The following is a 144,179-nucleotide window of genomic DNA, read 5'->3' on the forward strand; positions in this document are numbered from 1 at the left end:
CATCTACCAGGAGCACAATGCAACATGGCTCGCAGTGTACGTGCGTGGTTCGAAGAGCAGCAGGATGAGTTTACCGTATTTCCGTGGCCACCAGACTCCCCGAATCTGTAGCCAATAGAGAATCTGTGGGACCACCTCGATCGGGTTGTTGGTGCTACGGATCTTTAATAGAGAAACCTAACGCAGCTGGCCACTTCACTGGAATCGACATGGCTCCACATCCCTGTCGGTATGTTCCAGAACCTCATTGATTCCCCTCCCGCACAACGGTCCGCACTGTAGGACGTAGTTGTTCAGGCTTTTGACAGATGGTCACTTTAATGTGATCAGACAATACATAAAGATCAGGAAGAGAGGAAGGGCCTAAGGGAGGAAACATTGTTCATCATGGCTCTATGAAACATGTAAAATGGTTAAAATGGCTCTGAGCATTATGGGACTTAACGTCTGAGGTCATCAGTGCCCTAGAAATTATAACTACACTACTGGCCATTAAAATTGCTACACCCCGAAGATGACGTGCTACAGACGCGAAATTTAGATGACAGGAAGAAGATGCTGTGATATGCAAATGATTAGCGTTTCAGAGCATTTACACAAGGTTGGCGCCGGTGGCGACACCTACAACGTGCTGACATGAGGAAAGTTTCCAACCGATTTCTCATACACAAACAGCAGTTGACCGGCGTTGCCTGGTGAAACGTTGTCGTGATACCTCGTGTAAGGAGGAGAAATGCGTACCATCACGTTTCCCACTTTGATAAAGGTCGGATTGTAGCCTATCGCGTTGGTCGCGATCCAGTGACTGTTAGCAGAATATGGAATCGGTGGGTTCAGGAGAGTAATACGGAACGCCTTGCTGGATCCCAACGCCCTCGTATCACTAGCAGTCGAGATGACAGGCATCTTATCAGCATGGCTGTAACGGATCGCGCAGCCATGTCTCGATCCCTGAGTCAACAGATGGGGACGTTTACAAGACAACAACCATTTGCACGAACAGTTCGGCGACGGTTGCAGCAGCATGGACTATCAGGTTGGATACTATGGCTGCGGTTACCCTTGAAGCTGCTTCACACACAGAAGCGCCTGCGAAGGTGTACTCAACGACGAACCTGGGTGCACGAAAGGCAAAACGTCATTTTTTCGAAGGAATCCAAGTACTGTTTACAGCATCATCATGGTCGCATCCGTGTTTGGCGACATCGCGGTGAACGCACATTGGAAGCGTGTATTCGCCATCGCCATACTGGCGGATCACCCGGCGTGATGGTTTGGGGTGCCATTGGTTAAAAGTCTCGGTCACCTCTTGTTCGCATTGACGGCACTTTGAACAGTGGACGTTACATTTCAGATGTGTTACGACCCGTGGCTCTACCTTAATTCGATCCCTATAAAACCCTGCATTTCAGCAGGATAATGCACGATCGCATGTTGCAGGTCCTGTACGGTCCTTTCTGGATACAGAAAATGTTCGACTGCTGCCCTGGCCAGCACATTCCCCAGATCTCTCACCAACTGAAAACGTCTGGTCAATGGTGGCCGAGCAACTGGCTCCTCACAATACGCCAGTCGCTACTCCTGATGTATAGTGTTGAAGCTGCATGGGCAGCTGTACCTGTACACACCATCCAAGCTCTGTATGACTCAATACTCAGGCGTATCAAAGCCGTTATTACGGCCAGAGGTGGTTGTTCTGGGTATTGATTTCCCAGGATCTATGCACCCAAATTGCGTGAAAATGTAATCACATGTCAGATCTTGTATAATATATTTGTCCAATGAATACCCGTTTATCATCTGCATTTCTTCTTGGTGTAGCACTTTTTATGGCCAGTAGTGTACTTAAACCTAACTAAGCTAAGGACATCACACACATCCATGCCCGATGCAGGATTCGAACCTGCGACCGTAGAGGTCGCGCGGTTCCAGACTGAAGCGCCTAGAACTGCTCGGCCACAACGCACGGCTATGAATCATGCACACTTTGTTCTATGTATTAGCATGTTTGCCGGCCAGAGTGGCCGTGCGGTTCTAGGCGCTACAGTCTGGAACCGAGCGACCGGTACGGTCCCAGGTTCGAATCCTGCCTCGGGCATGGATGTGTGTGATGTCCTTAGGTTAGTTAGGTTTAATTAGTTCTAAGTTCTAGGCGACTGCTGACCTCAGAAGTTAAGTCGCATAGTGCTCAGAGCCATTTTATTATCATGTTTCAACCGCCTGCGTATCGTACTGCCTGAGATGGAATTTGGGGAACAGCCCAGGATTTGCCTAAACGAGCGTGGAAAACTGCATAAAAACCACTCTCAGGCTGGACCCCAGTCGTTAATCGATCGCGCGGATTCGACCCAGGTCTGGCTCACTTCTCTATCTAGCAAGCTAACGCGCTGCGCGCTACGCATTACGAACAGGTCGATAGAGGGCGATTAAGTATGTATAAAATTATTGCGATAAGAACAAATTTATTCTAGCAACTTCAAAATTATTACTCGTAGAACACCTTTAGTTTCGAAATTCAGGTCTTACGCTCGTGTTACGTCGTGGGTATATGTCAGAAATTTCCGCGCAGGGAAACCTGATCTTGTTTCCTCACTGTATTAGCCATCGCCGTTCATGAGGTCCAAAATCGACTCACTGGATCATAATTTCTCATCAGTTCGGAGACGAAATTGTGTCAGCATCCATCCCGATCACACTGCCATCATTTCGCAACCTATTCAACAAAAATGAGGGAAAAACGGAATATCGCATGGTAACGCAAATTTTCACCTCATATCTGCTAGATGTGTCATCAAGCAGTTAAAAGCTGTTTGAGCTTCATTCACAACTAAATCAAATATCAGAGGTGCGATCTGCTGTACTCCTTTTTTTAATTTTTCGAGCTATTTCGGTTGCATAAAATATCCTAGTGTACAGATTATTATACGCAACGAAATCAAACGGAAGAGCTCTCGCGTTCAGCGTTTATTGTGAAGCCCCATCGGTCCCCAAATTAATATCGCACTCAATTTGGCTCCAACGACACAGCTGAAAATTACATCGGTAATGAGTCAATCATTCGCACGCAACACACTTACGAATTAAATGTTCGGGAGTAATTTGGCAGACGCGACAGCAAGAAAACTCGGTGATGTTTCTGGGGGAAATTAAAAATCTAAAATCGAGAAATAAATATTTTATCATCTGCTGGATGGATATTACATCTTATGCAGACATTGTCTGGAACTAATTTCTGGGTGTCAGTTCAATATCGCGCTTCAAAGAGGGAAAAAAACATTCACTCGGTAAGTTTTATTCAAAATATAGCGTGGTTTCCTTATGTAAGTTCTTATTGTGACCGTTAAGACAACTAATTCATTTCTAAATCTTATAACACGTAGCAGCATGATTAAATGTAGCACCTTTATGAAAATAAATTGTTATCTTGATTTTGCCGTTCTCTGCTTCGCGACTGATGCACATATCTTTACGACGGCAGCATTTTAGAGTCCGTAAGGCTATGTTTACTTTGCAGCGTTCGGGTAACGAATGTTTGCTCATATTTTTCTACTGTTGGCTATAGAGTATCGCAGTTCTTACCTGCCGTGAAATACACGAGGATTATTGGTGAAATTACAGCCATTGCTTATGGTGGTCCGAATCAGTTTGAAAAGCCTGTAATTATTGCAGAGTAGGTTGTGCTGAGAAATGTTGCATACGAGTTAATTAGCACTGAAGTTAGCCAGTCACGACGTTGCGCTTGAATATTCAAGCGGCCCGCCATATCGAGTAATAATATTAGTTGTTCTCATAGCGTAGGTGATACCGCACGAGACTGTTCAGCCTTTGGCTCGGGTTCGATCCTTCCTACCTCCCCCCGGGTAATTTTTGTATCGCTCTCTTGTTCGATTTTAGTAAACCGAAAGAAGTACACTTTTGGCGACACCGTTTCTGCCGGGCTGCTTGAATTTGAGCGCGCAATGGCTCAATCGGCTAAGTTCAGTCCTGATTATCTCGGAAACGGTGCAATGTAATTTTGTCTTAAAAATTATTTCTCAGCACAGTCTACCCGGTAACACGGTTACAAGCTTTCCAAACTGTTTCTGACCACGCTCTATAACGCCCCCATTACTTCACAATCTTACCTGAATAATGCCTATAATGAACGTCGAAAATATTCAAGCAGATGAGAGGCAGCATTCACATCACGACTGAAATAAATGGATATGGGATCTTTTTGAGACAGCATTTATACAGTAAATAATGCGTTTCCAGTGATGTAAGGCCTCCAGCAGATCTGCAAGGCGTAATATACACAAAATGTAATTCCCATATCTGTAACATGAAGCCTCCACGAATGACCATAGAAATAGTTGCATGTCTCCTTTGTCAAAAACAGATTTATAATTACTATATTCATTACATTCTCGGAGAATTGCGTACAATCCTGAAAAAATCCATGTGATCCTAGAACAGCGGAAGCAGTAGGCTCGTATCCAGAATAGAGGAAATTCTCTCCCGTCGTTTCTATTGGTTTTAGCAATATATCGGTGACACAGTTGTATCTCACATTGATGAGAATGTGACCGTGTGTAGTAAAGCAGTGTATTGTGATCCTTGTATCCTTCCTGCTTCATCCGTCGTGCATTATTTTGCTTCCAAGGTAGCAGAACTTCGTCCGTACGTTTCTACATTCTCCCCAAGATTCACGCTAAGTTTGCCACTAACTTCACTTCTTTTGCTCCTTAATGCTTTCGCTTTTCTTCGGCTTGCTCAAATATTATTTGCTCAGTCGACCGTTCATTCTACTTAACATGTCCTGTAACGCTTCCTTATTTTCACAGATGACATATATGTCATCAGTGTAGTTTATCATTGATACACAGTCACGCTGAATTTTAATGGCATTTCTAAGCTTTTCTTCCTTTCATTGTTTTTTTCAAGATGTTTTTTATTTATTAAGTTGTTTTCATGTCTGTTCGGTAGACATCTATATCTACATTTACAACTACATCTACATGACTGCTCTGCAGTTCACAACTGTGCGCCTGGGAGAGGGTTCATCGAACTACCCTTAAGTTATTCCTCATGTTTGAACGTCGCGTGGGAAAAACGAGCACTTAAATATTTCTGCGCGAACTCTCATTTCTCTTATTTTATTATGATGATCACTTCTCCCTATGTAGGCGGGTGCCAGCAAAAAAATATTCGCAGTCTAAGGATACAGCTGGTGATTGATATTTCATGAGAAGATCCTGCCGCAATGAAAAACGCCTTTGTTTTAATGATTTCGATCCCAATTCACGTATCACGTCCTTAGCACACACTCCTCTATTTCGTGATAGTACAAAACGAGCTGCCTTTCATTGATCTTTTTCGTTGTGCTCCGTCAGTCTCATCTAACGCGGATCCCACACTGCACAGCAGTGTTCCAGAAGAGAACGGACAGTCATGGCTTGGTAGTCTTTTTAGTAAACATATTGCACTTTCTAAGTGCACTACCAAGAAACTGCAGTGTTTGGTTTGTTTTCCCCACAACATTATCTAGGTGATCGTTCGTACTTAAGTCATTCGTAATTGTAATCCATAGGTATTTAGTTGAATTTGCAGCCTCTAGATTTGCAGTTCATTTTAAGCTAGCTTCCAGTGAGCTAAGGATTTGAAATTTGAAACATAGCTCAGCATTGGGTAACGATGCAATATTAATTCGCTTTCTTGTCGGTCTCTTCGGTAAGGGTGGGGGCGGGTTTGAAAACCTTTGGTAACGCCTTATTCATCGGCAGCCCTACAGAACCAGCGTGTTCGCCTCTGGCGACAATGGGTCCCGTACAGCAAAATACTTAGAAGGTATCCCTGAACAACTTCTGAACGTTCGCCAGTGAAGTTCTAGTTCACCCCGTACATATCGCGCCCTTCGTGTATGGCGTCTAGAAAACTATAGAAGAATCTGTCACCTCCATCGGACAAAAAAAGAAAAAGCAGATAGCATCCTAACCGAAAAATATCATCATGAGCGAACATAATGTACCGCGAATGTAAACGGGAAGACTACATTCGTTCGTGGAAGAAGTTTAAATCATGACCTAGGGGAACCAGTCGCATTCAACGGGGCTTGCAAGCTGCCTACAGAGAAGGCAGGAGCGGCTGAGATAAGGAGCGGCCTCCCTGCACGAAACTCGCGGAGTGTCGGGCGTGGGCGTCTGCGTGCGTGTGGCCGGCCGCTCAGCTGTGACCCCGAACGGAGCGCCAGCTAAAGGTCACCGCTTCGACCCGCCCCGGGGCCGACACGTGCCCGCCTATACTCGATGCGGTCGGCGGTGCTCGCAAACTTTCTCCTTCTCGGAATAGTTGCCTCCGGCGCCCGGCCGTCGTGATAACGTTGAAATATGCGCCTTCGCTACCGAGCTCCGCTACCCGCTCGACACGTCCTAGCGGCCACGCTGAGCAACAGTACCGAGCTACGGCGACCATCACTGTTCTGGCCCAGCATCGGTTAACATTAATTTTGATGGGAAATCTACATCTACATCAGTGGCAGAGGGTATTTCTGGTACCACTATTTGGTTCCCCCCTTCCCTGTTTCATTCGCTCATGGCGTGTGGGAAGAATGATAGTCGATAAACCTCTGTATCATTTCAAATTTCTCGAATTTCCTCGTTTTGGTCATTTCACTAGGCTTATGTGGGAGGAAGTAATACGTTTCCGATTCTTCCCGGACGTTCTCTCTCGGAATTTCGATGGTAAATCATTGCATGACGCACAATATCTCTCTTGTAGAGTCTGGCTGTGGAGTCTGTTGAGCATTTCTGTATCGCTCTCACGCCGACTAAACTATCCTGTGACGCAACGCGCCGCTCTTCGTTGGATCTTCAGTATATCTTATATCAGTCCTACGTGATATGGATGAGCAATACTCAATAATCTGTCGAATAAGTGTTCATCTACATCTACATTTATACTCCGCAAGCCACCCAACGGTGTGCGGCGGAGGGCACTTTACGTGCCACTGTCATTACCTCCCTTTCCTGTTCCAGTCGCGTATGGTTCGCGGGAAGAACGACTGCCGGAAAGCCTCCGTGCGCGCTCGAATCTCTCTAATTTTACATTCGTGATCTCCTCGGGAGGTATAAGTCGGGGGAAGCAATATATTCGATACCTCATCCAGAAACGCACCCTCTCGAAACCTGGACAGCAAGCTACACCGCGATGCAGAGCGCCTCTCTTGCAGAGTCTGCCACTTGAGTTTGCTAAACATCTCCGTGACGCTATCACGCTTACCAAATAACCCTGTGACGAAACGCGCCGCTCTTCTTTGGATCTTCTCTATCTCCTTCGTCAACCCGATCTGGTACGGATCCCACACTGATGAGCAATACTCAAGTATAGGTCGAACGAGTGTTTTGTAAGCCACCTCCTCTGTTGATGGACTACATTTTCTAAGGACTCTCGCAATGAATCTCGACCTGGCACCCGCCTTACCAACAATTAATGTTATATTATCATTCCACTTCAAATCGTTCCGTACGCACACTCCCAGATATTTTACAGAACTAACTGCTACCAGTGTTTGTTCTGCTATCATATAATCATAAAATAAAGGATCCTTCTTTCTATGTATTCGCAATACATTACATTTGTCTATGTTAAGGGTCAATTGCCACTCCCTGCACCAATTGCCTATCTTCCTGCATTTCGCTGCAATTTTCTAAAGCTGCAACTTCTCTGTTGTGTAAGCCTCTTCCTTTGTGGATGAATTACATATCCTTAAGATTCTTCCTATGAATCTCAGCTGGCATCTGCATTTCCTACTACCTAGTTTTTGTCGTCATTTCACTTAAGGTTCCTCTGTTAGTTGGTTCAAATGGTTCAAATGGCTCTGAGCACTATGGGACTTAACATCTGTGGTCATCAGTCCCCTAGAACTTAGAACTACTTAAACCTAACTAACCTAAGGACATCACACACACCCATGCCCAAGGCAGGATTCGAACCTGCGACCGTAGCATGTTAGTTGGTCCTAGATATTTTACGGTAGATACTGTACCCAGCAGTTTGTCATCAGCGGTGTAGTTGTACAGCGGTGGATTACTTCTCCTACCTATGCGCAATATTTTACATATATTAAAGTTCAGGGCCAACTGCCAATCGCCACACCATTCATCCATTCCTTTCACTAATCGCTGCACTCTTCTGGCGTCATCAGCTAATAGTCTTACGGAGCCTCCGACATTTTCTTCTAGATTATTTTTGTATCCTGTGAACAGTAATTGTCCTGTCACACTTGTAAGGGGCAGCCTACTCTTGAAACTAACTTTACACCTGTGTGGATTGGCACCTGAGGTCGTCTGGGTTCAAATGGCTCTGAGCACTATGGGACTTAACTTCTGAGCTCATCAGTCCCCTAGAACTTAGAACTACTTAAACCTAACTAACCTAAGGACATCACACACATCCATATCCGAGGCAGGATTCGAGCCTGCGACCGTAGCAGTCGCGCGGTTCCGGACTGAAGCGCCTAGAACCGCTCGGCCACAGCGGCCGGCTCGTACGTAATGAAGTACGTAATGAGGATGCGAGGTACCTTCTGTCACCGGAAGTCAGCTGCACAGTCATCTTACAACCCCAGTGAACTCTTTTCTTACCACACAGATAAGATGAAAGGAGGGGTGGTTGTAGCTAAACTACCTGTCACATTAACCAAGCTCTGTCAGCCGCGCGGGATTAGCCGAGCGGTCTTAGGCGCTGCAGTCATGGACTGTGCGGCTGGTCCCGGCGGAGGTTCGAGTCCTCCCTCGGGCATCGGTGTGTGTGTCTGTCCTTAGGATAATTTAGGTTAAGTAGTGCGTGAGCTTAGGTACTGATGACCTTAGCAGTTAAATCCCACAAGATTTCACACACATTTGAACATTTTTGAAGATTTGAAGCTCTGCCAGAGGTTAAAGAGGTGATACGAAGAAGAATCCTAGGACCAAACCGGATCTTTAGTTTTATAATCTGATACTTAAATTAACATCGACCCACAAAAACGAAAAACAAAAACAAAACATAAAGTTATCGCACTGTTGGCTGGGCTCTCCTCGGGTTTAGATTAAGCCGCTTATTGGAAAGTGTTTTCTCCCTCTGAGTGAAGGTCCATTCCCTTATGGTGCAGGAGAGCCGTTTCTTGTTGAGCGTAGTTGATTGTAATGAATGTGTATACAGAGTAGCGTAATGTCTGTGTTGAATGATGATGAGAGGAGGAAGACGGTGAAATCCGGTGCCCGCATATAGCCTACTCCTCTGGAAGCCTTGAAAGTCAAAATTTGATGGGTGATCATCATGACCAGTGTCTATCGCCCTTCTCCGTGACACACTGCGAAGGAGTCTGAGATCTAATCCAGGACAGTGGAGCAGCGTATGGTGACCAGGAACCGTGCGACGTCTCGCTTCCACCCCTTGTCGGCCAAATACTGGCGGTGAAAATTCCTTTTACCAACGCGATTGAAACTGGCTACCCAACAGTGGAAGCCACAGGTCGGGCATAACTTAGCGGCCTGGGAAAAACAGGCGGTTGCTGAGCTACGCGCAGCAAAAGAGCGTGAGGGGTGTCTGGCAGCGGCGCCTCACCTGCAGCCAGGGGTGCCGCGAGCCGAATGCGGCGCCGCGCGTGGCTCCCGCCATCGATTCGCCGCCGCCGCCGCTGCCGCCGCTAGCCCCGCCGCCCCCACGGCGGGCCAGACGCGACAGAGCCGCCGCCGCCCCCTCGCGCCCCTGGCCACCACTTGCCACGTGCCGACCTCCGCCGCCACACCCTCCACCCCCGCACCGTCCAAAAACGCGACACTTCCTCACGCCGCGCCGCCGCTGCACCCCCTGCTGCTGCTGCGCCGGCAGCCCCTACTACTCCCACACCTACACGCAAAAGCAAACTCCGTGAGGCGTCCTGCAGCGAAATAAAAGCTTGCCCTTTCACTCGCGGTGCCACCGTGCACACCCTGGAGGACATCTCCTCCCTCCCTCCCTCACCCACCCCCTCCCGCCACTCTTCGCTAAGTACTCTTGCCGTCTAAGGGCACTGCTGTTTATATTCCTGACCTTTAAGCCCTACAGCGCACGTGAGTTGTGCAATGACGACGCCTGGTGAGGACTTACTCATTACCCTCGCCGTTTGAGAAAAAGTCTCCCCTCCGGGTTTTTCTACACAGCAGCGCTCGCTGAGCCCCGCGTTTTAATTGGACGTAGGAACCCCGACTGTACACACACCCCTCGCGCTCTGGCGGAACAATACAACGGACGTGTAACTAGGAGAATAAAACTAGCCAACCAGTTGCATATCTTATGGTTCGTCTTGCAACAGCATTTTTTTATTAGATGCACTGCTATACGATGTGTGTGTGTGTGTGTGTGTGTGTGTGTGTGTGTGTGTGTGTGTGTGTGTGTGCGAGCGCGCGCGCGCTACACTTTGTTTCCATTTCCAGCGTTCCGTATACGGTAAGATAATGGGAGTCAGAACAGAAGCTTTCCTGCAGAAGTACAAGGAAGCGAATAGGTTCGCCCTCGTGAAAAGAAACAAATTCTGCATATTACCTCCAACAGGCAGTTGCCCGAGGCAGGATTCGAAGCTGCGACCGTAGCGGGCGCGCGGTTCCAGACTGTAGCGCCTAGAACCGCTGGGCCGCCCCGGTCGGCTAGAGTGGGAGTCTGAACCAAGTTACTTCCTAATATGAGCTTAGTATCTCAATCACTCTCTTTCCGACTCTTTTACTCTAATACTACCTATATCACTTTTGCGTAACACACATAGCGTGTTAACGTGTAGTAAGAGACGGAAGTCAAGAATCATTTTCAAATTAAAGTACCTTCTTTTCCTTCTTTTCTGATTCATCAAAGCTAATCGTCATTCAAGAATAGTACAAAGCTTTTGTTAGTTCATTACGGTACTCCCAATATCAAAGTCAAAAATATTAGCGCGCTGTTCTGTTTATCTTAAACTGATAAGGGTGTATATTCATCAGTTGGTTTTGCTGCTCTTGTGGTCGACGTGGTCAAACAACACAAACATTAACATCGTGTTTTCGTAATGATTAAAAGTGTTATTTACGAAATAAGTTCCGAAAAGTGTGTGTACTCTTCCCGTGTGCTTCTAACAACTTACGGAAATGTAGATGAAATAGGATTTTCGTAAGCTACATGCGGGGAATCGCAGATATGGTCCTGAAATTTTTTCTCGCAGTAAAATTACGTTTAGATACTAAAGTGACGTGTTCAAAATGGTTCAAATGGCTCTGAGCACTATGGGACTCAACCGCTGTGGTTATCAGTCCCCTAGAACTTAGAACTACTTAAACCTAACTAACCTAAAGACATCACACACATCCATGCCCGAGGCAGGATTCGAACCTGCGACCGTAGCAGTCGCACGGTTCCGGACTGCGCGCTTAGAACCGCGAGACCACCGCGGCCGGCAAAGTGACGTGTTAATTCGCCAACCAAATTCACATTGATGTTATTTACTTGCAGATCCGATAGTGTACAGAGAGTTCTGCGCAATTCAGTAATGCAGTAAAGTTAACGTGATGACAACAACTGTTTAGGTATAGTTTTCGTAGCATAATTATCACTTTTACGGATTTGAATAAAGAATATGCATTGGCGATGGAACAAAGGTGCTGAAGCAAGTTTGGGTTTTATATGAAAAATAGCGTTTGCATAAAAGGCGGATCTCATAATAATAAGACCGAGCGAGGTGGCGCAGTGGTTAGCACACTGGACTCGCCTTCGGGAGGACGACGGTTCAATCCCGCGTCCGGCCATCCTGATTTCGGTTTTCCGTGATTTCCCTAAATCGCTCCAGGCAAATGCCGGGATGGTTCCTTTGAAAGGGCACAGCCGACTTCCTTCCCCGTCCTTCCCTAATCCGATGAGACCGATGACCTCGCTGTTTGGTCTCTTCCCCCAAACAACCCAACCCAACCCATAATAATAAGAGCACAAGAATGCAATAAAATTGGGCCTCCAACGCAGTGTAGACACACGTTCGGAGCTAGAGGCACAGATCTCATTAAGTTCAAAGGTTTACTTTTACAGAAACAATATACCCGCAAGTCATCCAGGAGGCAGAGGAAGGTTTCGTCAGGAAATGGTTCAATTTGGGGAAGAAAATCCGATATCTGGAGGAGAATATCGTAACGTAATCACCATCTGAATATTTCCTAACCAACTAATATCTCTGCTTTTCTGTACCAATTTGCCTGTAAGGGGTAAGAAAATAGACGAGCAATTGTTGGGCAACTGATCGCTTAGGCGAACCAAGAGGCTACCAGCAGCGTCTCCTCAAAGGCCATTCAGCGAAAGTTGCTGCATATGGGCGTTCGCAGAAAGGGCATGGTTCGTGCACTCATGCTGATTGGCTCAAAAATGCCTCTGAGCACTATGGGACTTAACATCTGAGGTCATCAGTCCCCCTAGAACTTAGAATTACTTAAACCTAACTAACCTAAGGACATCACGCACATCCATGCCCGAGGCAGGATTCGAACCTGCAACCGTAGCGGTCGCGCGGTTCCAGACTGAAGCGCCTAGAACCGCTCGGTCACACCGGCCGGCCATGCTGATTACTTTTTATCGGTGACGAAGGCTGGAATTTGCACGCCAATATCGCAAGTGGACGCCCACTGAGTGGAGAGAGATGGCCTTTTCAGATGAATCACGTTTGATGCTCAAACGGTTCAAATGGCTCTGAGCACTATGCGACTTAACTTCTGAGGTCATCAGTCCCCTAGAACTTAGAACTACTTAAACCTAACTATGCTAAGGACATCACACACATCCATGCCCGAGGCAGGATTCGAAGCTGCGCTCCCAGACAAGCGCCTACATTGGTACCGTTATCTCCCTGCAAGGTAGCCCCTCAATTGGCCTCACGACAGTGCACTACACCTGATCCAGTCTTCGCGCCAATGAAAAATCCCTGGCAGCTCCAAGAAATGACCCTGGGTCTACCATGGAGATTTGTCGCGTTGAACACTCCGCTACAGTTAGTGAAATGGGTAAACTAAAAATTTAATTGGAACAACAAGTCGCGTTAAAATCACTACTAGCACCTGCGAAAGAAAAGTTTTTGTTTTGCGAGATGGAGAACGAGACACATTAGATAACACGTAACATATTGACTCGTTTAGCCGTCTTGTTACGTCGTAGAGTGCCTGGGGTAACAGCATCGTCAGTTCGGGAAGGTCAGTAACGACGACAGAGGCCGGTAACAAAAAGATGGCAGAGACTAAAAAAAGTGTGCGCCGCAAATCGGCAGGGGGTGGCGAAGCGGACGGTAATTGGCAAAAGCCCGCAGGAGGCTGGCAGGCAGGAAGGAGGCGGCGTGGGTCGGCCGTCACGCCGCACAAATATAGCGCGTCGGGTAGGCCATGGCGTCGCCCGGCAACGCGCAGACGACCCCATCGAGCGGCGCGCGGCTGGGCCGAAGTAGGTCAGTAGTGCCAGCATCTAGCACACGCATCGATCGCCACCTCCCGCCACACCGCCGGCGCGCCGCGGTGCACCTTCCGCTCCCCTCTCCTCCCCACTCCACCACACCCCCCCTCCTTCTCGAGCCTCGCGGTCACCCCTCCCGCAACCACTCCTGCCACCACCAGCGTCACCACCTTCACCATCACAGCCACAACCACCAACCACCACCACCACCGCCGCAGCCATCCGGCCGCCAACCAATGCCAGGGCCGCTGCGTCGCGGCAGCAGCGCCGCCACGGCACCTGGCGGTCGCCTGACGAAACAGGTGGCGCCCTATGCTTCCGCCAGGCTCCAGTGCTCGCTCGTCTTTTATTTTCCCCTGTGTTTGTGGTCCACACGGTCTGTTTCAGTAAGGAACAACGCTTTGTGTGGAAGGCAAGCGGATGGGGGGGGGGGGGGGGGATAAATTGGCTGCCTGTGCTAGAGGAACAGTCCGATATTTAAAGTATGCCCTCTGTAACGATTTTTTAAGTTGGTTAAGTGTCTGCAAAGGGACTCCTCTTCAGGCAGTACACAATTATCAAAATAATTGTCACGGAACGTCACATATCGTGACACCAATGCGGCATGGAGTATCTGTCTCTCTCATTTTTATTTCGAAGAGAGGATGTAAATTTAGCGCGATACATTTCCCTTTGATAAAGCTTCAAGTTGCACGGTGTGGACCATCAGCGTTCCTTGGGATTTTTTAATTGACATTTCTGCTCTCAGTTGTCCATCTGCATGTAACAGCAATCCATGCAGAAGTAACGAAATTTCCTGGCAGATTTCACTCTGTGTACTAAAGTAACTTCTGGCAACTGGTCTTGAAGCTGCGTAAATTGAAGGTGGAGAGGGAGGGAAGGAAAGGAAAGGGAAGGAACCAATGATATCAGCTGCATCAGAACTTTATGCAGAATCAGCAGCGACGAGTGAAAATGTGTGTCGGACCGGGACTCGAACACGGGACCTACTGCCGACTAGGCAGTTGCGCTAATCACGACACTATCTGGACACGAAGTTCATCGCCAATATGCTCCCCGGCCGACTCTCACTCCCAACTAGCGACACCTACCCGAGGTCCCCGTCCATGTCATCCATGCAAGCAAATTTTAGATTCCTGCAGGAGGTCGAATTTTTTGTATGGAATTTTAGTAGCTAACATGATAACTTGTCGTTTACTTCTTCCCCCCCCCCTCCCCCACTCCTCCCCCCCCCCCCGTCCTCCACCTTTCTCTGATAACTAATAACTCTTCCTAGTCTCATTTCAGTTTTCTTAAGAACAAATGGACCGAGCTTTTTCGAGCCTCCAAAAGATCGGCTTGAGCAAACGTTTCTCTACGCTCTTGCTTCTGTCTAATTATTAGTTGATGATACCCAGTTAGCCGGCCGGTGTGGCCGAGCGGTTCTAGGCGCTTCAGTCTGGAACCGCGCGACTGCTACGGTCGCGGTTTCGAATCCTGCTTCGGGCTTGGATGTGTGTGATGTCTTTAAGTTAGTTCTAGTTTCTGGGGACTGATGTCCCATAGAGCTCAGAGCTATTTGAACCATTTTGATACCAAGTTACTCATCTGTATCTGCAAGGTAATGCTCTGCTAATGGAAAGAGAGAAATCAGGAAAGTACAAAGCACCCTTTCGTGTCACTGTATCCTGATAACTTTAAGAAACAGGTTTTACCATAGTACTGTGCCCCTTTTATCAGTCTCAAAATTAATGACGTTGTTAATACTACGTTAGTGCTTTGTAGAACACAGTCCAGCATTGTATTTTGTTTACAAGCTTCAAGAGTATACAACCTTCAATCCCGTTGTGGTCTGTCACAGCGGGAATATTTTAAGATGAACTGCAGTTTTTTGCAATAATCGACATATCGCATATTCCAGTAATTTCACTAAATTATTTACACTACACTAAATTCGTGGCTTATTATGAAACGAAGACTAAAGGCACGTAAGCATATCTAAGCAGAAGCATCAAATATACTGTCCAGTCTACAGTCTCACAACCATACCCAATACAACAAAACAAGCCACCAAAATTTTCTTCTCCATTTTATTAGATAGCAAATTTTTCTGAGCTACTATTAAACCAACCTGTGTGAACGCCGAAAAATCTGCTCCTTGAATATCACTGAAGAGATTACACTGAAAATTAATTAAGCTGTCCAGTCGTGAATAAAGCGCGTCCAAAAGCAAGGCACATTCTAGTCACTGTGAACAAAAATCGCTGAGCGAAAGACCATTGGAGATTCTCAAAAGTTTCGGGAGTCATTAAAAATATTGGCGCCCAATTTTTGTCACACAATATCAAATTAAAAAATTAGTATCTTTTACACTCATATGTTCAATGAAATTAAAATTTCTTAATACCTAATTTTTACGAATTTTTCTCAGAGGCGTCCATCACAAAAAAACACAAAAAAGCGGGAGTACGTCTACCGTCCGTGTCGCGACAGACACGAGGGACATAGGAAACAGTCAGATCTTTATATAGCTACAGTTTCTATTTGCGAAACCAAGAGGTTGAACTTTCATGAAGGCATTGTATATCTTTCGCAACACAGCTTGACTGTGTTGGAAGAAGAGCATTTAAACGCAAAATCGACTGAATCTGCACACGTAAATTTTTACTTTGAATAAGCAACTCATTAAGCCTCAGGTGATATCTCATCATATGTTAATCAATGAAAAAAAATAAAGTGTGTTTTTTGCTTTAGAGACTTGCAGTTGGGACAAAATGTCTTACTCGTAGGTGATTATTATTATACTTTTTTCCAATTTTGTTTCTCGTAATTAAATTATTTCGAAAATATTATGCTGTTTTTCCACGATAAATTATATTAGTTACTATTCCAGCTAACGCACGACACTGATCGCTGTAAGCTGAACGAAGTATGATTCAAATATGTAAGGAACAGTAATGGAGCCTGGATAGATAACTATTAAATTCGAGTAATTATTATACGTCACAAAAATCTACCCAGTCTAATTTATGTGAAATATTTTGCATATATTAATGTATTTTTCGCTAAAATGACGTGAACCAATCGTTACTTTAGGTTATAGATTAAGTAAACCTCCAGATATTTTTTCTTTTTTTAAGGGACATATTACTGTTATCACTTTTAAATATCTTCCATAGATCATAAAAAATAACAAATTTAAATTCGTTTAGTTTCATTGGTATTCGTAATATATTTTATTGCCACGTGTATGGGTGTCGAATTGCAAATTCTCAAAATTAGTTACGCACTGTAGCTTCACCTGTCATGAAATAGCTACAGAAGTTACATTATCCGCTGCGCAAGTTGGCGGAAAATTTCTCGATGCCGAGTTAGCGACTACTGGCGGAACTGCAACGCGCTTGCCATCTAGCGGACATTGATGTAATGAGTCTTTTGTTCCCGTAACGGAACGAGGGAGAGCTTACGCCGGGACACAGAGTTTCGTCTTATATCCGACGACGTAATTTGATATTATTTAATACAGTTTAATACATTTTTTACGTTTTTAATAATATGCTAAATCTGACTGAATTAACTAGGATAGTTCGTAATCCATGAATCGTGTAATCGGTAGGGCGGTACTATTTGTGAGAGCGCTCGTGTGTGTGTGTGTGTGTGTGTGTGTGTGTGTGTAGCTTTCGTCCAACCGTGAAAATCCGTTGGTGCGGCAGTTGTTGCGACAAAATTATTTGTTTCGTCCCCCCACCCCCCCCCCACCCCCCACCCCCCACCCCCCTCTCTGTAGTTCACGTTTCAACGAAAATGGTGACCTCTGACCTATCACCGTATGCTCTACGTAGAGGTTATCACTTGTCCTAGCGTCCGTTACAGACGGTAATGGACCGACTGTTTCTGAGAAGAGGTCGTGTTTTTTGACGATTCGTGCCTGTCACTCCAAATCAGTGTAGAGACGAAGGGGGAAACGTTTGAAACCTTTGAGCTCTCTGATGGATGTGATGTCAAACGCAATAGCTTGTAACGTAATATCAGGACAACTTCGAGCAAACGAAGTTGAGAGGAGACAGTCCACATGTCGCATCTGAACGACGTGGGTAGCTTCCCGTTACAAGTACCGTTTCACCACTGCAAGCGACATACACTGACAGATTTTAGGGTATGAAGTACGAGGCGGCTGCTGGCAACAGCCTGCTTTCTAAGTGTATAACTTAGACTTCTGTTTACGGAAATCTTTTTCATTCCAAAGACTTATATGACTGTGTGTAAAATACCACAGGCTTCCTACTGTCGCGTGTTCCAGGAACACGTTCGGAAATAAAGAGCACCCTCTTTGTGTTCCTTACCAGCTACAGTTTCTTCTGGGAGACAAAAAACTGTTCACAAATATTTTAGCTATTTGTGCGAAAATTTAATAAATTTCATATCTATGTACTCCTTTCTTCAAGAGCTGATGAATGCCGCTAAGAAACTAAATCGTTACATTGAAAATACTTCATTACTTTTATGGTTAACATAGGGAAGTTTTCTGTCTCTCTAGCTGAGCCGTTTGGGTGTTCAAATATCATGCAGAGGACCCGAGAACAATACACGGTAGAGTTAAGGAAATTACCTTGCTGGGAAGACTGGAACTAGACGTAATGGGCCCTGAAAAAACATTAAAGAGCCTTTAAGTCTTATCGAATAATTCTAAACTGCATAGAAAAGTATTTTCACGTTTGCGTGTTATTATTTGTTAGAACTGCCATTGCCGCATATTGCATAGTTAGTTGAATATTACGGTATTCGCCGTAAATCTACATGTAAACAGTAGCGAAGATGAACAAGTGCCCATAGCTGTTACGGTATGCATTTTAAAGATCATGTTTACCAGACTTTTTTCCTTCGAATTATCTTTCCTGTCATATCTCCGAATACTGACAGTTCCTCCTGGAACATCCTCTGTGTACATACAGCATGTAATGGGAATAAGTGCAGACACGTTATTGGTGACAGGACGGTTTACTGAACAACATTACATTAGCATTTAATTCATTTGCAGACTAATAATTATAGGTACTAGAAGTAGTATGTTTTTAGGTTGGTTAGTACCTCCAAGTACATGTTGCAAGAACAAGACATACATGCTGATTTTCAAGTGGGCAGCACGTCAGGTGTTGAGGTGTGGCACACAAAACGGTTAGCGTATGGCCGGCCGTTGTGGCCGAGCGGTTCTAGGCGCTTCAGTCCAGAACCGTGCTGCATCTACGGTCGCAGGTTCGATTTCTGCCTCGGGCATGGGTGTATGCGATGTCCTTAGGTTAGTTAGGTCTAAGTAGTTCTAAATCTAGGGGACTGATTACCTCAGATGTTAAGTCCCACAGTGCATAGAGACAATTTTTTTTTTTTTTTGTATATACTGACAGCCGCAGTGAAGTTACGACCATGCAGAAAACATCAGGTTGTAAAGTTTGTATGTACATATTAAAATACCACATATAAAAAATACCTGCAGTTATATCCATGACATCCTGTACAGCTGTAAGAGGAAATCATTTAGTGGCAGCTTGCAAAGTCTTGGCTTTTTCTATACTTTGGCAACCACACTTATTTCTTGTGCTGTGTATTTTTTTTAAATATTACTATAGTATCACGTATATACGCCAGAATATGAGAAAAACTATAACACTGCGTCGCTCTAGTAAAACGTCTGAATTATTCCTAAGAGCTACCACGTCTCCATCGTATTTTTTTCTGACTCGTTAAATTTACTGGTAGCTGTATAACGAAGCTCAGTGGAGAACCTTGCTCGAAACACAGAGATATTACAGTGCCATTCAGCTCTAGAAGGAAGAAATATTACTCCCAGGATACCTTCGGGAGTGGATAAATCTGGGTGTGAGAAAATCCGGCAATGCTCCGCGGGCTGCCAAATGAGTATGGCAATACGAAACGATTTTCGGGTGCCGATCGGTCGCACTCGTGCAGTTAGAGTCCATTTCCGGCAAATGCTACTTCATTTGCGAGTTAATAATTCCGCCGCAGAACGCAGGACCAATTTTAGCGGCGGGTTGTGTTGGACTTTGGTGCACCACCACAAATGCCTCGACACTGCGGTTGACTCGCAAACTGGTCTCGTGTGGCACGTGCAATACACATAGCACCTGCCGTTGGAATTTCAGCTTTGATTGTGTATGTAAATCCTTATAGTCCACGTGCAAAGCACACAGGCGAACGGTGTGCGAGATCAAAGGAGAATTTCATGCAGCCAGCATTTTAGTTTTTATTACAGCTAAACTGTACACACAGTGACTGCACATCAAAGCTATAAGAGACATGTTGAAAAATTGATCACTTTCCGCTCGCAGCCGTTTTCCCGTTTATAATTCTCTCCCCCCCCCCCCCCCCCCCCCGACCTGTGTGTCAGTGTGTTTCGCTATCAGTAGACGTAAATAATACTGACATCATCTCCTCTGTGTTTCCCGGGGAAACGCTCAATCTCGGGAAAATAATTTTCTTTTTACATATAAAGGCATGATTCTATGAACATCACGACAGTCTCTTATTGCGTAACAGCTGTGATGTTTAACTAAACACACTGCAACATCTCATTAAATTTCTCTGATCCAACACAGCAGTACTTAGAAGAATCAGCAATCGCAGAGAGGAAAAAAAAAAACATAAATTAATTATGTGACAAGTCAGTTGTGTGCTGTATTCTGAAACACTCCATTCGCGGTTCGTACTTTACCGATTTAACTACCCAAGTGCGCCTCGCGGACAGTTCCAGAGATTGTCGAGTCTTTATTCCTTCACAATTTCACAGAGTCTTTCTCGCGATGCTGTGGTACAAGCAATTCTGAGGGAATTGTTAGCTTACCTGGTCGTGAAACGTATGTTTTGCGAGGGTGTGCTGACAAGCAATGCCTCCGAATTATTTATTCTGTTCTCTGTGTCACTTGAGGTATAACATGTCATCCATATTAACTTGTCGACTTCCCCGCTGCGCTGAGGCAAGTTGCAAACCTCTGCCGGTAGATGGCTCCGAATTGTAGCGTCTAACATGGCGGTATAAAAAGTGACTGTGTCGGTGCGTGAGAAAGAGCGTGTTCGTCCACCAATCGAGCATCTTCTGCTTCAGTATGATAATGCCAGACCACACACATCGACATCTGCAACAATCCGATGCCTTGGGATCGCTGTCATCGATCATCCGACTTGGCTCCATCCGATTTTCATGTGTTTCCAAAAACTAAAACAACGGGCAGTTCCCTTTGATAGTGATGAAGCCGTACAACCAGAGGTGAGGTTGTCGCTGTGTTAACAAAGCCAAACATCCTAGAATGACTGTATCAACAATCTCGTCTCGCGTTCAAAGAAATTTGTTCGCCACCAGGGTAACTAAGTTGAGAAATAAATATGTAAACATTAAGAATAAAGATACGGAATGTTGCTAATGTTTGTTTTATTTGAAAATCTTTCTGAGTTTTTACATAAAAAATCAGAGGCAGTACTTTTCAATAGGCTCTCGTAGAAGATGAAATACAGTCAATTCTTCTAATTCACCTCCTTCTGTTCTTCAGTCTCATCATCTTTAATCCACTTCTCTGTTCCGTTTAGTTAGTCTTCTTAGTTCATCATTCCGATTCTTCTACATTTTTTCTTTTGTAGAATGGTCATTCCCCCTTTTCCTGCAATCATCGATTTCATCCAGTGTCCCTAATGTAACACATTTTTTTATTGTTATTCTTTTTTGCTTCTCCACCCTCTTCTTGTAAAATTTTCAGATTTATATTTTTAATTTTGTTCTATTCATCTGAAACATTGAACTGTCTGTTGAATTTTCCACTTTTTCCTTCAATAGTTCACATCTTCCTGAGTTCAACTTACGTCTCTTTTTCTTGGCAGTTGTCATCTTTTAACATAGTTCAGACATGTTCGTGTGTCTGCCTCTAGCAAGTTATGATATGATTCAAAAATGTTCAAATGTGTGTGAAATCTTATGAGACTTAACTGCTAAGGTCATCAGTCCCTAAGCTTACACACTACCTAACCTAAATTATCCTAAGGACAAACACACACACCCATGCCCGAGGGATGACTCGAACCTCCGCCAGGACCAGCCCCACAGTCCATAACTGCAGCGCCCAAGACCGCTCGGCTAATCCCGCTCGACTATGATATGATTCAGTATATGCTACAATTGAGGTTTTCGCCACTTTCAGTCTCTCTCTCTCTCTCTCTCTCTCTCTCTCTCTCTCTCTCTCTTTACGATGAAATCTGTTTATTACCTTGCAATGTCAGCGGGAGCTTGCCATGTATATAGCATTAAAATAAGTTTAAATTATTGAAGGCGAAGAGAACACAGTTACATTAATTTGTTCTGAAATATAATTGCTATCTAATCTTCCCCTTGCCAACGGCCTTGCCGCAGTGTTAACACCGGTTCCCGTCAGGTCACCGAAGTTAAGCGCTGTCGGGCTGGGCTAGCACTTGGATGGGTGACCATCCGATCTGTTGGCAAGCGGGGTGCACTCAGCCTTCGTGAGGCAAACTGAAGAGCTACTCGATTGAGAAGTAGCGACTCCGGTGTCATAAGCTGACATACGGCCGGGAAAGCGGTGTGCTGATCGCATACCCCTCCATATCCGCATCCAGTGACCCCTGTAGTCTGAGGATGACATGGCGATCGGTCGGTGCTGTTGGGCCTTCATGGCCTGTTCAGGCGGAGTATATATAGCAATCTTCTCCTTATTCGGTGGATTCCATAATCTAAAGATAAAACGATGTGTAGATACAAAACCATCGCCAAACAGGCGATCGATGGGATGATACAGTTCTCTGTAGAAATAAGAACTCAATTATGCAGGCTACTATCTCTTATAATGCCAACAGTGGTTCGATAAGTAGCGGCAATTTGTGGCGAGAGGATAGAGACGAGAAAGGCGCGAGACTTTTATTTACATTTGCTTAAACAGCTTTCACAAGGAGATTCGCTGGTAGGTCTAGAGCTCAGATGCATTCAACTATACGAAATTGAGGAAGAAGAATGTAAGTTGCTTACGTGGGCAACAGTAATGTATTGTCACCAGATATATTCGCGAAGACATCTAAATGTCAACATGACAGTGTTCTTGTCTATCACTTCATTTTCTTTTCTTTGCTGTCACAGTGATACTGTTTAGTTAATTTTTTCGTGCTTTGTGTATTTAAGGTAGTTGGACTACGCGCAAATTAGTCCTATATCAGTTTCTGTGTCACACCCCAGTGTTGCCGATATGCGGCACGTTTTTGGTGCCTGGGTACCCAGAAGAGACTCCGTCTATTACACCTGCAACCGCCAGAGCGATTGGATCGCCGTAGCTCCATCATTTACGCCGCGGTAGTCACGTATGCAGCGACACGCGAAATCCCGTTGTCCCCCGTCCCCTCGCAAATGAGATCGGTATAATCGATGCGTGACAGGTAGCACCGTTCGCAGACCAAAAGCAAAGTCACGTGCGACAAAACGCGAGCACGCATGCGCATACAAACGACAGATTTGGACCTGCCTGTCGAACCACGTGTCTCCGTCGGAATAATATGGGCATGCATATTAACAGGACCTGAAGACGTGGCGTCTTAAATAGTCTGTTGTTTCGATGGTTTTCATTCATTCGGAAGAATCATGTACCGTTGCGGGTTGTTCACATACATTAATGTATCACATTAATAACAGTGAATGGCACAGTACTATCAAACTTTAATCTGTCTCAGACGATTTTAAATTCTAAAGTTTGCGGTATCGGCCGCTATCCGTTCGCCGTTCTTACAAATAGGTGCGCCGTCAGTTACGCCGCCGTGTTTCCCACAGCCGCCACCGCGGCACGAGGTCTCTCCCACGAACGGTTACGCCTCTACCAATAAGATGTAAGCGTTCTCTCTCCGGAACTCCGGCGGCAGGTGGATCTAAGTTTGAACATTCATGCACTGGCCCCTTTTTTATGTCTGCCAGTTGAATAACATTTATAGACTTTCATAGTAGCCGGGGCTTGACATCTTCAGAATAGACATTGTATTGAAAAGTCACAGATTTATAACTCGTTTGTGTATTTATATATTGCCTAATTCATCTCTACTCTACATAGACGACGAGATCTTGTTCACTCTATTTTTTGCTGAAGACCAAGTGTTAGTAGCTGGAGATGACGATTATGTAAATTACATGCTCCGCAAATTAAAAGAAGAATATGAAAAATGGGGTCTTGTCATAAACGTATCTAAAACAGAATATCTGAAAGTGGGAGAAAATACTGTTAACGACTTACAGCTCGGTTCTGATACTGTTAAAGGGTGTCATACGAGGCCTGTTCAGAAAGTAAGCTCCGATTGATTGCCAAATTGAAACCACAGTGAACATCAGAAATGTTTTACTTGTAACAATTAGCTACACCTTTCAGCTACTTCTCTACGTAGTCGCCGTTCTGACTTAGACTTTTGTCATAGCGTTGTACCAACTTTTCAATAGCCTCATCATAGAAGGCAGCCGCCAGTGCTTTCCGCCAATTCTCCACGCTGGCCTACACCTCGTTGTCTGTGTCAAAATGTTGTCTTCAAAGACAGCGGTTCATGTGACCAGAGATGAAACTGAGGGGGAGACAATTGCGGACCGTATTGTGGGTAATCTCACATTTCCATTTGAAAACGATGCAGGAGCATCTTCATTGCCCCTGCAGAATGCGGCTGAGAATTGTCTTGAAGAAGAAACAGCACGACAGTTATGTAATGTTAGCTGCATAGCTTCAGGCGAAATTTCTCACCAGGCCCTCGTGCTTGGCGGCAGACACTATTTTCTAGACATCTTTACGCACTCACTGCGAGCTCAGAAATGAGAAGAGCGACGTGATGCTAACTGGGGTTATACTAGAGACACTACCCAACACATCTGTGCAAAGCTTTATCGGATTTTCATAGTCGTTTCCATTTCGCGACCGATCGGAGCTTACTTTCTGAACGCCCCTCGTAATTTTAAGTACTTGGGAGTGACACTGTCGTCCAGTGGTAGAAGTATGGATGATGTAAACAATAAAATAGGCCAGGGTAAGCGAGCCATAAAACAACTAAATGGTATTCTTTGGAACAAAAACATAACGCGCAGAACAAAACATACCATCTACCACACAATTATTGAAAGTATCACAACATATGATGCATGGGAACTAACTCAGAGGCAGAAAGATCGCCTGCTGGCTGTCGACATGGATTTCTGGAGACGGAGTTGTGGATATTCCAGACTTGACCATATTAGAAATGATAGGATCAGAGAGGTTATGAATGTCAAAAGCACAATCCTAGACTACATAGAAAGGAAGCGCCTACTCTGGTATGGTCACTTACAGCGTATGCCAGACACAAGATGGCCAAAACGGTTATGGTAATGGACTCCACATCAAAGAAGAAAGCGCGATAGACCTGCGAGATGCTGGAAAGACGACGTCAACGAAGCAATGGCGGCGAGAGGTCTTAATGAAGTAGACTGGACTGACCGTGAACGATGGAGATTCGGATGTGAGAGGCGGCGGCAGCCGTAGAAACCTCGCTCATGTATCTCCACTGTCAGCAACTGACGCTGCAACTAAGTTGTGTATTATTTCTACTATTTGATATTAGATGTAGAATAAATTAACATCTGAATTGTCTGTTAATGAATGGGATCCTCGCATAGCGTGCATAGGAAGACGTAACAGTATTAATGTAATTACCGCAATCAGCCACTATTGTTTACACTATTTTTCTAACGAGACAGTGATTAACTGCTCTTAAATATTTTTTGGAAAATTATGATTTAGCACAACAGCTGTATTTCACTTTATTAGAACTACCTTTTCAATCAAACAACAGATCATCCTCAGGTATCCACATGCACTGAGAAAGACCGTAAATAGAGACCGTTACCGCAAGGGAAAGCAATCATATCATGCCGATACAACATTCGTCATGGCAACCATACTTACAAAAAAAACTAAATCAGTGACAGCTCATGCATCCATTCACCACCATTTGTATCCAGATCAGCGTTATACATTAACTGCACCGACCTTAAGAACGCAGGGTGGTATCCGATTTATACATATGTTAACAGGGCTGTAGTTTGACCTAAATTTTTAGTTTTACGGTACGTTTAATGAAGGTCATAGAGCTATTGTGCCAAATCATGATTTTTCAAAAACACTAATGTTTTGTTTTGTATGTCTACATTGCACAAGTTTTCGAGTGGAATAGAATCCACATTCTCATGCTCGTGATATAGTTTTCTTTTAAATGTCTGTCCGAAAGATTCGTGCTAATATCCACTCCACTGCATCAAAATATTTGTCTCATAATTTTTGAAAAAAAAAAAAAAAGGTATGTAAGACAAATGGCTTACGCACTTTTATGTGTCATTGTTCAGATCAGACAGCATTTCGAGAAAGAGACAGATGGACAAGGAGGGCAGAAAATGCTTAAAGAAATATCTTAAAATTCGCTCCAAAAGCTTTTGGAGAATTAATAGATAACTAGCCTCGGGATAGAGAATTTAAACGTCGTTCCCCTCGAAATTCGGCCTGAGAGTTCCGTGGATTCGCTCAAAGCTCTCCTCCTCTGCCTCTTTCACCCAAATCCTTTCTGATCTGTACAGTTACTATTGCCTGCCCCTATCCTATTCGCGTATCACTAAAAAGGAAAACGGTTTACATTTTCTCTTGATACCGGTACAAATCCCTGTTGTCCTGTTGTTACGAACATTAAACGTGTTAAATGGCTCTGAGCACTGTCGGACTTAGCATCTGAGGACATCAGTCCCGTAGAACTTAGAACTATTTAAACCTTACTAACCTAAGGACATCACACACATTCATGCCCGAGGCAGAATTCGAACCTACGGCCGTAGCGGTCGCGCGGTTCCAGACTGAAGCGCCTAGAACCGCTCGGAGACAGCGGCCAGCCGAATATTTATATTAAGGGAGTATAATATTTGTACGCTCTACCATTTTTCTAGATTTATAGATCAGGATTTAACGAGAACGAGCTCCCTGCTATGTCGTTTGAAAAGTTGCCTACTCATTCAAGTCTCAAATTAGCAGCCGTCATCTACGTTCCCCCGAGTAATGATACATACGGAAAGCAACCATTCTGTAGTTACAACTCCCCTCATTCGCCCAAATTTTTGTGACGAAATGGCGAGAAACTTAGGAATATGAGTAACTGAACGGGGGTTCAAACCCAGTAAAGGAGCCTTTAGTCGCTAGGTGACCATTACGGAGATGCTCAACGAACTCCAGCGGCAGACGCTGCAAGAGAGGCGTAGTTCATCACGCAGACTTTTACTACTTACCTCCAATAGAGTACATTCCGGGAAGAGGCGGACTAAACATATTACTTCTTCCCACATACGTCCGACTAAATGATCCTAACGAGAGGATTCGAGAAATTAGAGCTATTACCGAGGTTTCACTGTTCCTAGGCGCCATTCGTGAACAGAAGAAGAAAGGGGGTATCAGATGGAGGTACCAGGCGTACATTCCGCCACACACCGTCAGGTGGCTCACGGAATACAGATGTAGGTGCAGAATACGTTAACCGATCAAAAGTATCCGGACACACCTATGCAATGTGGGGCTGGCCACGAGAAACCTACCAGCCATTATTATTAAAGGAGGCAGCGTGTGTTGTGTTGTTGGCAGAGAAGCACTAACAGCAGCGTGAGTGGGCTGGGAGAGCTCAGTGACTTGGAACGTTGTCTAGGTACTGGATGTCACGTGAGTAACAAATCGATCAGGGACATTTCAACTGTTCTAAAGCTGCTCAAGTACGCAACGGCCTTGCCGCAGTGGCTACACCGGTTCCCGTGAGATCACCGAAGTTAAGCGCTGTCGGGCGTGGTCGGCACTTGGATGGGTGACCATCCAGGCCGCCATGCGCAGTTGCCATTTTTCGGGGTGCACTCAGCCTCGTGATGCCAATTAAGGAGCTACTCGACCGAATAGTAGCGGCTTCGGTCAAGAATACCATCATAACGGCCGGGAGAGCGGTGTGTTGACCCCACGCCCTTCCTACCCGCATCCTCTGAGAATGACACGGCGTTCGGACGGTCCCGGTAGGCCACTCGTGGCCTGAAGACTTTTTCAAAGTAGCTCAAGTCGGTTGTTGGTGATGCGACTGTGAAGTGCAAACGCGAAGGAACAACCACTGTTGCACCAAGACCAAGCTGACCTCATGGACTGACAGGCACGGACTGGTTAGCATTGCACACAGTGACTGCAAAAAATCGCATGAAATCAACGGAAGGAACCACCCGTGAATAGTGATGTAAAATGCCCAGGATAAGTGTCTGCATAAATGCCCAAAATTCACAAATGCCTTGGCATTTATACATTTTAAAGATTAATTGATAACCGACGCTTATCAAAAAATTTATACCAGTTTATTCGAGGGCCATCGACAGCCAGACAGTCCGGTGCGTTTCACTAGATTTTGCTTATCCTTCTCTATCTCTATCGCTTGCGCCTTGTCCCACTTGCCAACAGCGCCTTGTCCCGCCTTGTCCCGCAGAGTCGGCCATGGTTAATCGGATTTGGCATGTTAATTTTAAGGGGTGGCCGGATGCCCTTGCTGCCGCCACCCCTTACCCCCCAGGACAAAAATAGTGTACCCCAACTGTCTGTGTCCAGTGGAATCAATGAAATAGTGTGAATGTGTTCAGATGTCTGCGAGCTGTGTAGCTGAGGCTGAACGTGGGGACCAGCCCGGTATTCACCTAGCGGGATGTGGAAAACCGCCTAAAAACCACATCCAGGCTGGCCGGCACACAGACTCTCGTCGGTAATCCGCCGGGCGGATTCGATCCGGGGGCCTGCGCACTTATCCGAGTCTGGGAAGCAGCGCGTTAGCGCTCGCGGCCACCCTGGCGGGTTTTTGCTTATCCATCTCTGACTAGCATAAAGACAGATATGCAGTGGAGGCAGTATAATTTTTCTACGGTCTACCTGTTGTCTAGGGTTATACGTTCGGTTTAGCGAGAACAAGCCCCGCACTATCTCGTTAGGATGGGTACTGTCGTAGGTACTACTTCAAATCCGAACGTAGCATTGCTTTCCCTGAGTGATGTGAGGTGTTTAAAAAAATGGTTTGTATCTCGTATTGTTCCCAAGGCTCTGAAAACATTCTGCAAAGAAATCATTGTACAAATTTTGGATCACCGTAGCTGGACCTGGCTTCCAATCCAGTACTCTCGAATCGACCGCAGCTAGGAAGATAGGTATTGGATTTTCTTATCTCTGAGTCATTCTGCGCATGGAAAGTGATCTTTCTGTAGTATTATGACCATCTTTCTCCTAAATTTTAAAACAAAATGACGGGAAAGCGTTTCACGTAAGAGTAGTGGAATGGAGGTTCTAACCCAGTATCCTCGAATCGAAACGGCGGCCAGGCATTTCTGTAGTAAATTTTGCGGTATCTGTTGGAAGCAGAGAATCCTAGAGCCGCGGCTATAACAGGCCTGGCTCACGCGACGCGGCGCGACGCTAGGGTGTTGCGTGCTGCGTTTGGGCAGTTCCCCCTGAACACGCAGCCAGACGGCGGCTGTGCGGCCAGACAACGCACACAACCGCGCGTCAGGCGCATCGCCGGCGGCTGCACTCCTCCACACCCCTCTCCAGCCCCCGCCCACCACGCCCACCCCCGCCCCCGCACCAGAGCCCCTGTGTCTGCCACGTGCCGCATATCGATTTCCGCCGTCGCCGGGGTTTGGGTACCGGACCGCTCCGCTGTGCTGTGCAGTGCACGCGCGCCGCGACACACACACACACACACACACACACACACACACACACACGAGGGCGCACGCAGCACGCGCACACGCACTGCAGCTGCAGCGGGGGCGGCGGCGGCGGCAGCTTCGCACGAACACACCAGACCGCCCTGGGGTAGGCTCGCGCGCCGCGGCGCTGCCGACTGGGCCGTCCTCGGCCGATGTCATTGCCAAGGTCGCGCGCGAGGCTGGGTCAGCCCGCTTGCTCCGTAGGCTCCCAGCGTCGGCGCACGAAACTCGGCCTTAGCCCACTTTGCCCGCTCTTTCACGTGCCTCGTATCAATGGCTACTCATTCACGCACTCGAGATGCATTTAGCGCCCTGTCAACAGGCGTGAAAACCACACAATAGGAATCTCTACGGACTGAACATTTAGGTGTTGAGAATGTAGTTTTTGTCGCCCACTTACACCGCTTCCAAAGTCACGTGACCAACCGAAGTGGTGCAGTGGTTACCACATTGGACTCGCATTCGGAAGGGCGACGGTTCAGATCCTTGTCCAGCCATCCTGATTTAAATTTTCCGTAGTTTCCCTAATTTGCCTCAGGGGAATGCTGGGATGGTTCCTCGAAAGGACAGGGCTGAAGCAATGAGCGAGCGAGGTGATGCAGTTGTTAGCACACTGGGCTCACATTCGGGAGGACGACAGTTCAAATACCCGTCCGGCCATCCAGAGATAGATTTTCTTGGTTTCCTTAACCCGCCCTCGGCAACTGCCGGAATGATTCCTTCGAAAAGGGTAAGCTGATATTCCTTCCCATCCTTTCATAATCCGAGATAGTGCTCCTCCTCTAAAGACCGTGCTGTCGACGGGACGTTAAAACTCTTCCTTCCTCCCCTCCTGTCGTTTCAAATGATTTCATCTTCCTTTCTTTGAATGAAAATATTTAAGGTTGAGAAACAAGCAAACTTCGTTCTGCTAATATATGGTTACTTCGAACCGGTTTTCTGCTTATTGGACCAAAGTCAGGAAAAACCCGAGTAGCGTCCATAAGACATAGTTGTATGTAGGAAATCAAATACTAGAAACACAGATACCCTCAAGACTAACAAAATTTTTGGTCACGACATTACACGAAAAATGTCTTATCGAGCGCCCATCGCTCGTGTCATACACTAAACATGTTGTATTACAGTATTAAATTACAATTTATCTGATGGATTCCATCAGACATACTGGCTAATAAATGTTTTACACATTCGTTATGTACTGTGTTTGTAAAAAATGATAAACTAGCTACGAAGCCATAATTTCCCACCTGAAGTTTTATAAATCGAGTTTTGTTTCTGTTACTGCGATGTAATCGTGTTGTGAAATATAATCAGCGAAACAAAAATTTTGTATTTAAAAATATTTTCGGTAAGAGCATTGTGCACTGAAAACAAAGTTCCAGTTGCGTGCCTCGGTCGCGCTCACAATTTTATCCTGTGTAGAAGTTGAAAAAAAGCGCACATTCCGCTGAGGAGCGGAATGGAACTCCAGACCCATGTTACGTATGTTCCCTTTTGGAACGAGTTATACACCTAAAAATTAGTGCAGAATGGTTTCGTACTTAATTGAGACTACTGCCACTCAGTCTGACGATCGCGCAATGTACAGGGCGTGTCCGAAAAGTAATTCGTCGCAATTTTCTGTGACACAGTTGTCGGACCGATTGAGGTGGGTGGAGGGGGACCCTCAGCTTTCCAGTGTCAGGTCGCCCAAATGCCTCCGTATTCTTGGTGGGTTAAGACGGCTTCTTCCGTGAACCTCTACGTCGCGTCGAACTTACTATGGAGAAATCTTTAGAGCAACACTATGCGATAAAGTTTAGAATGAAGCCCAATAAGACGCCTCTGGAAACTCAAAGAATGTATAAGGAAGCCTTCGGGCATGATTTCCTTTCTGGTCGCAGCCAAACAGGTGCCACAAGATGTTTGGGGAAGATGTTTGGGTGGAGATCGCCCCCGAGGCCCGAGAGGGACGCCCCGTCAACATCTCGAACGGACGACCATGTGCCTCATGTCGCCAGTTACTGAATTCAGACCGTCGAACAAGTTTTCGATTGATGCCGGAAAAATCTCAGTTTTACAAGGCGATACTTCAGGGTCGGTCGCGTTGGAAAGGAGTTTCGCGTATCGTGGGAACTGCAAAACGACAAAGCGTCGGACTTTCTTTTTGTTTACAGGTATCTCAGATGACAGCATCTCGATTCAGTGGATAAGGTGCAAGCTACTTCGACGGCTTCCTCTGAGGAGCATACCCATTGAAAAGTTATAGAAAGCTTATGATGCAAGGAAGTCGCACAGGCAAAAATGTGCTGAAGCAGAAAGGTCATACTTCGAAGAAATCTGAGCGATAAGTTTTTTTAAAAAAATGTAACGCACTACTTTCCGGCCAAACCTTGTACGTCAGAACACTCTCCACTCGCCGTAAGTAAACTGGTGATAAAAGCTGCTCCCATCAGTAGAAATCGAACCAGCTCTTTCTGGTCGAATGCCACTATATTATCGTTCTTAAACTGATGAACTCTTTTAGGGGGGCGGGGAGGTTGATATGGAGTACAACTGAATGAAGATAATCCTTCAGCCATACTGCGCACGGTGAGGATGAGCTATGATTATGTCCATACAGACAAGCATTTTTATATAGTATTGTCTATTTTAAGGCGAATTTTTGACACTTTAACTTCCGGGAACTCTTGCACTTGTGAACAGTCGTTTAACAATACTCAAAACATTTGAAAGATCAGCGTCTCTTCAGGTACATCTTTTGTCGTTAAAAGTTCGGAACTTCACAGACAATTTTGACAGCGGTAGAAATCATAAACGGTTTAACCTCTACGTGTCTCTCAATCAATAACGTTTCTTCTCTTTAATGCTCGATAGTTTTCAACAAGTTGACTCATCTGAATCGCACTGATGAATGCCAGAAATGAAACCCATACGTTGCCAGCTCGCACAGACATTTTGTATTAGAGCAGATAAGACTTCGCAGCTAGAGCACACCAATGGAACAGTGCGCCGAGCTTCAAAATTCTACACTGTTCATCGCTATATTGTCCTCACATAGTCGTTTTTATGCGATCTGGAAATCCTTCTTGATGCGCGCAGTGTTTGGCGTTTTTGAACTAATGCGGAATCACACAATGGCTGGCTTATCCGTCGCTGGAATAAACGTGTTTTGCCACCTTCCTCGCGTGCCAACGGCTGCGCTGCGCGGAGGATATTGTTAAGCGCACGACACCGCCATGGATAAAAGCTCCTAAACTTTACTCTGCAACCCTTAATCATTTTTTCTGGTTCGGTTACAATAGTTGTTTTACAAGAGATAGCTCGCCGAAACTGTTTGCTTGTGGGCACGAGTGGACAACACTAACAGTGCAGGTACCGTCATGCTAGGTTTTTTACAAGTAGATATCCTCCGTTAAACACGCAAAGCAGTACCACCGAACGGGGAAAATCTTTATTTCAGTACTGGACACAACTGCATGGACGCTTCTGGCACTTCCGAAGTATAGCCAAAACGTAGAGTACTCGAAACAGAACTGGGAACTCTCAATTTGATCGTAAAGTGGTTACTGAGTCACTTACTTTTTCGCTTCGGACAGACTAACGACTAAGTGTAACAAGTAAGACGATAAGTCAACTTTATGATATCGGCAGTTCTCCTTCACTTGATTACTTCTTTCATTTCCCTTAGTTGCTATTACTTTTCTTACTTGTATTCCCTGACTTTTTTTTATCTTGGAGATCGTTTCACTTTCTAATGCCATGTTTATACTCGTATTTTGTTATATAGTATACTTCACTCATTGCTTATTTATACCAATTTCATTAAGATTTTCGTGTCCGTTCCTTAATATTATAGGTTTAATTCTTGAAAGCATTCCTTAATATTTTTTGTGAGTTTGCCAAGATTCATTCCTTGGAAGTTTCCGTAAAATATAATTTTATCTTAATTACAACTAATTATTTCGAGGTGTTGGAATGCTTGTTCCTTACCTCTTAACTAAAACTTTTTCTCCCCTTTTTTTTCTTTTATCGTTGCTAAGTCTGCGAATAATTATTACAATTGAGCTGAATGACTCTACTGTGATACTGTTTCCAAAGAGAGTTTTCTTTGCTTTTGCAAACGTCTTTTGTTCGCTGAAAAGCGACGTCCTTCTTTCGACGATTTCGTTAAACTACTTACATATATTGGGTTTCCCGATTTTTTTGGTGGTGCCGTTTTATGCTTAGCTAAGCTAGCAACTGAGCCAGTAGTAGAAGGAAAAATGTTAGACCGTCTTCCTCACTTTCTCATTAGACATTATGTGAACTAGTTTGTGGTTAGAGTATTTTAGTTACTGTAATGCGTAACAGAAATTTGTAGTTAAAATAAGGCAGGACTGTTAACAGACAGCCGCTATTAACAGAATGGATACTAGTTCGAACCCCGCTCAATGTGCACGTGTACACTTTTCCATTTTATTTCAGATCTCTCCGTATAACGAGCGACACAGCGTTTTATCATTTCCTCCCTGGCTTTGGTAAGAAGATGAGGCTTCGCAGTGGTGAATAGTGCAATAACCGCCTATGCACTCTCCGTATGGCTAGGATGGGGCCCACTTGCCGTGAGTGGTTTCGATCGCTCGGCTAAAAAGATGCACCATTCACAATGAATAACACAGATACAGAGGTGGGAAGTAAAAAAATGGGTATGCTGATAGCTAAAAGACGAATGAAGACTATCGAGGAAGACGTTCACCCATATTCCAGAAGATATGGTTATATTTCAAAAGATATATTCGTTTTCTAACCAGCAGAATATTTGAATTTTTTATGATCTGTTGACTAATTTAAAATGCACAGTAAATCAAAAGCAAAAAAAAAGAATCATTGTGAGCAACAATATGTATTGTAACCTCATTAAAAAGTCTGTGCTCTGTTCTTTTGCGTATGTAATTCCTTCTTGTATCCACCATGCGTGGGCTCTCACTGACTTGGTGACGAACATTTTTGTCTCCTCATTCCATATCCAGTAACTACATTTTTCATATCTCTTAGCTCTAACAGTCTTTGTTGCTAATTTTATGAACTCTGAGTTACCCCATCTAGCATTGTCAGATATTTATTTGTGTTTGTGTGGACACACCTAAGTGAAAAGTGAAAAGGAAGAAATCCAGCACTATAATGATCTCAACATTGTGTCGACTTCCAGATTACGCAGAGATGCATATGACAGACACTGACTTGCGAAAGAGAACCATAGAAAGTGCCGTATTGTAGGACAGTGACTTTCGAGAGTGCTTTCTTGGATTGTATAACAGCAACTTGACAGTAAGAAAACCAGCTGAGTAATAAAGACAAACAACAACAACCTGTCACGAAAAAAAAGTCATTTATACACTTTGGTTTCCCTAGTTAATGTCAACAAGAATGATCTAAGCTCACGCCTGATTGATGCTTTAATAATGGTTGCGAATACTGATACTCAGCATCTGACACATGTATAATTTGTGTAAACAAACTAGTTATCCGCCTGGACTGCGTGAGAAGTGATTTTAATCGATTCTGAGAAGACGTAGAGAGAAGGGGAGGAGGAGAGAGAGGAGAGAGAGAGAGAGAGATCGTTCAGTCAGTTTCTTTGGGCTGGCGTCCATAAAAGTAATATCCTTCTGCGAAAAATGTTTTCCAAAAACTAGTATTTCATTACGCCGCTTCTGACAAATTTCGGCCTTCATATATCGTGGCATAAACATTCGTGTACATGTGTGCCAAATACATTCCAGGTCGTAGGCTGTCTGACTTACAGGCATTTAATTTTAGACAAGCAGAAGGATAAACTGGCTTTGGAAGCGCTTGTATCTCAGACCTTAGAGCTCAGTGGATTTCTCTGGACAAAATTAAAGAATGAAGCAAGGTTGATGACTGACTACTCTGAATGGGATTCGGAGATTCTAAAAAAGCTTTTGACTCAGTATCAACAAACTTCGTACTGACGGCCTTTGTTAAACAAGACATTTATTAAACCTATGTCAGAATACTGAAGAGAATACAATAAAGTGACAAAAGTCATGCGAGATCGTGTCGGACCTCATTTCGACCATGGTAGTACAGAATCTCGACGTGGCATGGAGTCAACAAGTTGTCTGGAAGTCCCTTGCAGAAATATTGAGCCATGCTGCCTCCATAGCAGTCCATAATTGCGAAACTGTTGCCGTTGTAGGATCTTGTGCACGAACAGACAGACGTCATCATCTTGTCCCATAAATGTTCGATGGCATTCATGTCGGGCGATCTGGGTGGCCAAATCATTAGCCGAAATTTTCCGGAATGTTCTTCAAACGCCGGCCGTGATGGCCGAGCGGTTCTAGGCGCTACAGTCTGGAACCGCGCGACCGCTACGGTCGCAGGTTCGAATCCTGCCTCGGGCATGGATGTGTGTGATGTCCTTAGGTTAGTTAGGTTTAAGTAGTTCTAAGTTCTAGAGGACTGATGACCTCAGAAGTTAAGTCCCATAGTACTCACAGCCATTTGAACCATTTGTTCTTCAATTGTGGCCCGGTGACATGACTTAGTTGTTTGGCAACATGAAGTCCGTGAGCAGCTGTACATCCAATGAGCCGAACATAACCATTTACAGTAAATGATAGGTTCAGCTGCACCAGAGGACGCAGTACATTCCATTTAAACACAGCTCACACCATTATGTAGCCTCCAATAGTTTGCACAATGCCTTGTTGACAACTTGGGTTCATGGCGTCATGGGGTCTGCGCAACACTCGAACGTTACCATCAGCTCTTAACTACCAGACCATGGTTTACAGTCACCTAAAGTCCAACCGATGTGCTCACGAATCCAAGAGATGCGCTGCAGGTGATGTCCTGCTGCCAGCAAAGACATTCACGTCGGTCGTCTGCTGCCATTGCCTATTAACGCAATGTTTCGCTGCACTGTCGTAACGGATACGTTCGTCGTACGTCCCACATTGATTTGTGCGGTTTTTTCACGCAGTTTTGCTTGTCTGTTACGACTGACCGCTCTACGCATACGCCGCTGTTCTCGGTCGTTACGCGAAGGTCGTTGGGCACTGCGTTGTCCGTGGTGAGAGGTAATGCCTGAAATATGGTATTCTCGATGCACTCCGGACACTGTGGATCTCGGAATATTGAATTCCCTAATGATTTCCGAAATGGACTGTCCCATTCGTCTAGCTGCAAGTACCAGTCCACGTTCAAAGTCTGTTTAATTCCTACCCTGCGGCCATAATCACACCGGAAACCTTTTCCACGCTGATCACCTGAGTAAAAACGATAGGTGCGCCAATGCACTGGCCTTTTATACCTTGGGTATGCGATACTACCGACACCTGTATATGTGCGTATCGGTATCCCGTGACTTTTGTCAGCTCATTGTATACATCAGTGTTAGAACTTCACTGACTTTCGTTAATGTAGAAGCTCAAGAGTCACATAAGCTGATTCTGTACCGCCCGCATCTCGTGGTCGTGCGGTAGCGTTCTCGCTTCCCACGCCCGGGTTCCCGGGTTCGATTCCCGGCGGGGTCAGGGATTTTCTCTGCCTCGTGATGGCTGGGTGTTGTGTGCTGTCCTTAGGTTAGTTAGGTTTAAGTAGTTCTAAGTTCTAGGGGACTTATGACCACAGCAGTTGAGTCCCATAGTGCTCAGAGCCATTTGAACCATTTTTGATTCTGTACCGCCAATATTATTTTTAGTAGCTCTGGAGGTAGTTTCATATCTTTAAACTGGGAAAACGAAGAAAAAAACGTAATATAGCTGAGACATCTTTGTTTTGCAGATAAAATTTTTGTGCTTGCCTCCAGAAAAAAAGATAGTAAGAAAACATAATATACCAAGTTTGAAAGTAGACTTGATAATCAATTACAGTAATGCTGAAACATTACGTAACTCTCACACAGAAAAGAAAATATTTAGAGTAATAGCGATGTCACTGAACGACGTAATGGGTTCTTGCATTTAGAGCGGTTAGGACGTACAAGGAAATATGTAAACAGTGAAGTAAAAATGACATTTCGGCCGTCATAGCGTAATTTATTAAACCAGCCCCGGCCATATCATATTGTGCATTGGGAGACCAAAAAAATAGTAGTAGCTACCCTTTCTTTTCCTACAAGCAAAAATTAGCTATATCTGAGCCATGTCATAATTACTCACATTTGTATGTAAAGGCTTCTTGTGGTTGCAGCTGTGTTCCTTTCTTTTGTGGCATATATCTTTACAATTTGACAGTTTAGCATGCTACAGTTATTACATCGATATCTTGCGAAATTTTAATTACCTTTCTGATGGCTCCGTATTCTGATTTGTTTCTTAATAACACAGCGCTAGTGATCATCCAGGCTTGCCTAGTTTATTCTCGATATCACATACCAAGTAGACTATCTGATCAAAGGTAGTTGGACACTTATTACTGAACAAGAAATGGGATTTGTCTTCTCGCTTTTGTGACGGCTTGATCTCTGGTCACTTTCAATGAGATGTCTGAAAGTCTGTGGAGGAATGACAGCCCATTATTCCACAAGTCCTGAAAGCGCAGAAGGTAGTGATGTTGACCCTGGGTTCTAGTGCGAAATTAACTCATCCCACAGGTGTTTCGTTGGATTTAGCTATGGACTTTGGGTAGACCAATCCATTTCAGGAATGCTATTACCCACAAACCATTGCCACACATGTGCTGTTTTATGGCAAGGTGCACTGTCAGGCTGATATAAACGATCATCGTCCGCAGCTCGTGGTCGTGCGGTAGCGTCCTCGCTTCCCGCGCCCGGGTTCCCGGGTTCGATTCCCGGCGGGGTCAGGGATTTTCTCTGCCTCGTGATGACTGGGTGTTGTGTGATGTCCTTAGGTTAGTTAGGTTTTAAATAGTTCTAAGTTATAGGGGACTGATGACCTCAGATGTTAAGTCCCATAGTGCTCAGAGCCATTTGAACCATTTACAGAAATGAGTGGCTTATGACGAGCTGCTACACCATTGTACCCCATTACTTTCAACTCCCTGCGCAGAGCCATTGTGCTAGCTAGACTGCTACTAGCACTTTGGAACTAACGACTGCTTATTTTCGCTGATGTCATGCAATTTTTTTACACCCGCCTACCGTAAAGCTCGACGCTCCCTGTCCTGAAGTACATGCGTCTGCCTGTATTTGACTTAACTGTGGTCGTTACTTCGCTTTTCTACGTCACAATAACATTCAGCAATCGTCGACTCGGGCAGCTTTAGATTGGTTGAAATGTTCCTGACGGGTCTGTCATTCAGCTGATATCCAATGGCTAGTCCACGTTGGAAGCTCCGATTCATATTGCTGTTACTGATACTCTACTGACAAAAACATTCGCCACCTTCTTTTATACAGACAGGTGCGCCTTTCGTGATATCTAGTTGTCAATTTCCGCATTACACAGGGATTCTAGATATCTTTTTTCCGACATAGGTGTAAGCAGGTTCCAGTACCTCGAGGGTCCTTGCCGGAAACCTCCACATCGCCATCACCATCAGCAGCGGCGAGAAGCAAACAAAAGTTGTCTCCCACCTCTGACGGGCATCTTGTTTGTGGTACAGGAGGAGCGCGACGGTGGCGGAGGCGGGGGCGGGAGTGGCGCCGGCGCCGGAGGCGGAGGCGGCGGGGGCGGCAGTAGCGTCCCCGTGTCGGCCGTCGTTGGCGCCGACCCCGCTTTCGACCCTAGCACCCTCCGAGAGGATGAGTTCGAGAAGCACGTGGTGTACATCGTGCCCGACGTCGCCACGGAGCCGGGCTGCCCCAACCGCGCGCAGGAGTCGCTGCCCCGCAACCTGGTGCTGCGACCCAGCCAAGCGCTCAGCGATGTGAGTACCAACCCAACATGTCTCTAGCCACTCTCTCAGTCTAGCCAGCAGCGGAGGCAGGTGAGTCCCAGCGTGTGGTAAACCCAACAACGACAGACACACCGCTGCCGTCATGAAGGTAGGTCAATTAAGCCCTCAAAATCTGCACCCCTCATGCACTTTTCCTGAACAAAACATTTCTGTAGTCAGCACGGTATTATCGGAGGAAATACGACATTGCTTGTTTCGAACTTTGGTCAGAATATACGGGCATACAAAATACACTACTGGCCATTAGAATTGCTACACCAAGAAGAAATGCAGATGATAAACGGGTATTCATTGGACAAATATATTGTACTAGAACTGACATGTGATTACATTTTCACGCAATTTTGGGTGCATAGATCCTGAGAAATCAGTACCCAGAACAACCACCTCTGGCCGTAATAAAGGCCTTGATACGCCTGGGCTTTGAGTCAGAGTTTGGATGGCGTGTACAGGTACAGCTGCCCATGCAGCTTCAACACGATTCTACAGTTCATCAAGAGTAGTGACTGGCGTATTGTGACGAACCAGTTGCTCGGCCACCATTGACCAGACGTGTTCAGTTGGTGAGAGATCTCGAGAAAGTGCTGGGCAGGGCAGCAGTCGAACATTTTCTGTATCCAGAAAGGCCGTACAGGACCCACAACATGCGGTCGTGCGTTATCCTGCTGAAATGTAGGGTTTCGCTGGGATCGAATGAAGGGTAGAGCCACGGGTCGTAACTCATCTGAAATGTAACGTCCACTGTTCAAAGTGCCGTCAATGCGAACAAGAGGTGACTGAGTCGTGTAACCAATGGCACCCCATAGCATCACGCCGGGTGATACGCCGGTACGGCGATGACGAATACACGCTTTCAGTGGGCGTTCACCGTGATGTCACCAAACACGGATGTGACCATCATGGTGCTGTAAACAGAACCTGGATTCATCCGAAAAAATGACGTTTTGCCATTCGTGCACCCAGGTTCGTCGTTGAGTACACCATCGCAAGCGCTCCTGTCTGTCATGCAGCGTCAGGGGTACCGCAGCCATGGTCTCCGAGCTGATAGTCCATGCAGCTGCAAACGTCGTCGAACTGTTCGTAGAGATGGTTGTTGTCTTGTAAACGTCCCCATCTATTGACTCAGTGGCTGCACGATCCGTTACAGCCATGCGGATAAGATGCCTGCTGGGATCCAGCACGGCGTTCAGTATTACCCTCCTCAACCCATCGATTCCATATTCTGCTAACAGTCATTGGACCTCGACCAACGCAAGCAGCAATGCCGCGATACGGTAAACCGCAATCGCGATAGGCTACAATCCGACCTTTATAAAAGTCGGAAACGTCATGGTACGCATTTCTCCTTCTTACACGAGGCATCACAACGTTTCACCAGGCAACGCCGGTCAACTGCTGTTTCTGTATGAGAAATCGGTTGTAAACTTTCCTCATGTGAGCACGTTGTAGGTGTCGCCACCGGCGCCAACCTTGTGTGAATGCTCTGAAAAGCTAATCATTAGCATATCACAGCATCTTCTTCCTGTCATCTAAATTTCGCGTCTGTAGCACGTCATCTTCGTGGTGTAGCAATTTTAATGGCCAGTAATGTAGGTTCCCAAATATACGAATGGCTTGAAGATTTCTTAAGTAATAGGACTCAGTACGTTGTCCTCGACGACCGCTGTTTGTCAGAGACGAGGGGATCGTCAGGAATGCCCCAAAGAGTTATTCTCTACCTATATAAATGACCTGACAGAAGAGGTGAGCAGCAGTCAGCACTTGTTTGCTGATGATGCTTGATGCTGTGGTGTACGGGAAAATGTAGTCCTTGAGCGACTGTAGGAGAATACAAGATGACCTTGACAAAATTTCTAGTTGGTGTGATGAACGGCAGATAGCTAGAGCTGTATAATAATGTAAGTTTATGCAGACAAGTAGAATAAACAATCCCGTAATAATCGAATACAGCATCAGCGGAGTCAAGCCTGACACAGTCACGTTGCTTAAATATCTGGACGTAACGTTGCAAAGTGATGCGAATTGGAACGAGCATGTAAGGACTGTAGTGGAGAAGGCAAATGGATGGCTTTAGCTTATTGGCAGAGTTTTAGGAACGTGTGGTTCGTCTGTAAAGGTGACCATATATAGAATTCTAGTGCGGCCCACTCTTGAGTACTGCTGGAGTGGTTGAGATCACCGCCAGGTCGGATAATAGGAAGACAGTGAAGCAGTTCAGAGGTGGGCTGCTACATTTGTTACCGGCAGACTCGATAAATACGCGAATATTATTGAAATGCTTCAGGAACTCAAATATAAATCCCAGGAGGGATGGTGACTCTCTTTTCGAGGAACGGTATTGAGAGTATTTAGAGAAAAGGAATCTGAAGCTGACTGCAGAACGATCCTACTGCCGCAACGTACGATTTCGCGTAAGGACCACAAATAAGAAAACTTAGGGTTCGGACGGAGTCATATAGGCAGTCGTTTTCCACTAGCTCTATTTGCGAGTGTAACAGGAACCGAAATGACTAGTAACGGTACAAAGAACTCTCTGCCACGCATCATACAGTGACTTGTGGATTATGAATGTAGATAAAGATGTAGGTGACTTTTAGCCAGTCAGTCAAAGAGGAACCTACAGTTTACCTTGAAATCTGAACTGCTGTGGAAAAAATTGGGTACATTTCATACTGATAAATATTACCACAGGTTAAATACGTATTGACGGGTATAATCTTGGAAATGACTGGGGACTGAACCCAAGACCTTTGGATCCAGAGCCTGGTATTTTATGATCAAGCTATCCAATATATCAGTAACTGAGTACGCACACTAAAAAAGAGAGAGTAGAATTTGACCTTCATATGACGTTTTGGTTATTATAAAAGCATTGAGGAAGGAAATTGGAAGTGCCTTTTTAAAGAAATCACCGCAACATTCGCCTTAAGCGATTTGGGGGAATCATGGAAGAGACAAATTTGTATGGGTGGAAGGGGATTTGAACATAGTTTGAACATCGTCAGATGCGTCTGCCTTCCTGAGCTGGTATAGTGGGTCCAGTCTAACACCCCTACGGTTGTCACGATTGTGCCAAGCAGGGTGTGATGAGGAGGGTCTGTCCACGCTCGACAGCGTCAAGAAAACGTTATTCGCAACGAAAGATTTTTTGATCAGAAATACAGGAATGTCTTCTCCAGACGCAGGCAGCTCACTCGGGCCAGCAGTGTGCGGACCCAGTCAGCAGTAACGGAGTCGTGTCACTCGGCAGCAGTGCTACATCGACGGAAGGCGCGCCTGGCAACCATTACATCATGGGTGGTTTGCTGACTCCCAGGCATCTCATCTGGAGTGGCTCTCGATGGACGGCAGCTCACAGCACCCTCTGCGGGCTGATCTACTAAGTGCTTTCGTTGAGTACGTCTACCCAGGAGGCTCACCCTCCAGCCAAACCTGTAGTACTCGGTGCTATGTAGAGTTCGACCCGTGGTCTCCAGACCGGAGACACAGGCTGGCAGCATCAGCGTCGCCTGCAGGAACGGGACAAACAGCATCAGCGGCTCCCCTCACGACGGCGGAAGGCGAACCGCTTCTTGGACCTGCTGGGCAGGCCTTCAGTAGGCCAGCAGGAGGATGGTGGTCTCTGCACCACTTTAGTGGCGACTTAGAAGCTGACGCTGCAGCTTGCAGTTAGGTTACATTGGCAGAGTCTTTCCAGCGAAAAGGGCGACTGCGTAAATGATTATAGACAATTAGGCGCGCAGAGGGTCGACTGATATAGCCTCCCCTGTATCACAGGACAGCTGCAAGAGGGAGTGAGATTAGGAAAGGTGTAGTGTTAATGGTTGCTCTTTCTATACGCTCTACTGCGTTGGGTTAACACTGACGCCCGCATCTCGTGGTCGTGCGGTAGCGTCCTCGCTTCCCACGCCCGGGTTCCCGGGTTCGATTCCCGGCGGGGTCAGGGATTTTCTCTGCCTCGTGATGGCTGGGTGTTGTGTGATGTCCTTAGGTTAGTTAGGTTTAAGTAGTTCTAAGTTCTAGGGGACTGATGACCATAGATGTTAAGTCCCATAGTGCTCAGAGCCATTTGAACCATTTTTAACACTGGCGTCATAAGCACGCGTTTTCTCGCAAGTCTGCCCTTCAGACCTCCGTACTTTCGTCTTTCATACGCCCTTGTTGCGTTATAACTCGGATTTCTTGTAACACTCTGCTCTGTCACCAGCATGACGATACTTGTCTGTTCCCGTGACATCTTTGTGCATCGTCTGCAAACTGGGCGCTCGGCCGGTCCCGCTTGTTGCAATCGCTTCCGTGTTCACCTCGACCTGCTCAACATTTCCTGCTAGCTGGCAGTTTTCCAGTCCGACTCGGGCGGCTTGACTCCTGGTGTCGCCAATCAGGAGCTTCAACATATTTTTAGTGTTAGGCTGCGACGCATCTGATAATTTCATAGATCGAAAGCAATCATGAGATGATCACATGGCATCACTGTCAGGGAGACCCTACCTACGGCTGTGCGTATGTCTGACGGATATCTTTCTATCTGACGCCACTTTGCCGACTTGCACGTCTTTCTGAAGAAGACAGATGAGATGAAATGATTAGGACAACACAAACATCCAGGCCCCGAGCGAAGAAAGTCTCCAACCCGACCGAGAATCGAACCCGGTACCCTGCAATCTAGAGGCAGAGACGCTAGCCGCTAGGCCGTGAGTCGCGGCCATAAAATAAAGAAAACATTTACCATCAAATGGCTCTGAGCACTATGGGACTCAACATCAGTGGTCATCAGTCCCCTAGAACTTAGAACTACTTAAACCTAACTAACCTAAGGACATCACACACATCCATGCCCGAGGCAGGATTCGAACCTGCGACCGTAGCGGTCACGCGGGTCCAGACTGAAGCGCCTAGAACCGCACGGCCACAACGGCCGGCTACATTTACCATCAAAGACTGTTTTCAGCTCCACAAAATTTGAACATTAGGTCGCTGTATACTTCTGTGTCGTAGGGTCATACTTCATAGAGTTTTGTTTGTCCATGTGAATTCTCGAGAAAAGCACGAAATGCTTAAATGCAAACAGAATCCATAAGCTTCGCAATTCAACAATGCACACGATCACCTCGTAATATAGCTCCCAACAGTCACAGCGTTATTTTCCCAAGCAGTCTTCTTGGAAAATGTTCAAATGTAGATGCGGTCGAGGTCGAGAGCAATTGGGCGTTTCCATTTCGTTCTTAGCGCCAGAATATCCGCTCTCAGAGCTGAAAGAAAGCCTGTGTGCTTAATTTAGTAGAAAATGTCCCTCATTAAGACTATAATTACAAAACAGAGCTTTTGTCAACCGCTAAAAATAGTCTTCCGAAATTAGACTTGTTAGCTTAAGCTGAAGCGGTTAATATTGGCCATGGTTTCGTTTCTGTTTGATTCTCATGAGGATACTCTATTTACAAAGGTGATATTACTATCCGACTGATTATTGTCGCATCATCAGAGTTACGTGACAGAGTGGTAAACATCTGCTAGCGTTATAAGTATCTTCATCTAGTTACACGGTCACCATGTGGATACCATAGTTTATACTTACTTCTCTTTCACCGTCAATAACCATATAAAGTGTCGAGCTCATGGCGTTCACGATAGTCCAGGTGCATTCTTTTAGACAGTGTTAATGATCGTTTTGATGAAGTGTAAGGTACATTCTCGTGTCCAGCTTAAGAAATAGTTTTTAGCTAAACATGGCCGTATTTTGCCAACAAAAAAGAGATTAGACATATGTGGGTTAAAAGTGGTTTCTACACGGTGATGCGTAATAGTAAATACACCTTACACGCACGGGATCGCCAAAATCTATCACAGTTCTGTAACGTATCAGGTAACAAAATGGCGTGGCATAACATCGTCAGGCAGATTTTAGTACATTTTGCGGGGATTCTTCAAAAGCAGCGAATTCGTACGCAGTCTGCTTTAGCGTTACCACAAGTAATGACGGATTATAAATCATGGACGCTTATGTGTACACCTCGAAGTAAGCACACCAACAGCAGTTTACTAGCTACACTTACTTTTGCAACCCATACTTGGCAGTAATATGTCGAGAACAGTATTTCTCGAAGTCATAAAATCTGTGTATCAGTTGCCTATTGTAGCACTAGGCGGAATATTTTGATGATAAACATAGGCTACTATGTTCCCAACTTTGAGATTCTTAAGTATTATTTTGCGTTGTTCACCTCCATTGTATCACTGCACAGCATATCGATTATGAACCGTCGCCATAAACAGACCTTCGATGCAATGCCAACACGCCCACAGATAACCATCATGCCACGTGTTGCCTGTGGTCATGCGATTATTGTTTCACTTCGCTCCACCTACCTACCTAGACTCAAAAACATATCATATCAGCATTAAGTTAACATTGTGTCAATACTTGAAACAAATTTTGTTCTGAATCTAGTCTGGGCATTTCTCCTTCCTACAACAACGCTGCTTCTCTTACGATAGTCTTCACATTGTTCCCAACAATGATGTATAAGTTATTTAGGAAAACGCACAAATCTGTTTTGAAGATGGAGACTTGTGTCTTCATTTGACTACGGTAGCTTGGAGTTTGATATTTTCTTTAAATAAATAAGAAAAGGCTTTAGGATAGGCACGACTGATCAATTATGAAACCACACGAAACATTCTGCTAATGATAAAACTGTTTGTAGGTTTAACTACGTTACTCACCTCCTATAGCGGCTTGTATAGCCTAACGCAGCTAAACCAAATACGCAGCAGTTCCGATATTCTTTAGGTATAACTATTTAAAGCCGGTGCCATCATTTCATATGACATCAAGTCACTCCAATACGTCAGCGTAAAGAGTATCTTTGGTTTTATCCGACATGGAATTAAATGTGATTTAGACACAGCAGATAGATTCTTTGATATTCATATTAACATTCACCGGAATTAACTGTTGTATTTCAGAGATGGAAATGCGGTTGAAATCATCTCAGTAAGAAATGCTGCGGCATTAATAAAAATTACAGTAGCGTAATTTGCGAACAAAAGGTCGTGCCGATACCATCATAGTTAATAGAGCTATGATAGTAATTTTTAAAATCTCGGTTAAAATAGAATGATTACCTCTTTAACTGATGTTTAAGGGGAAACAGATTAGTTTCACTCAACCCGTATACATTTAAAAACGGAAACCGCACCGCGCTACATTTACTCTTAAGATATGGAGACAGTAGGAACTTTAGATGTCCGCAATGCGTTTTGCGCATTGCTGGCATAGAACGCGGGAAACGTAATGCGTATATCTCTGGTCTGAGAAATCTCCTTTTAAAAAGAACACGTTTTAAATTTCTTTATTAGAGCTTGTATTATTCCGCTCGAAATGCACAAACGCCTCTCTAACGACATTTTGAGAGTTAATTTAATTGCTCGCGTTCTCTTATTTACAGCGAAAAATAATCAAATAAAAGGCTCTTCTTAATAAGAATTGCCGAGTTTTTAATACGCTTCTCCGGCAAAACAGAGCCAGGGAATAAATATTTCTTGAAAGCTACAGAGCATTGGCTTTCGCAGAAAACAGCTGCCAACGAACCCGTCTCGGCCATCAACTTTCAGATTCCTGGTGCAGCGAGACGAGAAACTAGTAAGCGATAGGCGCCGCTGCCAACGACCTGAAATAATTTCAAGAGTTCGTGCCATGTGCCGTACGTGTGTGTAGGTCACGCGTTTCGCCTTCTTCCTTCTCCTTTGTGTACTGTGGAAGGTGGAAGACGAGAACCTGATGATTAGCGAAGGGAGGAAGACGCGGGGAAGAGGAAAACGAAGAGAAAACGAAGAGATCTTGTTCCCTTAACAAAGCAAAGCACATCCGTGCCAGCGACGATTGCCCAGAAGCAAGGTAAACACCGTTGAACAGTTCCTCTACTATTTTGTACAAAGGCGTTTTCTGTATGTGAATCCGGCTGACCCGCTTGGTGCTGACGTAACTTAACGGTGACCTGTAATTGTGGCCGCATGGACGCTCCACTTGGCTGATCGCGTGGCGCACACCCCCTTTGATCCCGTGCAGTACGTGGATGATTCAAAAACTAGAGGCACTTATACTAAAACGTAAAAATCGCCTTACGTGTATGGCCACCAGTGAAAAGATTCCCAGAAGGACATACTCTCTAAAACACAATTCTATAACTACCTACACTTCATTCATTGATACTGTCACCTAACATATTATTAAATCTATTTTCGCACTGTAGTAGAAAGAACTGAATACGGTGAAATTTGCTGAAAAATGCTGGTACAGCCCTGGAATATCCACCTCACAGGAGGCTTAACTAAACAACACGATTTTCTATGCACTTACTATAAGTATTAAATTACAGTTAGTACCGCAATATGATACATAATACTAACGTAAGAAGTTGCTGTGTATGCACCAAACTAGGTCCGTATTTTACTGATACTTGCTATCAGTATTCCCCCGCACTACTACCTCCATCGACTAAATTGCGTAGGAATGCTGAAATCAGAGCAGAGAGATTACATCAGGTACAGAGGCGTGCAGATAATCATATTTTTCTCGCAACATACTCGAATGCAGTAAAAGGTAGAGTGGCTAATATTTGTTAAAATTTGAGTCGTCGTGGTTGGTATAATATGCACTCGGACGAACGCGGTACAGTGGTTTATGAAATATGTAGATACGGATCTGTGTGTAAAAGCATAAATTAAACCGTCCCACTCTAAAGACTCAACAAGGGAATAACAGTTACCTAACGTACAATCAAAACATTAGAAGAATGGGAACTCACACCAGATCGCTGCCTGACAGAAGTGAAGCACCCAGAGACGGAAACGAAACGGAACTTCACGAAATGAGAAGAAATGCGATGTTATTTTTCGAGTGATTACAATATCGAGTCAAATTTACAAAGAACTTTTGTGGCAGTATGGGCCCACCTAGCCCTCCTGTCGGAATGATGTGCCGCAAGACACACGGGGTGACTGCCGGCATAGTCCCTTCACGTTGCTCACCCTTCGTGCACTGTTTCTAATGACCTTAATGTCGATGAGACTTTCTGTCCTCTGAACAACGTCTAATTAAAACGTTGTGTTGTAGTGTTAGTAGGATACTATAAAAGCGATTTATTTATGAAATGACTGCAGGTAGCATGAGGTCAAAATTGCTCTAACATTATAAACTGCCGCAGGGCTACACATTACGCTGGGTGAAGTGTCCAGATATCCATCAAGAGGTAAAACCAGACGTCGAATCACTGCAAACGATCTATTGAAGTTACGCCCGTGCGGGTCGCTGGCGCTAGATTGCCACTGCAGACACTGTCGTACGAAATCAAATAGAGACATTAATCAGAGGAGGACATCTGTGTAGGGCATTTTGTGCAGTCGTGACAGGATCTGATTTCTGCCCAAATGACATGAACCGATTTTTATACAGCGTTATGCACGCGGGCTGTTGACATTACCTTGTAAGGCCCACATTTGGCTAAATTACCTTGAGTTTGTGTTATTCAAATGGAAGAAGATTAGGCTCAACTGATGTGGTTTAGAGATCGACGACTCCCAGCCATGGACGCCAAATCGGCCTACAACTTGAATGAAAGTGGGCATTTACTGAACGCCACGGTGAATAAATAAGCGAGAATAAAAATTTTAGCCCAACAAACCAAATACGCTCTAAAACAAGAAAATGACGCTCCAAGAATTATCCGAGCGGGATGGAAATTTTCAGATTCGGAAAAAATAGGTGATTTATTCAAGAGAAAGAGATTCACAAATTAAGCAGTTCAGTAACGCAATGGTCCACCTGTGGCCTTTCGTCAAGCAGTTTTCGACTTGGCATTGATTGATAGAGTTGTTGGATGTCGTCCTGAAAAATATCTCGCCAACTTGTGTCCAATTGGCACGTTAGATCTTCAAAATCCCGAGATGGTTGGAGGGCCCTGACCGTAATGGTCCAAACCTTCCCAGTAGGAGAGAGACCTGGCGACCTTGTTGGACAAGATAGGGTTTGGCAGACACGAAGACATTCAATAGGAAATCGAGCGGTGCGCGGGCGGTTGTTATATTGCTGAAATGTAAGCCCTGGTTGGCTTGCCATGAAGGGCAATAAAACGGAGACTAGAATATCGTCGACGTATCGCTTTGTTGTAAGTGTACCGCGGATGATAGCCAAAGGGGTCCTGCTATGAAAATAAAAGTGACAGTAGTGACCATCATTCTCGACCATCGGGCTGTATGGCGAGCAGTAATCAGGTTGGTATCCGACCAATGTCCGGGGCGTCTCCAGCACGTCTTCGGTCTGGAATTTCATTGACTGGAGTAAAATTGTCTTCAGTTAAGAGTCCCGCTTCGAACTGAGCCTCAGATGACCAGCGAAGATGTGTCTGATGGCGCCGCCCCCCCCCCCTAAAAAAATACGTAGTGGGATAGCAGCTTGATTGGCCTTACAACCAGCAGCAATGATCTGGGGCGTCATTCCTTTTTATAGTGGAGCCCCTTTGGATGTTATCAGCAGACCTTTACAGCACAGCGGTGCGTTGACGATATTCTACTTCCCGTTTTGTTGCCCTTCATGGCAAGCAATCCTGGGTTTACATTTCAACAAGATAATGCCCGCCCGCATATGGCGAAAGTTTCTACTGCTCCTCTTTGTGCTTGGCAAATTCTACCTCGGCCAGCAAGGTTACCGGAGCGTTATTGGCAGGGCCCTCAAACCATCTCAGGGTTCTGATCATCTAACTCAGCAGTTGGACAGAACTTGGCACGATGTCCCTTAAGAGGACATCCAACGACTCTGTCAGTCAATGCCAAGCCAAATTGCTGTTTTCATAGGTGCAAAGGTGGACCAACGCGTTATCGACTTGCTCAGTATGTGAGGCTCTTTCTCTAGAATAAATTATTCAATTTTTCTGAAATTGTAATCATTTGCCTGCACATGCACATCACATCCACCGAATTCCGTCCCATTTGGATAATTTCTTCGCGGAGCGTCGTTTTTTTCCCTTGTATTAACGAAATTAGTTCTGGATGATGTTCCTGGGCGTAGGTTCTTACGCTCAGCATGTGCCTCAAAGCGTCGTCTACAGCTGCACGAATTCGTGGTTGCTATCCATGTTAACAATACGATTTCGCTACCCATTTATACGACTGACATAATTGTCTTCGTCAAGTGTGATTACTTTAGAACAGATTCCTGGCTGGACTTCAAGCAAGTTTCATTGTAGACTTATCCTGGATTTCACACAGAACATTCATGGAAGGTTGGGTAAGCAGAAATTGCATTCAACCAGCTCTCCTCCCTTTCTGATAAAAAAACTGGACATCACAGCTTCTTCTGTCACAGTTTTTAGAGTCAGTTACCTTCAGGTCAAACGCCTGCTTTCTGAGGTGCGTTTACGACCTCGCTCCCGCCGGGTGTACTGCGTAATATGTCCGACAGAATATGCCGGACAGGTAGTAGCGCAGTATGGTACTCTTTCTGGCGGGAGTTCAGAACAAAAGCACTTGCTGCGCGTTTCCGCTGCTGCCGTCATAATCGAAATTCCCTCACCTTTCATCATTTTCCTCCCATATCGATGGCCACCTGTGTGCGGGACTTCAGAAATCCTCCCCCATAGATTGTCCGCTCCCCTCAGCGTTCCACACGGGGCGCTACATCACCGCTGACGTGTGGCGGAAAGCTGAACTAAAATTCACGGCCAGCGGCGCTCTAGCCGGCGAAATCACCTCCGGTTTGCGGTCGTTCGTGGGAGTCCCAGAACTGGCCAATAGCAGACCGGACTCTCGCCAATAGAGCAACGCCGCGACGTTTTGTCTGGGCCGCGATCGTCACACTTCCTGCCGGCGTCTAAATCGATGGCAGGCTTCTTATCAGCGCTTTCTGCTGCTTCTGCCAGTGGTATACCGCTCCGCAGCTTCCAAACAGAATCGACCCCGAGATAATGGTCACTGCGCCACACTGCCAGTATCAGCTGCAAAAGGCTGGGCAGAGAACCCTAGTCATGAGAATTGCAGACGTCATTAACACCTGTCGACAACGTGATCGTAGGTGACATGTTCAGCTATGGAGGATGAAATCAGAGGAGACTTTGGCGGATGAAACTGATATTTCTCTACGACTGAGTTACTGAAACCACAAGACACCTACACTGAATAGCTGGATCGATACTCGGGCCACGCTCTACCTGAACGACTGATAGTCCCCTCCGCCCATCCTAAATACGTTCCATCGCTCAGCATTCCGTTGAACATTGCTTTGGCAGTGAACAGAACAATCCGTTTTTCTCGTCAACACAACTAATTCCATGCCTCTGTTTCTCAAGAAGGCGTATGTACAGAAACAAAATGTACTTCACGAACGTAGATGCAACTAATGACTTTCATGTCCAGCAAGCTGATTAGATATACGCGTAGCCATCAATTTTAGTCACATTGGCGAAGTCGAAACTTTAAATCGCAGATTGGCACTTTGCATAAGAAAACATTAAAACCCGAAGAATAACCAGTACTTCAGCGGCAATGTAGCGGCGCCTTGACTGCTACCGTCATGCAGCACCGCTACTCAGCTACTCAGCTAGAGTACTGTCTGTTCTTCGTGTTTTACTTTCTCTGTTAATACATATCGATAAATCGAATATCGCACCAGACTAATTTGGGACCGCTTTATCGAATCTCTATCGAATGGGCACGTAAAATTCCGCTTTAAAAATCGTTTTGATTGTAATGGGAAACAAACAGACGCTTTCCGTCGACAATGGGCGTCGCGTGAAAGACGTGATGAGCGTTGAGCATTATTTACTGACGTGAGTTACGCATTGCAAAAATGTAATTGCAAATATTTGTCGAAACACCGTTGGAAATGCTCCTGAAGAATCTTAGAAGGGATACCTATTTGCTACGTGCTAGCCATTTAGAGGCTTTTTTCTGTGAAAATGTTTAATTATTTCTGTCCGTCAAGAATGCTTCTGTAGTAAACAGACAGTTTTTAAGGAGAAACATCTTTCATTTGCATTTCAAAATACTTCTGCCGTCACCCGCATTTTATTTACATAGGTAGGTTGTCAAATGCGCGTATTTCTCTCCTTTCTGCGTCAAAGTTAGATTCATTAATGGGTAATGAGGAACGTTTCTTTTAGTGTTGTGCTTATGAATATCTTAAACTCAGGTGGACTGTTACTTACCAGTTTCGTAAGCGAATAAATGCACTGTGGCACTGTGTTTAATTTTTCCAGCTGCATAAAGAAATGTCTCCAAGATGCACGTGTGTGAACCCTACGTACAACTCTTGTAAAATGAATATTTTTTGCCTTTGTGAAGAGTTACACTAGAATACTATGTCAATGAGATAGCGAAGCATTTCGGACTTTGTTAAAATAATCATTCAAGAATTCGACTGAGGTGAGTAACAAAGAACACAGAAAAGTTGTATCTGGATGAACCTAACAAGAGTGTGAACCAGGCTCTCTTGGGAAAAAAAAGACTGTACCACTTTAATATTACAGGACGTAACTTAAAATTAGGCTACTTTGAAGACTCATTAGCACACGACTCTACAGTGTTCATGCGAGATTCGATGTAAAGCCAAGGAACACGACAGTTGCAGCTGCATCCCCGATTTTTAATCTATTTCCAGAGCCTGTCGGCGGTCGTTACTCTTATTTGCTTACTGAAACGGCGCTCCCACTGAATGATGCTCTGCAAACGGATTTTATCGGTTTTCCTGAGAGGGTGTAACTCGAGAGCGTTTGAGGAGAATCCTTGAGTCTCGCTGTAAACTTCAGCCCGTCACCGCTTTATTTTATTGTATAGCGGTACAGAAATAAGTACAGCATGAAAAAGAAGGTTGATTAGAAGTATTTGTACTGATAACGTTAATATCACAGCATCCTAATGATATCTCAAGCCATTCCATTACCTACGCTGTTGTGCTGTAATATCACTTCATACGCAGATAAATAAGTCAGCTCAGCTACTTTATTCTAAATACGGAATGGAAAGGTAAGTTTTCTAAAATTAACTGTAGCGTGTAATCTATCTCTTGAACAGCCTTCGGTAACAGAAAAACTCAGAACGGAAAACATCATTCAGGGTTCCTGAAAAGCTTTTAAAATCATTTACCTTCAAAATAGAACCACAGTAGCTGCCACGGCGAACTCGAGCAAAGTTATTAATTATTCAAAGTCTTTAAAGCAAACGTGTGAGGTCCGTGACAGCTGTAATAGGTAAATCCGTTCCAGCCTTATTTGTTGAGAAAGATGAATGCAATGAAAGTGAAATTAACGTGTACACAGACTACGTGAAATATTGAGCGCAATTCAACTATGCTCTGTCTGCATGTTTCATTCAGGAAGGTAGATAGTAAAGCCGGAAACAGCAATTGACTCGCTGCCGCAGTAAAAACAAACCCTACAGCGCAAGATTAAAAGCACAGTGTATATTTAGATTCAAAAGCAAAATTTTTCTCCCTGCAGAATAGGAACATTAGACATGTCTAGTTTTTGCATATATTTCTCAGACGTGAACTTTAACACGGCATCTCACAATGCTTGATTTAGATTTAAGCCAGTTCTTGCATATTGGACGTCAGTGCAAAGTGGTGACAGCAACAAGTGTATACTCGTACTTAGAGTTCAGATTATCTGACCCTATATGACTTGTTTTTTGCGTTCGACTGTTAAATGGACATGGAACATTTCAATAAGAACATTTGATACAATTTTTGTATTTATACAATTTTTTATACAATTTTTATACAATTTTTGTATTTACAGCTGAAACTCAATAACCCACCGCCCTAACTCTGCCTGGACCACATTCAATTAATTTCTCTACAAGTCGGTAGTTTGTCAGTGCTTAAAGTTTCGAAAGTTAGTCCACTATTTCTGTAATAGTTCGTTTCAATAAGTTGGAACCGCTACGATAAAAGCCTATCGTCGGTATGATTTTCTACGGATGTACCATTAATTCCTCGAATCAGCACATCTTCGCTGAAACAGCCTAGGCAGATATAGACATTTTCGTCAACAGCACGACAATGCCTCTGCATTAAAGACGGCATGCATTACACAGAAACTGATGGAAATCCAGCGATATACTTACTGATAAGATTCGACTCCACACTGGTTTCGGCTCTACAGACATTACTATCGACATCAATACCGTCACAGCACACAATAACATATTGCACATAGTCGTTGATCAGTGATGCGTCAGTACGCAACAGCACACGCCATAATAAAAAGTAACAAACTCTAAATTCTGTCCACTGCCGATATAGTAGTGACGATGCCGTGAGGAAAATGTAGTCCAGTACTACGTGTGTATAACGAAGAAAACCAACGATGTTGCTCGTCTAGCAAGGGAATACACTAATCCCTGCAATACTAGGGGGGGGGGGGGGGAGGGGGGGGGGAGGAAGGTATTTTGTGCTCACCTTTTGAAAACATTATAATCTAATCAGTTGCTTTATACTTCAAAATTTTGGAAAAATACTTATTGTTTCTAACGAATTCCTCTACCAGATCCATAAATGCTTTAACTTTTTTCTGTTAGACTTAACTCAAAAATTTGTCTCATTAGTAGATTCGTTTTCAATATTTTCGGGTTCAGTACCTTACTTACTAAAAATATGCTGTGAGTAAAAGTCAACAACAGTTAACGAAATTTGCATTTTTAATTTTTTTAGGTTGGGTATTAACTAGCGCTCCTTCACATTACAGGTTACTGAAAATCTACTAATTTTGCTAAAAGTGTGCTAAAAGAGATTTTTGTGTTCTAGACCCCACTGACACATCAGTGCCTCTTTAAAAAGTAGCGGTATGTTCTTAATGTAAGTCAATAACAGTTAGCACTTTTTAAAATTGTTTTAGGGTGGGCATAAAATACCCCACCCCTCTTCCTCCCGACCCCAACGTTCCCTCTGCCCCACTGGTAATGGGCGTTATGAAAAATGCGTTGGTATTGCTAGGGTAAGCGAGGACAGTAATTTCATTGCAACTGAAAATAAAAATTCTGCTGCTCATTCTCACGATCGACATGTATCGATCCGAGATTGCAAATCATGCGATGGATAATCCGAAGAGGTACGCTGCGTAAGAAACTCTCGTCTCGAGGGTTCAAATGGTTCAAATGGCTCTGAGCACTGTGGGACTTAACATCTGAGGTCATCAGTGCCCTATAACTTAGAACTACTTATATCTAACTAACCTAAGGACATCACACATATCCATGCCCGAGGCAGGATTCGAACCTACGACCGTAGCAGTCGCGTGGTTCCGGACTGAAGCACCTAGAACCGCTCGGCCACAACGTCCGGCAGTCTCGAGGGTGTCGAGGTTCAGATCTTCTCCAGCTAGTCTGAATTAGACGTTACTGAATCATCTGAAGGTGTTGCGGGCATGGTTCTCTCAAAGAAGCCACAGCCGAGTCCTTGTCCCAACCTCGAGCAATTGAGATGGTGTTCATTCTCTAAAGACCTTGGTATCGACAGAATATTAATCAGTGAACATCTTTTTACCATGATGCAGTTTACACCAAAACAGAGAACCTTTATCCATAAACACAGTTGCATTCAATACCAAGTAAAGTGTACAACAAATGTTGCATTATTACAGTTTAAAATTCTCCGAAGTTTCGCAACTTCGGCTCTTACGTTAGTGGGCGACCGAGCGAGGGAGAGTAATACCTAGTCACTGGACTCTCATTCGGGAGGACAGCAGTTCAGATCCATATCCAGCCATCCAGATTTAGGTTTCCCTTGATTTGATAGTCTGCATAGTTGCGAGTACAATGCTGTCTCTCCTGCATTTAGACAGAAAATTTCAAGCTGGATCAGTGCTTGACTTTGTTTAGCAATAGCGTACGTCATAATTGGTGGTTGATACTAGCAGAGCCTCTGTTTAAATTGCGCTGGTCCATTTTTGTCTTCCAGCTCGCGCTGGACGCTGACGCTCCTACAACCATACGCAAATCTCAGGGCAGGCAACTTGTAGCCAACGGAGCGCTCATCTGCTCCCTGTCTGTCTAGACAGACACCGATGTAGCCGACACGTCGCACAGACTCTGCAGCGGAGAGCAAATTATAGCGGTCGATTTGCAGCCTAATTCAGCTCCAACACGGAGCTTAGCGCAGCTGACCCACTTCCGCACCCCATCCTCGCCGCCACTGGGTATTTGTCGCAGCTCGGCGACGTGTAAAGCCGACACGACACAAAGGAAGCTTTCCTGAAAACCGCGGAGGGATCGGCTGCAAAATCTTCTTCAGAAACCGCGGCTTACTTGACAGTTTAACAAAAGAATGAAGGAAAACAGTGAGGTTAAGGCTTTATATCTCGCCGACAGCAAGGACCACTTGCTTCTTTGGGGATACGAAAACAAAAGTGGCTGTGGTCTATTTGGAGGAACCATCCTGACATTCGGGCAAAGTACAGCTGTAAAACTACGATAGGTTACCGTAGACTACCAAAAGTAAGTTGTGACTACAGTAGCTTTCCTAGTACCTTTGGTCAGTTCATGTCATACCCACATTACCTGTACGTATGGTGTGTTGCATACCTAGTAGGCGTTACCTCATGACGATTACTTTCTTTACGTGTGCGGTCAGTGTCTTCCGAGTTTAGCCTAAATACCGGAAGCGGTAAGCCGTCTAGGAAGTGAAACAGGATATGCAAAGGGCTGTGTAATCTACAGAACATTTTTGTTCTACATAGTTATCAAAAATAAACAGTATTTATAGTAAAGTTGAAATTGTCAATGTTTAATTCAGGTTTTATTCCAAAATTGTTGATTTTCAATGTGGAGCAGAGGGATGTTGTACTAAAAATAAAGGTAAAAAATATAGATTTGTCATACAGAGTTAGAAAATGTGAACAAACTGCAAAACAAAAATATCAAGCATCACTTCAGTACTTCGTCGAATTTAAATAAAATATGTTTCTGTTATTCATAAACAACTTTCTCATTTATCAGTAATAACAGGAAACTTTTGCCTTTGTTTATGCTTGTTCTGTTGAGCACAAAGCAGTAATAATTACATATTTTTATATGTCTGCGCATGTAAACAGTACATGCAACAAAACCGCTCTCGCTCTCTTACAACACCGCCTTATTCGACTATCTCGTTAACACGATTGATTTCAACTTTCCTGTGAGTGTAATGAAAGAAAAAATAACTCTGTTAAACGCGATTCAAAAACTAATTACGTTTACAATTCACTCTAGACTTAATCCTTACAACCACAGTAGTATAGTACACTGAGGAGACGAAAATCTTGGTCCTGGCGGAGGTTAGAGTCCTCCCTCGGGCATGTGTGTGTGTGTGTGTGTGTGTGTGTGTGTTTGTCCTTAGGATAATTTAGGTTAATTAGTGTGTAAGCTTAGGGACTGATGACCGCAGCAGTTAAGTCCCATAAGATTTCACACACATTTGAACATTTTGAACGAAAATCTTGGGATGCCTCCTAATATTGTGTCGGACCTCCTTATTCCCGGCGTAGTGCTGCTACTAGAACTGTCATTGACTCAAGTCGTTAGAAGGTCCTTGCAGAAATATTGAGCCAGGTTGCCTGTACAGCCGTCCAAAATTGCTGAGGTGTTGTCAGTAAAGGATTTTGTGCGCGAACTCTCTGTTATATCTCATAAATATTCGATGGGGTTCATGTCGGGTGATCTGGGTAGCTAAATCATTCGCTCGATTTGTCCAAAACGTCCTTCGAACTAAATAATAACTAACGGAAACCCTCAGCTGCCGACAGGTGTTGTTGATATACCTCAATGTGGACAGCTGAAAATGTGTGGCCCGACCGGGACTCGAACCCGGGATCTCCTGCTTACATGGCAGACGCTCTATCCATCTGAGCCACCGAGGACACAGATGAATAACGCGACTGCAGGGACTTATCCCTTGCACGCTTCCCGTGAGACTCACATTCCCAACTGTCCACAATTCTACATATGTAATGTACCTTATAGAACATTTGCCCATTCACTCATTACTCGCGCACGTTTTGGCGATTCCCGTAAGAGTTTGGGCAACCTGTGCGCATTCGCACAGACGAAGGTCAATGGCTGGATAGCCTTTAACTATATATATTAAGACAGTAACTGTTCTCGAAAGAACAGAATACTGTTGATGACTCTTACGGGCCACAATCAAACCCCACCATTAGCTCCAACCAACTGAAAACGAGACTCATGTGACCAGGCCACGATTTTCCAGTCGTCTAGGGTCACGAACCCAGGAGAGGCGTTACTGGCGATGCAACGCTGTTAGCAAAGGCACTTGCGTTAGTCGTGAGCTTCCATAGCCCATTAACGCCCAATTTCGCCGCACTGTCCTAATGTATACATTCATCGTACATCCCGCATAGATTTATGTGTGTTGCTTGTCTGCTCGCACTGAAACTCGACGGAAACACCGCTGCTCTCGATCCTTAAATGAAAGCCATGGCCGTGGTGAGAGATAATGCCAGAAATTTGGTGTTGTCGGCGCACTCTGGACACTGTGTATCTCCGAATATTGAATTTCCTAATGATTTCCAAACTAGAATGTGCCATTCGTCTAGCTCCAACTACCATTCCGCGTTCAAAGCCTGTCAATTCCCGTCGTGCATCCACAGTCTCATCGGAAACCTTTTCCACATGAGCTACTTGAGCACAAATGAAAGCTCCGTCAGTGCTCTGCCCCTTTATACGTTATGTACGTGACGCTACTGCCATCTGTACGAGTATATGTGCATATCGCTGTCTTATTGACCTTTGTCATCTCAGTGTAGTATGAAGACAAAACAAACAAAACTATACTTGATCGTTGACTTCATGTTGTTCAAAATGGTTCAAATGGCTCTACGCACTACGGGACTTAACATCTGAGGTCACCAGTCCCCTAGACTCAGAACTATTTAAACCTAACTAACCTATGGAATTCACACACATCCATGCCCGAGGCAGGATTCGAACTTGCGACCGTAGTAGCACCGCGGTTCCGGACTGAAGCGCCTAGAATCGCTCGGCCACAGCGGCCGGCCAATATAGTCAGTGCCAGTATGTCTCGTCGACGTCAAAGGGAGCCATATCGGAATGTGATAGAGTTCGAACGGGGCAGAATGATAGGTCTCCGAGACACGAGGTTGTCATACCGTGACATTTCGGCTCGCACATGGCATGCTGCTACGACAGTGATGCGTGTGTGGAAGCAGTGGATAGAGAGAGGTCGTACGCAGCGACGAACGGGAACTGGACCACGGAACGATGACCACAGCAGGGGATGACCGTCCGCATGGCTCGTCGCTGGAGCACTGCAACATGTGTGAACTTGTCTGCATCGACGGTTCGTCGCCGTCTGCTGCAGGCTGGACTGATTGCACGCATGCCATTACGTCGGCTTCCATTGTCCAGAAACCACAAGCTCCTCCGACTGCAATGGGCACGTGAAGACCGTCACTTGGGTGCTGAGTGGCAACATGTAATCTTTTCGGATGAGTCCCGCTTCAAGGTGCCCTACAGTGATGGCCGCAAACGTGTCCGGCGGTACCGTGGTAAGCGCAACCCGGAAGGCTGCATTGTGGAGCGGCATAGCGGAAAAACAACAGGTGTGATGGTTGGGGGCGCCATTGGTTACAACAACCGATCTCGCCTCGTACGTATTGCGGGCACTTTGAACAGCAACCGGTACCTAACGGAGGTTGAGAGCCTGAGGTACTCGCCCATCGAACATGGTATGTCGCCCATCGAACATGGTATGTCGCCCATCGAACATGTCCGGGATATGGTTGGTTGGCACCTGGTGCGTCACGGTCCTCCAGTCAATGGTGTCACGGATTTGTGGGCCCGGATACAAACTGCGTGGAGGGAAATCGCTCAGGAACGTATTCATAACCTTATTGATTCAATAACACGGCGTATAGCAGCTCTAAATGCAGCGCATGGTGGCCACACGACATACTGAATAGTAGGGGTCAAAGGATATGTACAGATTTGAAAAGGCAATCATTTGTTACTTGTCATGTACTTAACCTGTGGTACTAAATTAATTGAATTCATGCGTTTCCTTCTCGGAGCTGCAATTTCCACAAACGGTAGTGTATCACACGTGGTTAGGCATGTATGTACTTCCTTAGGCAACATAAAGAGAGAGAAGGAGAGTAGTGATTGTTGCCTGATCCAAAAAATGGTTCAAATGGCTCTGAGCACTATGGGACTTAACATCTGAGGTCATCAGTCCCCTAGAACTTAGAACTACTTAAACCTAACTAACCTAAGGACATCACACACATCCATGCCCGAGGCAGGATTCGAACCTTCGACCGTAGCGGTCGCGCGGTTCCAGACTGACGCGCCTAGAACCGCTCGGCCACACCGGCCGGCTTCTGATCCAACAGATATGCACATTATGCTATCTGATTTGTCAAAAATATAGGTAGCTTGTTTGGCTCATTTGGGTAGCGAAATCTGCTCTGTTTCGTCAGCCGAATGTCGCCGTCACCTTGGTGAGCTGTTTCGACAAATTTCTGGGTTCTCCTGGATGGCATCTCTGACGCAAATCATAGCAGCGAAGTGATATGTATGTGTCAATCGGTTGTATGGAATGACTGCAGTAAGATGGGTTGACGTGGAGACTTTGAGTAACGGCAGAGAGGTTGGTTGTGCCCATGGCCACACTGCAATAATTATATCAACGAGGCCTGTCCAGCATTTTTATGAGGAATGGAACAATACATGCAATCATGTAACATGGCATGAGAACAGTGGCAGTAAAAAAAAAAAGAAAGAAAGAAAGAAATCCTAACTGACATGGACCAGAGACGAACGTCACGACTTTCAATGCAATCTGTTTCGAACTTAACGAGAATTTCTACTGTTGGTGAATGCAGGTCCATGTCAACCAGTTTCCGAACGAACGTTGCGGAAGGTACTACAAGGAGTGGCATTGATCACAAAAAATGGTTCAAATGGCTCTGAGCACTATGGGACTCAACTGCTGTGGTCATAAGTCCCCTAGAACTTAGAACTACTTAAACCTAACTAACCTAAGGACATCACACACATCCATGCCCGAGGCAGGATTCGAACCTGCGACCGTAGCGGTCGTGCGGTTCCAGACGGTAGCGCCTTTAACCGCTCGGCCACTCCGGCTGGCCTGGCATTGATCACAGTGGCACATACAGCTGCTTGTCTTCAATGGGTCAAATAACGCAAGAGTGGACACTAACTGACTGGACGCACATATTGTAGTCCGACGAGTGGCGATTGTTCCTCCTTTCAAATGGACCAGAGTGCGGAGAGCACCGACAGCTCAATGGCCGTTTAACCTGCAGTGTGCAATGGAAGCAGCTGAAGCTTGAGGTGATTTCTGTGATATTTGGGGGACATTTTTCCTGCCATTTTAGGCCCATTCATCCACCTTGCCGTGAACATAGACCAGAACGTTTATTTCACGATTTAGGGTATTTTTCCTTTCTTGTACATCTTCATGATGAGGATGCTGTGGACACCTCCACATTCCAAAGTGACGACAGCTGTGATCACAAGGCTTCAAGCATACATTTCTGGTTGGACAGGAGCTTGAACACTTCGACTAGCCCATTAAAATATGTGTTCTTATTCTTGTAGCAAATTTGTGGAACTATTTGGAGTAGCGGATGAAATGTAGGAATCACAATACCCTTGATTTTGTAGCTCTACGGAAACTAATCCGCAGTGGGTGGCTTCAGCTGGATATGGCATCTCTACAGAATGTTGTGGACTCCCTTTCTAGCCGTATTGGGGCCCTTAACTTAGGCTGCAGGCGATGTTAAACGGTATTGGCGACAAATGTTTTGTATGGTTCGCTAGGATCTGCAAACTAAGACGAATGTCAGGAAAAGAGATGAAGAGTGTTAATATGGAAACGAGATGGAGGGAAAATGGGTGGATGTTCGCCATCATTGTCGATGCACTGCATTTGAGCTCACCTCCGGCCATCCTTTCTCCACCTCGACCCTCTGCCGCACAGATAGAAAACATACAATAACAAGACTGTGCCGGCCGGTGTGGCCTTGCGGTTCTAGGCGCTTCAGTCTGGAACCGCGTGACCGCTACGGTCGCAGGTTCGAATCCTGCCTCGGGCATGGATGTGTGTGATGTCCTTCGGTTAGTTAGGTTTAATTAGTTCTAAGTTCTAGGCGACTGATGACCTCAGAAGTTAAGTCGCATAGTGCTCAGAGCCATTTTGAAGAAGACTGTGTAGTGATACAAAACTTGGGGACTTTTTTCCTCACCGAATTCTTCATCTACATCTAAATACATACTCCGCAATCCACCATACGGTGGGTGGCAGAGGGTTCCCTGTACCATTACTAGCCATTTCCTTTCCTGTTCCACACGCAAACACAGCGAGAGACAAACGAATACCGTTATGCCTCCGTATAGCCGCAAATTTCTCGTATCTTATCTTCGTCGTCTTTACGCGAGATGTATGTTGGCGTTAGTAGACTCCTTCTGCCGTTTCCCTGAATTTCCTCAATAGTGTTCCTTGAAAAGAACGTCGCTTTTCGTTTCTATAAATATAAATTATATGGTATAGGATGGACAGGAATCTGTAGTTGTTTGCTGATGATGCTGTGGTGCACGGGGAGGTGTGGAAGTTGAGTGACTGTTGGAGGAGGCAGAATTTCTATTTGGTGTGATGAATGGTAGCTAATTCTAAATGTAGAAAAATGTAAGTTAATGCGGATGAGTAGGATAAACAAACTTGTGATGTTCGGATGCAGCATTGATAGTGTCCTGCTAGACACAGTCACGTCGTTTAAATATGTGGATATAAGTTTTCAGCCGGCCGCGGTGGCCGTGGGGTTCTAGGCGCTTCAGTCCGGAACCACGCGGCTGCTGCGTTCGCAGGTTCGAATCCTGCCTCGGGCATGGATGTGTGTGATGTCCTTAGGTTAGTTAGGTTTAAGTAGTTCTAAGTCTAGGGGACTGATGATCTCAGTTGTTAAGTCCCATAGTGCTTAGAGCCATTAGAACCATATAAGTCTGCAAAGCGATATGAAATGGAACGGACATCTGGCTATTTTGGGAGGGGGGGGGGATGGTCGACTTCGGTTTATTGGGAAAGGAGACCGCAAATAGGACGCTAGTGCGACCTGTTCTTGACTACAGCTCGAGTGTTTGGAATCCGTACCAGGAAGGATTGGAGGAGGACATCGAGGAAATGCAGAGGTGGGATGCTAGATTTGTTACCAATAGATTCGAACAACACGTGTTACAGATATGCTTCGGGAACTCAAATGAGAATCCCTGAAGGGAAGATGCGTAACTTTGTGGGTCCTTTCTTTTACCCTTCTTGTACACGAGGAGTCACCTGCACTTTTTTCCAACCACATGGGATTTTGCGTTGGGCGCTGGACGGGAGATTGGTGATAAACACAACCATCAAGGCTAGAAGCGGTGTCCCACGGCATTGGCGCAATGTCTCCTGACGGCGTAATTTTTTTTTTTTAATCAGACGTGTTTACAGATTTGCTAACATTATAGTCTGAGTAAACCCGACGTATTCGCGCAACATGAACGGTTTGATCATGAAACTTTACTAATCCACGGCAGATGTCTTGAAGCGGAAATTCACAGTCGATAGCGCGTAGGCGAAACCCGTTGTACCAGCTGTGTGATGTTAGCTGAACGAGACTAATTCTATTGTCCACCATGCGCAGAGAGGGTATACAGCTCGCGAACTAAACGATAGTCAGTGTGGATCTGCAAACGAGCTCGAAGGAAAAGGTGTGGTTTGACACCACAGACATTTCGTTTGGCAGCCGGTGCCCTGACCCCCAATCTCGGCCGCGCCGACGGAAAAAAACACAATAACAAATGTGCGTAGCGGCGGCACGTGCCGGGCGGTCCGGTGGGCCGAGCCTCCCCCCCTAGGCGCGCAGCTCAGCGCGAGCGCGCGCGGTTCGCGAGCGGTACTCGGTGCTCCGCCCCGGCAGATCGAACCCCGCGCCCTGGCGCTGACGTCAGCGTCACGTGACCGCCGGAGAGTGCCGCTCCGCCGCCGCTGCCGCGCCGTCCTAGACCTAGACCTAGAGTAACTCGGCACGCGCCAGACAGCCCGCCGCCCCCCCGCCCCCCGCACGGCCGCCCCCGGCCACACGGGTCCTCCTCCTGCCCCACTCCCGGCAGCGGCGGCAACGGCGGCGGCGGCGGCGGCAGCAGCGGCCAGAATCCGGCGCGCGCTCTTCGCACTCTCTCGTGCGTCCAGTCCGGCTTCGCACCCCGCCGGGCCCTGCGCAGACCGGAGCTGACACGGCCGCATCTCCGCTGGCCTCTGGTCACGTAAGGAGCGATGACTCTGGCGTCCGCCTGCTACGCTGCGCGCTTACGCCCTTTAGCGCCTGCACGACGAAACACGCCTCTCTATTCTCGTTATACTCCCGAACATACCTCTACCCCATCCCGCTGCCCTGCCCGTCCTGTCAAAAAGTGCCGCGCATGCAAAGGTTTCCCGCGCGCTTGATTTGTAAAGGGACGCTGGCCGTCCTAGCCGTAGGGCGCCTGCGCGCTCCCGACCTAGCCCTTCAGTTAACTGAACGTGCCTTCGCCGCGTCCCTTTCCGTCCCTTCCGCTCGACCCCTCCTACTTTGCTACACCCCTTAGCACCAACCCACCCAACACCCCGTACATCCGACATTCTACCGCCTGTTTTTCTTTTATATAAATGCTGCCTGCGCGAAAACAGAGCTATCAATTTACCAATTAGCACGTGGCGGCGCGAATAAGTGACAGAGTGCCGCGCTCCTGTAATGCTAATTGGCCTAACTAACTCCCCGACCGATGACTGCAGTAAAAAATACGACTCGAATAGCACTGCCGATCAGTCGTGGTGAATAATACTTAAAGTGTGTCACTCTTTTACACCGATTAACTGTAAGCCGAGAGATCTAACAGGTTGCAAATTGCATCTCAGTGTCCACGCTGAAGCTAAATAATAGCTGCATGACGACGCTACAATAGTTCATAATTACACAGATTACCTCCAACGCTTTTCTCTTTCATCTGTCTGTTTTTCAATTAGTTAATATAATTTATCGTTCCCAACAGCTTTTACTAAACTACCTTTGCCAAATAATGACAAGTACATTATCAAAGGTACGTATAATGCATGCTGTTCTCTTTTGTCCCGTTGTAAATTAAGGTAGCATGTACAAATTCTACGAAAGATTTTTTTTTTCAATCATAATTGTGCTTCCAAATTTTCAGAGCAGCCTTCGACATTGCGGTACACCAAGCTTAAGTTTGCGAATCTGTTGTTCCATTTTTGAAAAAAATTACATGTTTTTTATCAGAATGTTTTCAGCTTACCTGATGGCGAATTTTAGTTACGAAAATTATGCAAGCCTGTTAGTGAATTTGTTATTAATCATATGTATTCCCTATGGCGTTTCAGCTCAATATTAGCCCTTCCAATTTTTCTGTTATTCATTTGCAAATTTATGACGTAGTCTCTTTTCAGTATAAAATGTGTGCAAAAAAAAAATCCCTATCTGACATACGTTAGACCATGTTAAAGACGCAACAGGTTTTGTGGTAATTGAAATATTGCTGTATATTCTCTGTATATTGTATGCTTCTATTGATTCTACGTGTTATCACACAGTGATTGCGAAGAATCTCTCTCTTTCATTTGTATCCTAGCGATCGCGCTCGCCGCCCGCCCACACCACACTCGCGGGAAGGGGGGGGGGGGGGGGGGGAGGGGTTAAATATGGAGAAAACCCAAGGCGTTCAGGTGGAAGCAGGAGAAAAAGAAAGGAAAGAATGAAAGTTCCCTTTCTGTTCTTGCTCTTTTTTGTGTGCAGGGGAACGGTGTGTGGAAGGAAATTTTACTTAGCTCCTTTCAAACCACATGATCAACCCTCTTAAGTCAGCGGCATTTTAGCAAAATGGTTCAAATGGCTCTGAGCACTATGGGACTCAACATCTGAGGTCATAAGTCCCCTAGAACTTAGAACTACTTAAACCTAACTAACCTAAGGACATCACACACATCCATGCCCGAGGCAGGATTCGAACCTGCAACCGTAGCAGTCACGCGGTTCCTGACTGAAGTGCCTAGAACCGCACGGCCACCGCGGCCGGCCGGTATTTTAGCAGCCCGCAGGAAAGGTACACACAGCACAACGCAAATTTATTACATTTATTTATTATGCAATTTTTTGTTTTTCCAGACAAGTGTGCTTCTACGTTTAGAATTGCGTTTCATAGCATTTTGACAGATTATGGAGATCTGTTGTGTGCCCTAGTCACGAGCCCGTCACATACACTAAAACCGGCACCCATCATTATCTTAGGATCGTTGGCTTACCCCAGTAGAGTGTCAGAATGGATGTGGGGAGGGATGGAAGGGGTGGTGGGTGATGGTAGGGTAAGGCTGTTTGCTACAGCACACATGTAGAACTGTCTTAATGTTTACGTCAATTACGTGTGCTGCGAAGGTTTTTTCAAAATGAAAGCCTATTCCTTCATTTCTGGAGACATTTCAATGCCGTTGCTGGTTGAGGTTGTCTGAGATGTGCTGTAGTAACTCTACACAAATGAGTGTGTATTTGATAGTACAGTACGATGGACATGGTTTACTCTTAAGTGAAGCGTACAGGGGTCAGCTGGTGTTAGATGTCGGTCGACTCATTTTATTGGCAAATACAGTCGCTTCCATCTGTTGACCAGTTTCGACCAACACAACTCTTCTTCAGTACTCGTACAACAAGCAGCGTGCTATGGCATCGTGTGTATGCCCATCTCAGCTGTTGTCATAGTCCATTTTCCATTACCCTCTCCAAAAATTTCTTAACACACTTTCACCTGGCATCAAAACGAACTTGAGTAATCTTTTGTTCTTCCAAATTTCCAATATTTTGGAAGCGGTAGCAATGAAAGCTTGTATTATCGAATGCAGTATTCATTTATTTGAATGTCCTGTGTCATATACCTGTGTCATATACCCTACTAACATGCTTGCGATCAGACTAATTACGTGACTACTAACGAACCTTGTTTCACATATCGAATACCTCTTCCATCAGTATCACCGAAACACACGGTCTGATTTTCCTAGTATGTTGACTCAGCCCATCCACAAAACAACAAAAATTTCTTCGCTGCTGGTGACCATTCCAGAAAGAATGTAGCAAGCAGTCAATGAGAGATCCAACGCCTTGTTATCCTAGGAATTTGTCTCCAAAATTTACACAGCTGTTGTTTATGCCAGTGAGGCTAAGAGTTAAGTTTTGTCGCGAAATTTATCATGAGCTGGGACGGAACATTTTTGTACGTATATTTAAAACCTCCAGACTGGAACATATTTGAAATGATAGAATACGGTAAATTAAGAAGAAAAAGACACTATTCTCGATGCCACAGAGGGCAAATTACTAATTTGGGATGGCTACCTCCAACGAATGGATAACCAATTTCCAAGTAGAATGCGTTAATGGCACCATCTGAGATGGATGGAAGATGTTCATCACGCGATGAATGCGATGGTGCTTCAGGGAGGATTTTTTTTTTTTAATTGCCTTTTGGGGGCATGGCCATTCAGCCACCTCAATAGTGGAATGTCAGCTATGAATGTAAGGACAACACAACATCCATTCCCAAGCAGAGTAAATCTCCGATCCAGCCAGGAACCGAACTCAGGCCCCTTAGACTAGGAATCTGCCGCCCTGATCACACAGCTACCGGGCTGCACGCAGGAAGGAGATTGGACAGGCAGGAAACTGTGGAAGTTGAGAAGCGGAAGACCATGACCATTGTTCAAATGACGTACATACGGGATGTTACAAAAGATACCGACAGACTTGGGGGGGTTGAAGAGGATGTCGTGAGGAACCAACTGAGGATAGGAACCCATATCTGGGAATGTCATCTGACGACCCTACAGGGCACCGAAGTTATAGGTGCCAGCGCCTGCTGCTAGGCCACCCCTTTGTCATCAAACACGACTTTGTACATTGACGGACCATAGGCGGAACGTCTCACAATGTTGTTTGTTGTTTAGTGATTGCGGCTCTCCTATCCTCAATTTGTCCCTCATGACACACTCTACAACCCCTCGAAGTTTGTCGCTGTTGTTTTGTAACACCCTGTGTGAAGTACAAAAATTGTTTTATCTAACTCTCAGTAAATTGTTAAGAAGATCTTTTCACTTGACTTCGCTGAAACACACAACAACGACATTGCACCTGCAGCGTATGTAGACATACTAAAGAATGTATAATTAATACATGAGCACCTGATGATGGCAGTGTACTGATAAAACGTATCTTGCCAAACTAAATTATCGCTTTTAAATGTAACTGAAGCAGCAAATGGTGATGCTTATAAAATTATTATTACTCTTTCTGTGGCTAGCCTTTCTTAAATGTCAGAGTTCACGTAAAATAAAACATTGTAATACAGATAGATTGACCTTAATGAATGTACTGATACATGTAATTTATGGGAGATTAGGAGTAAGAGAGTGCCATATAGTCCTTAAAAGTAGGAATAAATTGACAAACAAATAAGTGATCATCAGGATAAGAGTACTAGATGGTAATAATTACTCATGGAAATCTAGTGTGTGCTGTAATTATCGTATGGCAGTGAAACTTGGTAAATATTCTAATGCGTTAATGCGGAACCGATGTACGCTGGAAAAAAATTAGTTCCAGTTTTAGCCATCAAGTGCAAATCTAGCATAGTACAGCATCTGCCGGCCGTTGTGACCGAGCGGTTCTAGGCGCTTCAGTCCGGAACCGCGCTGCTGCTACGGTCGCAGGTTCGAATCCTACCTCGGGCATGGATGTGTGTGATGTCCTTAGGTTTGTTAGGTTTAAGTAGAAAAATGGTTCAAATGGCTCTGAGCACTATGGGACTCAACTGCTGTGGTCATAAGTCCCCTAGAACTTAGAACTACTTAAACCTAACTAACCTAAGGACATCACACACATCCATGCCCGAGGCAGGATTCGAACCTGCGACCGTAGCGGTCGTGCGGTTCCAGACTGTAGCGCCTTTAACCGCTCGGCCACTCCGGCCGGCTAGGTTTAAGTAGTTCTAAGTCTAGGGGACTGATGACCTCAGATGGTAAGTCCCATACTGCTTAGAACCATTTGAACCATTTACAGCATCTCGTCGACGTCTCCGTTGGTAATACCGAACAAATTGTGTAAGTGAAAGTTACTAACAAAATCAACATTTGACTTTTTTGTCTACGTCCCGTTCCTAATCCAATACATATGGAAACTTTTTTATACGTCTTTGATGAAGTCACAGCGCCATATTTTCACCTGTGGCGTAAATTGGAAGTAATTTTTTTCCAGTTTAAATCGGTTTCGCATTAACGAACTAGAATATCTACAAAGTTTCGCTGCCACACGATAGCTACAGGCCACACTGGTCCTCTATGAATAGCTGCACTTTAATTATATCCACCTGGGGTCATTAGCTCGCTGCTTTCGACATCCTTGTGGTCAGTAGTTATGATACTATTGCACGATATAAGCTCCCGCGTTCTTTCGAGCTCTAAACGGGTGAAGATAGACATTGATTAGGAGGGGAGAGATGTAACATGAAATCTTTTGCTGCCACGTTTAGGAAAAGAAAAGTGAGGAGGGCTTTCACTTTCGAAGAAAGACAAAAAAGGGGAATCGGGGGAAGAGGGATGGGGGAGGGTGGGGGGAAGCTAAGTGAGAGGAATGGAGGCACAGCTTTCAGAAATAGAACGCAGTTTTGGCGTGCCCTCAAAGTGGAGTGCGGCTCGCAGAGGCGAACTGCGGCAGAAGCGGGCTTATAGCTGGTGCAGCGGCGGGAATATAACCTAGCCCCAAGGCCGGGACAGCGCTAGCCGCGCGAAACCCAGAGACCAGAATAGCACGCCGCGCTGCACAGCGCAGCGACTACCCGGAAACTGCGCGTCCCAGCGCGGCCGCCGATTATCACCTTCTCGTCCACAAGTTGCCACCACCTGCATTGCTGGTTAAGGCTGCGATAGGCACCTAGCAAAGAGTCCAACAGCCAAGCGCATTTATTCAAAATTTCCCGTGCCTTACCGCATCCTTTTGTTGTTCATCAGCATCAAAATCTGCACCTACACGTGGATATAAACTCCATAAGCCCCTGCACAGTATATGGTAGGCGGTTCTTCGTACCAATAAAGGCCACTATTATCTCTATTCAGTTCGCGCAAGTCGCACGGGAAATATGCCTTTCGATAATCTCTATACGAAAGCTATGGGACGTTTAAGTAAAAAGGAGATTATTCTCCACAGAAGATTCTCAGTACATTTCCTGAGAAAGTTCTAAATTTCGTATGATTAAAAATTCGAAGCATATTCTCTGACGAGGCAGTTCTTACTCACTACCTCCCCTCCATGAGATCGTGTGTGTCGTCTGCCGCGTACGCCACAGAAGACACGCGTAATCTCACATTTCAATAGCCTCGCTCAAACAGGTAAACTATTCGATGTACGAATACGGAGCTGATGTCTCGGGAACTCTTTTATTACTGAAGTTAGACGAACACATTATGCGAACGAAATCTCAAGAATACATTTTCGTCTTCTTCAAACCGGAACTCTGTCGGAGTTTTCTAAAACGAGATAATTTTGTTTAATTATGACGCATAATGGTGCACTTGCACGACAGGCACTTAAGCGGTCGGCCATGCGATTTCGTTGCGAGAAACAGATAGCTAGGTTTGTAATAAAACAGTTACTGATTTTTCTGATCCGCTAATTATTTCTAACATAACAAAACCTAACATTTTTGCCTTAAGAAAACATGATGATGAACATCTGAAAATGTCTATGACGCAGCTGTTTAGTGTAATCTATGTCTCCGCCTACAACGGTCTGGAAACCTGGATCTACAAAATACTACAAAAATGTATTCATTTTCACTTCTTCTAAAGGGTCACCTCATCTTCTTTCATGATTTTCGGGAAGGTAGTTCGCCAGCCAAATAATGTTTTGTTGTTAAACCATTGTGCACTTCTACAGTTTCTATCTTCAGTATTTCGTCGGGATAATATATATTTTTTGCCTTCAGAGCACCACAAATTCTGCCGTATTTACTAAAAAAAGCTCACTAAAACTTAATCTCAATAAAACTTTCTCAGCTCGAAGTATGCTACAGAGCTCATTTCATAGAACAGAGTGTTCTACGCTTGTGAGAAATTTCTCTGTGTTTTATTAATACCAATTCAGAAAATGTTCTTAGCGCTGAGCGACTTCTCCAGTCCTTGTACTCAAGCTGAGAACATTCTCAGATGAAGTGTATTCTCCGACTCGCTTTATTTATCTGAACCTGAAAAAGTTCTCCGAAATTCCGAGAATAAAGTACATTCTCCGTATCATTCATACGACCCAGTACCTTCATATTCTCGTAGTACCTACTCGATATGTACGAAGGTCACAGAAGAAATGGCTGTGTAACCTATCCAGAAACTTTTGCACGTCGTAAGATGATGACTTGTATTCTTGATGTAGATGAATACTACGAAGGCGCGATGCACGATATTCAGACCAGGTTATCGCATTTACGTTCTAGTCACATTGGTGGCCAAAAAGTCTCTGTCCAATTAAAAAGGGTCTCTATGATGCGTCCGTTCAAATGCCGGATGTTCATGATGTATCGTCGACGGCGAGTATTCAGAAAAATCAGGTATCTGTTACTTAAATTTACCTTTTAGGATTTTGCGAAAAGAACGGTTACAAATTTATATTACCGAGCGAACTGGAGCACGGTTGAAACCTTGTACACACGAAGGGGGCGGGTTAGAATCTTTTCACATCTAGATTACCCGTGGTTTCCGTAAATCGCTAATGGTGGGCGCCATGTTGGTTCCTTATCGTTATCTCGTCTGAGCCTCTGCTCCATCTGTAATTAACTCGTTGTCTATGAGGCATTAGACACTTATTTCCCTGTGCCATTTCCCATTCAAATTCCCCAAGCATCTCTGTTCCACTTTTGTATGGCCGGTAGCGGCTTGTTACGATCTTAGCAACGAGAAAAGCTGTTCACACTTCGAAATAGTAATTCCTTCTACGTAAGGCTGGCGAACACTCGAGCAGCATTCAAGCAACAGATCGCGATTGAGTCTTGCGTGCATGCACTTTTCCTCCTAACGATTTCAAGTATTCGTTCAATATTACGTCACTCACTCCTAAGGATTTCACCCAAAGTATATAATTAATAACTTAGCATCATATTAACCGATTCTTTTTCCTGTCTATACTCATCTAAACACGCAAAATTATCCAAATGATTCGGTCTTTCTTATTTCATCTTCTGAAATTTAGCGAGAACACTTAATTCACATTCCGCCAATGATTTACGTGATAAAAGATTGCATTTGCTGTAAGAGCAGCGGGTGTTAGCGTCATGTTGCCAAAATTTGTAACTCCACATTACATATGACTCAGACTTTCTCTTTTCTTCCGTAAGAATTTGAGTAATAGTGACATTTCTCCGCTGAAACTGTTTACAGTGTAAATAGTTTTGCTCTTTTAAAGTAATTCTGTTTGTGACTTACTGCAGAGGTAATATTTTTAATGTACGCACCGGATTCCGCCGTTACTTGATTCGAATGCGAATGCATCAGATGAAATATTTCAGCCTATTTGGTACATTCTTCTGGCAAATGGAGTACACGTTCACAATTTCCGTGTCAGGCATTCAATTCAAAGGCAAGCGTGACTCTCACCTCATTTGTTCCAAACCGACAGTTTTGTTTACAATTGGTGAGCTTGTCATAAAATAACGATAAATCAGCATGTGTTGAGCTCGATGAGTGCTATAGGAATTGTGTTAGTGGATTCCGATTTGGACAGTCCGTTTAATGTATCTAGGAAGTAGCATCAGTACGCTTACGCGAGAAATTCTACTGTGAGCTTTCCTCTAGCTGATATATTCATCTGTGCTGGTTCGCTAAATACCTTAACACCCTTGTGCTTTAGCGATACTGGAGACTGAACAAAAATCTCATTCAACAGTATATTCCTCCTGACTTCAAGATATGTTTTTTACTTCTTATTGCTGCTGCTAATAATTTTATGTGATTAAATCCCTTGCTTAATATTCATGACAGTACTCCTCCTTTCCCTTTCCCAATTCCTGATAAAATAACTTCAGAAAACGTTCTTCTTCCCAACTGAAAGTAAGGCTGTTGGGAAATTATTTCATAGCGAAAAGAGTTTTCACCAAGAAAAGGATATATTCCATGCACGCCATCCACTTTAATGGGGATAAGAATACCCTCCACAGCTGTTCTGAAATTAGCCGTATATATCACGTCCCGCTAAGTTTCAAAAGCACCGAGGTCCCAATAACGGTCCGAAGAGTTACTACCTGTAGCATTTAAATTACACGCCTGGAGATTGGTGTGGCGCGAACTCGATTCCAGCAACTTCTTGTGTGTGACTATAAACACTCCAGATGGCGCACAGTATTTTGCAAACGAAAACCGCTCTGCAGTTAATCAGACTGCATATTGATTGTGTAATACGTGGCTGCAGGAACACATCGTAGAAGCTACGCCACTAATTAAATAATCTGAGCGCCAGAAGGAAGCCAGCGCATACATCGTCATTGGTGTCAAAGAAAGCAGATTGGGCAAAACATTTACCAGAGAGGGAAAAAGATTAAAATGTAGCCGTTTCGCTCTGAAGTGGTGACTGTTATACTTTATGACAGAAAAAAAAAGACGCACCACGGAGATATTATCCGAATGCGACGGAAATCGGTGGATGTGATGTACGTGTGCAGCCAAGGAAATGATTACAATTTCAGAAAAACTGGATTATTTATTCAACGAAAAGAGTTTCACGTACTGAGCAAGTCAAAAGCGCGTTAGTCCACCTCTGGCCCTTATGCAAGCAGTTATTCGACTTTGCTTTGATTGACAAGAGTTGTTGAATGTCCTCCTGATGGATATCGTGCCAAATTCTGTCCAACTGGCGCTTTAGATCGTCAAAATACCGAATGGTACGCGGGCCATGCCCAAGATGCTCCAAACGTTCTCAGTTGGAGAGAGATCCGGCGACCTTGCTGGCCAAGGTACATTTGGCAAACACGAAATCAAATAGTAGAAACTCTCGCCCTGTGGGGGCGGGCATTATCTTGCGGGCCGGCCGGAGTGGCCGAGCGGTTCTAGGCGCTACAGTCTGGGACCGCGCGACCGCTACGGTCGCAGGTTCGAATCCTGCCTCGGGCATGGATGTGTGTGATGTCCTTAGGTTAGTTAGAACTACGTAAACCTATGTTCTAGGGGACTGATGACCTCAGAAGTTAAGTCGCATAGTGCTCAGAGCCATTTGAACCATTTTTTGAAATAACACGGCGAATCCAGATGAGAGATTTTTAAAATAAAAATCTCTTGCGCAATGGTTTCGTTTTATCTTGTGACGAAAGTTAGTTTTTTTTTGTTGGAATAACTGGCATATTACAACAGCAAAAGAACATTACGTACAAAAAAATCGTGGCGAATTTTAATCTCGAATCACAGCCGAATGCTCATAATGGAACTGGTATTTTCTTTTTCACTGTTGCACTGACCAGCTCCCAGTAACCATAGAGGGAGTCCGTAATCGATAATGGCGTTACTTGCGCCTTCTGCTGTTTGTTTCGGATTTCCTTGCGCGCGTTCACTTTCGCGGTTGCGGCAAGCCTTGGCAACCAGTTCATCCATTTGCTCCCTCACGGGCGCTTTGCCAGACCTGTGGTGACCCTCCCACCTCCTCCTCGCCCTTCCCCACCCTACGAGCTGTGAAGTCGTGACTTGGGCTGACTTAACCTGCAGATAAGCAAAGAACTGCTCTCTCTGTGAAACAATTTCGATAGTCTTCCCTCATGGCGTAGTTCAGTTGCCTTTGTGTTTGCACATGCTCGTGCGGCATATGTTGTGGCGGGAAAATATGAGTTTAAGAGGAGGTTCTGGTCGAGAGATACGGAAAATGGCTGGACTTCAGAATTTTTTTCCGTACAAGGATTGTTTTTTTCAAAATGGGGATTTTATCATTTCATTATACATACATTCGTGTATGAAAAAAAGAATTATGTCATAACAAATCACATCCTGGATTGGGCAACGCACTATATAGACTCGTGGCTGTTCGAAAATTCTTAAAGCAGAATGAACTGAGAGGAGGGGGGGCACCACGATGGGGTTGTGAAAAATACCTCGGAAAGAATGGCAGTTAACTGAAAAACGTCAATTTCTTGGCATGTTTTTCTAACTTCAGGTGTTCAAAAAATACTTGAAATTCGAATAAAATAAGCTCCCGTTAAAGGCCCCCTAAATTTAATTACCCTTCATTTTAAGAAAATCAAATGAATAGAGATACGTGCGTTTAAAGTTATACATGCTCTGGTTCTGAATCTGGAGCTGCATTTTTTCAGTCCGAGCTCTTTTAACAAACTGATATATACCTTGTTCCTGTCAGACCGCGAATTTTGTGCTGTTCGTCCCTATGACGATTTTTAACACATTCATGGTCTTCAAAATAGATGATAATCTTCGTTGAATATATCTGCAGCTATATATGCTACTATTTCAATAGTTATTGGCCTACAATGAAGATGTTTCGGTACCAAAATGTTCAATGAATGTGCATGTTCCCTGAACATTACCACGAAGCGTAAAACAGATAAAGATGAAAGAAAATTTAATTTGTAATTGTTTAAATTTAAATAATCTTCTATAAAAGATCAGCAATTAAGAATGTATATTTGCAATGAGTACTGGATTTATGTGTGCGGTGTGTAATTACAAATAAGAAGAGGTGCATTTTTCACAAAAATAGCGATATGCAGTGCATATGTGCAGATATTTCTACTGATAACGGAGGACAGTATACTGAACTACCTTACATCAGAAATTACCTATTTACAGGCTAATAATTATAGCTATCAAGAGTCTAATGTTTTTAGTTGGGTTAGTACCTTTAAGTTCAGGTAGCAAGAGCAAGCCATGAATGCTTATTTTCCCCTGCGCAGCAGTTAACGTGTTGAAGCGTGGACGCAAAACCTTCTGTCCATACTGACAAGCGTAGTTCAGTTAACTGTGCAGTTACGGAGGCGCGTCGTAAAGTATATGACGTGTTTCTGGGAAGACTTCGACACAGAGAAAAAGTAGGCAACATACTGAAGAGTGTATATATTAAGGTACCACATACAAAAATACCTTCGTTCACTAATACTCAACACGCCCTGTATGTCTGACCTGTCTAGTCTGCAATGCGCGCGCATGGCAGCAGCGGCCTGACAAGAAGGAACCAGTGACTTAGGAGCTCGGACACAAGAGCACAACGCCAACTGTATAAAGCAGTGCTTTCCGTGTTCAGAAGTACAACGCTCTCACCGCACAACGATTGGTGGTTTTAGTTGTAGGCTATAAGCACATTTTAAAGTGTAAACTGCATGGTGTGGTTTCCAGACAATGATCAAAATCATGCAAACAGTCTGATATGTGTTAATAGCGAAGTACATACACCATAGCATTGTGCATCTACGAGCGAATAATGTGAAATATGTTTTTAATAGTTCTAAACCTTCAAATAACGCAAGACTCCCTGTGAACTCTCCAGTTTGACTTTCCTAAAAGAATTCAGCACTAGCATTATGATTTATTAGCACAAAGGCAATACACAATTTGAAGTAAGGTGCTCCCATTGGTAAATAAGGACCACGTTTAAAACGAGGACTTTATAAACTATCTTGCTCTGGCAAGTGCAGAGTGAATACCTTTTTACCTTCGTGGACCACCGCTTTCTTATCTGTTGTTTCCCATAATTCAAAGAACGACAGGCGCCGGTAATTTAGCGTTGAAAGTGGGCCCATTAATCACGGGAGCTGGGAACATATTTCAGATTACGCGGTAGCTATCGTAGGAAACCGAATTCGCGATTTTCAGCACATTTGGTCTGACTAATTGCTTGCTCGTCCCGTTTACAAATCCAGTGCCAACTGTTATTACTTTTTTTACCAGTCGTCTCACCCAATTTCCGCTGTCGATGGCATACCCCGTAGCGCCCAGGAGAAATCGCGAATCTGTTTCGAAACACTCGATGCGAATGTATTTCGGCTGTCATATTTCCATGCTACGAAATATTAAAACTAATGTGGGCACACCCAAAAATTTTTCACAAACAGTGCAAGATACCAAAACAATGTTCTCGATAAATGATAGTACGTCAGGAGCAAATATTTTGTTGAATGACGGATACTTTTAAACTTTCATTTATCGAAGAATTAAACCGCCTGTGGCTTTTAAATAGCACGATCTATTTTTAACGGCATGCAGTAAGTCTTGAAAAAATGAGTACAGTGCAATATGGTAGTACACGACTATGTTCACAGTGGAACTTTTTTCACAAACTAGCAGGGAAAATTGCTTCTAAATGTAAAACTGAGCCATGTGGCGTAGCGCAATTCCACGAATATTTCCATGAAAACATAGCGTAATGGCGCTAAAATTGCCAGAACTTCATCCTCACATTCAGAACAAAAATTTCCGACTATTATCAGACAAATTCCACAGTGAACATCCCCATTTTGTATTTACATATTCGTATTCTCGCTTCCCACAGTCTTATCTACCGAATACATTGTTGGACGAGAAAGGCTCGAACTAGGAGAAACCACTAAAAGAGTTCTTGCAGGCCGCAACTATGACTGTTACGGGAAAGGGATGGCGGTTATAGCTTTTAACTTGACTGTTAAAATCGCTCAAAATAACCGATTTCTGAAATAACCCAGTTTCGATTTTTTATTGCTGTTATTTTCAGTAATAAGTGTAGACATCGAACCATGACTCAAAAGTTCCAAGACTTCCTCAGACTTTTACATTAAGCTTTCAAATATAAAGCAGATAAAAGAAAAATTAGTCCGTCCACCGTTTGCTATTTTTCTCGAAAAGTAGTAATGGGCTGAACACTACGAAAAATCACTAATGTCCTCTTATTGATTCTAATTTTTTGAAACTCTGCTCAAAAAACATGTTGTATTCGAGGGTAATACCACTATTTGAGCATTACGAAAAGTCAGTGATTAAGTGTGAAAACTGAGGTCGGAGTACTCTTTTTTTTTTTCGTTCAATTGTCATTTTCCAAGGGCTATAAGCGGATAAAGGCGTATGCACGCAGATCAGCTACTGTCTATTTCTATCATAAAGTATGTACGAGTGGTTAAGTTTTATATTTATCACTGTTGCCATAACATCCTTTTCCTTTCATTATTGCGCAGAAATGGTAGACACATAATACCGTAACTTTTAATGTAAAATTGGTAGCGTTCTTTTTGTTTAATTAATTCAAATGAAAAATTTTTTAAAGAAAGTTTTATTTAAAAACCAAAGATTTTAGCACCGCTGTTATGGTAAATTGATATTCCGATTTTTTATCCGATTATTAGTAAAAAAGAAAGAAAACTGTTATAACCGAGGCCAAACAAATACCGAAAATTATTGGTTTTTCAGAATTAAAATACCAGAATAGGTTTTAACCGGTCGCTTTTTTCCATACCTACTACAAGATCGTTGAATTTCTCAGTTCAGCCACGAGAAACAGCGGAAAAAAATTCAAAGATATGTGCGGATCAAGAACAAACTACATTCTCTTTTTTACTTCTTTCATAACATGAGATGGAAGGCAATAGATGCAATTTCGCTTCGAGCGCGACGGCTGAAATTATGGCAAAGGCGTTCTACGAAAACTTTGATCCCAAGCTCATTTAGTCAAGAGGGTTGATATTGGCGCAATAGCGCAGAAGAAAGAAAATATAAATGCTAATTTGACCGGCAGCCGTTTCGAGTCACGCTAGTGCGGAATGATTCCCATTCATAAGCAGAGAACGGATATTTTCTCATTACAATGCTGCAGCTACCGATAGTTTCCGGAGCCTCTCAAGTCGGATAGATGCACATGGTTTTACACTGGTAGCAACCTGCCTGAAAATGTGGCAAACTGGTAAAGAGTAAGCTATTATCAACCCTCGTAATGCCCTCGAATTACTAACGAAGGTGATGAAATACAAACTTGTACAACACACAGATAGCGGAATTAGTGCAGGTTTTCCGTGCAGTGGTTCCTCAGGGTGATTTACTCTTGCGTTACTAGCAACGCGCTAAGCTCTTTCTGCGTATACCGAGGAGACAAGGCGCTGGTTTTGTCTGTGTATCTGAAATTTATTGCCGACCTACCCCGACAGAGTAATGCGCTGACTGCTCGCTTCTAACACAGGGCAGTAAGCCAGACGCGTTTTGAATGTAAGCCTTGCAAGAGTGTACCTCTTCACTATATCACTGCTGCATTTGCCTGGCATTTCATTCACTGTGAGCATCGGGAAGGCTTTGAATTACGATACATCACATTCCATAATTCTATAACCTGCGGTTCGGTAACAAAATGTAACGACTAAAAAAAATATTTAAATCAATGTTACGATTGAACATTTGCGACTAGTTGAAACTGAATGTCGCTTTTGGTTGATACTTCAACGACAAACGTCTAGTACAGAAGATACTACGGCCAACATCAATGGTTTCCAGTCGATATTATACCTGATTAGATAATCTCACGGAAGACCCCACTCACATCACATTAATTTACACGCGGTGAACTTCGTTATGAGAGGAAAGAGCTGCGACTATGCCAAAATCATAGAGCGGATGTTCTCCATTTCGCTGGTTGCCAGTACATCGATTTGCAGTTGGAAGACGTTTCCACATTTCAGTAGATGAATGACAGACTGATTCCTCAGTTCAGCCTCCCTCTTCTAAGGCTCGGATGTATGTTGATGGAAATAAGAGGTCGATGTTGCGAGATTGTTGAGCGAAACAAGATGAGACTACTTCTATCGCCAAATAAGGAATTAATGTCTTTGATAAGCTGTTTCCCCACAGTTGTTAAATAATTAAAGCAAAATATGTTGAAAAGATCAATCTATTTCACTATCAGTTTCGATGGTCAACGATCGTTCTTAGATAGCGAAACCGCCTTCTCACATCCTTAAGCGTAAACAACAGTGACGTCATAAATGCTACGTCAAATTAGTTATATCAAATGTGCTTCAAACGTGTTTATCTTCGATAAGAACATTTGTGACCAAATACTTGTTCAGATTATGTCATGGAAGTTAATACTTCCTATTTCACTGCGAAATACGATCGTTTGCAGTAGGTTTCATCTTTTAAAGTTGGCCCAAGCATAAACTCACTCGAAGTGCGTTTCGTTATAAACGAATTTAGGGAAGATGAAAATGTTTGAAAGATATTTTATCTTACAGTTAATTCAGTACAGAGAATAAGGGTTTCCGACATCAGTAAGAGATGATGCAATCATTTCCGTTCCTGAAGATGATTTACTATTTTCGTAGAAATATAAAGTGTTTCTTCTTTGCCGCCGGCCGGTGTGGCCGAGCGGTTCTAGGCGCGTCAGTCTGGAACCGCGCGACCGCTACGGTCGTAGGTTCGAATCCTGCCTCGGGCATGGATGTGTGTGATGTCCTTAGGTTAGTTGGCTTTAAGTAGTTCTAAGTTCTAGGGGACTGATGACCTTCGCTGTTAAGTCCCATAGTGCTCAGAGCCATTTGAACCATCTTCTTTGCCGCTGTTTGTTTTCTCAACAAAACTTCTGATGTTTTTCTCCGAGTTCTTGCTTACTTTGACGTCATTATTGATGAAATATGTGCAATAAGCTGGGGAAGAGCTTTTCCCAATGTACGTGGAGTGTTTAAATTCGCCTTGCAAAGCTAACTGTTACAGTAATAAGATAACAAACATGTAAATGAATCTGTTTTACTCGTCCATATAATCAACTAGGTGATATGTTTAGAATGTTCAACGGTAATGTACACACGAAACGTTCAGTATTCACTGGTCACATTGCGCACTAAATATTTCTTCTTTCACCGACGATCCGCATCCATTACTACTATTACAATAGCATTTACCGTTTGACATCGTTACCACAGTAGGTACTTGGTTGCAAATGCAATAGCTGCCACAATCACATTAATTAAATATCGATCTTTCGCCCAGCAAATAAAGGAAATTATCTCCTTGTTTCCGTTGTTTGTTATTCTAGCTCGGAAATCGTCTGTGTGAACATACACAAATTCAGCCCATTATCTGTCCAGTAGGGAAACGTCTAACTCACTCAAAGAACGAGAGGTTTCTCACACCGTGCGTTCTAGGACAGTGCAATGGTAATCAAGAAAATGCTGGTGGCAGAACCAGAAAAAATATACAAATGCCACTAACAGTGTTGTGTTACGTAAAATTTTTAAAATATGTGGTGCAAGAACGTACGAAACGAATAGATTCTATACAGATTAGCTTCGGAAAGAATGTTACGGAAAAATGGAGCTAGAAGGACTTAATCTGGCAACGGAGGTAACAGTGGGTGGAAACAATAATAGTGCATGACAAAGACTACAACTGTGGCACAGATTATTCAATACTCTGTGTACAAGAAACACACGGAGATGAAGAATCGATTAATACTGAAAAGAAACAAAACACGGTGTAAAAACACACTAAACACGTTATATCGATGGCTGTAAGCAAGCAAATACCAAAAAAAAGAGAAATATGATCTTCAAAATTGTTAATCGTGAACAAGTGCCGAATGATAAATCAAAAGAAGAGGTTTGAAAAATTTGGCTTAAAATGCCAATAGTACATTTATTTCTGTTTTTCATTTATTTTTCCGGTTGCAGTAACGGCGACTTTCGACCGTTGTGTAGGAGCGCTAAATTTACAGTTTGCTTAAAATATTAACGTGTGTCGTGTGTGCGTGTCCGATACACCTTGTCCAGCATCATTTCTGAAAAGTTCGTCCTGAGACAGGTATCAGTTTATTCTGGACTGAGCCCATAGAGTTCCGATGCAACCGATAGCAAAAATTAATGCAAACGCGGACGAGTTTCCAATAAAAATGTGTTTTCTGCTTGCAGCTTAGATATTACTTAAGGGCACAGAACGCTTTGGGACGTGTTACATAGGGCAAGTCAAAGAAACTATTCACACTAGGAATCTTTCTACTTGTTAAATAAATGTTAATTTGCAAAAAAATGGCTCTGAGCACTATGGGACTCAACATCTTAGGTCATAAGTCCCCTAGAACTTAGAACTACTTAAACCTAACTAACCTAAGGACATCACACACACTCATGCCCGAGGCAGGATTCGAACCTGCGACCGTAGCAGTCCCGCGGTTCCGGACTGCAGCGCCAGAACCGCACGGCCACCGCGGCCGGCTGTTAATTTGCACATACAGTAATAGTGTCCTCTGGTGACATGCCACGCATCGTTACACCATTGTTAGTGATCAGTACATATGTAATATTTTTAATGGCACAAATTCCGCGACGTGTTGATATCTGGTCTTCAACAAATGGTTAGAGTGAAAGAGAAGATCTCTCTTACCTTTCCGCATCGGGTCCAGAGCTGCGTGCAGCGATAGCGCAAAAACCTAATTGCACGGAAGTTGGCTTAATACTCGTAGTTGGGACTTCATACCGTTTACAGGAGGAGCACAATTATAACATCGGTCTGACCGTACGAATTAAAATTTTCACCCTTAAAACACGACCTACAAATGGCGGGCTGGTTCTTTCACAGCACAATTTCCTCACATCCAACTGAGTTACTGTTGGCGTTTACTTGGCAGTGAGTGAAAATAAGAGACGGGGGGAGGGCGGTCTGGTGAGGAAAGGTGGAGAGAGGAGAGATAAGCCTTTGATATGGATACCAAGTATGTATTCCAACCCAGGTTTTCGCTTTTCACAAACAGTATTTAAGGCAGCGGATGACAAGCAAAGGAAGACGAATACATTGTGTTAAAACGAGGAGTGCTTCTGGGTAGCCTAGCAGTTAAATATTTGCTGCGGACTATTTTCGATGCCCATTTCAGCAGTCAGTTTTAATTCAGTACAAACGTCCGATATCCGCGTGTTCCTAATTTGCTACTAAGCGATCACACCACCTCTAAACTAATCATGAGAAGTCTCTATTAACAGTGGTGTTGGTCTGTGATTTGGCGAGCACGAAAATAAACCACTAGAGATAATAATTAAAGAAGTTTGTTGAAGGTCAACAAACACATCCTACAGCGAAAAATACGACCATGAATTATTTTTTCCCCGTTATAAAACTACTTTTGCGTTTATACCCACGTGTCCGTAGCGTATCAAAACTTCGACGTCCGAACACAACGCCGAAGCCGTTTGATACAGTCGCGAAGGTTTTACTAGATCGCACTATGGAATACCACGATGTAGTCCTCAAAGCAGAATAATATCCTTTATCTGACAGTGGAAAATGTTTCCCTCTCTCCTCTTCCTTTTTCTCACTCTATTGGATCCACTGCTTCTCACAGAGCTCGTCTCAAATATAAAACTGATATGGTGCTAATCGTCTCAGAATTATCCAGTGAAACGAGCAACGGATATGTCATTTAAACATTTTCTGTGTCATCTAATAGTCAGCATCTGAGAAACTTAATTCCACGCATGGTATTCGAACTTCTCGTTGTAAAACAGTCGACTTTGCCAAATCTGCAGATTCATCAAACGACGGTACAGCTCTTTTGGATCTCAGAACTTTTGAAATCGGTTGAACATGTCTATCATAGTGTTCCGTCCCTCCTTGATGTTGGACCTGAAGTTCTCGTTACCTGGAAAAGACGAAACACTGCAATGAGTAACATACCTAAACAAACGGTACCTGTACTTCCCAACACAGAGTTTTCTGAGGCGCTGCCCATATGACAATTACAGTTCTTTATCAGAAACATTGCACACAACAGTGGCGTGCTCCCGTTAATTCCACTAACGCCATTTCACGGAAGCATATACATGCAATCCATGTGCATTTAAAAGGACCCAATTACACCAGTATCGCAGCACCTGATCTTTTTACCCTGTAGTCGTGCTAAAACACTGACGGTACCAGCTAACATGTACCTGTCATGTTCAGAGTCATTTTGGGCAGCACCTCGCGAGTTTAAAAGCCACTGGATTAACTAATTTTGCTATCCACACATGACAGTAAACGCACTCAAACGCAGTTTACGTTCAACAGGTTTGGAGCTTAGCTGCAACTCAAATTTTACACAACCGACTGCCGAACAAAATATTAGCAGACATTTGTTTCTCACTGTAGTCCACGAAACAAACAGTTTCACGTCGTCTTCACGGCCACCCCTTGCAAGATGGCTTTATACACAATATGGTTTCGACAAACTCGTTTGAGACAGATGTTTAAGATTATTAACATAACAGTAGGAAAAAAGAAAAATGAAGGAAACGGTTATTATAATCTTCAAAATCAGGGCAATGAAAGTGAAGATAATCTGACTGAGATGGTGTAGCGGATCACATACAGGACAGGAACAGATTATATTTGTTACTTTTCTTGTTATGAGAGACCATAAAATTAAAAGTATACCAGAATTGGTTAATAGGCAAAAAAGGGAAGCAGAGTATAGCTCAAAGGCAAACGAATTCGACTAGATAAATAAAGTAGCAGAGTGACGAACGTTGCCAGATGACTGCAAAAGAAATCCCTCGGCTTATATCAAGCGTTTATTTTTGTAAAGTAGATCAATACCGGAAGTCAATTACAAACAAATCTCAGCAAAGATCAATAAGATAACGAACCAACTTCTTGTTCTACAAGGATAAGCATGTTAAGTGAAATTTTCAGTAGTCTTCATAAATACTCTAAGAAATCGACGGATGTATCTTTTATTAAAATAGTTTCTAAGAATAAGAGCAGAGAAAAGGAAGTTCGCTAGCTACAGAACGAAATAAACCTGGAAAAAGTGCTGAATTTGAGTACGTTATTGTCACTGTGAAATTTCTTGCTCGGTTTATAAACAAGTTTACTCTACATACGCTGAGTCTGATTTACAAATATAAAAAATGACGTATACACTTCCTTTCTCCTGTGCTTCATACATACATAATAACAGCCCATAAGGGAAAGAATTTTCCTCACAGCAGTATTTCATCTTGAGGCATATTCTCGATAAAATGTTGTGACGAGAAATATTCCATCCAGAGGACTAGGTTTCAGTTGTTAGCTCCATAATTTCGTTCTGAAGCAGACTGAATACCTTGCTTAATATCTGCTCTTTGCAAAATGAGCCCTACCAAAGAACGTCGCTCTACATCTCGTGTCCGTATCGCCTCTGTACATGCACAACTCTAAAGTGGATCATGGAACCTACAATTAAGAGTTCACGAAGCATGCGATAAAGCACTCGCACATATTGCGTACGGAATAACCGCCAAAGTTACGAGAGCGGGGTTTCCCATAGCGTCTAGAGCGTATTAAATGGGGAAATAGAGGAACGTAAATGTGGTGAGAGGACGTACAAAACCTAATTTCTTGTTTTTGTTCCCGACGGAAAAATTTTGTCCGAAAACCGGCGCTCCAGAGCACAGGTAATCGAATTCGTGCTGGAATTTTTTTAGATTTCCCATTCAGGGAAACATCGGTACAGTTGTAATTATCACAATAATTCCGCAAAATCCTACTACGATTCTCTAGCGCACAATCCGATTAAAACTTCAAGCACGTCTGGGCGAATTGGAGAGTATATCCTTTTTAATAGTCAGCTTTCGGTCGCCATTAATCGGCGTTGTTGCTCATCTGATTATGCTAGAAGTAAACACACGGCATTTATCGTCTCAGCAGAAGAGATCAAGGGCCAGGCTAAACCTACTGAGCAGAAATTTGCGTGAAATATAAGTAATTCACAAACAAATTGGTTCTTTTAATTGCCAATGACGTTTGGAAACTACTCAGATTTTTTTATCTTGTCGAACACCGATATAATAATAATTGGTGCAAACAATTCCAACCGGCAAACTCATGCTTGGATTCTGTGGCGCACCGCCAGATTAAAATTTTAGACAAATCTGAGCTTTCGCTACCCGCTAATTAGTGGTATTAGTCTGACCTACGCTAGGAGTAAAGAAAACACACAGCGTCTGTTGTGGAATGAGCGTAGGAGAAGTCAAGACGTAGCCAAAAAACATAGAACCTAAAACGGGGAGATGTTTGTGTGAAGTGTGAACCTTCGGCAAAAAGCTGACCGTTTTTACGCAGGCCCAAGTCATATCTGGCACGTGAAGTTTGCTTCTCTGGAACAACATTATAAAAATGATGATCTCGCAGAGGCGAGTCTGCAAAACAGAACATCACAGGTAATTATGAAGCTGGCGAAACACGTCAAATTTAAGGAAAAGTACGTTAGTAAATGAAAGCACTTTATACGTACCGATAGATACAAAAGTTACCTTAATTCCATGAATAAACCAACATCGTTTATGAAATTGTCACAGAAAAAAATGGAAGTTAACAGACGTAAGAGCCTGCTACAGCAAATGAGATTACAAGTTCCTTCACCATAGCAGATAGACGCTAAATTTCCACTTCCACGTGAAGAATTGTAGCAGGTGTCAACCAACGTTTCTTCTTTGGTATTATGTTGGTGCTGTTCCGTTTTGAACATTTCCCCCGACGTCGATACAATATCAAACAAAACGAACATATAATTCTCTCGCCTCTGTTGGTAACTTGACTGATTATTCTTACCTCTTCACTTACTTTAAATTTAAACAGCATAGTGTCAACAACAATAATATCAATACTCTCCTACGTTGCACCCTGCCCAAATCTCCCTTTGTCCCTTCTTTGGTCCACAACTCATAAAGAGTCCGAACAACAATCTCCTCGGATAGACGCATCTGTCCCGCTGTCAGGCGAGAGTACTACCGGCTTACCGTAGCAGCTCACGTTAGACTTAACGTAAAGGCAGAACCGAGATGTAAGATGTTACTACGGGAATGGCGGTCCAAAAATATAAACTGTAATTTCTTCCGCCATTCTCCGCTTCGATTAGAAACTGGGGCTAAAATTTCAATCCCAGTAAACTACAAAATACAAACATGGTAAAGCCAGATAACGATAAGAGCAACAATTAGATTTTTGTCGGTTGGTACATTGATTCGCGAGTTCACATGCTGGAATTTCCGAAAATTTACTTCATATTAGACATAAATTACACTACTTTAACCAGGGCGAGTGTTTCCGCAAACTAGTTCAATACCAGCTACGGACGCAGCTGGGAGGACACTCAATAGCTACGTCAGTCTTAGCTACCAAAGAAAGCCTCCGCCAGAAATGCGCTACCACCCTCCTGTAACCTGTGCTGACTGAGACCCCGCAGTGCAAACTGACAGATATAACGACAGCCCAGACTGATTTGCTCCTGCATATATTCCGCCAGACCCGCTCCCTCGTGTGCTCGCCCGAATGCGACGCCAGGGGAACTGTCTAGTTGGCGCCAACCCGGGAAGGCACCCGACTGGTGCAGACGCAGACCCATCTGTCGGCGACTTCTGGAACCTCAACGCTAACTCTGCAGCGGCGCACGACGGCAGCGCTATAATATTAAGCGTCGGCCTGAGAAATGAAAATGGGAGGGAAAATCGAAATGCATACTTAAGAGAGTTACGGCTTCGTAATAATTTTCGATCCGGCGTAAATCCTGCAAACATTTCTGAAATTCATTTTCAGCAGTTCTGTATTATTGACCTCGACTGTACTGTTCGTTATGTTTATTATAATTTATAAATACGGTATCCCACATTATTGTCAATGAAGAATACCACTATTAGTTTTCGGCAAGTCCTAATAAAACCGTGAAGCAGCATTCACTGCACATCAAGTAGATAGAAAAGTTATCGAAGAGGTGTCAAATCGAAAGGCTTGCACCAAGCTGGGAGCAACACAACAATATTATCAACGATATATAGTCCACAAAACTAACAATAGCTCTATTTAGTTGCCTGTCCAATAATAGTTATACTTCGACTAAAGTAAAAAGTAGAGCTCTCATCAACCGGAAGGTTGGTTGCAACATCACAACGTACATATATATCTTCATTGTGCTGTTTACGTGGTAGTAGTTATAAATTTTAATTCTTCATCTGTTAAAACGTTTTCTTCTTCTTCTTCTTTCTCCTACGATCTAGATATACCTTCAAGCGTATCTATAATGCAAGCGTGAAGTTTCTTAAAATAACAAATGGGGTTTCGTTTTCCCTAATCGGTTAACAAAATTCCGTGATCAGTTCCGTAGAATAGCCTACTGCAGGAGTAATTCTTTAAGTGAAACTAAAGCTGCTTTTTTCGCTGAACAAGGCCGATTGACGACCCAAGCTGGAGGCACCAAGCCCAGACGGGTGCAGTGCAAATATTTTAATGGTCTTACCAAGAGCCCAAGGGAGTGTGAGGAGAGTGCCAAATCATACATGGCTTGTGACTTTGTGAGGCAAAATGGTTACGAATCAGTCCTGCCCACATCATTGTCCATCTGATAACCTCCTTTCTTCTAATAACCTCCTTTCTTTAACAGTGGAATAAGCTTAACGTTTCTACAATAATTACTTTTGTACGCAGTGAATAGCAGGTGCACCCCAGAGACCAAACCATACTTTCATCTTCCACATAAATTACAATTTTTATCGTGTTCCGATACTTGGTCAGTAAGTTAATTCCATGTGCTAAAGGGAGTATATAAGGGCCTACAAAAAAGTTTCCATTCAAAGGCTGTACTGTCCAGAATCAGTATGCCAAGTAGGCAAAATCACTGTGAGCATTGAGACAATCCATCCCACCAATGCACCAGGTTGAAGATATCTGCTTGGTAAAAAACTGTCTCCTGTTGTGTGAAGATGTCCATAACTGCCCGCTGCACATCCTCATCCAACAGGAATCCTCACCTCTTTTCTAAGAGACCGAAGGCATGATAGTTGTACGAGGAGAGGTAGGGCAGGCTCTTGAGTTTCTCCCATTTGAGTTAGCATAACTTCTGCATTATGACATTTGTGATATGGGGATGTGCTTTTATCCTGAAGCAGCAGCACCCCTTGTCGCAGTTTTCATTCCACATTGGTAGTTTTTGACAGACGTGCTGCCCCACATACATTCTTCATTGTATGATGGATGTCTACCAGAGTTTGTCTTTCGGCAGCCAAAAATAACAGCATATTGGCCCTGCATTTGCTGATAACATCGCCACAGTACACAACCCGCACCAGAGTCTCCCTACATTGCATGTATGCTGCAGCAATGCCCTCAAATGGAAACTTTTTGATCGTACTTTATATAATCTTCTTTCAGGTAAGCCTACGATGTGGACTTCTGTAGCTACCCATGACTTAGTTTCATACAATTATGTGTTGTTTGCCACAGATTGGTTCATGCTTATTTCATCTCTCTTCTATTCATGCATTTTTGATATTGTTTATTCTTGTTACGTTTTTTTCTGACTGATTCTCTTTATTTCTATGCCAAAGACCATTTGTGCCACACATTATGCAGGTAAGCAGTTTATTAACTTTACCATTTTTCTTTCATTTTAGGTACAAGGTGTTTGGAGTACTGGGTACATACCACCAGGAACCAGATTTGGTCCTCTTGTTGGAGAAGTTTATGCTAAGGATGCTGTTCCCAGCACTGCCAACAGAAAATATTTCTGGAGGGTAAGTACTCAACATGACATGTGTACATATAGTAATCAACAAACCAACAACCACTATATTTACCTGTAACCATGGCACAAATTAACCACCTCCCAATGGCATCAACTAGAAGGTGGCTGGGCTTTTACTTTCATTTCCTATTGCTGGAGAAGTTAATGCATTATTTGGGTTTCTTTATGTGTTAAAACATCATGATATGGTCAATACATAATACACTCCACACAAAACTTTGCATCTTCAACAAGCTGTTACACATTAAATTATATCAGACAATCTAACAGTAATAATAATAAAATCTTTGTGACACTGGTGTATGGGTTTGTTTTCTTATTGCTTGTTTTTCCACTTCTTTTCATGTCATCCTTCTAAAACACACAATCAGGTGCAAATTAAAGAAGAACTGGGACACTGGCCTAAGGTACAATGATTATTGTTTTCACATATCTGAAGCTACTCACAATTAGATCACAAGGATAATATGTAAGCTAGTTAAAAGATAGAAATTAAGGCACATATACAATAGCAGAATTAATTCTGGACACTTTGTAAAGATTCATTGAATATTGCATTCAGGAGTCCGTCAACATCATCAAAGGTCTTCTGGTTTGGTCACTCTGAACCATGAACTGCCTATGGGCTCTTGCAGCTCACTTTGGTTACTGGGATTCATGAAGCCATAATTTTCAATCTTGATCTCAAGTTCTCAATTGGGATGCAGTGGGGACTGTTGCCAGGCATATCAGCACACTAATCTGGTGGTCAGTAAGCCATGTCTTATTGATTCTAGTGCTGTGACATGGTGCACCACCTTGTTGAAAGTTGCACTGATGTCTATTATCTTGAAACAAATTGTGGATATGTGGCAGCAATTTGAGCACTATAACCTCTTCTTAGTGTTTTTGGTACAGATGTTGCCCTGTAACAGACACCCATTGCCATGTCTTGCCATGCAGCCCCACACGTTGAAACAGATGGTATGCTTCATAGTGGCAGTGATGCACTCAGACAACAAGTCTTCGCTTGGTCTACAATGAATGAATTTAATTCCACCACGTTCAAAGATACTGATCTTAGTCTCATCGCTTGATGATTGTAGCCCAGTTCTCTTACATCCACTTCCTGTGTGCTAAGGCCCATTGCATACATTTCTGCCTCTGCATTTTGTTCAGGCAAGGTTTGTTTCTGGGAGTCATTGTTTGTAAACCATCTTCACAAAGTTATGATCTGACTGTTCGAACAGAAACTTCAACCTCTGAAGTCTTCAAGAAGGCATGTGCATCTTCAGCAAAATGTCAACAATCTTAAAGTCTTCATTAGTCAGTGTTGGTATTCTGCTGATTATTTGAGCAGTTTTGGTTAACCCTATTTCTTCATACTGCTTGTGGGTTTTCCTCACACCCAACTTTGCAACACCTGCACCCATGCTTTTTGCTATTTCTTCATAAGTGCAACCTTCTTCATGAATTATTTTATTCCCTTACTCCTTTTACTCTGTGACCAATCAGCATGTTATGGCCCCAGAAGCATAATTTCCAATACTGTCTTCAGTGTCAGCTCACTTTAAATAAATCTTGCACTTCAACAACAATAATGTATTGATCGCTTCTGTAGCTATAACAGTGTTCAGCATACCTTTTCTTACTATAATATACATTCATTGTTGGATCTGTCAGAACAGAACAAATGACAAGCTTGCTTTGCAGTTGCACAAGGATGTAAAACAGTGAAGTTTTCAACTGCATGTAGTGAAGTTTATTATCTGTTTTTAATACAAATATAGCATATTCTATTTTCTAAAACTGATAAATATTTAGTATACACATCATACAGAAAAAATAGAAGAATAGCTGGTTGATTTAGTATACCACATCTTACATGTATCTCATGATGTTAACTGAATGAATGTTTCAATTAAGTGTCCAGAATTAAAACAATTGTGTTAGAAGCAAGCACATATAAAATAAGATGTTTAAACAAACCAAAAAACTGTGGAAAGCAAAAGCACATGGCAATTATTATATCCTTCATTTTTTAAATCAATGCTCTATACATTATTGAATATACATGTTAAGAGTTTTAGTTTTCCTGCCTTTCATATACAAATGCATGCTTCACTTTTTTTTGCCTTGGTTATATATTTAAAAAAGAATAATGAAACAATATGAATGAAGTATTCATTCCATTCATACATTGTATTCTGCCACATTCAGTACAAACATATAATTGACACCACATCATAGCTAATTAATTCATACTGAATAGACTGATTAAAAACACATGTAACAAGTATTGTTTACCATCTATCTAAAATGCAACCACTTTTGTGATTTTAGGTCTACAAGGACAATGAATTATATTATTATATGGATGGTTATGATGTCAGCAAGTCCAACTGGATGCGATTTGTAAACCCAGCATATTCATCAGAGTCTCAAAATCTAATTGCCTGCCAGTACAAGGTGAACATTTATCTCCTTTTATATATAAGACAGGAATAGCCATTTTCTTTTCATAATTTTAGTAAATAAAATGTAAAAAAACAAGGTCAACAGGAATGTGCAACATCAGACCCAAAGAAATTTATTTGTTAACTCTGTAAAATCACAATTTTACTTTTTAAAACTTTTAACAGTGGGAAAAAAGTAAGACAGATTTTTGGAGGGATACACATAAAAGTAATTAATTAATGGAGGATAAATGAATATGAACATGGAAGCAACAGTTAAAGAGAGAAAGCAGCTTTTGTCTTCAAATTACAGCAGTGTGCTCATTAATAAGAAATGAAGTAGGTGGAGGATAATTTGTCCATTAGAACTCCTTGTCTTACAGATAATTCAACATGCATTGGAAAAGCATTGTATTATTCTGAAAACATCTAACAAATTTATTTATAAGTATTTAAAAGCATTTCTATAAATAGCAACAGAGAATTTAATTTTTTCATTAAGTTAAGAAACATTTGAATTTTTTTTAGCTCTGTTTCAAAACTTCCACCAATAAAAACAGTTGCATACAATAAATTTATCATTTATGCAAAATTTCTTCTTACAGATGAATATCTATTTTTACACAATCAAGCCAATCCTACCCAACCAAGAATTGTTAGTGTGGTACTGTCGAGAGTTTGCAGAAAGGCTTAATTACCCACTGACTGGGGAGCTCATGTTGCAGAGAATACGTAAGTCATAATTTATACTCATTTTTGTGCATTTTTTGTTAGTCATCTTTATCTACATTAGTTTCATACATAACCATTTGTTCCAAGAATGTTTGAAGGAGGGGGTTGGCTGAGAGTTAAGGATTCATCTGCTAATGATTTTTTCATAATAACTAGGAATACATCTTCAGGACTGAGTATTTATGAAACTCCAAACAGCATGCTGAAAACTGATAACCAACTGTTTTGTATATTGTGGTGACAGAAGTCATGGGATAGTAATATGCACATATACAGATGGTGGTAGTATCACAAACATAAGGTACAAAAGGGCAACACTTTGACACATTTGTCATTTGCACTCACATGATTCATGTGAAAAAGGTTTCCGATATGATAATGGCTACATGATGGGAATTAGGAATGCAGAATGGTAGTTGCACTAGATGCATTTTGAAAATTGTTGGGAATTCAGTATTCTGAGATCCACTGTTTGAAGAATGGGCCAAGAATACCAAATTTCAGGTATTGCCTCTCAACACAGACAACCCATTGGCCAAAGGATTTCACTTAATGACAGGGACCAGCGGTATTTGTGTAGACCTGTCAGTGCTAACAGACAAAAACACTGCATGAAATAATGACAGGAATCAATCTGAGATGTAAGACAAATGTATCCATTATGACAGTGTGGCAAAATTTGGCATTAATTGACTTTGGCAGCTAATGGCAGATGCAAGTGCCTTTTCTAGCAGCACAACATTGCCTGCAGTGCCTCTCCTGGTTTTGTGACCATATCAACTGGATCCTAGATGACTGGAAAACTGTGGCCTAGTCAGATGGGTCTGGATTTTAGTTGGTAAGAGCTGATGATAGGGATCGAGTGTGGTGCAGACCCCACAAAATCGTGGAACAAAGTTGTCAACAAAGCACTTTTCAAGCTTGTGGTGGCTCTGTAATGGTGTGGACTATGTTTATACGGAGTCTACAGGGTTCTCTGGTGCAACTGAGCCAATTATTGACTGGAAATGGTTATTTCCAGCTACTCAGAGTCTATTTACAGCCATTCACAGACTTCAAATTCTCAAACAATGATGGAATGTTTATGGACGACAATGTGCCAGTGGGCCATAATTGTTCGCGGTTGCTTTGACGAACAACCTGTACAATTTGAGTGAATGATCTAGCCACCAGATCACCCAATATGAAGCCCATTGAACATTTATAATAATTGAGAGGTCAGTTCATACAGCTACAAAGGCAACATGTCTCATTATTTTACGCAGGATACTTCCATCGACTTGTTGAGTCCATACCATGTCATGTTGCTTCACTATGCTGGATAAAATGAGGTCTGACACAATATTATGACATTAGAAGGTATCCCACGACTTTTGTCACCTCAGTGTGTGCTCACCCAGTGACACCGTGACAAAAAAACTTTTGTATTACTGATACCTGACATTACACAACACAGAACAAATAACAAAGTAATGGGAACAAATATCTTAATATAAAAACATATGCATTTTCTGTACTGAAACTGGAAGCATTCTCTGCAAGGACACAATGACTTACCAATTGAGTGATGCAAAATTTTCTGAAACAGGACAGCAGGTTAATGGTGTGGCACCTCCAGCCTCACTGCCTGAGGTATCAACAACAGCTGCAGCCAGCCCAACGCGGCCTCCCAGTAAGGATGCTGGAGCACCGTATGAACCAAGAACCACACAGTTCACTCCTACGGCAGATGGTTCTGTGCGTTCTGATGAGGGCTACCACAGCAACGAATATCATGATGATGCCTTCACACCACCTGAGGACAGCAGTGATTCAGACAGTGATAATTATGTCCTCGATTTCAGGTGAGGGATTAAAAGTATGATTACAGTTATGAAATTTCTGGAAATATCATAATCATAAAGCTCTCAGTTTACTGAACTTTCATACCAGCACAGAATAAAATGTGCTGTGATACAGTTTAAAGTGGTAGTCTCACATTTACAAAAAGGCTGGTGAGCATGTGGTGGGAAGAACAAAGACATCTCCTGTTTTGAATTTAAATATAATGCCAGTTTCCAAGGTTATCATTTTCAGTATAACATCCACTGCAAATATCAATTCATATTTACATTTACACTACTTCAAAAGTAGTAATATTCAGGCTTCACTGAGTTCTGTTTCAAAATATAAATGTGGGTGTATTTGTAATTTGTTTCATGAAGGCATTTTCATGTGTGTGCAGCATCTAGTGAAAACTTTAAAAATTACTTATTATTCATGTTACTGTAGCACAAAATTTTGGAATAATATATTTGACAGTTCAAACATATTTATATACCACACTCTCCCCACAATATGGTCTACTGACATGACATACACATGTTAGGCCCCACATGATTTTTAAAAAATATTTGAAGAACATTTCAGCTATCTTGTGGTATTTTCAGTTGCACAAATGTAAACATGTTGAGTAATTTCTAATGGTCATATAAAACTTGAAAAATGTCGAGGAAAAAAGAGACTACATGTTATAAGAATAACAAAGATACATTACAGGCAACAAGAAAGGCATTTCATGTGCTTGTACTTATTAATTTATATGAGTTGTTTATTGCTCACAGTTAATGGTAGCATGTATAAATCTTAACAAGAAGTAGTTTTTCATAGTAAATTACGTTCTAAAAATAGTTTCATTATTAGAATGTTATTAAATAATGTTACAGTATAGTAAAAGTGTAAGGAACATTTTTGCTTTATAAATTAGTGGCAATATTTAATTATATTTTTTTCTAATTTTCAGTAAGAAATCATCCCAAAAAGAGACAAGTGTTGTTGTTGAACCACCAGATGTTCAGAAAAATGAATACCGGAAAGTAAAAATCAAGATAACAAAAGCTTACCATTACAAAAGTGCCAAGAATGAAGCAGTACCAGAAACAACTGTTGTCGCAGACCTTGAGAAGGAGAGGTTATCACCTGTCGCTACAGTTCATGCACCACCAGCACCAGTAGCGGTGCCAAAATCTGAAGTACTAGATGCACCACCCACCAGTACCACATCTGTCATTGTCAATGAGTCATCACTGAAAAAACCATTTTATGAGCCAGATGTCGTACGTGAGCCAACACCACCAAATCGCCATCGTGTAAGTCCTCTCGGAGGCACGAGCATTCTCGAAAACATACTGCTGCGTAACAGGCCAAATGCAGGTCAGCAAGCAGAAGTCAGTGAGAGAAGTAATAATAATAATGATGGTGGAAGCAATCCACCACATGCCACTCCACCACCACCATCTTCACCGACAGAGATGGCATACTCTTACAAGAAGTCACATCGCTACGGACCACTTCCGTGCAGTCCTGACTCGAGTTCTGGTGCAGGTCACATTATCCCACAGCAGCCCCCACCACCACCTCTACCCTTATCACCGGTTCACCAGCCACACATGATCCACCACCCTGTACCGAGACATCGATCACCACGTACACCGACCCCACCTCCTCCACCCCCACCACCTATGTTATACAGCCACCCTCAACCCATTGCTGTACCTCCTCACCATCTTGATGTCTCATATTTACCTTCTACAGCTGGTCCAGCAACTATGTTCAATACCCATCAGCCTCCATATCCTTACGGTCTGTATGCCACTCCAGCCCCTCCACCACAACAAAATGGGCACCATCCTCATCATCCACCACCTCACTTACCAACTCCTTCTTACTCACCACCTCATCTACTCCATCCACCTACTGTTGTTATGCACCACCCCAATACGAGCAGTCATCAGATGCTAACTCCCCTACAACCATCTCCTCCTTCTTCATTGTCACCAGATGGCAGTGGGGGAGTAACACGGAGTAACAGCCCCCACAGCCCAAATAACAACACCGCTACAGGAAATGGGCGTGGATATCGGTCTCTCCCTTACCCACTGAAGAAAAAAGACGGAAAGATGCACTATGAGTGCAATGTGTGCTGCAAGACCTTCGGTCAACTGTCAAACCTCAAGGTGCACCTGAGGACACATTCCGGGGAGAGACCATTCAAATGCAATGTTTGCACAAAAAGCTTCACACAACTTGCACACCTGCAGAAACATCATCTAGTCCACACAGGTGAGGATTAATTTTAAAACAAAACTTTAGGACTAAATTAGCATGAATTATTTCTTTGATGCCACTTTCTAATCATGCCAACTTGAAAATCAATAGTAAGAACTTCTTTATACTATTTCTTATCACAATTAATGATGATAAAATATTATTTCTGAACACACATATTTTATACTACCACCCTGCTCAACAACATAAAAAAGATCCAAAGTTAGGTGACAATGTAAATTATTCTTGGTTAGTTGAAGGCATTCATTATCATCCCATTTGTAGCACTCAATATTTGTAATGCATATGAATTATTAAATTATTTTTTCAAATATTTTAGCTTTAACAGATATATTTGTCAGTTGTTTATTTAAAAAATACTGTTCTAAAAGTATTAATTTCCAGAATACTTGTGGTAACAATCGGCTAAAGCAAGTCTTATGGCTTACGCTAATATCTTAAAAACAATTTTTCCAGGAGAGAAGCCTCATCAGTGTGAAATTTGCCAGAAGAGGTTCAGTTCCACATCAAACCTAAAAACTCACTTGAGACTACACTCTGGTCAAAAACCTTATGCCTGTGACTTGTGCCCTGCTAAGTTCACACAATTCGTGCATCTAAAATTACACAAAAGACTGCACACTAACGAACGGCCCTATACGTGCCAGGGTTGTTCCAAGAAGTACATCAGTGCTTCTGGTTTAAGGTAAATTTTATTTTACCTTCTCGTACTAGGAATATTATGTTTATATGTAAAAATAATTAACTCTATTACTTTTGTAATGAAACTAGTTAGTTCATCCAAATTGCCACTCTGTGTTAGACCACATAGTCAACAAAACAAGTAACATTTGAAATTCAGGGACAGTGGCGTCATAGGCACTAGATTGTATTTGTAGTACCACACAATTGACTTAAATTACAGGAAAAAGATATTTGAAATATTTTTGTGAATTGCATTTTTTTATGTCTCACTGTTTATTAAATTCTTAAAGACAGTTCATAGCTTTGTTTAATGTGCTATCATGGCCTAATTCATGTGGTTTCATCAAAATATCTTCAGATCCTACTTAAAAGCTAGCGATGACTATGGAACATTGGGAAATTTCCAGCTGAGGTGAAAAAGTTAACTAGAGGGAAATAAAATACCACCATTGTAGTTGAAAACTCTATGAGATAGTATGAAAACTGTAGTGCTCTAGAATCATAAGAAATAATCAGGTACTAAGCATATCCATTTTATTTTTAATAGCAAGATACAGCTTGTTCTTCCTCAGATACTTGCTGGAAGAATGAATCTAGATTTTATTACATTAGAGAATTAGGTTAGGAAATGGAAAACTAAAAATAATGCATGAATTTTGCTATTTGTGCAGAAAAATATCTGACAATGGCCAAAGTGGAGAGGATATAAAATTGACACTCACAATATAAAAAAAAGTTTCTGAAAAATATAAATTTATAAACACTGAATGTTTAAATTTATTTTATACACAAATTTGTATGGAGTGTTGCCTTATATGGAAGTAAAATTTAGTTGAAAATCAAAGATGATTTGGTGGGTAGAATGGGTAACTAATGATGAGATATTGGGTTGAACTAGGTAGAAAAGAGCTTTTTGGCACAACTTTACTAAAAGAAGGAATATGTTGATAATACACATCCTGAGGCATCGAGGAATAATTAACCTGATAATGGAAAAGAGAGAGAGAGAGGGCAGGGGGGGGGGGGGGGGGGGAATGAGCAAAAATTGTAGAGGGAGGCCAAGGCTTGAGTACACTAAGTAGGTCCAAGAGGGCTTAGGTTGCAGTAACTGTGCTGAGATGATGAACCTTGCACAGGATACAACCGGATGGAGAGCTACATCAAATCAGGCTGAAGGCAACAACAACATGCCAAGGCAGGAAATAGTAATACAACCCAACTGTTAATGAAGTTATTAACATTGAAAATATTAAATTTGTAGAAGTGTTATGCTTGGTAGTCACAGGTAAAAGCCTGCTCAAGGCTAATCTTGAATCTCTACAAAACTTAATGTGAAAAGGTGCTGAATGAGAAGATGTGGAAACAATGGTATTAAAAGCAAGAGAGAAAAGTGATTCACATTTACCAATGAAACAAATAATATGTATTAATTTCTGCTATGGAGAAGGAGATTGATTTCACAGTTATGTATACATCAGTTTACCTCTGGCACAAACATTTAATATGCAATAAGGTCTCATAATATTGTGCATACAACTACAGATGTTTAACATAGCATTGCCTTTCCAGGACACATTGGAAAACCACAAGCTGCAGGCCAAACAACATTGAGGAAGAGCTGGCATTAGCAGCTGCAGCGGCTGCCGGTTCCCCCCCAGGATATTATGAATACAATAGTATGGATGTCAATATGGGTAAGCTGATGCATTTCATGAACATTCATAAACTTCATTCATAGTAAATAAATGCTGACTGGTTTTATTAACATTTCCATCATGGAAAAGTCAATAAACAGAGAAAATGAAGTTTTCTAGTCACAAAATAATTTAGGCATTCCCTATAATCTTTTACCTTTCTTCCCTCTCAATACAGGGTATACATAAAATCTGGGAACACTTTCAATTATTTATTGCACAAAAACTAAACATTATACAGATGTCATACATATTGCATTTTAAAGAGAAACTGAAAGTTTTTTTTTTTTTTTTAAACATTCAACATGTGAACCATGAACGATCCGGCAGACATCAATGTGGTAATCGAATTCTTGCCATACCCGCCCCAGCATGGCATCATCAACTTCCCATATTCTCACCCAGAGACCTGCTACATCATGTCGTAGAGGTGGTACATACACCAGATCTTTAATGTGTGCCCGCAGAAAAAAGTCACACGGAGTGAGATCAGGTTGTTTGGTTCTTATGCAATAGATAATGGAAAGTGTTCCCGGACCCTATGTACACCCTGTATTTATTGATTTTCTATTGTACGCAAAATTTCTTAGAAGTTTAGGGCATATCCCAGCAGCATCAATACTTTTTTGTCTTCTTTTTTTTCTGTCTCTTGCAGTTTAACAGATTGACGTACATTAATTTGGTAGAAGTGTTGTTACACATGATAACAAAAGCAGATGACTGTGTAATATGTTGTTCATGTGTTCAGTTTTATGATATTTCATTAGATTCAAAAACTGGATGCATGGTGTAAAGACATATATGACAAGACATACTATTTCTAATTTTCAAGTTAACCAATATTCTGTGATTTTTTATAACCTTTTCAGAGATACTTCTTTTGAAGATTTCAATTCTGAGTTGATACAAGTACAGTAATATTTCCTACAACTAGTCACAAACTTCAGTTTTCCCAAAATGATACCCTATACCAACAGTGATTTTTAATCATTTTTATGTTACTGGGTAATGCCTATGCCCAGTTGTTTCTGTGTCTATATTTTCAGTATTTCCTGACCATTTCAGAAAGTTGTGGCTGTTAGATTATATCCTCCAATATTTCATGTTGCAGGAAGCCTTGAAAGAGAGATGCCAGAGATGGACTCAAAAGACTCTTTCCGCAGCCAACAATCCCAGCACTGCATTGCGACTGCCAACTTGGGATCACAGGAGCCACCTAGGCCAAGTGTGATAGAATCTTCACAGCCACATGTTATTGAATGCACTTAATGTGGACTTGTTAGTGTTGAATACAGAAAAATGACTCATGTGGTGCAGCCAGTGTTAACTGAACCAACACATTAGATGTACCTCCACTATTCTGTGGTGATGTTCTTAGTTACATTTTTAAAAGTTCTGGATGTTTGCTTCCCATGATTAGATGTTATGTGGTAGAACATTCATTGAGTGTATAGTTCATATCTTGTAGTGAGAGATATCATTTGTAAAACTGTGATTGTGGACATAAGGTCACAAAATGCAGACATCTGTTTATAAGGGTCATTACAAGAATGGATGATATTAGCATGTGGTGTCAGTGCAATGACTGACTCAGTTTCAGTCTAGTGAAACTGGGGACTATTATCTCTCTGCATTCGTGTTTCACCACCAAAGCTCCTCAGATTTTGCTTAAGTGTCAGTAGGATGATGTTTAGGTGCTATGAAGTAATTTTTCTTGATGCACTAAGAAAGCAGGCTGTAGGATTAGGAATAAATGTTCCTGCAGAGTTTCTGTTGTAAATTTGTATCTATTTGTAAAATATTTCTGTTGCACAAACTGTATGTTATCACACATGTGTCTCCACTCTTTTCCTCTTCAGCTATTGATCTTAAGAAAAGGAAGAAGTGAAAATTTCTCTCCTCAGATAATACTGTAAATATTCAGAGTATTTAATATATTTATATCAAGCTTGTCCAATGTATGTTTCTGGGAAACATGTCATTGCACATGTTTTGCTCTCATTTTATTGTAATTGATGTGATGAATGTTCTAAGTACAGTAATGACTTTTGAAGCAGTTATTGGTGCCAGATAAAACTGATAATACATATAGGGGTGTAATGCCAATATGCACAATAGTTATTTCTCTGATCTTTAGTTTTAAAGCCATATAGATATATGTAGCTGAGTAATATCCTGCTATGTAGCTGCAGTTGCTCTCTTAAAAGTACTGACATGTAAACAGAGGGATATTTATTGTGTGAAGTAAGGCAGTTCTGTGGAAAAGTGAAACAACTGTTACACTTCTTCCACTTTAATTAAGTTTGGTGAAACGATATTCCAAATATAGATGCTGTTAAATGTACTTACACTCCTTAGAGCAGATATTCCACTGCCCATAGATAAGTAAAAGTTATGAGATACCACTGTCAAAGAGCATAAAAGAATCACGTGCATATATGTGCATCAATGAGGGAACAGTTATAAGAGGTCATTTTGTCATGTGTCCTGAGAACCAGGACTGTAAAGCATTATACAAGTGAAGTGCTGAATTCATCTAGAAGTACTCCACATCTGAGGTGAATATAAACTGAAAAACTGATATGAGGACAAAAGCCCACCGACAACCAATTCAGAAAAATGTTAGAAAAAAAGAAGAAAATATTCAAAGCTATCTTTTAATACTAGGGTTAATGACAGCATTTCCAGTTCAAAGCGTGTGTTTAGAAACATAACTGCAATATTTGCTCATTTGTCTTAAAGGGGTTGCATAAGCACTTGTTTCCTGTGCAAGTAGACAGAATGATTAATTGTTAAATGTCCTGCCATCAAAGAGTTTATTTAATAGTATATATTAGTCATATGTAATGTATATTTATTTTATTTATTTTTAAGTTAAACCCAAAGTTTGTTTCTCATGGAAACATGTATTTGATGTGTTGCTTTTGTTTCTCCATCCAAACAGAGATGGATCTTTTTTTAAATAGATGGCTCCTCTTTATGAATTAAAAGCCTTTATTTAGTATGTACCATGTACACCAACATTAAATTTTTAACTGCTGTGGATGGTATATTTATTCAAGGAAGTATACAGCCTGGAAGCGGTGTTCCTAGAGCAAAACAGAGAATGATCTCATTAAAGTTATTGATCAAGTAGATCTAATCCAAGAATTTTTTGGAAAAAATGCTTTTCTACAAGACAAGTACTTCTGTTAAAGTACTGTGTGAAAACAGCTATATAATGATACAATATTTTATTAAGATAAACATTTGAAAAATCATGTATTTGCATCACTTAAGCCCACTGAAATAAATTTGAAAGTCTTTTCAGTTAAAATTCATAGAACATTTATTTGTAAGTCACAATTTTGTGCATTTATTTAGATGTACACACTTAACATGTTTGTTAAGTGACTCAATTCTGTGTGATTAGCTCATACTTTTAACTTGACTAAAATGCACTTTGTGCCTTCAGCCAATTATTTTATCATCATGTGAATATTTATTATTGTTATGAGCTTGATTACCCAGAAACTGAAATTTATTTTAAAATTTTGCTGTCCATTTCTGTAGGCTTATGCATCAGTATGCTGCTGTATTTGCCTTTTCAATTTTAATGAGTATATTGTCCTGCCAGCAAATTGTATATATTAGCTAAATATTTATTTCAGAAAATGTGTGCATCATATCCCATCCCCCATATTTAGATATATTTCTCATGGTCTTTTGTGTGTGTTTGTGTGTGTGTGTGTGTGTGTGTGTGTGTGTGTGTGTGTGTGTGATGCACACAGATGTGCATGCACATGTTTGCAGTGATGGCTTTGTGTAATTTATTAATGCTGTATGTTGTTGATGAATGTCTACAAGTTTTTGAAAATATTGCTACACATTTTTTTTACATTTTAGAAGTCTGGCCAAGCTAAAAGTGTGAAACGTTTCCTACTTGTATGCCTGTTCTTACCATCAAGTGCATACATTAAGTATTACATGTAATTCACAATAATGTAAGTAAAGATTGTATTGGTAATGTTGACAAATTTGCTCAATATTACTTATGTATATAGTAAAAATGAAGCTGTGAATATATTCATATAATTTTAAATATGTAATTAATTTGAAGAAATTTATACTCTACTGGTGAAGTATATATTATTATGAGAGTGAACTATTGTACACGTGTTTCATATTTAGACTTGTGCATCATTTTTTGAGTAGTCAGACTTGTAAAATGTATTCTGAGACTTGGCACCATAATGGTATTTCTTCACTGTCATCTTGTAAATGTCTCATTACTATGGTAGTATTATTTATTTTGTTAATTTAAAAGTAAATGAAAAAGGTGAAATCACCTTCTCTGTAAACAAATACAGAGTTCCATGACTGAGAACCATACTGTTTAAGAAAATAAATTGTTTATAATAACTTGAAACTACTGTTATTTCTACAATATCATGTCTTTATATCATAGAAACTGCACATTATGCAATGAACTCTCATGTTAAGCTCATAGAATAGAAATGTCAATTGTTTTATTTTAATCTTTAGGTGTGTCAGTAATTTCAGCAATCTGACAGGCAGAGGCGTGAAGCATTAAAATATCAGACTATGTGAGTGAGTCTTCAGCTACAAAAGGAAAAATAATCTCTGCTATATGATCTTTTATTGCTGTCTTTCTTGAGTCTTTTATGCTCTGAAGATCTGTACTGAGCTGACATATTGATGGCAATAAAATCTGATTTACAGTTAAATTATTATATTTCTTTGAAAATATTCCAGTGCCTGAAAATCCTTATCTTATATTGCTGGAACTTTATTTTACTTAATGGATGAAGCTAGATTTTTGTTATGGTAGGAACTAATATCTTGATAATTGCACAGGTGTCCAAACCATACAAACAATACCATCAGGCTTGTATACCATGATTATTGGGCTATTGTTTTGTACTGTATGATGGTTCGATAATATTCCATTCTAGTCTTTGTCTAGCCTTTTTTGTGATTCACTGGATATCCGCAGAGGATAGGATCCAAGATAAATATTCATGGTATTGAATGTTGGTATTCTTAAATCAATTCCTATAGTTCAACCTTTCCTTGCAAGAGGGCACTATCAACCTCATCTCCTTTGCTCTGTACCAAGGATTATACATTATCTCTACTCTCTGGTTTAGGATTGAGTGGTCCATATTAGTTACTTAAAAACTTGAGCTTATACATGATAAAATCAGTCTGTAATTTACATTCCTCAAGCAATCCTAGCACTTTGAAAAACGCGTGCAACTTGACAACACTCTGAATAAGTAGCTCCAACCTAGTTTGCAATGCTGACACCTTTGTTTTCACTCCTAATGTCCATAATATTTACACCACCAACAGCCAGGGAATGTGCCACACAGTTTTCATAAGTTTTGTGACCACACTCTATTAGACACCATACATGGAATTGAAACAGTTAAAAAATTTACTACATTTAGCTCAACTGCTGATTGTAATCTCTTAGTTTCAGGTGATTACAATGTTCTAGAAGTTTGTTTTAATTACATATGGTCACACCTTAACAAACTGCCTTCATAATTTCTATCCTCATTCTAGTTTTGTGGGCCTTGCACTAGTCTGTTTTGCTTCCAATTTTAGTACTTCAATAGTAATACTCATTTTAATTTTCGTAATGTACTTGGTAATTGCAGTAATTTGACTTTTTAAAATATTTCTCAAGGTATTTGCCCAAGCAGCCTGTCAGCAAAATGAATGCTTCCAAGTTATGCACTTTGTCCCTCAAACTACTTTGTAACCAATTTTTAGCCAAGAGCACTTTCTTTAAACTTTCATATGACTCATACAACTCCAATACTTCTGCTGACCACAGTGCTGCATTTTCTGGCATAGTACAGTTGTTGTACAGCAACAAACTTCAGTTCTTCATACTAGCAAGTCAGCAATACTTCACAAAATGATCTAATAAACACTGTTGGCTAAATTTCTTTCTTTGTGAATTGCATGTACAAGAGCTCATTCTGCCCAATTCTGCAGTGTGATTTTTGCTTTTTTAGTCTTCTACTGATTTTCAAGTTGACTGATTTCAAAGCTTAATTTTGGTATTCGTTACTACTTACTGTAAGCATATTGTGAATTCCCATTTAAAGTCACTCGTGACACTGTTCCAAGAAGGAATGAACAGTATTCAGGGATATGACAGGAACAATCATTTGAAGCAAACAAGCCTAGTAAATGTAGGCTCTATGAAGTATACCTTAAGAGCTATGAGTACTTGTTCAGTACAAAAGGTGTTTTTCAAAGTAGTGAAGATGAACTAGTGCTTTCTTTGCCCCTTTGTTTTGGTCCATGTGACCACCTCTCAAAATACTGAAAGTAAAGAGCTTCCAGTAGAAAATATTTGTTTCACAAAGATGAAGAAGTGGTCAAAGCTCTTAAAGTATGCATTTTAGAGACCATGTTTACTAGACTTATTTGCTTTGAACAACCATTCCTGTCGTATTCCTCAGTACTATGCCATTTGCATAAATGTTTACATCCTCCTCTAGGTTCACACTTAAACACCTACCATCTCTTTCATATTGGCAGTATACCACTTTTTGTTGCTCTGATCATCTCTGGAATTAAAACTGTGATTCATGAGATCACTTTGTGCACACTCAGTGGTTATTGTAAGTTCCATAAATCCTCCATCACTTAGTCCTTTTTTTTTATTTGACTTCTTACCTATGTTTCTGTTCTAGCCCAAAATACAAATTCTGTCATTCCAACTTGCATCATCAACTTTTATTTGAGTTTACATTTCTCTACGTGCCCACACAAATATGCTCCATTAATCATGGTGACATTTTTTAATAAGAAACAGCCCACATCACAGTTCAGGTAACCAGTTTTAGTCTATAAGACCATCTTCAGACCAAAGCCTCCAAATGACATGAGAAGCCAATTCATGGAGCTGCTGTGTAGTACCAACTGGTACCTGTCACACAGTGCACTAGTTGGTACTACACAGCAGTTCTGTGGATCAACTCCTCATGGCTTCTGGAAGCTTTAGTTTGAAAATGATCATACAGATTGAAACTCATTATCAGTATTAAAAATTAATAGACTATTGTCTAGACTACTTTTTATTAAAATATAGGTATGATCATTGTGGTTCACCAGTTACATTAAAAATTATGACGATAAATCTTTAGTATTGATTTTTGACAGTTGATTTTAGTCTGATAGTCCACTAAAACTTTGTTGTGTCACAGCTTAATCTCAACCACGACAACAATTTACTAATGTGTCAACAAAACACTGGGTCTCTATAATAGTGGGGACCTAATTTGGCTGTCCTAAACTGTCCAGAAAGCATGAGAACCTACAGACATTGGTGATTCCCAGTGCTGGTTGTTCTTTTAGATAACATCATTTCTTTCCACTTTGGCAGGCTTGGCCTTAATTAAAACTGCTACCACATTTTATGGCTCATTCTTGAAACTGAAAAAAAAACCCAATAAACTTTAGTGTTTCTATCAACAACTGAAATTAGTGTTAGGAATCGCCATTGGAACATTAAAATCAAATCCTGTTATAGTTCCTAAATATAGCCTCCATGCATAAATAAAACATAGTTCCAGCAATATAGAATAAGGCTTTTCAAGCATTATATTTTCAATGAAATATTGTAAATTGAACTTTAAATCAGAATTTTATTCCCTAAAGACATTAAGATACAGAGATTCTGAACACAAAAAATAATTTAATAGAACAGAGCAGGAATAGATAATTGAGAAATGATTTTTCTTCCGTAACAGCTCATACCAGCTCCATAACACAGTTTGAGATTTGGTGCAACTGAACAGACTGCCAAATTGCTCAAATTACTGACATGTCGAAGACATGAATGAAACTTGTAAGGACACAATAGGAGATTATTACAATTGGAGATTTCATGTACAACAGCAAAAAATCTTGACATGAGTAGTTTTCAACCAGAGATACCAAAAAATGAGCTGAAGCACAGAGGTTATCAACAGGTCATCTTCCAGAGGTCACCAAAACTGCTCCAATACAAATAGTGAAAGTTACCTTCCTTTGCAAATTTAAAAAACACAGTATGCAGACAACACTGTTGGCCAGAAATACTAATGGCTTCATTCTGCCTTAGTGTAGGAAGAATGTATGTCTAAGAGCAAATAGAAAAATGTTGTTATGGGGGCAGAATGAGATACTGCAGCACTTCACTTCAAAGAAAGGGAAATTTTTTTCACACCAGTTCAAGTATGATACAAGCTGTAGGTTTAAAACCTTTCCTTTGGGGGATTTTAATCTTCATGGCCCTAATTTTAGTTTTCTTTCCATTTAATATAACTTTCCAAGTCACTTATCACACATTCTGCATCTATACTTTTATTTCTGTAACTGTAAAAGAGCATTGTAGCTCTGCATTCACTCTGCACCTTTAAGGAAACTGAAGTATCGTTTGGCATGTTGGGAAAAAAAAATGAACATGAGCAGAATAAAATCTGAATATTCAAAATCCAGATGGCTTACTGACAGTATAAGTTTATAACATGCAGTAGATGGAGAATCATTATTAGGAAAGGGTTGAGATGTAGTATTATGCTAATTTACTGTGTGGTGTTCCTCTTTCTAGATGAAAGAATTTTTTGTAAAGCTGATTCATAACAAATTTAGAATGTAATCATCATCATTATTTCCAGCTGGACACAGTCCCATACAAAGGTCCACTGAGAGTCTTACTTGTATAAACAATTTTATTTGCAAAGGATATCTAGCTAAAAAGTACAGGTAAGTTAAGAAAGAAAAACTACCAGGTAGGAGCACCACAGACCTGATCAAAGAACACAAGTGCTAATTTCCAGAATCCAATATTCCTTCATCTAGCAAAGAGGGAAGAGCTGTAATACTGAAGACAACACTTTAACTAAGTTGACTCAGTTATTATGAACAAGTGCAGTTAAAACAATGAAGTGTTGTCAGTAAGTTGGGTAGAAAAAGTAACTGAGGGGGAGATAAGTATACCACACACAACTCAGGTTACTTAGCTCTGCAGTCACTATTAGAATAATACACAAAACAGAATTTGAAACTATACTCTCAGAAACAAACTCCGACATGTACAAACCACACAATGTGTTTAAAAGTTTTTCAGTTTCTTGTCATGTTGTATTTTTTTTGTATACTCAAGCAGTCAATGACTTCCTTAGTCATCATTGTCAGGATTTAACTTTTTGTACAAACAGGTCATGTGGTACTTTAGTATTGGTTGTCAAATTATGGCTTTGAGACATTACAAAGTCATGAGCCCCTCTATGTACTACCATAAATTACATCAATGTCTGTGATGGAAGAACATTAGTAACAAAGCTGAAACCATTAGGTTGTTTGATGAAACAAAAGCATTATCCTTTGCACCAGCCTGCTGACATTCTGTCATTCATGAAGCTGCTGAGATCAGAATGTTCAACAAGAATTTTAACCAAGGCAGTGGGCATATCTGTTGTGGCTCATGAAAGTAGGCTCTCAGTATTGAAAGACTGCAAAGAAATAGGCTGAATTATCTTCCATCTAAGACAATGACAAAAACTGGTAGCATGTCTCCATGACATAATTCATCCAACTACATATGAAAATACCACATGCACAAATTAGTGTGACAATTAACTCCAGATTATGACAACACAGAAATCTTCAAAAGTTTGAGTATACAAAGAAATCTGCCATTGTTGCTAATTTGTAAGCATTACTCAATCTTAATGAGAAATAGTTGGCACTAAAAATTGTAATCTCTGTCTTCTCTTAGACTAGATAACGGACAGTCTCAAAAGCAATCTTGTAATTGAAGACCACAGGGGAAATAGAGAGGTTCTATGCGAATGATTTCCATTGAGTTAACTAGGCTCTTTCTAGAGTAAGTAAGTCCAAAAGACAACTGACAAATAAATAAAGTTTCATTTTAGAACATTCCTCACCTGACAGATGTCCTGCAGTAACTAGTTGTCAAATGTCCGTCATATGGTTTTTGGCTGTAATCTAGTTTTATAACAAGTTTAGAAATAATGTATGCAACAGAGCATCAATTAACATGAAACATTTTGACATTTATTGTCATTAAAAATAATAACACAATCACCATCTTTGTGAGATGTCATACATAATATTGTCATGTCGAAATCACAATCAAATCCAGATCCAAAGGCAGGGTCATCAGTGAAGAACTTAGAACTGGAAGCATGTTCATTACTGACAATAAAGTACAGTCAGAACAGAACTGACCACTTGGACAGAGAGTGCAGCTAGCTACACAAACATCGAATATTCCAGAATGCCTGTATTTATACAAAAGTCAAGTATTCCAGATTATAGAAACATGGTATATTTCAGGAACTTTCCAGAAATGATAAATACTAAATAACTAATTGCTGGTGGTTTGGTTTGAACTGGTGACACATAGAACACAAGCCAGCAACACTAAGCAGTATGCCACATGGCATGCACCACACTTCGCTGCATTGCTCCTTCTCCTGTTTCAGAAGTTCTCGTTGGAGCTGACTACAGTATCCTGGATGCAGTTCTTGTCAATGGTCCTCTGCATCATGACTCTGGTGGATCCCTGTATGTTGGTCATGCTGTTACATCCTCTTCTCTATGCTGAGCATTGAAGGTAGCCCATCCCACAAAAGCTTCATCATTGTTGAGAGGGTCTTAAGTTTCCTTGAACCTCCCACCATCAGCCTGGGCCTCTGAACTGTAGTAAGCCTTTGAATGGAGAACATGGATGATGTCCCTACATTTTTGTTTTCTTGATGAAAGGTCATAATCCTCTACTTCATACATGTTGCCTGACAAGCAATGAAGGATATGACACTATTCAGAGTAATGATTTAGTAACTTTTCTGATTGTATCACCTTCCACACAGGTGTAAAAATAAAAACCAAGTCTCCCTGGCTGTATCTCACTGGTTGGAGCTTTGCATTGTAGTGCTTTCAGTCACTCTCCCAGGCATCCATGGTCCATATGTGAACCAGCTGCCCTGCTTTTTGGTCCTGGTGATGAGTTATTTCACATAGTCATCCTGAGTATCATCATGTTGAAACAGGAACAGTGCATCCAATGGCATTTCAGCTTCATGACCATAGAGCTGAAAGAACAGTATGAAGCCTGTAGTGTCTTGGTTCATTGTGCTGTATGCAAATGTCATGAAGGGCAGTATTGCAACCCAGTCTCTACATTTGATGTCAACGCGCACTGAGAGCATATCTCCTAACATCTTATTAAAGTGATCTGTGAAGCCATTCGTATGTGAATGGTAGGCAGTTGTCAGCCTGTGGGTGATGTCACAACATGAAAATATCTCTGACATTAGTCTAACTGGAAAACTCTTCCACAATCAGAGATCATCACGCAAGATAGCCCATGCTTCAAAATGAAGTCTTCTACAAGGAACTTTGCAATTTCTGGTGCTTCAGCAGGTGGCACAGCTTTGGTGATGGCATAAAGGTGAGATAGTCAATGCCAACTATTATCGATCGATTCCCATTTCCTGGCTTTGGGAACCTCCCCAAGATGTCAGTTTCAGTTTAGTGGAATGCCACTGGTGTAGGCAGGACTGGCATCAGATGCCTTGGAGGTAACTGCAGCATATGCTCCCATCATTGACATTCCTTACAGTGGCTCAGATAACATCTAACGGATTAGAAGAGACCTGGCCAGTGATACCTGCATCTGATACTTCACAAATCCTGGAGCATTGTAGAAATATTCCAGGATCACTGGCCACAGGTAAGGTGGAATCATGAGCAGTCATTAACACCTCTTTGGCTCATAGTTCGTCTTATACAAAGTTTTGTTTATTAATTGGAATACTCCTTTGGTCAGTTCCTTACTCTTCAAGGCTCAGTAGTTTTCAACAATGTTGGATCTTCCCTCTTTTCAGCATCAATGTCATTTAATGCAGCAATTACTGAGATTTTGCCTGCACTGTTGTGCTCCACCAACAGATTCCTTGAAAGGCAGTCATCAGCATTCTCAAGTTTGTGACTGTATTTATATATTATTGTGACATTATACTCCTGAAGTCTCAGTGCCCATCTCACCAGTGGACCAAATGAATCCTTCACATTGTTCATTTAGCAGACAGAAAGATAATCCATCACCATGGTCAATGGTCAGCCAAATAAATACAGCCAGGACTTGTTGATGGCTCAAATAATTGCAAGGCACTCTGCCTCAGTTGCAGAGTAGTTTTTCCTGAAGTTGGACAATACTCTAGAAGCTCTTTTCAGCATCTCCCCCATCTGTACTAGAACTGTTCCTATCCCAAAACTGCTAATGTTGGTGTGAAGTTCTACTTTGGTATTCTCATTATACAATTCTAGACCTGAATAACTTTTTATGTCCCCTTAAGCACAAGGAAAGACTTTCTTGCACCTAATTCCAGGAGAATTTTGCATCTTTCCCCAGTAGATCTTGCAAAGGACATGCCTTGGTAAAGAATTGCTTTATGAATTGCTGGTAGTACAAGCACTTTCTGAGAAAACTTCTCTCATCGCAGATATGCTGAGGAGTCAGAAAATCTGTGATTGCTCTTATTTTCTCTGGACTGGAATAGATTCCATCACCATTCACAAGGTGCTTCAAGATTTTTATTTCTTGAGTGACAAAAGGGCAATTTTTCGGTTTCAGGTGTATATCTGCAGTCTGAACTAACTTCATTATGGTTGTCAGTCAGATATTCTTCAAATGTCTTCAATAAAAAGACAGTGTCATCCAGATACAAAAGGTATGTTGTCCATTTAAGATGTCGTAGCAGGTTGTCCATCACACATTAAAAGGTAGCTGGAGCATTACACAGTCAAAACGGCATAACTTAGCACTCACAGAGGTTGTCAGGAGTTATGAAGACAGTCTTTTCCCAGTTAGCCTTATCAGTCTCAATTTGCCAGTAGTCTACCTACATGTCCATAGTTGAGAAATACTTTGCTCCTTTCAAGCAGTCCAGGGAGTCATCAATACATGGCAGTGAATAGACATCTTTCTTTGTGATTTTGTTCAGTAATCAGTGTCTTCACAAGGAGCACTGGAGTGGATCAATGACTCTGAAGTTTCAGTGATGTTATCTTGCAGCAGCCTCTCCACTTCTTCTTTGGTTACCTGTCATTTAGTCAGTGACACACTGTATGAGCATTGGCCAATTGTTCAGTGACACCACTTGGTCTGTCTTCTCTCAATTCTGGATTTGAAAGAATCCAAAAATTGACACATAATGGCTATTACTTATCCACATTGTTCCTTGGTTAAACCAGATACTATTGCCAGTTTGACAGCTTCCTCCCCTGCTTTGCCTGTAGTGGTAGTGGAGCATGATTTTCCATCAATGACATTAAGCTGACCTTCCTGGACTAGTTCAGCTGTCACTAAACACGTACCTTTAGGCATAAGCTGTGCCAGATTGTCACAATTAGTGATCCAAGATTCTCCTTGACCACTAACAATGCTTATGGTTGTGACTGGCAAATAGATTTTTTTTCTGGGCCTGAGTAGCTCTTTGCAACTGTCAGAAGCTTCACAGTTTAACTGATGACTGGAACTTGTCTCAACAATAGGCAGACTAACATCATCTTCAGTGGCACACAACTGCCCAGAACAACCTTTGTTATGCTTGCTTGTTGGAATAGCTTCATCAGTCTGGGGATCTGATCATCCAGTATCTATTACTGCTTGTGGTGGCTGCAAGAAGGCTCTCCAAGAATAACATCACAACTACATTCTGTTAAAATGACAAACCCAAAGGATTGTGTTCTGTCATTGATAGTTAGTGTTGCAGTAAGTGTTCCCATCAGCTGAATGTATTCCCCACTTGCAACTTTCAACACAATTTTTTTTTAATTTTTTTATCATGAAACATAGTTTGCTGTTGCTGACAATGATAAGCATCAAACATTAGGTTGGGCATTGATGGTACAACAAAATTTCCTGACATCGTGGTGACTGTCTTCTAAGGAGGTTTTACATCCATGGCAGCCTGTCCTCCATATATGGTCACCTGACTGAGTTTTCCTGAAGTGTCCAGCTTGGCAAGCAGATGGCACCTCTGTATAGCAATGGAGAACAGCTAGGGCTCATTGGGGATCTACCTCATCCAAGGTGCGGCAACAAACTGTAATTGTCTGCAGTTGACTGGTGTGAACAGGACTGTTGTGATAGGTGACATCTTACAGATTAATAGCCATTGAACACTCACTCTCTTTCTCTGCTGCTGTGCACAGTGTGTTCAGGGCATCCACAGTGAACACGGACTGGCATGTTATCCTCCAACCTCCAAATGTCTGTTTTGGTGGGTGTTTTACTTTGTGGAGGAGCTCTTTGTACCTCCATTAATCAGATGATCGGTTGTTGTTCAATAGCAGCAGGATAAGTCTGGGTTAGCTGAGTCCATTCTTCATGGCACATTCATCTTGTGGTGCAGATTGTTGCAGAAGATGTCAACATTCTCTCTTACCTCCTGACTTATGGGTCAACATTCATGGCTGCCATCTCTTGTGACAGTCCAGCAGGTCTGATTGCCATATAATGCAGCATCTCTTTCCTCACACTTCGGCATATGAAAGAAGAAAGGTCATGATCTAAAACTGTCAATAGGACTACATTTGAGAGTTGAACATATCTCCTTGGTCCGACTCTTTTTTTCCTGTTGTGTTTCCTTGATGTGCTGGCACCACTTAGTGAATTATTCTGTTGTTGTGACATCCCTTACCAGAAGAGCTTGGTACACATCTTTTGTGACTCCTTTCATCAAATGTGTGATTTTTTGGGCTTCTATCATACTCAGATTCACAGTGTTGCAAAGGGCCATAACATTTTGTATGTATGGCTATCATTTTGCCATAATATTGGGCCTTGTTCTTCAATTGTCCTTCTCTTAAACGGAATTGCTGTTGATTGTCACCAAATGTTTTCCTCGGTTCAGCTTGGAATTTGTCCCACCTACTGAGTTTGTCTTTGTTGTTCTCAAACTGTTGCTGAGCCATGCAATCCAAGTAAAAGACTGTATTTGTCAAACACATCATGTTATCCCACCTGTTTTATCTGGTGACTAGACAATCCCTTTCAGCCATTTCATATGGCACTGAGCAGCATCTCCAGAAAACATTGATGGATGCCTGAAGTGCAGCTCACTCACTGCTGTTTCAGAATCCATATGTTTCCCGAATATAAGGATCTTACGTATGATGTACTACTTGTATACCTGTTCTTGTCTATGTACACAATGGCTTTTACACTGCGTACAGGCAGGGTCATTAATGAAGTAAAGCACATAAACACCAAAAGCACATTTATTACTGACACATGTGCAGCCAGAACAGAAATGACCTCCTCCACAGAGAGTGCAGCTATTTATTGCAGAGGCACAAACTTTCTGGTATAGGTTAGTAACATAACGTCTGTATGCTACTAGGTGTGCTATCAGTATCATTGCTCTACTGTTGAAGCTGCTGCCACCTTTAGAACTGCACTTCACTAACTTCTGATGGTTTCAATTGTCTCAATGCAGATAATTTATCACTTCCTTGAAATTAAATTGTAGGCACAATATCTCATTTCTTATGCAATAATAAATATCAGTAGGTTCGACCATAATGTAGCATATTAGTGGTGCAATTGACTGCATTGCTATGTCAACCAGAGGCAACCTGATACTGCGGTGCCGCAGTGTGCAAAGATCCCTGACAAGCAAATTAGACAATTTCAGTTCACTGTTAATTGCTGTTTTAAAGTTAATATCCACTAGGATCACTTTTGAGACTGTCAATTGCAATACTTTTTACAGACAGACAATCTATAGCTTCCTTCACAAACATCAAAATATTTAACGTTAAATTCAACTAGTTATAATGTTTAACAGCCAACGACAGCCATAGGTCACTTCTTCAGCATGGTAATGGCATATTAGCCTTAGATCAGTGGAACTGACTTCAATGGAAGTATCTCCTCAGTAGATAAATTTTAACCATATCTCCATTAGGGTAATATCAAAGAAATAACCACACTAAAATATTTATGTTCTATTCAACAAAACAAAACTTTATTTCTGTAATCCATGCTATTGTCGATTTGTTCTTACAGAAATACAGGAATGTTTCTTTCATTAGCCTGTTCTCATTAATTCTTACACTGATTGTCAATTTTTCTACTCCATTCTGTGATGTATTTTCTCCAAGTTATTTAAATTTACTTACATGCTCTATTTTTATCTATCTGTGTTTCTGTGAATTTTTATGTATTTTTTTATATTTATTCTGAATTTTGTTTCTTTTCTTTTTTTTTTCAGCTGAAATGTTGGGACTATTTCTATTTTTTCCAGAAGATTTCTCACTCTGTCCCTCACATAATAATCTTCTAATCCTATTGACAATTTTCATAGGGCATCTGATATGACATTTCTGCTACTGCCCACATAATATATCTCGAACTCAAACTCTTGAAGGAATAACCCTTATCTCTTCAGTTTCTCACGCAACAGTTTCCTATTCGAGTCCCCAAACTATGGCTAAAGCCTCCTTCTCAGTGATGGTATTAATTTAGTTTGTGTTTCTCCAAAACTCGACTGGCAAACACAATAATCAGGTGGTTTTGTGACCAACCTCAAACTTCACTTGAAAACATTTGCACACAATACCATAGGATGAACCATTTGAAGGCATTTTAAAGACTTCATCCATTTTAGAATGCTGTAATAGGTTGGCATCCATCAGTTCCCTTTTTTTACTGTCAAAACTTCCACTCTCCCATTCACTCCACTGTCACTTGGCCTTTTGCTTCAATAAATATAATCTATCTGGGTGAACAGTGCTGAATCCAGGGAGGTGCTGCCTATAAAAGCCCACCATAGCAAAAAATAATTTTAATTCCTTCTTATTCTTTAAGTATTGAGTATTTTGCAATGGCCTCTATTTTACATGGGTCAGGTCTTATATCCGGTGCATTTACAATATGGCCTAAATACTTAAGCTCTTGAATCCTAAAAGAAAATTTATTCACTTTTACTGTGATTCCTTTCACTAAAACTTTTTGTAATACTTCACCTAATATGTCTTTATGTTCAGACCACATTTTTGTGATAATTGTGATGTCTCAACACATAATTAAATCTTATACAATAGACTGAGACCTACGGCTTGGTCCAGAATCCTCAGGAACATGCTTACTGTTATATTTAATCTGGAAGGTAAAACTGTGAATTGATAATACAACTGGACAGATATCTATGTAAGAAGCATGGAACTTATGTATTTAATATCTTACAGTTTTACCAAAATTTGTTCAATAGGTACATAATGATCTATTTCCATGTCAATGCTTTCTTTAAGAGTACGGGCATTGAGTATCAGATGCACATCTCCAGAAGGTTTTCGGAATATGAATAAAGGATTCATATATAGACTTGGTATTCTCTCAGTAACACTTTGTCAAGCATATTTGTAGGGATATGTAAACTGATGTCAACAGCTTACTCTTTACTCTTTGATGTTACTGTTACTCTGTGATTGTTACGTGCTCGTGTGTGTGTGTGGGGGGGGGTCACAGTTCAGTAGTGCAGATACTGCTTTTCATTAAATAAAACATTCTTTCATGAAGCTTTCACAGTATTCACTTAAAATGATCAAAAATAAAAGTTATAGGCACAGGAGCAGGTGTGAGAACAACATTTTATGAATGTTAAAAACAGAAGTTGTGCATGGAAATCCAGAGTCTGTTAATGAAGTTACGTGCATGCCAATTTTCTTTCTTTCTTTTCTGTCAGTCAATCATTTGTGCATATAGATTGTCATTTACTTTATATGTTCAGGCCTAGAAATGATTAGTGCAGCCTCATCTGGACTCTGCAGTAGTTGAAAAGTCACTCAGACTAGAAAATTATATGATGTGGAAATTTGCCATGAAGGCGTATTCCATCTGTTGTAACAGCGACCAGGATGGTCGCGGGATAGCAATGACGGAAAGCATGGTGGGACCCATGGAGAGGCCCACGAACAATAACACAACGGATGAGGATGGACATGACCAATGAAGGGAAGAACGAATACAACATGATCGAACAACAGAGTCACAAGGAAACAAACACATCCACTTGTACACAGAACAAGGAAGAAAGCTGTCTACCATGAAGTGAGGTGCAAACCAACATACGCAAGATTAGACTCTCTGGCTGAGCGCGAGGCAGGCGCTTAAGTATGCTATCTGGGGTGCCTCTATTGGCCGCTGGGACCACGTGTTCCATTGTGGTGCCCTCACACTAAAAGCAGACCAGGAGGTGCGCACCACCACAGCTTATGGCGTGATGGTGCAGAGACCTCTATTGGTCTTTGACATCCATGACATCTAGCGCGGATTCTAATTCCACGGCGTGTGGTACCAGACCATCAGTAATGAACTGTGGGATGCTACACAGAAGACTAGACAGCTCTGAAAGAAAAGAGACAGATAAACACATTGCCAGATTGTACTCCTTGTAAAGAAAACAAATTATGGCCATATAACAGATACAAATGCAGCTTGGATGGCCCTAGAAAAGCATCTGAAGACTCTGGACGCACACATAGAACATTAATCACAAACCAGTTAGACAGATGCAAGTCACTAGACGGCTATAGTGATCAAATCATAATGACTGCATTTAAGTTAAATGAAATGGGGTCCCTGTGGAGTGAAGAGTGAATAGGAAATTTGCTCCTTGCTGAATTATCTGGTCCTTATCAACCTATGATATGGCACTTAAAAATAATTGCATGATTATCACCAGAGAGCATAACCATTTTACTTCCAAATGAAGACATGAGTGACAAAGAGGCTTTGGAAGGTATAAATAAGAAAGAATGGAAAATAAGCAAAGGAAAAAGAATTCTCATCTCTTGTTGGTAATGACATGTTGAAAGAAGTGCTGCGCATTGAAGAAAATCTCTCAACTTTAAGTAGGTATTGAAGATAAAGCCTGGGACTAGCAATGCACCAGAAAAATTAAGGCATACCTAGTGGCAAAAGGTTGCTGTCAAGTGCAAGACGTTAATTATCAGGAAAACTTTGTCTTAGTGGTAAAACATGCATCATTAGATATTTCTTATCTATGGTAGCTTGAGAGAACTTGAAGATTAACCATGTTGAAATCACCACTGCTTATGTCTACGGAGACCTAAATGAAAAAATTTATGTCATGCCACCAGAAAATTTTGCAGCAGCTGGCAAAATGCGGAGGCTGAAGAAAGCTAAGCTGTTTATGGACTTAAGCAGGATAGTCAGTATTGGAACCAAAAAACTGATGAGGTGTTGAGAAAACCAAAATTTTCATAGAGATGGCACCAGACCAATCATCATAGCTTTATAGATTGATGATCTGCTACGATTTTCAAGTGGTAGAAATGTTTTGAATAACATCCAAAATTATTTGAAGACATTTTTTGAGATGAAGGATTTAGGACCAGTGAGCCAACGCCTATGTATGGAAATCACACAAAACCATGAAAAAGGAAAGATTTGGATCTGCCAGGAATTCTATACAAGAAAAGTTCTGGAGAAATTTGGAATGAATGAAGGCAAACTTGTGTCAATGGCTTTCAAACTTGGTTTGGACTTCAAGGCAGTCAAATCGGATGACATAAATGCACCTTACCAGGAGGTAAGCGGAAGCCTTCTATCAATCAAAAATCTCCAGACCTAACATATGTTTTACTGTTAATTTCATTAGCAGATATAATCATTGTTTTAAAAAGATCCATTGACTATCAGCAAAAAATGTTTTTAGGTATTTAAAGAGAACCATGGGCTCTAAGCTACAATTTTCTAGAGAAAGCAGTAGAGAAACAATGGTCTCCAATGATTCTAATTGGAGAAATAAAATCAATGGTTGATACTCTGTAACTGGTACATGCCCAAAAACATAAAACTCATGAAATTTTTGGACTAGCAAAAAACAAAAAAACAAAAAAAACTATTGGAATTTCTACTTGTGAAGCTGAATAAGTGGTTGAGCATCAACTGTTCAAGATAACTTGTGTCTGAAGTGGATCCAAGTAGTGTCACAAAGTCTGTTAAAGTATATTGTGATAATAAAGAAGCTGTGCAGTTTGTCAAGAATCTAGTAACAAATTCTAGATCCAAGCATACAAATATTAAATATCACCTTATAATAAGACATGTTGAATCAGGTGTAATCAATATTGAACATATGCCTTCCAAAGAAATGTTAGCTAATGCTTTTACAAAAACTTTAAGTAACACAAGACATGAAACACATTAGACATTGTGGCCTTGAGAACTAAGAGATGGAGTGGTTGGCTGGTTTTGGGGGAAGAGACAAAACAGTAAGGGATGGAGTGGTAGAGTGAGTGTACATTTAAACTTCATATTCTGTGTCAATGTCAGTTTAAGAGGACATGTTAGGATATCTAAATTGATATTGATGGCTTACTCTTTACTCCTTGCTGTTACTGTTACTCTTTAGTTGTTATGTGCTTTTTGTGTGTGTGTGTGTGTGTGTGTGTGTGTGTGTGTGTGTGTGTGTGTGTGTGTGTAGGCAACATTTGTGAACATACTAATTTTTCATTAAATAAAAACATTCTTTCACAAAGCTTTCTCTGTAATTGTACTTAAAATGCTCAAAAATTTTGCTAAGCACTTGACCGGCTACCTTCTTTAAACAAAACGGTACAGGGTAAGGCTTAACAAAGAAAGTATTATACTTACATTCATAAGCTTGTGTAGTCCCAGGTAATACACACTCCTCATTGCAACTTAATACCTCACTAGTTTGAACTTTTCTAAAATTTTATTTTTGAGTTCGCTATCTCCTACGCTTCTGTTGTCACCAACATTGTTCTTATCTGAAAACCCCATTTTATTAGCACTGACATAAATCATTAATTGGTATGCTGTTGTTTCTTTATTTTCACTATTATCAATAAAGAGGAACTCAACTGCTGGGTTTAGATAGTGCAGAGCTAACCTTTTACGGTAAAAATCTATAAACGCTTGATAGTGTTCCAAGCATTGTAATCCCAGCAATATAAACATTTAAATTAGGGATAATTAGGAAACTGTGGTCACACACTAAGTATTAAAGAATTAGTATCGTAGTGAATGAAGCCACCCACAGCTTGCTACACTTCATGATGAAACAGCTACTAGTACAACAAAATACTGCAACTTGGGTAAAGCTGCTAAATGTGTTTAGTGAATGCCATCAAAACATGAAAAGCTTAATAAATAAAAAAAGATGAATTTGCTGTATCCATATAAAAAGTTAAAAGGTAGATAGAATTTCAGCAGATTTGTGCATATTAGAATCACTGAAACTGAACAGAATCATCTTGCTGGAAACAAGCTAATATCATGCAACTGTAGAACCAATGCAAAGAAGGAGGAAATGATTATACAGTATACTCTCCATTATCCATGGTAATTGGAGACTTGAAAACCATGGATAATCAAATTCCATAGATAACCCACTATTAAAGTACACAGTGACACATTATAGTTGTTCAGAAATACAAATTACAACATTGTAATTAAAATCTCTTAACTAATATTTATAATAAATTATACTTTATCTCTCACATTACATGTCAGAATACAGTACTTGAATTGGTCATTTTATAAACAACATAACTCCACATTTTATGCAAAATGAGTTACTTATGTCCGTGCCTTATTTAAGGGTGGCCACAGCATTCCATATACAAACAATGTAATTTTTGTCTGCCTTTGTGTGCTTTTTGTGTCTGGTAAGTTTATGTTGGTTTTAGAAATAACGTAACTCTTTGAGTTCTGTTGTTTCTAATCTTAATGTAGCAGTACTGTTGATTCTACTGGCAGTGCTGTGATCTGCTTATTCTAGTAATTGCTGAACAGTTGTTTGTCTTTTAGACAGAACAGAACATTCTTGGTCTTGGTTACATAATGTGAATACAGGGTGCAGGTTGACATCAGCTTTATTTTATAGTTCTGTGATAATGGAAATCTCTGCAGAACAAAAGAGGAGTATGAGAAATGAAGCTGAATACAGGAGTGAGGTAATTAAAAGAGCAAGTGTTGATGGAAGTGAGAAATGCAATTCTAAGAAAGCAAGTTTTGCTGATGTTGATATATTTCATTAGACAATTTTGTTACATAGATTTAATAATTTCAAGACCAAAGACAAACAGGGTATGTACTTACAAGGTCTCATGGACTGTAACAATGTACAACAACCTCATCCATCTAAAAATGTGTCGTCGATTACACACAATTACCGTTTTAAGTACTTCGTCATACTCAGTGCTGAAAGAAAGGTAATTTGTCAGAGGGCATTTAGAGATTCCTATGGTCTTAAGGGTGACAGTAGACTCCGTCACCTTAGAGAATTGTTGATTTAAGATGAAAAACCCCACAGCAGATTCAAAGCCTGTTGAAATTAAGATGCTCATTCATCAACATACTGAGCCTTTTCCAAGAAAACAGACTTGCTATTACTCCAAGGTGAAAAGTTACCTTGGTGCAAAGTTAAATGTGAAAATGATGTTTCAGATGTTTAAAAAAACACATCCTGATGCAGACATTACATGTCAGTACCAGGTTTAATACTTCAAAGACCATTTTCAGCTCAGTTCTGGCAGACCTCAGGCAGATACCTGCTGCACAAGCAAAGTTCTGGAACAGAAACTAAATTCTCCAAACAAGATTGCTGAAGCAGAATTAACAATCCACAAAAGAAGAGCTAAAAAATCTTACAATATGCTTCAAGCTTCAATGAATCCGTGCAAAGAAATGGAGGATCTCACTGTTATTAAATTTGACCGCAAGCAGAATATTGCACTTCCTAATAATCCAGTGCAGGGGTTGTTTTCCATTCAACAGCTAACCCTCAACATTTTTGAAGTTCATAATGCAAAATCAGGAGATGGTCATCTTTACCTCCATGAAGAAACCCAGGATAACAATGCTCCAAATGAAGTAGCTTATTTTCTTGTGCATAACATAGATAATTGCATTATGGAGAATGTACAGATACAGCACCTCTTCAGTGATAGCTGTGGTGGTCACAACAGAAGTCACACCATAGTATGGTGTTTATTGGCTCTTGTAGAAACAAGAGCATTTTGATAAAAATCCAGCACTTCTTTCTCCTGTGAGGACTTTCTTTTCTCCCCAATGACCATGATTTTGGTGTTTGTTAATTTATTTTGATCGAACGCCAACTGATTACAAAAAAAAGGTTTTTTTATTCCAGTCTTCTGGATAAGTCAGAGCCTTACTTACTAGGGTTACATATTATTGGCTAGCACTTTTATCTACACAACTTTTTCTAAATTTAGTTGAGAGAACAGAGTTACATATATGGACAATACATAAAAAAAATTGTTATTGCCATACTTAGATTAAGGAATCTACAGTTTGTAACACAGTATTCATATCTGACATTCAAATATTTACAGTTTGTGACACAGTCTAAGATCTGAGATTAAATATATTTTTAGATAGATGGTCTTCCATCATACGAGTGTACTAAATCTAGAAACTCATCAACTGAATATACAGGATTGTTTAGGAGCCATAATTTTAATTTCATTTTTAGTTTTGTAATGGGCAATTTGGAGATATTAGGATGGAAGCAATTCAGTAGTTTTATGCCTGCATAGTGAGGGCTTTTCTCATAGTGTTGTTCTATGAGAGATGATGTGGGGTCTCTCTCTACCTCTAGTGTTGTGATCGTGTATTTCTTTATTGTTTTGTTACTGTTTACTGCCATAATGATTATCTTCAGCACATACAGGTTATGAACAGTTAGTATTTTAAATTCTTTAAACAAATTTCCCATAATTCTAATTGCCTTCTTTTGTAAGATAAGTAAACTTTTCATATTACCTTTACTGCTGGATCCCCATACGACTATCCCATAACTTAGATGGGATTCAAATAGTGCAAAATATATTTGCCTCAGAGTGGTGATGTTACAAAAAGGTGTCAGTTTTCTTAGGACATATATGGTAGTACATAGCTTTTTGCAAATACCATTCACATGATCAGACCAGTTTAACTCTGGTTCTAGTGTCAGGCCAAGAAATTTGGCCGAGTATTGTGTTTTAATGTATTCGTCACCCATTAAGATTTGGTTTTCATGAGTTTTTTGCCTCCCAAGATCAAATTCAATATAGACAGATTTATTTGTGTTTAATTTTATTTTGTTTTCATTAAAATACTGCAGAATTAAGCCTGCTGCAGTACTGGATTCCACTTCCAGCTGTGAATAGCTTTGATTGCTGCATATTAACGTGGTATCATCTGCATATAAGATAGCTGTTGCATGGTTTGTTATGGACTGAATATCATTTACATAGATAATAAAAAGAAGTGGTCCTAATATTGACCCCTGTGGAATACCAAAATTTATGTCAGTGGTGTTTGATATGTATGCTCCCTCTGTAGTGCTAATAGACACAAACTGCTTCCTATTTGTCAAGTAGGACCTCATCAGATTATGGGCTGTGCCTCAAATGCCATAGTTCCACAGTTTGTCCAGCAATATGGTCGTATCAACACAGTCAAATGCTTTTTTTAAGTCTAGAAAGATGCCACATACATGTTCTTTATTATCTATTGCTTGAGTGATACCTTCCATTAAGTTGAATGCTGCTGTAATGGTGGATGACCCCTTGACAAACCCATACTGCCCCTTAGAAATCACTTTGAGGGAATATGGTATAGTTGTAGGTAAACAACTAGAATTCTCTCATATACAGATTTATTCTCACTTAGCTTCTACACAGATACAAGTCTGGAGGCTAACTGCCATTAGCGTCCAACATCCTGCCCCAAAGCCCTCTCCTCAAAGATAGCACACTTGCGCACAGAACAAATATCGATATTTATGGCGCTCTACGCCACATAGCCCCCCACCCCCCACCCCGCCCCCGCCCAGTATGGAGTACGTCCCTGTGAATGGGGGGGGGGGGGGGGGTGAGAAGTTAGGAAGGTAACGAAGCACAGTTCTTCTGCGTCAGGCGGAAGTGGTCGACTGGTAGGAGACCGGGGGGTGAAACCCGGTACGTCAACGGTGAAGTCAGCAAGCGACGCCGGCGGCTGAAGCCGACGTCCCGTCCTGGAGTGGAGGTGTAGCACTTCGTCAGCCGACGGACGGAGAATCACCTTGCCAGAAGGCCTAACAAAGGCACGCAAATTGCCACACGCAGCACTTCTGCTCAATTTAAAGCGGCGCACCACACGAGATTCTGCACTTCCTCCCTCAGTATTGTCACACGCAAGTACCACACACACACCGTATCGCCATCTACGACAACAGACAATTTATGTATGTCATCAGGGTGCACATGTGTTGTGAATTCTTGGATGGCACCTGTACGAGCAATGGTAGGGAGGCAGGGAGGTGTGGGAAAGTCATGGCAGGGGAAAGCATCTGCTAAGAGGCGGGTGGCAGGTGCACTGGACTGCGCAGGAGACAACCTCGGGCGATCAGCTGACAGACGAGGGAGCGTGACCGAAGGCAACGAGGAGCCAGCGTGGATTGAACGGCATGACAAAGAGCTGTCACACGAAGATGGTAACACAATGGTAGAATCCGAGTGGTTGGCAGTTGGACTGCGAGGGCTGTGAGGAGTGAAGCCCTGAAAAGATTGGCCACTCGAATTAGATGAACACGAAGAAGGAGCAGTGCTCGGCAGAGAAGCACGCTGTGGAGAATCAATACCCAAATGCATCGTGTGGGCTAACGCGACGGGAGTGGGAGAAATAGGGGCAGAGTCAGGGAGGTTCACCTGAGGCTCAATGAAAGCTGGTTTCACTCGGTTGAGTGAGACCATGGTTACAGAGTCTTTTATGAGGAGATCCATGTTATTCTCAGAGCATTTGACGACCTTGTAAGGACCTGTGTAGGGTGACTGAAGTGGGGCTTTGACTGAGTCGTCTCTGAGAAACACGTACTCACAAGAGTCTAGCGTGCGCGGTACGTACATACGCGGAGGTGTATGAGCAGCTGGAGGTGGCGGCTGGATTTTGCTGCAGTGCAAGCGCACCCGCTCGAGAAGTGAAGGGAGTTCAGAGGGCCGTGGAAGTTGGGTTGGAGTGACTAATTCTCCAGGCAAAACCAGAGGTTGGCCATACACAAACTCGGTTACGGAACCCTTGAGGTCTTCCTTGAAAGTTGCACGAAGGCCAAGGAGCACGAAGGGCAGTGCCTCTGTCCATAGTGAGTCATGGCAACGCAGGGCAGACTTTAAGGTGCGATGCCATCACTCGACAAGCCCATTGCTTTGGGGGTGGTATGCAGAAGTATGAATTTTGACAATACCACACATTTTACATAAGTCAGAGAAAACTGAAGACTCGAATTGTCGCCCCTGGTCAGTGGTGAGGTAAACAGGTGAGCCAAATCTAGAGATCCACGAATCTAAGAATGCTCGACTTACTGTCTCGGAGGTAATGTTCGGAATAGGCACAGCATCAGCCCACCAAGTCATCCTGTCAATAGCTGTAAACAAGTAACAGAAACCCTCGGAGGGGGGCAAAGGGCCTACGAGGTCGACATGAACATGGTGAAACCGGCCTGGCGGTTGGGCAAAACAGCCAAGGGGTGGGGAAGTGTGCCTGGAAACTTTGTTCTGTTGACACACCATGCATGCTCTTGCCCAAGACTGACAGTCACGGCGCATGTCTCTCCAGACAAACCGTTCAGTTACCAGACGGGTGGAAGCTTTGACACCAGGGTGTGCTAATGTGTGTAGTCTGTCAAAGACCTGGCGTTGAAGGGGCTTAGGAATGAATGGCCGCAACGTACCAGTCGATTCATCACACCACACTAAGTCAGATACGCCAGGGAAAGTAGAGCGTACCAGTTGGAGAGAGGAGCTGTGGTCTGAAATTAACTGCATGGTATCGGGGTCTGCCGATTGCAACCGAGGTAGGTCCGTTAAGTCAATTAAGGTTGTGACAGCACCAACACGCGAGAGAAAATCAGCGACCACATTGTCCGCTCCTCAGATGTAGCGAATGTCATTTGTAAATTGCAAGATGTAATCGATGTGACGAAAGCGTCATGGAGGCGGATCAGCCGCAGGATTTTTTATGGCAGGAACCAACGGCTTGTGATCAGTGAGCACATAGAAATCTCGTCCCTCAACATCAGTTCTGAAGTGTCTTATGGCCTTGTAAACTGTAAGTAATTCTCTGTCGAATGCTGAGTATTTCTTCTGCGCGTTGTTTAGCTTTTATGAGAAAAACTGCAGGGGGGTCGTAACATTGTTGTATGTCTGACTCAGTACTGTGCCGATAGCATTGTCACTAGCGTCAGTAGTGATAAACATTGTGGCATCCGCCCATGGGTGAGCAATAGTGACAGCGGAGGCCAACAGCTGTTTGAGTTCATTAAATGCCTTGTCCATGTCTGGTGTCCGTGGTACCTGGCGGGTGCCAGAAAATTGTGGGCCAGCGAGAGCATCTGTGAGAGGAGCCTGCACCGCAGAAGCAGCTGGCAAATGTTTCCGGTAATAATTAACTGTTCCGATGAACCTGCATAATTCCCTATAGGTCTGAGGGCATAGCATCTCGAGAACAGACTTGATCTTGTCCTGTGGTGATGTCAGACCGTCCGATGACACAACATAACTTAGGAATGTGACGGATGACTGGTGCAATTGAGTCTTTTTATTGTTCAGTTCAATACCAGCGGCTGCTAAAATATCCATCACGACTTGAACACGCTCCTCACTCTGTTCTAAAGTAGAAGCAAAAACCAATATGTCGTCCATGTATACGAAACAAAAGTCTAGATGGGATAAAGTTTGATTGATGAAACGCTGCCACGTTTGGGGGGCATTTTTCAACCCAAACGGCATAAATTTGTATTGGAACAGCCCGAAGGGAGTGGTTATGGCAGTCTTTTCAATGTCCTCCGGAGCCATAGGAATCTGATGAAATGCGTGCTTACAGTCCAAAACAGAGAAGTACTTTGCACCTGCAAGCGCATGATTGAAGTCTGCGATGTGTGGAACCAGATATTTATCAATGATGGTGCGGGCATTTAAATGCCTATAGTCTCCGACCATACACCAAGTACCGTCTTTCTTTTGGTCAAACAGGATAGGACTAGCCCAGCAACCGGAAGAAGGTTCAATTATTCCCTTTTGTAATTGTTCTTTTGCAATTTTCATAAATTCCGGCTTGAGGCGACGTGGGCGTTGCGATATGGGCGGCCCATCGGTTAGATGTAACCGATGAACTGTGCCATTAGTGACTACTGCAATATGTGGCACACCACGACAGCCAGATGTCCGTGAAGCGGAGCAGGCAGTGGCAGACGGGCCAAGCTGTGGCGCTGAGGGCACGGAAGTACAGGTGTGCCACCCGCTCGTAGACTGCGCAAAGGCCGCACATGTGTTAAAATGGGCGAGGTTGGTACACTGGTTCTTGGTAGCGGGCCATACCACTACGAGCGCTGTAGGCACGAGTGGGCGTGGCCGGACAGCAGATGGCCGTAGTTCATTGCCACGAGCTTGGCAAGTTAATTGTCCATTCAGAACGCAAGGAGCATGAGCACTCGGGTATACCCTATCATTACAAAGGGGGGTGCTGACACAGTTTACAGAGTTCACAACATTGTCGTTAACGTGCGCGGGCACGGGAACACCAGATTGGCACGGACTGACCTTGTCTGTAGCTGATGAGTCGTCTGCTTGTACTGCCACGAGGCGTTGTTGTGTGAAGGCCGACTCGTGGTGTATGTCGCGGAGATGCAGCAGCATTTCCTTACGTTCCATCCGCAACTTCGAAGACTTGGCGCACTCCACTAGCCACTTGTTCGTCCAAGATTGCAGCTCCAAGGATAGGTTTACACACTTCTTAGCACAGCACATGTTTGGTGTTAGCCGAACTGTCACTCGGCAAAGCGAAAGGAATATGTTTGTTAAGGGAGGGGTAAACCACAGTATTTTGCACAAAATCTAGTGACAACTGATAGTGCTTGAGGAAATCAATTCCGAGAATAGGTTCTTCAATTGTTGACACTAGATACGTCCACTCCAGCTTGCACTCGGGCGAAAGTTTCACTGTATACAAAGTGGAACCCGAGCACTGTAGGGTAGACAAGTTCACTGCACGAAGTACTGTTTTGTGTGGTTGCACTTTATTGGTTGCTAGGCGAACCGGCAGCAAAGAGACGTCTGCGCCAGTGTCTACCAGAAAACATACACCTGATCATAAATCGCGAACATAGACCCGACCACACTTACTGTTATTGTCCAAAACGGAGTGCAACGTGGGATGGTGCCCGTTGTTTACATTGCAGGAGGTGGCACCGTAGCCTACCTGCGGTTGGAGTTTGGGTAAGAACACGGTGACTGGCATTTGCGAGCTTGCTCCCCGAATCTCGCGTGGAAGAAACAGTAAGGTTGGGCGGGCCTGTGCTCCTGTGGGTAGTTGCTAGGTGACGGAGTATGTGCCCCAGAGTCTTCCACAGAGGCCGATGCACTGTCGTTGCGGGGAGTTGAAGGTGCAGGCAGGGCGGCTAGTTTAACAAACTTGTTATTGGCAGCACCAGACAAGGGCGTGGCGTCAGAAAGCGTCTTAGTGCGGTCACATCCAGAATGCAGTGCATGGAGCTCACGTTGCCTGGCGGAGTATGCTCTGTCGGCGGCGCGTAAACGTTCATTTACTGGCCTATCTTCATACGCAGAGATTGCAGTCTGGACAGGCAAAGGCAGCTTTTCAGTCCAGATTTCTGCGAGCGTGTCATCAGGCATAACTTGCTCATCGACGAGAAGACAGATGCACCGCCACAGCTGGGACGGAGACCTGTCGCCGAGACGCTCTTCGTAGATGAGCTGTCGCACATTTTCTCTCCTGGTTTTAGAGACACGCTCCAGTATCGTCTGTTTTGCCACAGCATACTTCCCTGCTAGGGGGGGTGCTTTGACCAGATCATAAATTAAATCGACGCGGTCGTGAAGATAGTTCATGAGGCAGGCGAAGCGTGCGTCGCCGTCCAAAGAATCGACAGTGAATGTTTGCTCAACCAGGTTAAACCAGAACTCCGGGTGAGCGGGTTTGAAGTCTGGTAATTTCGGAAGATTCGGCACTGCAGTCACTGCGGAGGTGTGCCTATTACTTCAGACGGAAGTAGAGCATGCAGAAGATTGCGAGTCCGAATTATTGGTGTCCCGTAATGCGGGAATCGCGATTCACTTGACGCCGTTGGGGCGGCTGAGAAGCAACGGACGCTCGAACGGTGTGAGGATCGTAGTCAAAATGTGCATTCTCATTGACAGGGTAGCTCGGAGAGAAGCCACAAGTGCTTAAGTACGCCGGTGAATGTCCGTTATGCACACAGTATTCACTCGACCGTGAGTGGTGGGGCTGGTTGTAGATGTCGCAGTAGTTACTGTCCAGCACAGAATTGTTCTCCTGATTAGAAGCAACACAAGGATCCCACACACATCCACTAGGATGCACACTCGGTGTGATATTTGCTGTTTGGCGAGCATTGAACACCTGTTGACTAGCCGGCGCGGAAGGATACACACGTGGCGGGAGCTGATTCGAGTTTGAATTTACTACTGGATTTTCCAAAGTAGCAAAACCTCGCTCGACGCCACGAACTGTATTGAATTGTGTGTTCGACACAGGAGTAGGAATGTTCCGACCAACACTCTGTGGAGAACACGTGGGAAGGTCCAGGCTAACAAAGCCAGAGTCCATGACCGTTGGCGGTTGGAAGAAACTGGCGGCACTCAATGAATTCCACTGCATGTTCTGGCTGAAAGATTCCGAAGATTCTTGCGGCATGTCCACTACGACAGCAGGAGTGCTGGGGAGATGTTGCTGGAATCCGGGCAGCGGTGAATGCTGAAAGGCCATTGTCTGGAGCTGAACAAAGGCCCTCGCGATCGCGGAGAAACCCGACGCGGTAGGCGCGTAAATAACCTTCGGGCGGTAACTCGGACGCGTATTACACAAAAACGGGGTCACCAGTGAGGGAATATGGTATAGTTGTAGGTAAACAACTAGAATTCTCTCATATACAGATTTATTCTCACTTAGCTTCTACACAGATACAAGTCCGGAGGCTAACTGCCGTTAGCGTCCAACATCCGGCCCCATAGCCCTCTCCTCAAAGATAGCACACTTGCGCACAGAACAAATATCGATATTTATGGCACTCTACGCCACAACATTTTTGCATACCAGGAAGTTCCAGATTTTCATGTATATTACTTTCTCAAAGATTTTGAATATTATTGTAAGAACAGAAATGGGTTGAAAGTTTTCTTCTAAATTCCTGTTTCCTTTTTTAAAAATAGGCACAACTCAGGCAATTTTCAACTCATCTGGAAATAGACAATCTTCCATATGAGAATTGATAACTGTTGATAAAGATGATGGAATTTTATGTATACATTTCTTAAGAGTGTCCAGACTAAGACCAACATATCCTGATGCATGGGAATTCTTTAAGCTACTCACTATTTAAATTATTTCTTCTTTACTTGTTGGCATCAAAAATATACTTCCTGACACTGGTGTTCCTCTGAATTTGTATGTATGATTTTTAAGCTGATTGTTTATGCTGGGGCCAACAGAAGCAAAGTAATTTTTAAATAGAGCTGCTATCTTATTCTGATCAGTTTCTATTGTGCCGTTTATCAGCAAGTGATTTTCAGTTGTATGTTGTTAAGAGGTTTTTGTCAAAGTACAATCAAATTTATCTTCTAAATAAGGTATGTGAGAATAGTAAAGTCAAAAGTTCACTATTACTATGGTAAGCATAGTAGATGTGATTAACTTCACAGACTGGTGGCCTCCTCTGTGAAGAAGATAGTAAATTCACTGGAAAGCAAACATCTTTCAAGAGACAAGTTTAGTGCATTCCAGATATCAACTTTCAGGCATTTCAAACACTTATCTCAGCATCCAGTTGCAGTAGTTGAATCACCTTTCACCAACACAGCAGTGAACATACACTCATCTTGCAGGGTACTGGGAAGTGAAATGTGTGTCAACTACAAACAAGGGCATACAACAGACAGCTGTCAGTCACTGAAACTAGACATGATGACCTGAAGAATATCTTGCAGTATGTTTCTGAAGAATATCAGCAATTTCACCTCAGAATTTTTGACAATCATTAATAATTTGAAGTAATGGTCTTCAGTATTGCATTTGTGTAGCCAAGTCATAACATTATAAGATTATTTTTGTTGTGCAATTTAAAAAAAAAAAAGGTTGCTGTTGTTGTGGTGGTCTTCAGTCCAAAAACTGGTTTGATGCAGCTCTCCATGCTACTCTATTGTGTGCAAGCATCTTCATCTCTGAGTAACTACTGCAACCTACAACCTTCTGAATCTGCTTAGTGTATTCATCTCTTGGTCTTCCTCTATGATTTTTACCCTCCACACTTCCCTCCAATACTAAATTGGTGGTCTCTTCATGCCTCAGAATGTGTCCTACTCAAGCTGTGCCACAGGTTACTCTTCTCCCCAATTCTGTTCAGCACTTCACCATTACGTGATCTACCCATTTAATCTTCAGCATTCTCCTGCAGCACCACATTTCAAAAGCTTCTATTCTCTTCTTGCTTAAACTGTTAATCATTCATGTTTTCACTTCCATACATGACTACTCTTCATACAAATACTCTCAAAAAAGACTCCGTGACATTTAAATCTGTACTTGATATTACCAGATTTCTCTTCTTGAAATGCTTTCCTTGCCATTGCCAGTCTACATTTTACATCCTCTCTAATTTGGCCATCGCCAGTTATTTTGCTGCCCAAATAGCAATACTCATCTATTACTATAAGTATCTCATTCCCTAATCTAATTCCCTTAGCATCGCCTGATTTAATTCCACCACATTCCATTATCCTCATTTTGCTTTTGTTGGTATTCATCTTAGATCCTCCTTTCAAGACACTGTCCATTCCATTCAACTGATCTTCTAAGTCCTTGGCTGTCTCTGACAGAATCACAGTGTCATCGGCAATCCTCAAGGTTCTTATTCCTTCTCTCTGGATTTTAATTCCTTACTCCAAATTTTCTTTTGTTTCCTTTACTGCTTGCTCAATATACATATTGAATAACACTGGGGTAGGCTACAGCCCTGTATCCCTCCCTTCTCAACCACTGCTTCCCTTTTGTGCCCCTCGACTCTTATAACTGCCATCTGGTTTCTGTACAAATTGTAAGTAGTGTTTTGCTACCTATGTTTTATCCCTGACACCTTCAGAATCTGAAAGTGAGTATTCCAGCAAAAACATTGTCAAAATCTTTCTCGAAATCTACATATGCTATAAACATATGTTTGCCTTTCCTTAACCTATCTTCTAAGGTAAGTCGTAGTGTCAGTCTTGCCTCACGTGTTCCTACATTTCTACAGAATCCAAACTGATCTTTCACAAGGTCGGTTTCTACCAGTTTTTCCTTTCATCTGTAAAGAATTCATGTTAGTATATTGCAACCACAGTTTATTAAACTGATGGTTAATTAATTTTCACAACTGCCAGCACCTGTTCTCTTTAGAATTGGAACTAAAATTCTTCTTGAACTCTGAGGGTATATCGCGTGTCTCATACATCTTGCTTGCCAGATGGAAGAGTTTTGTCAGGACTAGCTCTCCCAAGGCTGTCAGCAGTTCTAATGGAATGTCGGCTACTCCTGGGGCCTTCTTTCGACTCAGGTCTTTCAGTGCTCTGTCAAACTCTTCACGCAGTATCTTATCTCCCATTTCATCTTCATCTACATCCTCTTCCATTTCCATAATATTGTCCTCAAGTACATCGCCCTTGTATAAACCCTCTATATACTCCTTCCACCTTTCTGCCTTCCCTTCTTTGCTTAGAACTGGGTTGCCATCTGAGCTCTTGATATTCATACAAGTGGTTCTCTTCTCTCCAAAGGTCTCTTTAATTTTCCTGTAGGCAGTATCTATCTTACCTCTAGTGAGACAAGCCTCTACATCCTTACATTTGTCCTCTAGCCATCCCTGCTTAGCCATTTTGCACTTCCTGTCGATCTCATTTTTGAGACGTTTGTATTCCTTTTTGCCTGTTTCATTTACTGCATTTTTATTTTTTCTCCTTTCATGAATTAAATTCAGTATCTCTTCTGTTACCCAAGGATTTCTATTGGCCCTCATCTTTTTACCTACTTGATCCTCTGCTGCCTTCACTACTTCATCCCTCAGAGCTACCCATTCTTCTTCTACTGTATTTCTTTCCCCCATTCCTGTCAATTGTTCCCTTATGCTCTCCCTGAAACTCTCTACAACCTCTGGTTCTTTCAGTTTATCCAGGTCCCATCTCCTTAAATTCCCACCTTTTTGCAGTTTCTTCAGTTTCAATCTGCAGTTCATAACCAATAGATTGTGGTCAGAATCCACATCTGCCCCTGGAAATGTCTTACAATTTAAAACCTGGTTCCTAAATCTCTGTCTTACCATTATATAATCTATCTGATACCTTCTAGTATCTCCAGGATTTTTCCATGTATACAACCTTCTTTTATGATTTTTGAACCAAGTGTTAGCTATGATTAAGATATGCTCTGTGCAAAATTCTACAAGGCGGCTTCCTCTTTCATTTCTTCCCCCCAATCCATATTCACCTGTAATGTTTCCTTCTCTCCCTTTTCCTACTCTTGAATTCCAGTCACCCATGACTATTAAATTTTCGTCTCCCTTCACTACCTGAATAATTTCTTTTATCTCATCATACATTTCATCAATTTCTTCATCATCTGCAGAGCTAGTTGGCATATAAACTTGTACTACTGTAGTAGGCATGGGCTTTGTGTCCATCTTGGCCACAATAATGCGCTCACCATGCTGTTTGTAGTAGCTAACCCGCACTCGTATTTTTTTATTCATTATTAAACCTACTCCTGCATTACCCCTATTTGATTTTGTTTTATAACCCTGTATTCGTTGACCAAAAGTATTGTTCCTCCCACCACTGAACTTCACTAATTCCCACTATATCTAACTTTAAACTATCCATTTCCATTTTTAAATTTTCTAACCTACCTGCCCGATTAAGGGATCTGACATTCCACACTCCGATCCGTAGAATGCCAGTTTTCTTTCTCCTGATAACGACATCCTCTTGAGTAGTCCCCACCCGGAGATCCGAATGGGGGACTATTTTACCTCCGGAATATTTTACCCAAGAGGACGCCATCATCATTTAATCATACAGTAAAGCTGCATGTCCTTGGGAAAAATTACGGCTGTAGTTTCCCCTTGCTTACAGCTGTTCGCAGTACCAGCACAGCAAGGCCGTTTTGGTTAATGTAACAAGGCCAGATCAGTCAATCATCCAGACTGTTGCCCCTGCAACTACTGAAAAGGCTGCTGCCCCTCTTCGGGAACCACGTTTGTCTGGCCTCTCCACAGATACCCCTCCGTTGTGGTTGCACCTACGGTACGGCCATCTGTATCGCTGGGGCACGCAAGCCTCCCCACCAACGGCAAGGTCCATGGTTCATGGGGGGACATCTAGTATAAAACAGCTAAATAACAGTTTATGGAGATCCTAAAACCCAAAATTCAAACTCACTAGAGTGCTGAAATATCGAAAAAAGCTAAAACTAGACAAGCAGTTTGTGAAATAACTGTATGTGATGGAATTTTTTCACTATTTTTCCTGAAATCAGCATTGAATACACAATAAAAACCAGTTAATAAATTTGAAACAATTTTTTATGTCAGAGACCTGTGTAATCAATCTGAAACCTTCTGGTGTCTCCAGATCTCTTCTATGTATACAATATTCTCTCATGATTCTTAAATCAAGTGTTGGCTATGATTAAGTTATGCTCTGTGCAAATTTCTACCAGGCAGCTTCCTCTTTCATTCCTTACCCCCAGACCATATTTATCTACTACTTTTCCTTCTCTTCCTTCTCCTACTATCAAACTCCAGTCCACCATGACTATTAAATTTTTGTCTCCCTTAACTATCTGAATAATTTGTTTTATCTCATCATACACTTCTTCCATCTCTTCATCATCTGCGGAGCTAGTTGGCATATAAACTTGTACTGCTGTTGTAGGCATGGGCTTCATGCCTATCTAGGCCATAATGATGCATTCACTATGCTGTTCATAGAAGGTTATTCACATTCCTATTTTTTATTCATTATTAAGCCTATTCCTGCATTACCACTATTTGATTTTCTATTTATTTGTGTTTACCTGACCAGTAGTCTTGCTCCTCCTACCACCAAACTTCACTAATTCCCACTATATCTAACTTTAACCCATACATTCCCCTTTTTAAATTTTCTCACTCACCTACCCGATTAAGGGATCTGACATTCCATGATCCGATCCGTAGACCGCCAGTTTTGTTTCTCCTGATAATGACATCCTCCTGAGTAGTCCCCAATTGGAGTTCCGAATGGTGTACTATTTTATCTCCAGAATATTTTAGCCAAGAGGACATCATCATCATTTAACCATACAGTAGAGCTGCACACCCTTTGGGAAAAATTACAGCTGAAGTTTCACCTTGCTTTCTCACATTCTCAGTGCCAGCACAGCGATGCTGTTTTGGTTGATGTTACAAGGCCTGTTCAATCAACATCGAGACTGCTGCCCCTGCAACTGCCAAAAAAGCTGCAGCACCTCTTCAGGAACCACACGTTTGTCTAGCCTCTCAACAGATACCCTTCCACTGTGGTTTCACCTGAGGTACGGCTATCTGTATTGCTGAGGCATGCAAGCCTCCCCACCAATGGCAAGGTCCCTGGTTCATGGGGGTAAGGAAAAAATATTAGACACCTCAAATTAATGTTAATGTTAAAGGCAGCATATTTCTAATGTCAAACATTCATGTAAATTTGCTGTATAAATCAGTTTTTTATATGTTCCATAGCTTTGGAAAGTAAAAATATCATTAAGTTGATTACAATAGAACATTTCAGTGATAAATTTTCACAGGTATTTGAGTTAGTGGTAGAAAAAACATAACTCCAGTCGCTTTGATCACTGTTTTGGCTGGGTCTTCTAGGACCTGGAAATTATGTTGTATGTTAAATTACTCACCTAGCTGTACTCTTTAAAAAGGATGAAGCAACTTTTGATATGTGTTGAACTTTCTCTTAAAAATAGTGTTTTATATTTCCTGAAAACTATTCATTTGAGAAGTTATGCTGTTTCTAAAATGACCAATTCATGTACAAAGAATAAAGTGCAAGCCAATTTCACATCAAGCTACACTACTTTGAAACAAAATAGTCTTGAATTGACTTGTGCCTCAGCAAGGCAGCTTATCTTTTACATATCGCACTGCATACTGTATGCATTACTGACTTGTCAGAAAAGGGAGCATTTTCTTGCTACTCCAGATGGTCCATTAACTCTTCAGCCCATTGAAGTGCTGATGTATAACTGACTACTGTTTCCGGGATTATGGGAATGTTGTCATTTTCATCACTGTTATTCAACTCCTCAGATTTCCCTTGTACTTGCTGAACAGTAGCACTGTCACTCAACATCTCATGACCTGGCTCTGTGCAGCCCATGTCAAACCATTCAGAAATATTTTCTTTGTCAACAATTTCACAAACTGTAGTACTTTTCAAAACACCAGCTAACATTGCTAATGAGCAGTCTTCTTTATCATCAGAATCACTGATTTCATCACTTTTAGGATTAGTGTTTTTCCATGACTTTGCTGTGGTTGATTGTTTTACCTTACGCGATGCATTGAACTTCATAAATTGCGTCTATCACAGTCAAGTGTTTCCAAAATGTTTGAAGATTTCCACCTTCATTAATAAGTTTTTACAGCAGATTTCCTCTATAAATTTACTTCATGGCAGCAATGACACCCTGATCTGTTGGCTGAATTAAGGCTGTCACACTAGGAGGCAAACAGTTTACAAATATCATTCCGTCATCCAATTTCAGATTAAGTTCATTCACAAGCGATAGTGCATTGTCCAGCAACAACACAGCCCTTGCAAGTGGAAACTTCAAAGTTAAACGTTCTCACACCTATGGCATAAAGCAATTGTAGAACGATGTTTGAAATGTTATGTGGTTCACCAGGCCCATTTGCCACGCGGGATTAGCCGAGAGGTCTAAGGCACTGCAGTCATGGACTGTGCGGCTGATCCTGGCGGAGGTTTGAGTCCTCCCTCGGGCATGGGTGTGTGTATTTGTCCTTAGGATAATTTAGGTTAAGTAGTGTGTAAGTTTAGGGACTGAGGACCTTAGCAGTTAAGTCCCATAAGATTTCACAGACATTTGAACCAAGCCCATTTCTGGTGAAAATAATGGACAGATAAACAGCACATTTTTTTCCCCTCTGAAACAGAACTGTTTTTAGCTTTACCTATTATACCAAGCTTAACTTCATATGATACCATACCATTAGCACAACACAACACATTCAGCCTTTCCTTACTTGATTTCTAACCAGGCACACTATGCTCTGTCTTGAAAGCTAACGTCTTTGTTAGTAGACACTTCCAAAACAGCCCATTTCATCCGCATTGTATATTTGCTCCACTTTTAAATTTTCTTGTGCAATAAACCCCTAGAAATCAGTAGAAAACTAAGAAACAGCCCTATTGTCTGCACTTAGCTTTTCACCTTAGGCAGTAATCTCCCAGATACCATGATGATGTTTAAAACTTGTTAGCCAGCCACAAGTTGCATTACAGTCTCCTTCAATCCACAAGCCTTTTAAAAAATAAGTCACATCATCTTTGTTTTTAGATATATTTTCCCTACGTGGAATGTTTCCCTATATATGGTTATAATAGAGGGAAACATTCCACGTAGGAAAAATATATCTAAAAACAAAGATGATGTGACTTACCAAATGAAAGTGCTGGCAGGTCGACAGACACACAAACGAACACAAACATACACACAAAATTCAAGCTTTCGCAACAAACTGTTGCCTCATCAGGAAAGAGGGAAGGAGAGGGAAAGACGAAAGGATGTGGGTTTTAAGGGAGAGGGTAAGGAGTCATTCCAATCCCGGGAGCGGAAAGACTTACCTTAGGGGGAAAAAAGGACAGGTATACACTCGCGCACACACACACATATCCATCCACACATATACAGACACAAGCAGACATATTTAAACTTTAAATATGTCTGCTTGTGTCTGTATATGTGTGGATGGATATGTGTGTGTGTGCGCGAGTGTATACCTGTCCTTTTTTCCCCGTAAGGTAAGTCTTTCCGCTCCCGGGATTGGAATGACTCCTTACCCTCTCCCTTAAAACCCACATCCTTTCGTCTTTCCCTCTCCTTCCCTCTTTCCTGATGAGGCAACAGTTTGTTGCGAAAGCTTGAATTTTGTGTGTATGTTTGTGTTCGTTTGTGTGTCTGTCGACCTGCCAGCACTTTCATTTGGTAAGTCACACCATCTTTGTTTTTATATATATATATATATATATATATATATATATATATATATATATATATATATATAAAATAGAGGGAAACATTCCACGTGGGAAAAATATATGTAAAAACAAAGATGATGTGACTTACCGAACGAAAGCGCTGGCAGGTCGATAGACACACAAACAAACACAAACACACACACAAAGTTCAAGCTTTCGCAACAAACTGTTGCCTCATCAGGAAAGAGGGGAAGGAGAGGGAAAGACGAAAGGATGTGGGTTTTAAGGGAGAGGGTAAGGAGTCATTCCAATCCCGGGAGCGGAAAGACTTACCTTAGGGGGAAAAAAGGATGCGTATACACTCGCACACACACACATATCCATCCACACATATACAGACACAAGCAGACATGTTGGTCTTTAAACTCATACAGAAGAGTTCTTTAAAAGGCAGTTACATCATTTTGTAGTGAACTGGCGTAGTTGTGAGCTTTATTGCAGCCTTCAGCCCCCTGGATGGCAAGCCCATTGGATCAAGAAAGAATGGGTACACAGCGATAAATTTTCAATAATGTAAAAGTACTCTTGAACAACATTGAGCCGACAAACCAGTTAAGTGAGGACTTATTTACAACCTGTACCTAGGGACCCTATTAAAACACTTCAGGCACAGTGTGTACAATTCCTTGAAGTCCAGCAGGATGTTGTTGTTGTGGTCTTCAGTCCTGAGACTGGTTTGATGCAGCTCTCCATGCTACTCTATCCTGTGCAAGCTTCTTCATCGCCCAGTAACAACTGCAACCTCCATCCTTCTGAATCTGCTTAGTGTATTTATCTCTTGGTCTCCCTCTATGATTTTTACCCTCCACGCTGCCCTCCAATACAAAATTGGTGATCTCTTGATGCCTCAGAACATGTCCTACCAACCAATCGCTTCTTCTAATCAAGTTGTGCCACAAACTTCTCTTCTCCCCAATCCTATTCAATACATCCTCATTAGTTATGTGATCTACCCATCTAATCTTCTGCATTCTTCTGTAGCACCATATTTCAAAAGCTTCTATTCTCTTCTTGTCCAAACTATTTATCGCCCATGTTTCACTTCCATACATGGCTACATTCCATACAAATACTTTCAGAGACGACTTCCTGACACTTAAATCTATACTCAATGTTAACAAATTTCTCTACTTCAGAAATGCTTTCCTTGCCATTGCCACACTACATTTTATATCCTATCTACTTTGACCATCATCAGTTATTTTGCTCCCCAAATAGCAAAACTCCTTTATTACTTTCAGTGTCCCATTTCCTAATCTAATTTCCTCAGCATCACCCGACTTGATTCGACTACATTCCATTATCCTCGTTTTGCTTTTGCTGATATTAATCTTATATCCTCCTTTCAAGACACTGTCCATTCCATTCAACTGCTCTTCCCAGTCCTTTGCTGTCTCTGACAGAATTACAATAACATCGGCGAACCTCAAAGTTTTTATTTCTTCTCCTTGGATTTTAATACCTACTCCGAATTTTTCTTTTGTTTCCTTCACTGCCTGCCCAATATACAGATTGAATAACATCAGGGAGAGGCTACAACCCCGTCTCACTCCCTTCCCAACCAGTGCTTCCCTTTCATGCCCCTTGACACTTTTAACTGCTATCTAGTTTCTGTACAAATTGTAAATAGCCTTTCCCTCACTGTATTTTACCCCTGCCACCTTCAGAATTTGAAAGAGAGTATTCCAGTTAACATTGTCAAAAGATTTCTCTCAGTCTACAAATGCTATAAATGTAGGTTTGACTTTCCTTAATCTAGCTTCTAAGATAAGTCGTAGGGTCAGTATTACCTCATGAGTTCCAATATTTCTACGGAATCCAAACTGATCCTCCCCGAGGTAGGCTTCTACTAGTTTTTCCATTTGTCTGTAAAGAATTCACATCAGTATTTTGCAGCTGTTACTTATTAAACTGATAGTACGGTCATTTTCGCATCTGTCAACACCTGCTTTCTTTGGGATTGGAATTATTATATTCTTCTTGAAGTTTGAGGGTATTTCGCCTGTCTCATCCATCTTGCTCACCAGATAGTAGAGTTTTGTCAGGACTGGCTCTCCCAAGGCTGTCAGCAGTTCTAATGGATGTCGGCTACTCCCGGAGCCTTCTTTCGACTCAGGTCTTTCAGTGCTCTGTCAAACTCTTCACGCAGTATCATATCTCCCATTTCATCTTCATCTACATCCTCTTCCATTTCTATAATATTGTCCTCAAGAACATCGCCCTTGTATAGACCCTCTATATACTCCTTCCACCTTTCTGCTTTCCCTTCTTTGCTTAGAACTGAGTTTCCATCTGAGCTCTTGATATTCATACAAGTGGTTCTCTTTTCTCCAAAGGTCTCTTTAACTATCCTGTAGGCAGTATCTATCTTACCCCTGGTGAGATAAGCCTCTACATCCATGCATTTGTCCTTTAGCCATCCCTGCTTAGCCAGTTTGCACTTCCTGTCGATCTCATTTTTGAGACATTTGTATTCCTTTTTGCCTGTTTCATTTACTGCATTTTTATTTTTTCTCCTTTCATGAATTAAATTCAGTATCTCTTCTGTTACCCAAGGATTTCTAGTAGCCCTCATCTTTTTACCTACTTTATCCTCTGCTGCCTTCACTACTTCATCCCTCAAAGCTACCCATTCTTCTTCTACTGTATTTCTTTCCCCCATTCCTGTCAATTGTTCCCTTATGCTCTCCCTGAAACTCTCTACAACCTCTGCTTTAGTCTGTTTATCCAGGTCCCATCTCCTTAAATTCCCACCTTTTTGCAGTTTGTTCAGTTTTAATCTACAGTTCATAACCAATAGATTGTGGTCAGAGTCCACATCTGCCCCTGGAAATGTCTTACAATTTAAAACCTGGTTCCTAAATCTCTGTCTTACCATTATATAATTTATCTGATACCTTCTAGTATCTCCAAGATTCTTCCATGTATACAACCTTCTTTTATGATTCTTGAACCAAGTGTTAGCTATGATTAAGTTATGCTCTGTGCAAAATTCTACCAGGCGGCTTCCTCTTTCATTTCTTCCCCCCAATCCATATTCACCTGTAATGTTTCCTTCTCTCCCTTTTCCTACTACCAAATTCCTGTCACCCATGACTATTAAATTTTCGTCTCCCTTCACTATCTGAATAATTTCTTTTATTTCGTCATACATTTCTTCAATTTCTTCGTCATCTGCAGAGCTAGCTGGCACATAAACTTGTACTACTGTAGTAGCTGTGGGCTTCGTGTCTATCTTGACCACAATAATGCGTTCACCATGCTGTTTGTAGTAGCTTACCTGCACTCGTATTTTTTTTATTCATTATTAAACCTAATCCTGCATTACCCCTATTTGATTTTGTTTTATAACCCTGTATTCGTTGACCAAAAGTATTGTTCCTCCCACCACTGAACTTCACTAATTACCACTATATCTAACTTTAAACTATCCATTTCCCTTTTTAAATTTTCTAACCTATCTGCCCGATTAAGGGATCTGACATTCCATGCTCTGATCCGTAGAATGTCAGTTTTCTTTCTCCTGATAACGACGCCCTCTTGAGTAGTCCCCGCCTGGAGATCCGAATGGGGGACTATTTTACCTCCGGAATATTTTACCCAAGAGGATGGCTTTAGTTTCCCTTTGCTTTCAGCTGTTCACAGTACCAGCACAGCAAGGCCGTTTTGGTTGGTGTTACAAGGCCAGATCAGTCAATCATCCAGACTGTTGCCCCTGCAACTACTGAAAAGGCTGCTGCCCCTCTCCAGGAACCACACGTTTGTCTGGCCTCTCAACAGATACCCCTCCATTGTGGTTGCACCTACGGTACGGCTATCTGTATCGCTGAGGCACACACGCCTACCCACCAACGGCAAGGTTCATGGTTCATGGGGGTGTGGTGGGTGCACTTGATAGGATATGCCAATGTCGAGGACATCGTTCCTTGAATGGTGTTTTAAGTGCTGGTTCTCTGGAGTCAACACATAAATAAACTAACCAAAATTCCAGTCCAACATGTTATGTCCTTAGAAGCACCTGTTACCATGTTAACCAAAAGACAGGAGTGTTGACTTATTTTACATATCTTCATTCTCTCTTGTCTTATGGAATTACCATGCACCTAAAGTAAATAAAGTGTTTATTTAGCTGAAACCAGCAGTAACAGGCTGAGTTCAAGAACATTTTTCCACACAAGTGAAATGTCATTTGGTGTATCCAACCACAACTCTGACATTAGATATGGTTCCTTGACCTATTAATAAAACATTTAAAAATAAAATAAATAAATAACAAACAAAAACAAAACACCATGATCATTGGATGTTGCTGGTTCGTTTTGTCTTTTAAATTAACTGCTACTTAGACATTTCTCTGTAACAGAAATGAATTTCTAACCTTATACCATTGCTAAATATTAAAAAAGAATAGTTCATTTCCAATTTAAGGTAATTCCAGAGATCTTTAAAAGCACTCATGAAAACAGAAATAACTATATACGTTGTTTGTCCTAGCTTCAACAAAAACATGCTGTCTTTTAATTTGAATGGGAAGAATGAAAATACAAAATTTCTGTTACATCTTAGTTTAACAAGACGGTAACAAAATTTATCCAAGTTTTTATTTATATTAATTTTTATTGTTTGTACATGACTGTACTGGATTCTAAAATCAACTGTTAAGGAGTTTTAACATTAAGAGTGTTTTCTATCCACCTTCCAAGATTAGGGCACTACTTGGCTCTTTGAAAGATGAGCAGGGGCTTAGGAAGCCTGGCATATATAAAATTCCATGTCAGTGAGGGAAGGCTTACATCAGACATTTGATTCACAAAGTTCAGGAACAGCATTGTCATACAAGGCTACAACAGCCAGAAAAATCAGCAGTAGCAGAACAGTGCTTAAACAAGGGACATAGGATGAAATCTGATGAAACTCTGATTGCTGCCAACACTTCTGGTTTTTGGAAACAGTGTTTATAAAGAGGTAACTGAAATTAGGTTGCCAGACAATTTGATTAATAGAGACAATGGTTTTCCTCTTAGCAGGATGTGGAACCCTGTACTGTCCTGCATCAAAACACAACATTCTTCAGTGCAGCCAGTCTGAGGTTCAAAAATCGCTTCTGAGTGCATATGTCATTGCCACTAGGTTTCTTTTAAGGGTGTGTCACCTGACTGATCTTGGAGAGCAGCAACTGTATTTGGTGATGCAAGTGCCTATACAGGACAACTATTTGCAGCCATCTCATCAGGTTTAAGTATGACTCAGCAGCAGCAGCACAGCATTTTCCTGAAGATGGCAGAGAGTTGGATCACTGAAATATTGAATGAAGTTGATTTTAGGATCTGGCAGCAAAGCCAAAGTGACTTTCAAGAATACTTAACTATTGTATCTAACAAACGAAATAATACAC

The 144,179-nt window shown here is 42.1% G+C and overlaps 1 protein-coding gene across 1 annotated transcript; it reads left to right on the forward strand.

Annotated features, from left to right (window-relative positions):
- Positions 1-13,379: 13,379 nt before the first annotated feature.
- On the forward strand, positions 13,380-100,787 carry LOC126204278 (PR domain zinc finger protein 1-like). The gene is made up of 11 exons (XM_049938666.1): positions 13,380-13,437; positions 38,847-39,058; positions 89,558-89,677; positions 90,060-90,095; positions 92,011-92,136; positions 92,729-92,855; positions 94,444-94,699; positions 95,638-96,956; positions 97,419-97,647; positions 99,216-99,340; positions 100,452-100,787. The coding sequence occupies exons 1-11, from the start codon at positions 13,380-13,382 to the stop codon at positions 100,607-100,609; spliced, it is 2,766 nt and encodes a 921-aa protein (XP_049794623.1). The 3' UTR covers positions 100,610-100,787.
- The last annotated feature ends 43,392 nt before the right edge of the window (positions 100,788-144,179 follow it).

This window comes from Schistocerca nitens, chromosome 9 (genome assembly GCF_023898315.1).
Source record: "Schistocerca nitens isolate TAMUIC-IGC-003100 chromosome 9, iqSchNite1.1, whole genome shotgun sequence".
In the NCBI taxonomy this organism is placed as follows: Eukaryota; Metazoa; Arthropoda; class Insecta; order Orthoptera; family Acrididae; genus Schistocerca; species Schistocerca nitens.

Excerpts from the sequence above, each read along its gene's own strand:
- LOC126204278 (XM_049938666.1), top strand. The coding sequence starts at position 13,380 with ATGGCGTCGCCCGGCAACGCGCAGACGACCCCATCGAGCGGCGCGCGG. Across the intron at positions 13,438-38,846 it reads CGGCGCGCGGCTGGGCCGAA|GCGGAGGCGGCGGGGGCGGC; the intron begins GTAGGTCAGTAG and ends CCGGCGCCGGAG. Across the intron at positions 96,957-97,418 it reads ACATCATCTAGTCCACACAG|GAGAGAAGCCTCATCAGTGT; the intron begins GTGAGGATTAAT and ends CAATTTTTCCAG.